General features: G+C 45.0%; 10 protein-coding genes and 1 non-coding gene across 24 annotated transcripts; 4 read left to right on the top strand and 7 right to left on the bottom strand.

The window, feature by feature from the left end:
- Positions 1-6217: 6217 nt before the first annotated feature.
- Positions 6218-6290, bottom strand: TRNAF-GAA (transfer RNA phenylalanine (anticodon GAA)). The gene has a single exon. It is a non-coding gene; the product is annotated as a tRNA-Phe (tRNA).
- Positions 6291-9054: 2764 nt separating this feature from the next.
- Positions 9055-17185, top strand: LOC108119486 (putative metabolite transport protein HI_1104). The gene is made up of 3 exons (XM_017232709.3): positions 9055-9261; positions 15470-16821; positions 16886-17185. The coding sequence occupies exons 2-3, from the start codon at positions 15486-15488 to the stop codon at positions 17155-17157; spliced, it is 1608 nt and encodes a 535-aa protein (XP_017088198.2). The 5' UTR covers positions 9055-9261; positions 15470-15485; the 3' UTR covers positions 17158-17185.
- A 584-nt stretch (positions 17186-17769) lies between these two features.
- On the top strand, positions 17770-34329 carry sov (small ovary). 4 transcript variants are annotated; one of them, XM_070281759.1, is made up of 6 exons: positions 17770-17904; positions 22116-22338; positions 22394-22463; positions 22522-29515; positions 30113-31336; positions 31398-34329. In XM_070281759.1, the coding sequence occupies exons 2-6, from the start codon at positions 22157-22159 to the stop codon at positions 33764-33766; spliced, it is 10839 nt and encodes a 3612-aa protein (XP_070137860.1). In that variant the 5' UTR covers positions 17770-17904; positions 22116-22156; the 3' UTR covers positions 33767-34329. The 4 variants fall into 4 exon arrangements, with proteins under 4 accessions (XP_070137860.1, XP_070137864.1, XP_070137866.1 ...); XM_070281763.1 differs by lacking the exon at positions 17770-17904 and adding an exon at positions 17943-18051; XM_070281765.1 differs by lacking the exon at positions 17770-17904 and adding an exon at positions 21277-21811.
- On the bottom strand, positions 34159-34900 carry LOC108119487 (uncharacterized). The gene has a single exon (XM_017232710.3). It carries the CDS (start codon positions 34839-34841, stop codon positions 34350-34352), a length of 492 nt encoding a protein of 163 aa, XP_017088199.1. The 5' UTR covers positions 34842-34900; the 3' UTR covers positions 34159-34349.
- Positions 34901-39093: 4193 nt separating this feature from the next.
- LOC108119492 (uncharacterized) lies at positions 39094-41062 on the bottom strand. 2 transcript variants are annotated; one of them, XM_017232714.3, is made up of 3 exons: positions 40905-41062; positions 40361-40795; positions 39094-40296 (listed from the first exon to the last, which is right to left on the bottom strand). In XM_017232714.3, the coding sequence occupies exons 2-3, from the start codon at positions 40749-40751 to the stop codon at positions 39320-39322; spliced, it is 1368 nt and encodes a 455-aa protein (XP_017088203.2). In that variant the 5' UTR covers positions 40752-40795; positions 40905-41062; the 3' UTR covers positions 39094-39319. The 2 variants fall into 2 exon arrangements, with proteins under 2 accessions (XP_017088203.2, XP_017088202.2); XM_017232713.3 differs by having other exon boundaries at positions 40361-41054.
- A 220-nt stretch (positions 41063-41282) lies between these two features.
- Coq7 (ubiquinone biosynthesis protein COQ7, mitochondrial) lies at positions 41283-43052 on the top strand. 2 transcript variants are annotated; one of them, XM_017232704.3, is made up of 3 exons: positions 41283-41397; positions 42230-42729; positions 42781-43052. In XM_017232704.3, the coding sequence occupies exons 2-3, from the start codon at positions 42235-42237 to the stop codon at positions 42937-42939; spliced, it is 654 nt and encodes a 217-aa protein (XP_017088193.1). In that variant the 5' UTR covers positions 41283-41397; positions 42230-42234; the 3' UTR covers positions 42940-43052. The 2 variants fall into 2 exon arrangements, with proteins under 2 accessions (XP_017088193.1, XP_017088192.1); XM_017232703.3 differs by having other exon boundaries at positions 41285-41415.
- On the bottom strand, positions 41457-50488 carry shf (WNT inhibitory factor 1). 4 transcript variants are annotated; one of them, XM_017232699.3, is made up of 8 exons: positions 50151-50488; positions 44918-45332; positions 43833-44090; positions 43616-43759; positions 43074-43274; positions 41994-42089; positions 41739-41936; positions 41457-41683 (listed from the first exon to the last, which is right to left on the bottom strand). In XM_017232699.3, the coding sequence occupies exons 2-8, from the start codon at positions 45318-45320 to the stop codon at positions 41658-41660; spliced, it is 1326 nt and encodes a 441-aa protein (XP_017088188.2). In that variant the 5' UTR covers positions 45321-45332; positions 50151-50488; the 3' UTR covers positions 41457-41657. The 4 variants fall into 4 exon arrangements, with proteins under 4 accessions (XP_017088188.2, XP_017088189.2, XP_017088187.2 ...); XM_017232700.3 differs by having other exon boundaries at positions 43074-43262; XM_017232698.3 differs by having other exon boundaries at positions 43074-43262; positions 43565-43759; positions 50151-50487.
- A 204-nt stretch (positions 50489-50692) lies between these two features.
- Positions 50693-79323, bottom strand: C3G (C3G guanyl-nucleotide exchange factor). Of its 5 annotated transcripts, XM_043210026.2 has the most exons (14): positions 61799-62483; positions 59598-60188; positions 59349-59539; positions 58692-59284; positions 58454-58626; positions 58178-58366; positions 57407-57973; positions 55246-55357; positions 54541-55190; positions 54159-54327; positions 53530-54099; positions 53341-53466; positions 53154-53285; positions 50693-53091 (listed from the first exon to the last, which is right to left on the bottom strand). In XM_043210026.2, exons 1-14 carry the CDS (start codon positions 62208-62210, stop codon positions 52959-52961), a joined length of 4608 nt encoding a protein of 1535 aa, XP_043065961.2. In that variant the 5' UTR covers positions 62211-62483; the 3' UTR covers positions 50693-52958. The 5 variants fall into 5 exon arrangements, with proteins under 5 accessions (XP_043065961.2, XP_070137792.1, XP_070137788.1 ...); XM_070281691.1 differs by lacking the exon at positions 61799-62483 and adding an exon at positions 78570-79323 and having other exon boundaries at positions 58178-58626; XM_070281687.1 differs by lacking the exon at positions 61799-62483 and adding an exon at positions 75520-75815 and having other exon boundaries at positions 58178-58626.
- A 356-nt stretch (positions 79324-79679) lies between these two features.
- Positions 79680-82125, top strand: LOC108119490 (FAST kinase domain-containing protein 5, mitochondrial). Its single transcript, XM_017232711.3, has 2 exons — positions 79680-81578; positions 81864-82125. Exons 1-2 carry the CDS (start codon positions 79758-79760, stop codon positions 81951-81953), a joined length of 1911 nt encoding a protein of 636 aa, XP_017088200.2. The 5' UTR covers positions 79680-79757; the 3' UTR covers positions 81954-82125.
- On the bottom strand, positions 82009-93173 carry LOC108119491 (mitochondrial ornithine transporter 1). Its single transcript, XM_043209874.2, has 4 exons — positions 92426-93173; positions 84637-85303; positions 82904-83009; positions 82009-82503 (listed from the first exon to the last, which is right to left on the bottom strand). The coding sequence occupies exons 1-4, from the start codon at positions 92873-92875 to the stop codon at positions 82212-82214; spliced, it is 1515 nt and encodes a 504-aa protein (XP_043065809.2). The 5' UTR covers positions 92876-93173; the 3' UTR covers positions 82009-82211.
- A 1650-nt stretch (positions 93174-94823) lies between these two features.
- On the bottom strand, positions 94824-113150 carry LOC108134327 (uncharacterized). Of its 2 annotated transcripts, XM_043210158.2 has the most exons (9): positions 112800-113150; positions 111388-111692; positions 109413-111333; positions 102584-104226; positions 101721-102077; positions 99752-99899; positions 97339-99685; positions 96204-97033; positions 94824-96061 (listed from the first exon to the last, which is right to left on the bottom strand). In XM_043210158.2, exons 2-9 carry the CDS (start codon positions 111542-111544, stop codon positions 94984-94986), a joined length of 8481 nt encoding a protein of 2826 aa, XP_043066093.1. In that variant the 5' UTR covers positions 111545-111692; positions 112800-113150; the 3' UTR covers positions 94824-94983. The 2 variants fall into 2 exon arrangements, with proteins under 2 accessions (XP_043066093.1, XP_070133467.1); XM_070277366.1 differs by lacking the exons at positions 101721-102077; positions 102584-104226; positions 109413-111333; positions 111388-111692; positions 112800-113150 and adding an exon at positions 100015-100113 and having other exon boundaries at positions 99752-99953.
- Positions 113151-117021: the final 3871 nt, after the last annotated feature.

Below are 117021 nucleotides of genomic sequence, written 5' to 3'. Positions count from 1 at the left end.
GAATTGCCAGAGCTATGGCCTTCGGAAGGAGCAAAAGTGGGGAAATCAGGAAAACCCACAATTTTGTAGGGGTACCCCTAGGAAAAAATTCGAAAAATTTCAAAACGATATTAAGGCAATAATTTGGATGAGGGAAGTTGCTTCTGGGTTCGCTGATTACTAAATGGTAGTTTATTTCTTGATCGGATACGAATTGCCAGAGCTATGGCCATCGGAAGGAGCAAAAGTGGGGAAATCAGGAAAACCCACAATTTTGTAGGGGTACCCCTAGGAAAAAATTCGAAAAATTTCAAAACGATATTAAGGCAATAATTTGGATGAGGGAAGTTGCTTCTGGGTTCGCTGATTACTAAATGGTAGTTTATTTCTTGATCGGATACGAATTGCCAAAGCTATGGCCATCGGAAGGAGCAAAAGTGGGGAAATCAGGAACACCCACAATTTTGTAGGGGTACCCCTACGAAAAAATTCGAAACATTTCATATTAAGGCAATAATTTGGATGAGGGAAGTTGCTTCTGGGTTCGCTGATTACTAAATGGTAGTTTATTTCTTGATCGGATACGATTTGCCAGAGCTATGGCCATCGGAAGGAGCAAAAGTGGGGAAATCAGGAAAACCCACAATTTTGTAGGGGTACCCCTAGGAAAAAATTCGAAAAATTTCAAAACGATATTAAGGCAATAATTTGGATGAGGGAAGTTGCTTCTGGGTTCGCTGATTACTAAATGGTAGTTTATTTCTTGATCGGATACGAATTGCCAGAGCTATGGCCATCGGAAGGAGCAAAAGTGGGGAAATCAGGAAAACCCACAATTTTGTAGGGGTACCCCTAGGAAAAAATTCGAAAAATTTCAAAACGATATTAAGGCAATAATTTGGATGAGGGAAGTTGCTTCTGGGTTCGCTGATTACTAAATGGTAGTTTATTTCTTGATCGGATACGAATTGCCAGAGCTATGGCCATCGGAAGGAGCAAAAGTGGGGAAATCAGGAAAACCCACAATTTTGTAGGGGTACCCCTAGGAAAAAATTCGAAAAATTTCAAAACGATATTAAGGCAATAATTTGGATGAGGGAAGTTGCTTCTGGGTTCGCTGATTACTAAATGGTAGTTTATTTCTTGATCGGATACGAATTGCCAGAGCTATGGCCTTCGGAAGGAGCAAAAGTGGGGAAATCAGGAAAACCCACAATTTTGTAGGGGTACCCCTAGGAAAAAATTCGAAAAATTTCAAAACGATATTAAGGCAATAATTTGGATGAGGGAAGTTGCTTCTGGGTTCGCTGATTACTAAATGGTAGTTTATTTCTTGATCGGATACGAATTGCCAAAGCTATGGCCATCGGAAGGAGCAAAAGTGGGGAAATCAGGAACACCCACAATTTTGTAGGGGTACCCCTACGAAAAAATTCGAAACATTTCAAAACGATATTAAGGCAATAATTTGGATGAGGGAAGTTGCTTCTGGGTTCGCTGATTACTAAATGGTAGTTTATTTCTTGATCGGATACGAATTGCCAGAGCTATGGCCTTCGGAAGGAGCAAAAGTGGGGAAATCAGGAAAACCCACAATTTTGTAGGGGTACCCCTAGGAAAAAATTCGAAAAATTTCAAAACGATATTAAGGCAATAATTTGGATGAGGGAAGTTGCTTCTGGGTTCGCTGATTACTAAATGGTAGTTTATTTCTTGATCGGATACGATTTGCCAGAGCTATGGCCATCGGAAGGAGCAAAAGTGGGGAAATCAGGAAAACCCACAATTTTGTAGGGGTACCCCTAGGAAAAAATTCGAAAAATTTCAAAACGATATTAAGGCAATAATTTGGATGAGGGAAGTTGCTTCTGGGTTCGCTGATTACTAAATGGTAGTTTATTTCTTGATCGGATACGAATTGCCAAAGCTATGGCCATCGGAAGGAGCAAAAGTGGGGAAATCAGGAACACCCACAATTTTGTAGGGGTACCCCTACGAAAAAATTCGAAACATTTCAAAACGATATTAAGGCAATAATTTGGATGAGGGAAGTTGCTTCTGGGTTCGCTGATTACTAAATGGTAGTTTATTTCTTGATCGGATACGAATTGCCAGAGCTATGGCCTTCGGAAGGAGCAAAAGTGGGGAAATCAGGAAAACCCACAATTTTGTAGGGGTACCCCTAGGAAAAAATTCGAAAAATTTCAAAACGATATTAAGGCAATAATTTGGATGAGGGAAGTTGCTTCTGGGTTCGCTGATTACTAAATGGTAGTTTATTTCTTGATCGAATACGATTTGCCAGAGCTATGGCCATCGGAAGGAGCAAAAGTGGGGAAATCAGGAAAACCCACAATTTTGTAGGGGTACCCCTAGGAAAAAATTCGAAAAATTTCAAAACGATATTAAGGCAATAATTTGGATGAGGGAAGTTGCTTCTGGGTTCGCTGATTACTAAATGGTAGTTTATTTCTTGATCGGATACGAATTGCCAGAGCTATGGCCATCGGAAGGAGCAAAAGTGGGGAAATCAGGAAAACCCACAATTTTGTAGGGGTACCCCTAGGAAAAAATTCGAAAAATTTCAAAACGATATTAAGGCAATAATTTGGATGAGGGAAGTTGCTTCTGGGTTCGCTGATTACTAAATGGTAGTTTATTTCTTGATCGGATACGAATTGCCAGAGCTATGGCCATCGGAAGGAGCAAAAGTGGGGAAATCAGGAAAACCCACAATTTTGTAGGGGTACCCCTAGGAAAAAATTCGAAAAATTTCAAAACGATATTAAGGCAATAATTTGGATGAGGGAAGTTGCTTCTGGGTTCGCTGATTACTAAATGGTAGTTTATTTCTTGATCGGATACGAATTGCCAGAGCTATGGCCTTCGGAAGGAGCAAAAGTGGGGAAATCAGGAAAACCCACCATTTTGTAGGGGTACCCCTAGGAAAAAATTCGAAAAATTTAAAAACGATATTAAGGCAATAATTTGGATAAGGGAAGTTGCTTCTGGGTTCGCTGATTACTAAATGGTAGTTTATTTCTTGATCGGATACGATTTGCCAGAGCTATGGCCATCGGAAGGAGCAAAAGTGGGGAAATCAGGAAAACCCACAATTTTGTAGGGGTACCCCTAGGAAAAAATTCGAAAAATTTCAAAACGATATTAAGGCAATAATTTGGATGAGGGAAGTTGCTTCTGGGTTCGCTGATTACTAAATGGTAGTTTATTTCTTGATCGGATACGATTTGCCAGAGCTATGGCCATCGGAAGGAGCAAAAGTGGGGAAATCAGGAAAACCCACAATTTTGTAGGGGTACCCCTAGGAAAAAATTCGAAAAATTTCAAAACGATATTAAGGCAATAATTTGGATGAGGGAAGTTGCTTCTGGGTTCGCTGATTACTAAATGGTAGTTTATTTCTTGATCGGATACGATTTGCCAGAGGTATGGCCATCGGAAGGAGCAAAAGTGGGGAAATCAGGAAAACCCACAATTTTGTAGGGGTACCCCTAGGAAAAAATTCGAAAAATTTCAAAACGATATTAAGGCAATAATTTAGATGAGGGAAGTTGCTTCTGGGTTCGCTGATTACTAAATGGTAGTTTATTTCTTGATCGGATACGAATTGCCAGAGCTATGGTCATCCGAAGGAGCAAAAGTGGGGAAAATAGGAAAACCCACAATTTTGTAGGGGTACCCCTAGGAAAAAATTCGAAAAATTTCAAAACGATATTAAGGCAATAATTTAGATGAGGGAAGTTGCTTCTGGGTTCGCTGATTACTAAATGGTAGTTTATTTCTTGATCGGATACGAATTGCCAGAGCTATGGCCATCGGAAGGAGCAAAAGTGGGGAAATCAGGAAAAGCCACAATTTTGTAGGGGTACCCCTAGGAAAAAATTCGAAAAATTTCAAAACGATATTAAGGCAATAATTTAGATGAGGGAAGTTGCTTCTGGGTTCGCTGATTACTAAATGGTAGTTTATTTCTTGATCGGATACGAATTGCCAGAGCTATGGTCATCCGAAGGAGCAAAAGTGGGGAAAATAGGAAAACCCACAATTTTGTAGGGGTACCCCTAGGAAAAAATTCGAAAAATTTCAAAACGATATTAAGGCAATAATTTGGATGAGGGAAGTTGCTTCTGGGTTCGCTGATTACTAAATGGTAGTTTATTTCTTGATCGGATACAAATTACCAGAGCTATGGCCATCGGAAGGAGCAAAAGTGGGGAAATCAGGAAAACCCACAATTTTGTAGGGGTACCCCTAGGAAAAAATTCGAAAAATTTCAAAACGATATTAAGGCAATAATTGGGTGAGGGAAGTTGCTTCTGGGTTCGCTGATTACTAAATGGTAGTTTATTTCTTGATCGGATACGAATTGCCAAAGCTATGGCCATCGGAAGGAGCAAAAGTGGGGAAATCAGGAAAACCCACAATTTTGTAGGGGTACCCCTAGGAAAAAATTCAAAAAATTTCAAAACGATATTAAGGCAATAATTTGGATGAGGGAAGTTGCTTCTGGGTTCGCTGATTACTAAATGGTAGTTTATTTCTTGATCGGATACGAATTGCCAGAGCTATGGCCATCGGAAGGAGCAAAAGTGGGGAAATCAGGAAAACCCACAATTTTGTAGGGGTACCCCTAGGAAAAAATTCGAAAAATTTCAAAACGATTTTAAGGCAATAATTTGGATGAGGGAATTTGCTTCTGGGTTCGCTGATTACTAAATGGTAGTTTATTTCTTGATCGGATACAAATTGGAAGAGCTGTGGCCACCGGAAGGAGAAAAAGTGTCGAAATTGCGAAAACCCACAATTTTGTAGGGGTACCCCTAGGAAAAAATTCGAAAAAATTAAACACGGTGTGCACAGTTCCGGATGACCTAGTAAGAGTAGAAATTATTGTTGCTTAAGCTAGTGTTGCTAACTCTTTATATATATTGTAGACGCATGACAACAGGATGTTGCCGGAACGTGTCCTGGAAGGCAGAGCGGATATCACCAACTATAAGGAGGATAGCCACCTAATGGTAATGCAGCCACGGGATTTCAAGATGACTTTCTATCGACGCAGCAATACACATGGTCCAGATGCCATCCGTCAGATGAGCCTTGAAAATGCAGTACACAAGGATTAGTTCTTAGGATTCTTAGTTGTAAGCACTTACATACACATATAATTATTAATGAAGAACTAAATAAATGTAGTAAACTTCAATAAAAATGGATTTAAAATTAACAAAAACACATTCTTTAATCAGTAAAGGGAAAAAGAAGAAGACAATGCATATTAAAAAAATAAATAAAACGTAAAAGTAATAAATCAAGGGCGAAGACGCCTTGAGCATCCTGTCCAGCCTGTGCTCAGATGAATACATCCTTCTTGCCGTCCTTGCTTTAAAAGTCGTGGAGATTCAAAGGATGCCTCCGACTTGGGTGCTGTTTCAACCAATGAGGAGCCATCTTCAGAGGCTGAACGTGCTTGAAGTCATTCCAGGATTATATACAGTAATACATATATTTGTTTACGTTTTTACTAAAGTGACCAGCCATTCTCAGATCCAAAAATACCATACCTTTTGGCCCAAAACACTCTGGTGGTTTCTGCGCGCCTGTGGCTCCAAATTTAATCTGCACGGAAAAAAATGGGGTATTGCTTTTAAATTTATTTTCAAATTGAGCTTTGAATTTTGACTGAGAATGATGCTACTCAGATTTCAGAGAGATTGGGAAGATTGGAAAGGAATAACATTTCTTCATAAAGAGATAAGAAAACTAAATATATTAGACGACATGTACACATTTTTCAGTTGAAAATTTCAAAAAAGGAGTAATTTTATTGGGATGGTTTCATAGAGAATTATTCCACTCAAAGTTTTAAGATCAAAAAGCATAAAAAGTATGGATCAGATGGACATTTAAGATTTATTTTCTGCTTTACGCTCCAGAATCTTCAAAAATGATCATTAGTTGCCCTTAAAATTATACGAAAGTGTTATTTAGAAAAAGAAAAGCTTTTTGAGAAACGTATAAAGGCGCGCCATTTATTTTTGGCAGTCTGGCAACGCTGACAAAATACAAAGCTTTCCTAATTTTTTAATGATAAGGTTCCTAAAAACAAAAGTGTTTGAATTGAACTAAAAAATTGTATCTAATATTTCTCAAATAAAAAATTTAAAATTTAAAGATTAAAATTTTTTTTTGAAATAAAATAAAAATAAATTTGTATTGCCGAAACCCGGGATTGAACCGGGGACCTTTAGATCTTCAGTCTAACGCTCTCCCAACTGAGCTATTTCGGCCCTTGCGGCTACCTTGGCCAAAAACCCAGGTGATCCTGGCCTTGACTTTCGCGGATATTTAGTTTTAAGCTCGAACTAGGTAATCAAGTCAAATGCCATAGAATAATCAGAGTTCATTAATAATCATATCAGCTACTGAATAAATGGAATCTTTCCGGAGCCGCGAATAAATTAGTCAACTCGGTTATGAACAATAGAACATTCACTTACCGGCTCCCTCCATGGATTCCCATGGATTTAAAATCAAATAAATTTAGTTAAATCATAAATTTGTGGCCTAAATTAAACAGAGTGTGGGTCCTTGTTGGTTCCCTGGGGAACTTCCATTGGTGGAGGCCACCTTTTTCCCCTCGTGCATTGGGGGGCAATGCATTTTAATTAAGCGAACTCAATCAGCCATCAAATTAGCTGACCACTAATCGCATTGTCCCTTTTTTGTTAGTCATTTATTAGCGGTGTACGGGGTTCGTTCTGGCCATAAACCGTATTAACCATAAAAATGCCGATGTTCCACAAACCGGTCGCGAGGAGGAACCATTGTCGAAACTTCAGACAACCAGAGCTTGTGCTCCTCTTGGCTTAATTTTCTTTTTTTTTATAATATATATATTTGAGTATTTTTAGAGTGTGTCCGGGCGGGGGCCATTCGATTTATTCATGATTCGTGATTCATGCCTAATTGCAGGTGTCGTCTGGATTTTCGCTGGATCTCTTGAGGTCAAATGTCGGGGAACTGTTATGTGTGTTCTGGGGAAGTGCACGTGCCGTGCAGTCGCTGCAGTCGTCACTACTACTCAAGGATGATCCGGTTCCAAGTGTTCTGGCAATAATACTCAAACGGAGCCATCAAATCCAAGCACCAAGCCGCGTACGCCGCTGCCTTGAATTCCGCTCGTGGGCGTTCAACCAAGACATTTTGGCCAGAGAACAAAATAGAACCAAATAATAAAACAAAGGCTATTCGAACTTGAGGTTCTCTATCAAACCCACCCACTACACTCCACTACACTACACCTCACTCCACTCCACCCACTGACGTCACAAGACCCCAAACACTGAGCTGTCCAAGACCCCCTCAAATTAGCATCGAATCAGAAATCGGAAAAAAATTACCCAAAAGACTCCACTACCAAAACCGTAACCAAAACAACACCTGCAAGGCCCAAACAAAAACAAGCGAAAACAAAAAATCACCATGGAAACTGGTTCCATTGGGGAAGCTGGGGGCTGTGCGGCTCCAAGATCGCAGATCAGAGACTGCGGACTGGGGTTACTGGCTACGGGAGATCCATGACTCAGTGGCTACTATCTTACTGCACCGATTTACGGCACGCACATGACTCGAGGAATTGGGGAGGAGGCGGTGACCAATTGCAGATCCAAAAAATCCCCCCAAACTGCGAAAACAAAAATAACTGCAACCTCCGACGTCAGAATAGGCTGGGGGAACTGGATCTCGAGATCGCTTTAATGGTTTCTTCGAATTCAAGAATCCATCCTAAAAGCGAAGAGACTTTTAACCCTTTGTGGTTACTAGAAATAATCTAAAAGATACTGTATTCATTTAAAATTAAACAATTAAACAAGAACTTGGATCCTGAAAAAAACGAGTTCTTTAAAATATCTTTGAACTATCAAGAATAATTATTTGTTAGACCATTTAATAGTCTTTTATTTAAAAAGTTTATAACGCTTTTATGTTTAAATTTAACGCAGCTGTTACAAGAAGAAACTAAAATAAAATATAATTTGACAGTTTTGAATTAAAAACTTGAAATTCTGCGATTTCTAAGATATTTTGGAAGCATTAATTTCCAAACTCAGAAATTTCTTTTATGAAAAAACTCCCTAGAACAGTTCTAATTATAAAAGACTAATACAAGCTAGTAATTTAAAATTATGGCTATTAAAGAGCAACTTATTCTTGGCTTAATAAACCAAAACAATGCCTTGGAGAAGCAAGGAAAGAAAAAGAGTCTTTTTTTTAGGAGTTTACGGCCTATTTTAGTGAAGCCGGCAAGACGTTTAACTTGAGAGCCGATTCTTTGAGGGTCATGGGGCAATCCGGGCATCCGGAGGCACCGCCACTCATCACCAGCATGTTCTCAGGTCCGCTGAAGAACATAAGATCCATCAAGTGGGGATCCGAAACGGAGCCGGGGGGAGAACCGCCAGGCCAGACCCGATTATGCGTGGATTTTCCCCCTTGGCCTTTCCAACTGGTTTTGTTATGTTTTTGCCGATTTCTTGTTTGTTTCTTGAAGAGAACGCGGTTGGATCAAGGGCAAGGGCAAGGGGAGGGATGGGATGAAGGCTGGCGACCATGATGATGACTCCACGCCCTCCCTCCCTCGGTAAAGATGGCCAGTAACTGCTCTACTTGTTCGCGGATACCTCTACCACCTGCAAGCAGTTCAAAGCCCAAAGCCGCCAAGAGGCTCGGCCCAAAAAAGAGGTGTCGATTAATAACCCGGCTTAATCAGTTCTTTGTTCGATCGGGGAGAGGTAACTATTTTTGGCAAGGGTTAGTAACGAGAGCAACACCTTGCCTTTGGGCCCAAAACCGAAGAAACAAAGAGAGCTGAGATTGTTCTCTGCTTGTGCCGTCAACTGCTTGATGCTCTCTGCGGGGCAAGCAGCGCGCCAGACCCCAGACCCCAGACCCAGACTCATTGTTCCGACGCCAACTGCGCAGCCGACAGAGACGCGGGCGTTTGGGCGGTTTTTTTAAAAAAGCCCGATCGTCGAAGCCAAGTTTCAGTTCTGTTTGCAAAACGCAGCCAATTGGACGTGTTCGTCCACCAGTGGAAGCCCAGTCGGAGTGAAGATTCCGTTTCCCCGGACGGAAAAAGTGTCGTATCTTCCTAAAAAAAAATACAAAATAAAAAAGAAACTGACGAAAAAGTTTAACCCTCTCAAGACCGAAGAGTCACTTGTATTACTAGGTTTTACATTTTCCTGTTTGTTCAGTGTAAGTGTCGTGATGTGTTGTCTTTTATTTATTTTTTTTCTCTCACTTTTCCCTTGTCGCGGTATCCATATATACAGACACACTATATGTATATCTCACCCCCCCAAATCGCCTAGGAATTGTCTAATTGAAAGAACTTATATCTCGATATTGGCATATTGGAATATTGAAAAATTCAAACTGCGTGCTTGTGTGCAATTAATTGAAATCTATCGAGGAGGGGTTACAATTATTTACCATTCTCGACAATTTTTTAGTGTCAGTGCCAGAGACACAAATTGCTTTAAATTCGATCGATCGATCCAAGATCCAAGAATTGCAAAGCCCGTGTAAGTTGGCCGGATGAATCACGGCTTCTGGGGGTACTTTCCACAGATTCCGGGGATCGACCAAGGAAAAAACCACATATTCATTTATTAACAGCGATAAACTGGGCAAAATATATGCTAATTTTAGAGATCAGTCTATTAAAAATGCAAAATACTTTATAGGGTTGTAGGAAACTTGAATGTTTTGAGGTTTTTTTCCATTTGAAACGCAAGATTGATCTAGTAAGCATTATAGTTGAATTTTTCTTAAAAATCTTCATACAATGCCATACATAATCTGATTTTTTCCAACATCTCTTAAAGATATGTATATATAAAAAAATGATTTCGCCAAGAAGTATAAATAGAAAACCTAATTCTCTTAGAATGCATAAATAGAAAGCTTTTTTCAAGGATAGTTCTTTAAAATATTATTATATAAATTCTAGAAGCTCTATATTATAGAGTCTATAACTTTGATTAATATTTCTTTCCCTACAAAATACAAAAATAAACCCCATGTCGTAATAAATTTTAACTATCATCTCTTAAGTAGCCTTACACGTAAACTGAGATCATTAGATATAGCAAATAAAAGATTTAACTGCCCTCGTTGGAAGTTGGAAGTGCACTTTAATTGATCACATATCCCATATTCAGAGTAGTACTATGCAATACTATATAAGCACGATTAGGCATCTATGCAAAAATAGCTGACTTGTCATTAATAAAAGGCAGTGAGCTTCCAAAAACCATTTTTTAAGACCTCCACTGACACTCAAACCATTAAATTTTGAATGGTTCAGTTCTCAGTTTGTATTTGTTTGTTTTCGAATCAATATTGACGCAACTCTGTTGCTTTCTGTCAACAAATTGTGTGTTTTCTGGCCACGCCCCAAAAAAAAAAAACCTAATGAGCCCTGAAGTTTGGACTTATCTTATCGATGGAGGAAGGAAACCCCCCTACGGCTCTTTGAGAAAAAAACACAGACTCCAAAATTGAAAACAAAAAATGTAAATTAAATGATTCGTTTTTTGTATTCGTTGTCGGCAATTTGTTGGGACGCGGTGTCGCATTATCGCAAATATTGAAAGCACAATTTAGATAGGAATTTATTAAACAAATTCTGGCAATCATTTAATTTGGACAGAGAACACGAAACGAATTTGTTCCCACCAGCCCCTCGACAAAAAAAACCTTGCAGGTGGGCGTCTTTCGCTTGGAATCAGTCACGAATATCCAGATATAGAAAATACATATTCTAGAGAAGTTCAAAATTGCTAATGAAGCGCCGACTGAATATTGCATAAGTCTGTCTCTGGATTTGATTAACGGCGGCATTCCCTTTTCCTACAATAATGCACCTCTAGAACGTGGCATTCTTACCTTATTGGAACTATGGATTACACAACCCGATGAAAGATCTAAAAAGGTGACTAAAAATCACATCATTTCTTGAGGGATCGCATTCAGGGAATGTCATAACAATTAGAAAGGTTGCTCAGGTGTCGCCGACAATTAAGTTTAATTGATAACTCTCGTTTGGCGAATCACTTAATTGCCATAGAATCGGACCACGTCCACTCTAATTATGTGTCGTATAAAGCCATTTACGACCGAGATCTGTAGCACTCGAACTTGGATTAATGGATAATATTTATGATCGTATCTGTATGACTCCTAGGGCTCCGATAATTAAGTGTAATTATCAACAAAGCACTCATTACTGGATTTACTAAAAGTTCAGATCCTAGTCCAGTCCATCAGGTATCTCGGTAGTCGCTTCGATTCTGAATTCGATTCTGAATTAACACTGATTTGCATTTGTCGAACAAACCGAGATCGTCGTAATTACCCGTAATTCGGGTTATACAGCTCAGAGTTTGAACAAAATATATAAAAAAAACAGAGCTCAGAAAAGGCAAATCAAAAGTTGTATTAATTGCACTTGGGGGGGATTCGCCTGGTTTGCCCAATAAACCATATAAAGTATAAACTTTATGCTAATTCCGGAACGATTTTAATACTCAGCCCTTTATTATAAATATAGGTATATATAGTTTATTTTGTTGCCAAGTCCAGACATCCACGTGGCCACGATTCACCGATCACTGTGATCAATGATCTCCGATCGCCGATCGGTATCATGACATTTAAATTTCCATATTCATACCCCGGCTCCCGGCTCTCAAAAGGGAAAATCACGGTATTTGCAACCGGTGCAGATCGCAGCAGGTTGACACCTCTCCAGTTGCCAGGTGGGACGATTTTGTTATTCATTACGATCTCCAGGTGTTCGGACGCTAACTCCCAACTGATTCACTTCCATTGGCCGTTTATCTTCCATTCATGACCACATCCTACAGCATAATTAAGGGGCTTGCTTCAAGTAATGGTTATTTTGAGAGGGTGATTTATGGTCCAGAGGGTTCTTAAAGGATTTAAACTAGACTCAGACATCATAGGTTTCTAAAAGAATTCTCAAAGCTTCGAAGAAATCTTCTACAATAGTCCGGAATTCCGAAACGAATTATTTTATTTTAATCTTTAATACATGGTATATTCATTGAGGTTCTTATCTCCTTTGGAATATTAGTCTGTTACTAATTAGCTAATCGAAATCTAAAAGTGCTACAAATAATCTTCAGAGTGCTGGCATTTTGTTATCAGTTCGAAGAGTCTACTTAGGAATAAGAAGACACTCTCTCGCCCAGAATTTCTGGTTCCATAACTTGTTTCCCAAATTCTGTAGTCTCTAGTCTTGAGTCTAGACTTCAGGCTTATATAATACCTTTTGAGAAATGTATCCAGACTTTAGCCCAGTTGGAGAGTGCTCCCGATTGAATCACTCTGTTCACATCCGCATTTCCCAAGAGACCGGCGGTGCCGGCACTTAACACTTTGCCCCTTAATGGCCATAATGGAAGTGGTAAACGTTAGCCATGTGATATGCTAACTGACCACACTCAACAGCCAAGTTGATGGCTTCATTTGTATATCCCTCGTATAATATATATCTCGAGTATGTGCCATGAATAAATCAAACTGAGGCCCGAGGGGCGTTTGCTAACAAGCTTTAAGAAAAAAATACAAAAATATAATTTACATCAACAGGTGGTGAACCCTAAGAGCTTTAAACTATTTTCAATATAAATATCCAGCGTAATGTCTGCCAATTGAGGGCAAGAAAAACTACAAGATATGCCAGTTGCCAATTGCCAGTTGCCAGATGGCCTGGCTAATAAATTAATAATCATTTCGATTTATTGGCAATTTATTAAAATGAGAATCAAAGATGCAACAGCGCCATCTGTTCGCCCCCGACTTCAAGTCTTTCATGCACTCGAACCAAATAGTTTTAATTTTTAAAAATTAACACTATAAATGGCTGCGATTATGATTTTTAATGGCACGTAATTGTTTCTCTTTGTGTAACTGTTGGCCAAGTTAACCTTGACTGCGGTTACAACAAGGGGCCATGAAGAGGGGCAGGCTGGGGGGGGGGAGGGTAAACCGCATTTTAAGCCAGGCTAATACAATTGTATAATGTACTGGGCATGCTTGAGTGCCGGCCATTTGTCTGTCTGTCATCTCTCTTATTAATAGTACTTTGCATAGACATTTTGAGCGGCTTATTAGACTTGAGGCTAATCGAAATGGGGGCTAGACTGGATCGTTCAGAAGGTACTCCATTCGAGAGCACACGATTTTACCACCCAGACAGGTCGCGCCCACGTCCGAAATAAAGTAGAAACCCCCTCCGACACGGCAACATATATCAGATCGTATTATATATATTGCATATTCGCACATTAGTCATGCCAGTTGTCCAGTTGTCTCGGTCCGAGGCAGCCAAGCCTGACCGCGTCTTGGTCTAATCTTGTCACGAACATTCTGGCCCAGTCGATGCTGTAATCGCCCAGCACACACTCTTGACTTTCTAACAACTTCTAACCTTAGGTTGCAAATGCCTCAGGAAAAACAAATAATGTTGCATTGCGTGCTGCCCTCAAAGAAGCACGTAGCACATCCCAGAGTGGCGGCTTGCCCTTCCCAAAGTACGGGCCAGAGAGGTTCTAGACCTTCCCCTTCCCCATCAGCCCATTAGCCGATTAGACCATTAGCCCATTAGCAGAATGCAATTATAATCGCTCTGGGCAATAATTAAATGCAAATTATTGGTGTAAACATATTTTAACATATTTTTCATTGTTCGAAAGACACAAATCGCGCCGAAATGGTGCCACTTTATAGCTGAAATGCTTGAATGATTCCGTAATACTGTGCTGGCCTTGTCGAAGAAAGCGAAAGAGGCCCGCAGCCCGAGGGGCGGCCAGTCACGTTTGGGGCCGGTTTTGGTGCCCCTGCCCCCTGCCCACTTGTAAGTCTCTGACATTGAACTAGAAATAGAAAGAAACTGGATCTAACGGATGTAATGCAGCAAGGCCAAGGCTCTTCAGTCCTCCCATCCATCTCCATAAAGAAGAGTCTTAGATGGCTAGCTTCCTAGTCGCTACAATGGCCCAATGTCAAGGTTCGAGTGCTAAGCCGACAACAATCGAAGCTAATGCCCGGCTTCCTACATCAAAATCTGCATAACCGCTGATATTTATGCCTCAATAAATGTCAATGGGCAAGGCTATGAACCTTACAATGGCCCAAAACCGATCGGGGCTCTAATAGCTATTATTATTGAAATTGCACCGATCTGAGATCGGAAGACCTGCGACTTGGACTCAATCGAACAATAAGCCCAAACATTTAGTGCTTAAATGGTAAATGTCTAAAATGGATAGACTCTTGGCCAAAACACCTCGCACATCCGCATTCTTGGGATCTTTGTTCGCTTGTCCAATGGCTCCCACTCCGCGGGTCCGAGTCCGACTCCGAGACTCTGCTAATGTTCTTGCCGATTCTGGCCAGGTTCTGACCTTGGATTCGGCAATTGTAAGACTCGGTCTTGAGAGAATAGCAGCCGGAGAACAGCAAAAGCAAATTAAGGTGATTGATTAAAGGAATTTGTGGTACGCATGTTGGCGGGCCGGGGCGATGGCTGTCAAAAGTCAAGTTTAAAAAAGACTTGTGGTGCCGGGTTAGGCCAGACAATGCTTATTAAACAGCTTTGCCTAATGACGGTTTGCAAAAAAATAGAAAAAAATTAATTTAACGCCTGCGAGACTGAAAGACATAACAAGAAATACAAATTGATTCAGCCTGATGAATAGGGTTTCGGAGTATGTTACTTTCCAGCTTCCGTTTTCCTTGAATTGTCTTGGGGCGATATGAACTGTGGATGGAAAGGTTACTGCTCTGTAGCAGTCCAGCTTTCCATTAGCACAGATCGTTTAAGAGCTTATTTTTATGGGTTATAGCCCCTTTCGATCTTAACTTAATTGTATCACCACCTGTAACTCATAAGTGTCTGGCTGGATACTGGTATAGAGGTATAGAGGTACATTAGAGACCGACTCCACTATCACGTACGCGAAATTGCCTTCACTTTCGTTACGCTCCGAGGCAGAATTATGGGCATTGTGACGGGGTTCCTTTCGAAATTCCAGTCACGACAGATCAGATCCGCCAATCGCCCAGTGCCAAGTGCATTATGCATCCAACTGACCCGTAGTCGACACTCAATCTTGTGCCGGAGACTCATTAATTGAGAGCTCGCAGATTATTTGTCATTATGTCGCGGCTCTTGATTATAATTTCCCTCCACAAATTGCGTTTTTGGCCCGATGCGGCTTCTGATTGAATTCGAAATGAGAGAATGTCACTGCTCTCCTCCAGAATTCGTATTGTTTATCTTGGTGTCGGGTTGGAATTGCCAGACACTGCAGTACTCGATTATATAAATATTGGGTCTAATCAGAGAACGAACCTCTTATCGCCGTTACAGTACACCAAACAGCAAGATGATACCCGTTCTGGAGAAGCTGAGTGGATTCTACAGCTCGTATGTCCTCGGCATACTCACCGTCGGCTATATCCTGGGCGAGTTGGGCCACTACCTGATCGGTGTCACGTCCAAGCAGACGGCCATCGAGCTGGACTACGGAGACCATGCCTGCCAGCAGAACACCTCGATGTTCCATCGCCAGGAACTGCCCACCCAGTGCTCGGCGGTGATGAACGAGAGCAGCTGCCAGGCATTGGACTACAACGGCACCAGCTACTGCGAGTGGAACTACAATGGCCTGGGCATCGACTACCAGATCCTGGCCGGACCCACCTTCATCCTGATCTTCACCATCGCCGGCGTCTTCATGGGCTTCGCCGCCGACAAGTACAACCGCGTCAAGATGCTGACCATCTGCACAATCATCTTCGGAATAGCCATTATCCTGCAAGGCACCGTCAAACAGTACTGGCAACTGGTCCTGCTGCGCATGGTGATGGCTGCTGGGGAATCCGGTTGCAATCCTCTGGCCACCGGCATCATGTCCGACATCTTCCCGGAGGATAAGCGCGCTCTGGTGATGGCCATCTTCAACTGGGGCATCTACGGAGGCTACGGAATCGCCTTTCCCGTCGGTCGTTACATCACCAAGCTGAACTTCTGGAACCTGGGCTGGCGGGTGTGTTATCTGGGAGCCGGAGTGCTGACGGTCATCGTGGCCGCTCTGACGGGAACCACTCTCAAGGAACCGGAGCGTAAGGCCATCGGAGAGGGAGACCGCACCACGGCCAGCGGAAAGCCCGTGAGCCTGTGGCAGGTGATCAAGAATCCTGCCATGATCATGCTGATGATCGCCGCCTCCATCCGTCACTGCGGCGGCATGACCTTCGCCTACAACGCCGATCTCTATTACAACACGTACTTCCCCGACGTGGATCTGGGCTGGTGGCTGTTCGGCGTCACCATCGGCATTGGTAGCGTGGGTGTGGTCGTCGGCGGCATTGTGTCCGACAAGATTGTGGCCAAGATGGGCATTCGATCACGCGCCTTCGTCTTGGCTGTCAGCCAACTGATTGCCACTCTGCCGGCGTTCGGATCCGTGTACTTCGACCCACTGTGGGCCATGATCACCCTGGGTCTGAGCTACTTCTTTGCCGAGATGTGGTTCGGTATTGTGTTTGCCATCGTCGTGGAGATCGTCCCGCTCCGTGTCCGCTCCTCCACCATCGGCGTCTTCCTCTTCGTGATGAACAACATTGGTGGCAATCTGCCCATCCTGGTGGATCCAGTTGCCAAGGTGCTCGGCTATCGGGGATCCATCATGATCTTCTACGCCGGCTTCTATGGAATCAGTAAGTGGATGGCAGTAACTCTCCATGAAATTTGTACATAATTCTCTGATGTCTCTTTGTCCAGGTTCCATCCTATTCTTCATCACGTGCTTCCTGCTCGAGGGCAAGAGCGATGGTTCACCGGAACCGGAGACGCCCAAGAGCCATCCGGACGCCGTGCTCAACGCTCGCCATATGCATGGACACGACAACTCCGTGTTCACCGTGGACGAGACCCTGCCCTCCAACGGACGTCCTGCCCAGCTGCCGCAGCACCTGCAGATGTCGGGCAACGGATACGACAAGTCCCAGAAGACTCCGGCGCGACAGAACGGCGCCGAGAGCAGTAGACTCTAATTAGCTTTACCACAAATCTCTTTTTTTTTTTATTTCGTGTAATTATTATTGAATTTTTATTTTGTTTAAAAATATGTACTTAGTTCTAAGCCAGACGGAGGTTGCAAGATAGCGGGAGGACCAAGTGCAGCAGAGACCTCGGTCTCCTGGCTCTGGTCCCCCCCTATTCTGGTAGTACCTTCTCTAACATTCTTCATAGCGATGATTGCGTACTTACAGTACATCAACTCCAATAAAAGCTGTTTTGTTAAATTTAAAAATCTATAATTTAAGACACACGCGACTCAATATACCTACCCATTCCCCTCCTTGGCTCTAATCACCACCGCTATACATACAAAATAGCGACAGATCCAACTGGTGGGAAGAGTCATTCCGTGTGACCGTTTCTCGAAGTGTCAAAAATACCACAACTTTCGAACCGTAAAATCATCGTTAACCAGTTAGCGTTGCTGCTAACTTCAATGTCGGTTGTTCAGGAGTAGCATCAGTTTCTCATTGCCTTCAAAGCTGATGGAAACTAAAAAAAACTCTCCAAAAACTTTTCGAGTTCTCGAATCTGAAACGGAATCCGCAAGAAAAACAAGAAAAGCCCTTCTATTTGGAAAAGCAAGAACAACCACCAGTGAAGACGATAGTCGCGGCGAACTCAATTCGCCGTCCGTGTCGGTGTGGCACGTGCGTGTGCAGCATTGGTATCTGTGTGAGCCGCCAGCTGTGGATGTCGGTGTGCCCCCTTTGTCACCGGTAAGTGAACGCAGCGAAAACTGGGAACGGCCACCATTCTGGCATAACAGCGTCGACTTTAGAAGTGTTCGCATCGCCGCTTGTTTTCAGCTGATTTTCGCTGAATAGTCTGGCTCGGATTTGGAAATTCATCGAAACACGAAACACGTCAGTAGCTGCATATTTTACTAATTTATTTAAATAGTCTTATTTTTAAGTGGATGATGGAACACTGGGGAAACAAATACGGGAAATTCGCTGCTGAGAAATGTTAAAGGCAAGCAAAAAAGTTGATTTTGCTCGTGCCTCTCGTGTGTGTGCTTATAAGTGTGAGCTTTTTGCGGTCGCGTGTGTGTGTAAGTGTTTGATAGTAGTAGTTTCGCACAGAATATATCGGGAAAGTATATAATTGATTTTCTGCACATGATGATTGCTTAAAAAAATCAATGTCGACTGTACACGTTACGAAACAGTTGTTAGATGAAGGAACAACAAAGAAGACGCAATGCGTCCTCGTAAAAGCTCGAATGCTATTCATAAAGGATCTATAACTAATCAAGGATCAAGGAAAAGTATCCTGTCAAATAAAAACAGTTATCGTTCCAAAAGATTTAATGAAACGGAAGTCGCAAATTTTATTAAAGGAAATATGTTGTTTTGATGTCTTATGAAATTAATCGATAGAAAAGTATCGATAAATATAAATTGGTGCGAGCTATTGATGTTTGCTCAACCAGGTACAGTCGACCGATCTAATGAAACTTATTTCGATCGATGCATTTTCTAAAATGGCCACATACAATTAAACTATTATTATAACAATTGGCAAAGCAAGGATATCTCTCTCCAATGGATCACATTTTACTTAAACCCTGGTCATCCTACGTTTCCTACATATATTCTGCGTGAAATAGTTATTTGGGAAATTAGCCCATTATTTCAAGCTTACACACACTGTGATGCGCAGAAACGGGCTAACAGGACGTATTCACATGTTGATTTAGAAAAGGATATGCTGCGTGCAAAGGAAAGAAGGGTGTTTGCAAAGTTTTAAGACGATAGCTTTTAAACTGAGAGACTAGTTCGCCTAGAAAAAGGACAGAAGACATACGGACAGACGGACATGCTCATATCAACTCAGAAGGGATCCTGATCAAGAATACATACACTTCGTAGGATCAGAGATGTCTCCTTCACTGCGTTGCACACTTTTGACCAAAATTATAATACCATCTGCAAAGATATAGGTAGCAAAGTTTAGAAAGCGGACACACGGACAGACAGACATTACGATGTCAGCTCTAGTTCGCCTAGAAAAAGGACAAAAGGACAAACGGACAGACGGACATGCTTATATCAACCCGCTACATTGCACACTTTTGACCAAAATTATAATACCATCTGCAAAGGGATAAGTGACAAGTTTAGGAAGCGGACACACGGACAGACGGACATCAACTCTGACACAGACTAGTTAGTATAGAAAAAGGACAAAAGACAAACGAACAGACGGATATGCTCATATCAACTCGGAAGGGGATCCTGATCAAGAATATTTACACTTCAAAGGTTCGGAGATGTCTCCTTCACTGCGTTGCACACTTTTGATCAAAATTATAATACCATCTGCAAAGATATAGGTAGCAAAGTTTAGGAAGCGGACACACGGACAGACGGACATTACGATGTCAGCTCTAGTTCACCTAGAAAAAGGACAAACAGACAGATGGACATGCTATATCAACTCAGAAGGGGATCCCGATCAAGAGTATATACACTTGATAAGGTCGGAGATGTCTCCTTCACTGCGTTGCACACTTTTGACCAAAATTATAATACCATCTGCAAAGGTATAGGTAGCATTACGATATCAACTCTGGAGGTTATCCTGACACTTTATTTAAAGGTCGACGATAGCTTTGGTCATCTTCAATAACCACCCATGTAACGTAGAAACTTAAGATACAAATTGCTATTATGGAATTTCGAAAAAGAATAAAATCTAGAATAAGATTGAACAGATTGGCAGTGATTGAACAGATTGGTAGTGATTGAACAGATTGGCAGTGATTGAACAGATTGGCAGAAAGATTAACTAAAAGAGGACTTCAATTCCCCGTGATCCCAAATACACTTGGAACAAACCAATTCCGAAGACTGTGAAAGAAAATTGTTATTGTAATTGGATTCCAACCAAAAATTAAAAGATCGGCAGATTGAAACACGCTGAGATTTTCGCTAAACCAAGCGAATAATGAATATCAGCAGATATCAGCGAAGTTAAGTGTCTAGGGAGTAGTTCAGTTTGTATTTCGCAATGAAGAAAACAACTCAAACCCTTCAATACATTGAATACATTATCAGTTTTGTAGACGCTCACCATCATAGTTGATGTCGACGTGTCACTTTGTCCATGTATTCCTAAGCGAGCTACGTATATCCACGCTCTCAAACAAACCGCATTAGTATAAGTAGCAGAAACTTAAAGTATTTCACAACCAATTACGTTTTACATTTTGATGATATTGTAAACGTTATCTATTTATGAATACTCCGAATTGTTTGTACTATATTTATTTAATTTCAATCCTGTATTGAAAGTTAAAATGGGATCTCGGCCCTGGATGGTCATGTCTTGTGCAAATATTCTTTAAATTTTAAATGTTCTTCATAGAGTCGCAGATGATTTTCGATTGAATATATACGTATTCGAGTTATAAATGTTCTTAATGGGGTCGCAGAGTTTTTTTCCGAATAAACCTTTGTGTATTAGAGGGGTAAGTGGACGAGTTTCCATGGATGGTATTCTTTTAAGTGTTCTTAATGGAGTCGCAGAGTTTTTTTCCGAATAAACCTTTGTATATCCGACTCATTAGAGGGGTAGGTTCCTTAAGTTAACTTAGGTTTGGTGCGATGAGTACTTGAGTAAATGGTAGATTGATTCATATTAAATCCAGTGGCTTTAAATGGCATTTAGAGATCTAAGTAAATTTATAGTAGTCTTTAAAGATAAGAAAAACAAAAAGTTATAAGATATATTTTCGTAACGTCCATCCATCCATATTTTGAAGCGCTTGAGCGTATGTATATATCCAAAGAAAGGGCTTCTTGAAGAAATATCAAAATATGTTCATTTCTTCTTTGTGCATGCATTCCGTGTCAGATATACGAGACAAACAAAGTTAAATAGGCTAAGCGATATATAAATATATGTATATATGTATGTATGTATGTTTATATAAATACGTTTGCACTTATGTGAGTGTGGATGAATGGCTTGAGAGTTGCATTTGGCGTCTGGCTTTAGTTATAAATAATTTGTATAATATTGTCAAAAACGGAAAGCTTAAACCACCGTGTTGCGGCCTCAGGTAGAGACATCGTTGCGATGAAACGGGATTGCGGGACCCGTTCGGGTGTTGGTATTTGCGTCGTTCGGCTTCCCAAGGTCTCTTCCACAAACGATCTCTGCCCTGTTGAAGCAGAAGTTTCCGATTCGGAAGCAACGAAGCAACGGGTGATTTGAAGACGACATAGGCAAAAAAAAGAAAAGAAACAAAAATCAACAGATCTTTTCCCACCCTGCCTGCCCACTCATACCAGTGCAAATCGCACCAACACCACCGCACCGGAACGCGGCGAAATGAATTCGCCGTACGCTGTATTGCGCTCTGCGCTCTCCGCCTCGGATTGCGGAATTGTTTGATGCTCTCTTCGGGGAGGAAGTTTCCAATAAATGGTTTTGCAGACAAACAGAAAAACGTTGCGGTTCGAACGGGCGATGGGTCTTCCCGGAGTAATGTTTTATGGTGGCCTAAGCGCAGTGTACAGAACCTCCATATTGGTTGTGATTGAAGTTAAGTCGGTATTTAGTGTGAGTGTAAATTAAAACGAGTTTAATGAGAAACAAAATACTCGAAACACATCAGTAAGTAAAATACTAATTAAACAATCAGTAATGCTTTTCATTTTCTGAAAACAAACCCAAACTATCGATAAGTCGTCTATCGGAATTCAGCCACATTCGTAGTTCGGCGCCACTTCGCAGTTGTTGTTGCAGAACGACGCAGGCTTCTCCTTTTTTTTTTTTTTTTGCTATATGTCAGTTCTAAGAATATTTTATCTCTGTTGAATGGTTAGTTAAAATCGAGCAGTAGCACTGCAAGGAGTGCTTAAATCCTTAAGCCGCGATTAAATCCTTACTCACGTTTATTCCGTTGTCTGCGAACTAGGAGAAGCAATAAGGGCGGAACGGAAGCGACAGGGCCAGAGGATGGACGACAGCGACGACGATGTGGAAATGGTCGGCGAGTCCACCGAATTGATCAGGTCCAAGCTGCTCCAGATTCGCAAGCAGATGCCCTTCATCCAGAGCGTGCGCGCGAAGTACCAGGACAGCCTCTCCGATCTCCAGAGCGAGCGCCTCAAGTCACTCATCAACCTGCTCCAGCGGGAGTAAGTACCTCCGTCGGTTCTGCCTCTGGAACTACTGACCAATCCTTTATTTCAGTAACGTGTCCCTCATAACCCTGAACAAAATCGAGCGGATTATCAACAAACTAAAGAGCAAGTTTGGGCCGGTAAGTGGTTGCCACTGCAGTCCTTGAAATCGATATCCTAATGGCTTCATTTCCACAGCGACTAACTCAGCAGAACAACAATGTCAACAAAAACAACAGCAGTTCCAGTGGCTCGGTCGAAGTAATCGATATAACCGGCATCCATGAGCCGGAGGGCCCAGGTGGGGCGGGTCTGTCCAAAGCCAGTCCCAATCCAACCCCCAAACCCGCAAAAGTGAGTACTCCCGGTAAGTCCAAAAATGAGGCACAAAGTGGTTCGAGATCCAGTGCTGCGACTGCCGAAAAAACGAAAGAAGCTGCATCACCAGCTGCCACTGCCTCCAAGGAGGCTTCAGTGGGAGCACCTGCTCCTGCAGCGTCTGCGCCAGTTACAGTTCCTAGTGCCAGGACACCCACTACATCGCCATCGCCATCGACAACGACTGTGGAAAGCAACGAGAAGACTCCGCCACCGCCGCCCTTTGTAGTTACTCCAAGGGACGGTCCTCGCAAAACCACAATTCAGGGAAAGATCGGGGTCCTGGCGGCTATGCAAGCAGCCCGCAATGAGGAGAGGAGAATCAGGGCGACTAATGCCAGAAATCAGTCTGTGAAGTCTACGCCGTCGTCGCCCATGTCGGTGGGCTCTGCCTCTTCCGGCACAACAGTCAAAGATTCCAGTGACGGGTCTCCAGAGGCGGTGAAATTTACGCGGCGAGCAAATCCGGCAGCCAAGTCCCCATCCCCGCCGCAATTCACGCGTCGCAATTATTCGGCACCCAATGCGGAAGCTGTCTTTCAACGCCGACCGCCACAGGGAGCCCCTTCGCGGCTGTCCGACCCACCGGCGGAAGGAAGGGACTCTTCCCCGGGATCAGCAACCGATGAGCAGAACACTGCTTGTTCCCTGGAAGAGGCACGCAAGAAGCTGGCCGCTCTACGGGGCGGAGCACCTGGTGGTGCGGCGTCCAATGGCCAGGAACAGCCACTGGTGGTACCCAATCTTTGCGATCCCCGCCTGCGCAAACACTACAGCCCGCCATCGTCATCTAACAGTTTCAACAATAACAACAATAACAGCAACAATAATAATATAATTGTACCATTGATAGCTTCTCCCCTCGTGAGAACACCATCGCCCATACCCCCGCCGCCGAGCGTGAAGCCATCCAATTGGATATCCTTCTCGAACATTCCGGTTAATGTGAGTGCCACAGCACCTGGAAACCAGCCATTCCGATCCTTTGATAGGGATCCCAAGCCCCAGGCACAGCATCAGCGATACAATGGTATCGAATCGAGGGATCCGCGCAGCAGGCCTCCCCCTCCCCCTGCCCATCCCCATCCCCATCCACATCCACAGCAGCCGCCGTATGCATCGATGGCCTCCTATTCCGGCAATCCAAGGCGGCCGCCCAATAACTTTAATGCTTTCGATGAGGCCAACACCTGGCACTCGGCCCAGCAGAACGCCAGTCCCAATATACACATAATTGGCAACGGGAGTGGCTTCAATGTGCCCAGCTGGAATGGTCTTACGAACGGAAACGCCAGTGGTTTCAATGGCTCTGGCAGCTTCAGAGGTGGCCCCAGTTTTCGGGGAGGACGTGGAGGTGGCCATCCCAACAGACAGTATGTTAGGCCAGGTGGACCGGGAGGAGATGTGCCGCGCACCTACAAGGAGCACAGGGAGGCTAAGGCCCGGGCAGACGCAATGGCCAGGGCAAAGGCTGAGGAGGAGGTGCGCTGGCTGGAGGCGGAACGGAAGCGGTTGCTGGAGGCAGCCAATAAGGGCGATGGCAGGGATCGGGAGCAGGAGCGGGAGCTGGCGGCGGCGACGGCAGTGCCGGAACTGCAGCTGGACACCTCCTATCGCAACGTAACGCTGAAGGGTCCTGCCAAGAAGATCGATTTCCGCATACCCAAGAAGACTCCTGCGACGGTCACCAATGAGGGGGCGGAGGGTGCGGCTGGGAACAGAAACAAAGCCTGTGATGCGAAAAAGGACAAGGATACGGATAGAGTTAAGGAAGTTAATGGCAACTCAAAGGATACTGATAAGCCCAAAAACAAGGATATTGCTAAGGATAAGGATAAGGACAAGGATATGGAAATAGAAAAAGAGAAAGATGGGGAGAAGGAAAAGAAACAGGAGACAGAGAAAGCATCAAAGAAGAAAGCGGACAAAAACAAGCCCCAAAAGGTCGAGGAAAAGAAAGAATCGAAAAAGAAACGGAACAGGAACCGGAACCGGAAACGAAATAAAAAGAGTGCGGAGCGCAACGCCGAGAAGAAGGTTCCACCAAGTGGCAACCGAGACTTTGGAGATGCGGAGAGTGCGGCCAGTTTGGGAAGCTCGGAAAACACGGATAATCTGGAGAACGAGCCCCCGGTGCCCGAAAACAATGCTTCACCCACAACGGAGTTGCCGCAGGAAGCTCCATCGCAAAACCCTCCATCGGAAGACGACGACTCCGAGGAAGATGATGCATTTGATAAGATTCCAACATTCCAAAAGAAAAATACTTCCGTTTCCGAAGGAAAGCAGCCGGCAGACGACGATAAGGATCGGACCACGAACTCAGCCAGCCAGGACGAGGACGAGGCGAACAAGAAAGAGGATAAATCGAACAAAAAGGATAACGCCGCAGACCAAGAGAAGGCCTCAGAGCCACCTAGCGCGGAGGACAAGCCCCCGAAACTGTCGAAAATGAAGATAGTCCTCGGTCCGAATGCTCACACCGTAATTATGCCTGACGATCACTCAGGTTCGAAGGACAAAAATAAGGACCCCATGTTTGAAGATGAGCACGACGACGAGGAAGTCCCGGGACCCACAGTCCAGGAGCTGAAGCGAATTATGCAGCGTCGCAATTCTATGGCCCCGACGGCCAGCAAGCCGCTAGTGGACAAGGAGCAGCTCTTCACCGGTCGCAGCCTGGTCTACGAGGATCTCCAGGAGCAGGACCGTAAGAACCAGCAACATCGCAGTCTGGCCAATTTGTTCGAAAGGACCAGCGACAACTGCCGTGTCTCCACCCACAACATAATCACCGGCAAGCGGAGAACTCGGGGTGGCCAGGAGAACTTCAATGAGACCACACTGAGCCGAAGCATCTTCGGTCTGGGCCAGATAACCCGCACCAAGAAAGGGGAGACCGTGAAGAAGGCTGCTTCCAAGGAAGATGTTCGCAAGACAGACGATAGCAAAGGTGCCAAAAGTATTATTAGTTTTCCGGGCAATCGGAAGCGACGACGCCAGATAAGCGTGCGAGAAGCGCCACTGAACCCGGAGGATGATGTCCCAGAGGACAAGTCTGTTAAGGAAGACCAGGATAATAAGAAGGATCAGGACAATAAGGAAGACCAGGATAATAAGAAGGATCAGGCCAATAAGGAAGACCAAGATAATAAGAAGGATCAAGACAATAAGGAAGACCAGGACAAAAAGAAAGACCAGGAAAAGATGAAAGAGCTGCCAGCCGCGGAGGTGGCTCAAAACCCAGAGCTAGAGTCTGAGGCAGAGTCGAGTGCCACCAAGAAGCCCCGCTTGGACCTGGAGGTCGTGAAAATCGTTGCCTTGACCGAGATCCAGAAGAAACCGCAAGTAACTCCGCCGCCAAGTGGGCGCCAGAAACCACGCAAGAAGCCGCGCAAGAAGCGCAACGAGCTGGACAAGCTTAACGAGGACATAGCCCAGATGTACTATGGGGAGGAGGTGCTGCGGGCCACGGGGCGACGGGCGTGCACCAAGCGGCCTCAGGGTCGTGAACGCGCCCGCACCCGCACCCGCTCCCGAACAGTGTCCTCGGCTCGTTCCTCCTCCTCCCAGCCCGGGTCGCCTTCGCGCGACAATCCTGAAAGTGCCACAGAGGCCAGTACACAGGGCACCAGCTCCAGCCGCTTGTCTAGCCCACTCTTCATTAGAAACATGGCGCGCAGAGGAAAGACCTTTGGCGGACCAAGGTCCTTGGTGGGGGGAATCAACCGTGTCAGTGTCAAGTCCCAGACACTGAAAGCCAAGAAATTCAGGGTTAGGATTCGCAAGTGTGCGCTTCTTGAACAAATGCTAAAGCAGCAGAAGAGTGTCACCTCACAATCTCCGACGGAGAAGTCCCAGAAGAAGGTGGGCACTCAAGGGGAGGGCACTACTTCCACGTCGCAGAAGGAAAAACCGGCAAAGAAGAAGAAACGCCACAACAATGGAATCAAGAACGTGAACTCCGAATGGCACGCCCTCTCCGCGGCTGTCAGCAGTTGTGTCGTCTGCGACGTGCCCATCCGGCAGAGTCCCACCCTCCATTACTTGTTGAAGCACCAGGAGCACTTTGCCGCCCGGCTTAGTCCCGAAATGCTGCAGGAGCTGCGCAACGGGCGGGGCACCAATGCGGACTACAAAATCCACAGGGGCTGCTCGAAGGCGATCTTCTACCACTTCGTGTGCCCGTTTTGCATGAAGCCGCTGATGATGAAGCCCGCCAGCCTGGCCGACCATCTGGCCTACCACCTGGGCGAGGCGCGGTACATGTGCTCCCACTGTCGGATGCCCAACAAGAACCGGATCGGCCAGCTGACGGCCCACACCAAGAACTGTGCTCCCGGCGCCCAACCCGTGATCAATCCCAGCGTCAGCCGTATGCCGCTCAACGTCCACGTCTGCCAGCTCTGCCAGTTCGTGCAGATCGAGAAGAAGCACCTGGACAACCACTTGATAGAGCAGCACGGCCTGGCGAAGGATGAGGTAGACGACCTGGAGGTGGAGCAGCTGACGATCTGCAGACTGGACGATGTGCCGCTCGTCTCCTCCCAGGATGAGGCCAATGCCATTTTGCGAAAGAACCGAAACGAAGCCAGTGCATCGAAGATGGAGCTGAAGTCCGCAAAGAAGAAGAAGGCGGAGCGATTGGTTAAGGAAGAACGCGGCGAGCGGGATGAAGGGGAGACCCAGTCCGAGCCAGATGGTGGTCCAGAGGCGGAGCCGGAATCGAGCACGCAGCCAGCCAAAGTGGAAGTGGAGTCGGAGGGACTGGGTCTGCAGCTGCCGTTGCCTCCACCGGAAGAGGAAGCTGTCTTGGTGGTCAACGAGTGTCTCATGGACGTGGACGAGGACTCCGCGGTGGAAGACGAAATGGAACCCGAGCCAAGCCAGCAAAACATGAGCCTGACAGTGGAGCACAAGCCAGTGATGCTCATCGATAACCGAGGTATCCTCGAGGAGGCGGCTCCGTCCAAGCCGGCGAAGCGAAAGCCGTCAGCTCCTCCGCCGGATATTAGTCTTTCCGAGCTAACCGGCGATCTGCTCGATGGCATTGGTAGCGATGAGTCTGACATTGAGGATTCGCAGGACAGAGCCTCGGCGGCCCTGCGAAAAAATAACGATGATGATGACGAGGACGCCCTCACCGACGACTGGGTGGATCTAGAGACGGCCAATAGGATCTCCCGCAGTCGAAAGAGCATATTCTACAACTTCAATCGTTTGTGCACGATCCTGAACAAGGGGGGCAGCAACACTCGCCCAGGTGGACGTGGAGGCACCTCCACCGGCAGCAATGACACGAGCAGTGAAGTCATTGATCTGGATGCTGAGCCCGATCCTAGCGAGCTCTTGCCCTCGCTGAGACCGCTGGAACCACCAGAAACGGTGACGATTGCCGATGAGACTCCCAAAGATGTTCCAGGTTCGAAAAAGGCACCTGCTGACCCTCCAGCTGCCTCAACTCCAGTTTCAAGCCCCGCTCCTACTCGAGGGCCAGTTCCAGCACCTCCGAAAAGGCAGGTGGAGAACGTGGCCTTCCGGGTGTGGTCGGCGAGTGGAAGTGACCCCAACCGACGTGCCTACTACTGCATGCAACCCGGCTGCACTTTCCTCTTCTCCAGCGAGCTGGTGGGCCTCGAAACCCACTTCCGAATGGAGCATCCCACTATTCTCTGGAGCGGCACTTGTGTCAGTTGTCCAGGTCGCCATCAGGCATCGGCATCGCCTCATACCATAGCAGAGGAGTTGCGTCACATGATACACCACATGTCGCAGAAGAGTCCCACAAAGAAGGCACCAGCTTCGGTCGAGGCTGCGCCAGCACCTACACCATCTGCCGATGCTGCACCCGAGCCTGTAACCCTCTCAGCGGCGGAACCTGTTGCCTCGTCGGATCCAGTTCCTTGTGCAGATGCGACTCCTGCAGTCGTATCGCTTCCCAAGCTCCGTGTGCGACGCTTCACTGGCGATCGGTTGGTCGAACCGGCTGCCACAGGAGAGGAGGTGTCTACGGAAGTGAGAACCCCACAACTGGATCCCACGGAGACTGGGAGCAACACAACGCTGCGGGACCTTCTGCTAGCTGATCCCCGACCTCCCAACCAGGTGGAGTTTAATGCCGCGGGTCTGGGAGAGTTCCTGGTGGCCAAACCGATTACCCCACCCCAGGAACTTCCGTCGAACCCCCTCCCTGTGGTCATAAACTACCAAAGTGGCCTGGCTCTCTCCATCAGCAAGGTGTACAGTGGCGCCCAGATGGGTGAGGACGCAGTGACCCTGCCAGCGGAAGCCCCTGTGGATACTGAATCTCCTGCTTCTGTTCTTCCTCAACCTCTGGCGCATACTCAATTCCGATGCATGTCGTCGGGATGTGGCTTTTGTGCCAACACGGTCCTTTCCATGAAACAGCACCTGAAGATCCACGAGCTTAAAGGCACGGGCACGGGGCATCTCATCTGTGGCTACTGTGATCAACGCACCACCGATATTGACGACTATCTGGACCACGGCGTCTTCATCCATAGCTTGGCGCCCCGCTCCGAGCTGGAGGGCCTTCCGGGATCGGAGTCGGTTAGTCAGCAAATCCGGGATGTGTTCAATCAGCGCAGAAACCAACGCAAGTCCACTACGACCATGCCTTCGACGGTGAACTCCACAGAGATGTCCCTCCGTCCCCAACCTCAGGCGGTATCCCGCATAGAGACGTCCCTTCTCTCACATCCTCCAGCAGCCGGACCTTCAACGACCGCCTTCCAAAACGCCGAGAACGTGACCAAAATGGTAGTGGAGATCCTCAAGCCCACGGGACTTAATGGTAAGTGTTCCTAGCAGACTGGATGAGTACCGAGTACCCTATAGGTGAGCTTCTTCTTCTGGACAGACTATTATAACTCTGCTGGTTCATGTTCGATTCTGGAGAGCCACACCTTTGCGATCTTGTCTCTTTAAGGACCTTTTTTTGCATCAAAAACTAGCTACTTCCAGTTTCAGTATTTCAAAATTTTTCAATTTCTCGAAAGGGGTTTCCAATTCTTCAGTATTTTGAAAGTAAAAATGCTATAACTCGGCTTATAGTGCGCAGATCCGGAAATGTTATACCTTCCCGATCTTAGAACTTCGAGTAGAATCATTTTCAATTAAAACCTGGAACTAAAAATTTTGAACCATTTTTTGAAATTTTTCAAAGGGGTACCATCATGATTTTTGACAAAAATTAGGCCAATTTTTATTCAGTTGATATTTGAGATACTTGGATGCAGATCGGAGGGGGGTGGAGCTCTGATTCATAAATGGTATTCGGTTTCCAAATCTGATGCAAAATAGTTCAAATATTCACTAAAGACCTCATCAAAATTCTCATCGAAAAGCGATTCCTAATTTTGAAAATCTGAAATTATTTCAATATTTTCAGCTGACCGGCTATTCGCCTGCCCGACAAAGGGCTGCACTGTCCGGCTGTCGGAGGATCAGTTCGTCAACCACGTCCTCTTCCACATCGGGAGCAGCGCGAGCGAGTCCATCCAGGTGAAGTGCAAGTTCTGCAACGTGCAGACGCCGCCGCAGTCCCTCCGCACCCACCTGCAGCAGGCCCATGCTCCGCACCGGTTCATCTGCAGCCTGTGCCTCGCCACGTCGACCAACAAGCGGATGATGCTCCACCACATCCGGCAGAACCATCAGGCGCACTTTGAGGGGCTCGGCCGCAAGGTGCCCTTCATTTCGCTACCCCTGGCAGAGGAGGCAGAGAGGAGCGGAAGCAAATCCAATGACCCAGCCGCAACGGAGTGCTTTTTGGCCGCCGTGGAGCAGCCCTTCGGTCCAGCTCAGATGCAGGACTTCCACAGGAAACTGACCGCCGAGGTAACCAATCGCCGGCTGGGCACCAAGACTCATTACCGGAGTTCCGAGTCGGCCCTTCTGCCCCGTAAGCCCATCTTCCTGGAGTCCATCCACTGCGCCGAATGCTCGTTCAGCTCCGTGGTGCGAACGACGATCATCAAGCATCTGGGCGATCACCGGGAAGAGGCACTGCGTCTGGCGTATGAAGCTGAATCTGTACCTCAACCTGCAGCCGCGGCCCCTTTCTATAAGGTACAGCTGCAGCAGTCGGAGCAGCCGCAGGTCCCTGCCCAGCCTCTCCAGCCTAACCAGCCTAACCAGCCTGCCCAGCTGGAGAAACGCCCGAGTCAGCCTTTGAAGGAAATAGTCAAACTGAAGCCTCAATTGCCAACGGTTGCCGAGTACATATATGTGCCCAGAAATGTGCGCTTCCGGTGCGGCATCAGGACCTGCGACACTTATGGTCAGCTGATGAGCAGCGAGGATAAGCTGCGCAAGCACATGACCGACGAGCACCAGTACAGCGAAACAGTCATCTGTCCGCACTGCAGTTACAAGGTCAATGGCGCGGTGAGTGCGGAGCGGTACCTGCAGCATCTGCTCTGCCACAAGCGGTACATCTACCAGTGCGGCGAGTGCCCGCGCTTCCATCCCCGGCGCGCCGTCATGGAGCGGCATGTCCAGATACGTCATCTGGAGGCTCAAAACCGCGAAGTGGCGGTGCTGGTGCACCAGCGCACCCTGGACTTGCACTCAAACGGCACTGTTATAACACACATCAGGTGGATAAGGACTCGTAAGTATTTCCCGCCGTTCAATCATCTCGCCGGATCCCTAATCTTATCCCATCTTTGCAGCCAAACAGGCGAATCCAGGCTGGATGGAGTACATGTGTAATTTGTGCCAGGGATTCTTTCCATCTGCCGTCCAGATGATGGCTCATGCACTGACCGAGCACGGCCTGCGGTACCAGTACCACTGTCCCGAGTGCAAGAACGGTGCTCGGGACGCCGGCAGCATTGTCGATCACATTCTCAAGGACCATCCGGATCGGCCAATGCAACTGATTCAGGTCTTCCATCGCGCCCTTGGCAAGAACAAGCAGACGCTCGGGTTCTACTGCACGGTGTGCCGGGAGGCTGCCCCCAATTACCAGAAGATGGCGTCCCACTGCGAGGCGGAGCACCAGACCCGAATGCAGTGGAAGTGCCACCACTGCGACTTCGCCCACTCATGTGAGCGCCATGTGATGTCCCACATGGAGGTGACGCATCCGGGCGAGAAGGGTTTGGCGCAACTACTGTTCGACCGGGTGGTGAACCAGATTCCCGATGAAACCTGCTGGGATACGGCCAATACTCTTGAGGCGTACACTAGGAAGAATTTAGAGGCGGCGCATCCACCTCCACGGGTTCTGCCGACAAAAGAACCGATGCCAGAACAGGCACAAGGGTCGGGACAAGGGCAACAGCAAGACCGACAGCCGGCACAACAGCCAGGACCAGGACCAGGACCAGCTCCAAATCAAGCTCAAAAGGGAGTAGGAAGGCCGGAACGGGAAAGACTTAGAAGGCTGACGGAGTCCAACACCATTATCACCGAGGTAGTGGACCTCTTGGCATCCGATGACGAGGCAGAGGACATCGGTGACTGTCAGGAGGCGGAGAATGTGGCAGAGTTTGCCTGCACCCATTGCGAGGAGACGAACAGCAATCTGCAGGATCTGCGCACCCAGCACTGGGCCAAGGTGCATCCCGACAAGCCGTTCTACTTTCGGGTGCAGACGCAGCTGCTCTGCTCCGAGTGCAAACGATTCAAGGGGAACGCCAAGGTGCTGAGGGACGACCACCTGATTAAGGAGCACTCGCTGCGGAACATTGTCGCTTGCGACGTTAAGCGGCCGGAGGAGTGCGCGTACTGCAACTACCGCTACACCGGCAGGATGGACCTGATGCAGCACATAAACAAGGAGGGCCATCTGCCCAACGACCTGAAGAACGTGACCGATGCCGAGCTGGACGCCCTGCAGCAGCTGAGCTCGTGCGATGCGGCCACCAACGAGTACTACCAGTGCGATTTGTGCAGCGTGGTGATGCCCACAATGAGCGCCATCGCCCAGCACGGGCGCGTCGAGCACAGCAAGCCGGGCGAACGGTTCTGCTTCCGGAAACTGATGGCGCCCATCATCTACCACTGTTTCTACTGCATTTTCACGTCCACGAACGAGTTGGTGACGCTCCGGCACATGCTTGACCACTTCAATCGCTTCTTATTCTGCCACTTTTGCACGGCCAGCCAGGGGAACGGATTCGAGGAGTACATCCAGCACTGCTACGACTTCCATCGCGACGAACTGAAGCGATTCCCACTGATCCACACGTACGCCGATCTCCGCAAGTTCCTCATGCAGGTGCGCTACCAGTTCCAGAACGGTCTGATCATCTCGAAGAGCAGCCTGCGGAACACCCGCTACAACGATGATGGCATGATGCGGGCACTGAACACGGAACTGATGTCCAAGGTGCAGAATCTAATGGTGCCCCGGCCCACCATCAACATAAAGGCAGCTGCTCCCAATCAGCACCAGCAACAACAGCGGCCGCTGGTGAAGATCACAGCCAGACGCAAGACTGTGACGACACCTGGTGAGCTGGTGAGGACCGTCCGGGTTGAGGATGAGGCTCAGCCACAGCCCCAGCCCCAGCCCCAGCCCCAGCCCCAGACCCCGCTCCAGCGGCTCCTCAATTCACGGGCAGGTGAGGCCAGTGGGCACCATGAACAGCAGCCGGCTTCGTTGGCAAAAATCACAAAAAGACGCAAGACTGTGACAACATCGGATGATGTTGTTAGGATCGCCTGGCAAGAGAACGATGTGCAGCGGGAAATGAATCTGGTGGTGAAGCCACTGCCGGCGCCCGTTAATTTTCAAGAACAGCGGCAGGTGGCACTGGTGCCACGACCCCAGGAAATCCAGGAACTGCCACAGGTATCTGTGGTGAAGATAACCAAAAGACGCAAGACTGTGACGGCAGCCGATGAGCTGATGAGGCTCGCCCGGCAGCAGAACGGGGAACAGCAGCAGCAAAGCCTGCCTGTGGAGGCGACACCGACCCAACCCCGACCGGGGACATCCCAACAGCTTCAAGAGCCAAGGGCGAACTCGCCCTGCGTGATACGCATCGTGAAGCGACGCCAAAGCTATGTGGTCCGCACCGGACCCGAGTGAACACTCCAAATGAGCTCGAGACTAAGACTAAGCATACTCCTTCTTTCCACGCTCCACAACACTTAAAACCCTAAATAAGCAAGAGATAAACATGGACTTTAAAACCGAATTACGTAAAACACTCTTCAAAGTAGTTTGTTTCAAACTCGAAATTATGTAACCCAAGCTATAAAGCATTTTTTTTTCGTTAGGACCTAAGGACTTGTATGTTTACTAGATTTGTAAGATAGGACCGGAGACGCCACTGTCAATTGAATTCACCAACCCTCCCTCGTACGATTTTTATCAAATAAATCCAAAGAGACACTCTTCCGAAGAAGCCCAAGTAGTTCTTTCCTCACTTCGTTTTGTGGAAACGGAATCTACGCATTATGTATTATGTTTTCGTATATATTATGTGTGTTCTCATTGTGACGTCGTTCCCCCCACATATTGTTATTGATTTTTATGTTCAAAAGTATTTGTGAAAGTCAATTGTGTTAGTGTTAAGCCCAAACCCTATCCTTAGAGGCCTATTTTTAAGATTATTTCAAAAAAAAGCAAACAAAAAATGTCTTTCCTAATTAGTTTGTGTTTTATGTTCCTAAGAGGATGATTTTTTGGCGCAACTTCCAGTGTGCCAGAACTCAAAGGTCGGTGGTCTCGCGCCACCTCGACTCTTCTGGACGATGGAGCAGCGCACCTGGTTGTGGTACTCGCATGGCGTGGCATAGGTTACCATGTGACCGTTGCGGAGCACGCATACCGGACGATAGTACCGGGGACAGCTATACTCACAGCTGTCCTCGTCCTCGTTGTCGTCCATTTCAAAGTCGGACACGTTGTCAAAGTCATCCTCGCCATCGTCCTCGTCCTCGTCCTCCTCCAGGTCGTCCTCGTCCTCGTAGTCCTCCACATTCCGCATGTCATCCACATAGGAGTACTCCGAGCTACCGGATCCATTGTTGCCGTCGCTATCCCGCCAGCTCCACTCCTCGCTGACCTGGTGCTCTGTCTGGCCATTCTCCGCGGCGACGGAGGGCAGCTCCAGGCTCCCGGCCACCAGGACCGCCACTAAGAGTACAATCCAACGCATGTTAACTGGGCTCCGGAAGAGAATCCACTGATTGGCTGGCCACCAAAGACATAGCTTTTTAGCTTTTCAAAACAGACCCCATTGTGCCACCGATTCCCGTCCGACAGTTGTTCAAATACTTTTCTACTTTTAGGTTTTCTATTTTCTTCTTTTTTGGTTTTTTTTTTAGATTGTTTAATGTATTGTTTTTGTGACTTACGTCGGTTCTGGGGATTTGATATCATAACATAAATATTCAAAAGTGAATCAAGGGCATTAGCCGTACCTACGCGAGGTTCTTCCACCAAGGGGTGTGCCGGCTCGGTTCGTGGCTTGGTTCTTGGCTAAAAGGCCGGAATAATGCAAGTTTTTCTACCATTATACCCTTTGCAGAGGGTACTATAATTATGGAACTCCGTTTGAGAATCGGACAAGAATTGGAGAAGATATAGCCATCGCGGTGGGCCCTACAGGGGAAAACTACATTTCCAAGGGATCCCACAAAAAATTTCCAAGGGATCCCATCACAAAAATGGAGAAAAAATCTGAAAAATATTTTGTCTCAGGATTTTGATGCAGAATGGTGGAGAATCGATCCACAAATCGTTTAAGGTACTCCGCTTGCGAATCGGACAAGAATTGGAGAAGATATAGGCATCGCGGTGGGCCCTATAGGGGAAAACCGCATTTTGAAGGGATCCCATCGATAAATGGGAAAAAAATCTAAAAAATATTTCGTCACGAGATTTTAATGCAGAATGGTAGCAAATCGATCTAGAAATCGATTAAGGTACTCCGCTTGAGAATCGGATGAGAATTGGGAAAGATATAGCCATCACTGTGGACCCCATAGGGGAAAACAACATTTTCAAGGGATCCCATCACAAAAATGGAGAAAAAATCTAAAAAATATTTTTGTCTCAGGATTTTGATGCAGAATGGTGGAGAATCGATTCACAAATCGTTTAAGGTACTCTGTTTGGGAATCGGACAAGAATTGGAGAAGATATAGCCATCGCGGTGGGCCCTATAGGGGAAAACCCCATTTCCAAGGGATCCCATCACAAAAATGGACAAAAAATCTGAAAAATATTTTGTCTCAGGATTTTGATGCAGAATGGTGGAGAATCGATCCACAAATCGTTTAAGGTACTCCGCTTGAGAATCGGACAAGAATTGGAGAAGATATAGGCATCGCGGTGGGCCCTATAGGGGAAAACTGCATTTTCAAGGGATCCCATCACAAAAATGGAGAAAAAATCTAAAAAATATTTTTGTCTCAGGATTTTGATGCAGAATGGTGGAGAATCGATTCACAAATCGTTTAAGGTACTCCGCTTGAGAATCGGATGAGAATTGGGAAAGATATAGCCATCACTGTGGACCCTATAGTGGAAAACCGCATTTTGAAGGGATCCCATCGATAAATGGGAAAAAAATCTAAAAAATATTTCGTCACGAGATTTTAATGCAGAATGGTAGCAAATCGATCTAGAAATCGATTAAGGTACTCCGCTTGAGAATCGGATGAGAATTGGGAAAGATATAGCCATCACTGTGGACCCCATAGGGGAAAACCCCATTTCCAAGGGATCCCATCACAAAAATGGAGAAAAAATCTGAAAAATATTTTGTCTCAGGATTTTGATGCAGAATGGTGGAGAATCGATCCACAAATCGTTTAAGGTACTCCGCTTGAGAATCGGATGAGAATTGGGAAAGATATAGCCATCACTGTGGACCCCATAGGGGAAAACCCCATTTCCAAGGGATCCCATCACAAAAATGGAGAAAAAATCTGAAAAATATTTTGTCTCAGGATTTTGATGCAGAATGGTGGAGAATCGATCCACAAATCGTTTAAGGTACTCCGCTTGAGAATCGGACAAGAATTGGAGAAGATATAGGCATCGCGGTGGGCCCTATAGGGGAAAACCCCATTTCCAAGGGATCCCATCACAAAAATGGAGAAAAAATCTGAAAAATATTTTGTCTCAGGATTTTGATGCAGAATGGTGGAGAATCGATCCACAAATCGTTTAAGGTACTCCGCTTGAGAATCGGACAAGAATTGGAGAAGATATAGGCATCGCGGTGGGCCCTATAGGGGAAAACTGCATTTTCAAGGGATCCCATCACAAAAATGGAGAAAAAATCTAAAAAATATTTTTGTCTCAGCATTTTGATGCAGAATGGTGGAGAATCGATCCACAAATCGTTTAAGGTACTCTGTTTGGGAATCGGACAAGAATTGGAGAAGATATAGCCATCGCGGTGGGCCCTATAGGGGAAAACCCCATTTCCAAGGGATCCCATCACAAAAATGGAGAAAAAATCTGAAAAATATTTTGTCTCAGGATTTTGATGCAGAATGGTGGAGAATCGATCCACAAATCGTTTAAGGTACTCCGCTTGAGAATCGGACAAGAATTGGAGAAGATATAGGCATCGCGGTGGGCCCTATAGGGGAAAACTGCATTTTCAAGGGATCCCATCACAAAAATGGAGAAAAAATCTAAAAAATATTTTTGTCTCAGCATTTTGATGCAGAATGGTGGAGAATCGATCCACAAATCGTTTAAGGTACTCTGTTTGGGAATCGGACAAGAATTGGAGAAGATATAGCCATCGCGGTGGGCCCTATAGGGGAAAACCCCATTTCCAAGGGATCCCATCACAAAAATGGAGAAAAAATCTGAAAAATATTTTGTCTCAGGATTTTGATGCAGAATGGTGGAGAATCGATCCACAAATCGTTTAAGGTACTCCGCTTGAGAATCGGGTGAGAATTGGGGAAGATATAGCCATCACTGTGGACCCTATAGTGGAAAACCGCATTTTGAAGGGATCCCATCGATAAATGGGAAAAAAATCTAAAAAATATTTCGTCACGAGATTTTAATGCAGAATGGTAGCAAATCGATCTAGAAATCGATTAAGGTACTCCGCTTGAGAATCGGATGAGAATTGGGAAAGATATAGCCATCACTGTGGACCCCATAGGGGAAAACCCCATTTCCAAGGGATCCCATCACAAAAATGGAGAAAAAATCTGAAAAATATTTTGTCTCAGGATTTTGATGCAGAATGGTGGAGAATCGATCCACAAATCGTTTAAGGTACTCCGCTTGAGAATCGGACAAGAATTGGAGAAGATATAGGCATCGCGGTGGGCCCTATAGGGGAAAACCCCATTTCCAAGGGATCCCATCACAAAAATGGAGAAAAAATCTGAAAAATATTTTGTCTCAGGATTTTGATGCAGAATGGTGGAGAATCGATCCACAAATCGTTTAAGGTACTCCGCTTGAGAATCGGACAAGAATTGGAGAAGATATAGGCATCGCGGTGGGCCCTATAGGGGAAAACTGCATTTTCAAGGGATCCCATCACAAAAATGGAGAAAAAATCTAAAAAATATTTTTGTCTCAGCATTTTGATGCAGAATGGTGGAGAATCGATCCACAAATCGTTTAAGGTACTCTGTTTGGGAATCGGACAAGAATTGGAGAAGATATAGCCATCGCGGTGGGCCCTATAGGGGAAAACCCCATTTCCAAGGGATCCCATCACAAAAATGGAGAAAAAATCTAAAAAATATTTTGTCTCAGGATTTTGATGCAGAATGGTGGAGAATCGATCCACAAATCGTTTAAGGTACTCCGCTTAAGAATCGGACAAGAATTGGAGAAGATATAGCCATCGCGGTGGGCCCTATAGGGAAAACCCCATTTCCAGGGATCCCATCAGGAAAAATGGACAAAAAATTGAAAAAATATTTAGTCTCAGGATTTTGATGCAGAATGGTGGAGAATCGATCCACAAATCGTTTAAAACACTCCGCTTGAGAATCGGGCAAGAATTGGAGAAGATATAGCCATGGCAGTGGGCCCTATAGGGGAAAACCCCATTTCCAGGGATCCCATCAGGAAAATTGGACAAAAAATTTAAAAAATATTTTGTCTCAGGATTTTGATGCAGAATGGTGGAGAATCGATCCACAAATCGTTTAAGGTACTCCGCTTGAGAATCGGACAAGAATTGGAGAAGATACAGCCATCGCGGTGGGCCCTATAGGGAAAACTGCAAGATTAACCATCACTGTGGACATTTCTAGGATTCTAGGTTTCTAGACATTTCTGGGATTTGTCATGTCCAATTAATCATTATGCTTAAAAAATCAAGACTTTTTTATGTAGGCTCTATAATTTATAGCGATAACGGTGCATAATTAGCAGTAATCGGAATCAAAATAATAGCAAACACAATCAGATAATGTTAAACGAACTTTGGAGTCAAAATATCTATAAAGGCTATATGTATTTCCAGCAAAACATTATTTTAGATCACACAGGGCTTTTTCTCTAAAATATGGAGTCCATACAGCAATATCAACGTGAAGGCAACAGATACAATAGACAATTTTTTGGAAAAGTGCGTGAAACAGGTGGCTTGTTAGCCACGTATGTAGCCTGGTGATAAGATTGTGAGATTACTATTTATATCTCGTCCATGTAGCCGTGCTCGTAGGCGTGTCGCACCGTTTTGAAGATCTCCTCGTTGGCCACGTCACCGGCTATATCAATGGAGAGCTGGTGGAAGGCGGCGCTGTGCATGTCCGTATCAAAGAGCCGAGATAGCTCAGCGCAATCAGCCTCGGTGCCCAGCAACCAGGGCATGAAGTGCATGCAGACGAGGACGCCGTAGAAAGCGTATCGCTTGAAGTGGGCCTGGAATCGCTCGAAACTGTACTCCTCCAGCAGCTGCTGCACCTTCGCCTCGGTGAGCTCGTCCTGGTGGCGCTGCAGCACGAGTTCCAGCATCTCAATCATGCCCTTGTGATACTTCACCAGCAGATCGCTGTAGATCTCCTCCCTCTCGGCCGACGGAGTGTTCATGTACATGAAGAAGCTCAAGTCGATGGCTGTGGTGCTGTAGCGCAGCTCCTGGAAATCAATGGCCTTGATGTCGTCCACCTTGCCATCGGCTCCATAGTGGAAGAGGACATTGTTGCGGTTGTAGTCGCCATGCAGAATGGTGGCGAAATAGCTATCCGGCTGATCGTCGGCATACGATTGGGTGCGAATCTTCTCCAGCAGCTGGTTGGGTTGTGCGAAGTACTTTTCACGCAGACGTTCGATGGCAGCTCCCAGCCCTGGATCTGTGCCCTGCAGCAGTACCTCCTTCTTGCGGTCATAGAACCCAAAGAATCGGTCGAAGGCCACACGGTACAGGACATCAAAGCCGCCCTTTCCATCGGGGGAAACAAACGGCATGGGCACAATCCCCTGCCGCAGCCGGTTGTACACTTGCGGCTGCAGGATGCGGGTGGCGTAGCCCATGGCATGGAACGGCCCAATCAGGCGCACCATGGCCTCCAGCTGGTCCCGGCGCAGTATAAGTCGTGGGCCCAGCTCATAGCCATCGCCCTTGAGATGTTTCAGAGCCAGCACCGATTCGTTACCAGCTGAGAGTTCTATAAAGAGCAACGTAGTTAGAAGAGCTACCTCCCCCGATCGCTACTTCTTGGGAGTACTCACTGTCCACCTGGCCGAACTTGGCGAAGTAACAGCGCGGCACCCAGTTGGTCACCACATCGCTGGAGAGATGACTCTCACGCAGGACATGCTCGTAGGCGGGCAGAATCTCGGCATAGCCGAAGATCTCGTTGGCAAACTGGATGTAAGAGTTGCTGCTCTTGCGGAACGCCTCGTCGCCCTTCATGAACTTTACCAGCACCACCTCCGCTTGCCGGCGATCGGCGACCGTCAGCTCCAGCTTAACGGTGTACAGGGCGGACATGAAGCCATCGAGCCCCGTGGAGCACTCAACACTGTGCGACTCCAGCACGGCATCCTTTCCGAAGTACTGGAAAATGTCATACACCAAGTACCTCTCAATGTAGTCCAATTGTTGCTGCTGCGTTGACATTTTGTCACGGGATTGCAAACTTTTGTGTATGTATCTTCGGAGAGCTGCAATTGATTGGCAGAGTTACTTTCACGCCCAGTTTATTGACCCTACTCGCAGTAACGATCCCCAATTAACTGTTCCGGGGCGTGTGTGGGGAGCAAGGTTTTATACCTTCTGCGGCGGATGCTGCCACTGGGGTTATCTTCCAATTATATAGATCCCATATATACGCTTGTTGCAAACAAACATAATCTTGATGAAATGGAATTAAGATACACGTAAGCCCGCTTAGAAAACTTATAGTTTGTTTTTCAAATTTCTTTCCAGCTGACTATCGGCTATCGAACTATCGTCAGCTGTTTGCCCAAGATTTACGGGTCCAACTTATCCATTGGGTATTTGTAACCCTTAGCAACGAATATAATAATAATAAAATAATCAAATTCTATGTAATTAAATAAATACTCGTGTGTTGAAATATAAATATTAAAAAACATAATCGATAAATATCTGTCGATAGTCGATAGCTAAGCCCAACTAATACTGTTCATCTCTAATAACATAGTTTCGCATCCCTGGTTGCCAGCTGATCTAGCCCTGGTGTGCGGCGTAATAAACATACTTCCCAGCCACTATTATTTATTGATATTATTATTATTTTAAGGTGATTACGTGATAATGAGTAAGTACAGCTCATATGTAAGAGGACGCTTAACCCCTTAGTCTTCTAAGATTTCGTTTTTATTTAAAAATGTTAAATTACACAAAAATTCGTATCACAATTAGTATTATTTTTGTTTCATCCGTTTGTTTGTTTCATTTTTTGTTGTGAAAAGTGTTTTTTTTCTCTTATAGACAGAAGTTCAAGTTGCAATGAATATTACAATAGCACATGCGATGTCATGTCCCCCAGGTGTCTCATTTTCAGTGACGGGCATGGCGTCTCTTGCCTGTGGAGTAAAAAAGGTTAAAGTGGAAAGGATAGACCCGTATCCTGAAACTTACGCGCATTGCAGTGGCGTCCATAGAAGCCCGGATCACATACGCAGCGCCTGTGACTGACACAGGTTCCATTCCGGCACTTGCAAATGGAACGCTGCTGGCGTCCGATCTCGCAGTGATTGCCATTGAATCCACTCGGACAGCGGCACAGATTGTTGCCAATGCACCTTCCGGAGTTCATGCAGGGAATCACGCACTTGGCTATGGGACAAGATTCATTTAAAAGCATTCCCTTTGAGAGGACAGCCATCTACTCACAGTACTCGCAGTGCAGGCCATAGTAGCCCTTGGAGCACTGGCACTTGTCCTTTTGTATGCACTTGCCGCCATTCAGGCACTTCTCCTTGCAAATACCTGGGGGTTCAAGTTTAAATTAGAATACCAATCAATAGGGAAACTATCTTAGACTAAAGGCAGGGATCACCACATAGTTAACAACTTAAATAGTAGCTCTAATGTGTTCCCAACTAAAAATGTGTCCATTTGTCTTACAGCCAGCATGCTGAGAGGAATCCTGGCCAGGCCCGAAACCCATCTGGCCTCCCGGCGCTACCTCAGCTCCGCAGCAGCACCAGGAACAGGTTCCGGAGAGTGTAGAGCTCTCGCCACACGACCGCAATCGCTGCGTCCTCGTCCAACGGCCCTGACCGACGAGATCATACGTGTGGATCATGCCGGCGAACTGGGCGCCGATCGCATCTATGCTGGGCAGATGGCAGTCCTGGGCAACGGACCCATGGGCAAGACCATCGGCCATATGTGGGAGCAGGAGAAGGAGCACCGCCGCCAGTTCGAGCAGCTTATCCAGCAGCACCGCGTCCGACCCACGATCATGACGCCGCTGTGGAACGTGGCCGGATTTGTGTTGGGCGCCGGAACGGCTCTTATGGGCGAGAAGGCGGCTATGGCCTGTACGGTGGCCGTGGAGACAGTGATCGTGGAGCACTACAACGACCAGTTGCGCCAGATCATGGAGTCACCCAACCCAGACAAGGTAGTCCTTGTTATTCTGTCCTTTTTGGTTAAATACATGTCCCTATTTCAGGAACTACTGGAGACCATTACAAAGTTCAGGGATGAGGAGCAAGAACACCACGATACGGGCATCGATCATGGTGCGGAACAGGCGCCGTTCTACCAGGCCATGACCGAGGTCATCAAGTTTGGCTGCAAGACGGCCATAGCCATATCGAAGAAGATCTAGTTAAGGAGCTCCCACCAGGGAGTCATCATCTGTATATATATACTACATCAAATTACCCGTGCCTATCCGTTTCCCCTTAAGCATTAAAGATCGTTGAGTGTTTTTAGAACTAAGGATGTGTCGTATGTACTTACCACCTTCGCACTGGGTGCCCTGGTAGCCGTCCGGACAGGTGCAGACGGACGGAGCCGTGCAGTTGCCACCGTTGAGGCATTGTGGAAAACAGAACGCCGTCTCGCAATACTGACCCGTGTAGCCGACGTTGCACTTGCAGATGTGCTTGTCGTTGCAGTAGCCGTTCTTGCCGCACTTCAAGCTGCATTCTGGATCGGGAGCTTAAGTTTTTTTAGTTTAGTTCACGGGTTCATCACATCATCAACGCAGAAGCACACATCAGCACACACCAGACCAGACACACACACGCACAAAACGAAGCACAGATACAAAAAGCGACATAAAGGACATGTAAGGATTCTTTGGGGATACGAAGTGTAGGTATTGCAGATGTGGAAGAACATGCATGAAGGGAGAGAGACAAGGGAGGCTGGGCGCACAACATGCGGATACTAAATGTACTAGACTAGGATAAAAGCATTGCTTGATTGCTTTGTTTCATATACACTACCTTGCAAAGTTGTTAGTGAAGTAGGGTTGGAAGCGTCTATATCATACACACCTCTGTGGGCGCATTCCTTTTTGAAGTTGAGGCGGATGGGTGTGCCCGAGAGCGACTTGTTGTGGCGCGTCTGGATCTTGAGGCCCACGTTGAAGGACGCGGTGCCGGAGCTGTTGCCGGTGCAGGGCAGGAAGATGCTAAAATCTATCTGGGATAATGAGGCTCAGACAGACGGAGCGGCGCCACCAATGTGCCACTGAGTCGTTTAACTACTTACTCTTCTGCTCCTGCGGTATCCTTCCGCTCTTCCGTATCGATAGTGTCGGTGCCTTCAGGATGCTGTCGTCCATCGTCTGGAGGCGATCGAAGTCGTAGAAGTACTTCCGTCGGCCCGACTTCCACGTAAAGTTCACGTAGTTCACCTCCGATGGAATCACCAGGAAGTTGTACAGCGTCGTGTCCCGCAAATCGTTCGTCACCCGTCCATTGTCGATGGCGTACAGGCGTTCGGAGTAGCCTTGCGGGAAGTACATCGCTGGAATTGGAGGTTTTTCATAAAAAAAAGATAACAATTCAAATAATTACATCATTATTATCATTATCATCTTCGTATAATACGATTTAAAGCATTTTTTGGGTATGCTTTTCTAAAAAGCATGCTTTTTTGTGTATGCGTTGCTAAAAAGCATGCTTTTTTTGATTTGATCAACAAATAGATAAGTAGATACATTAATAGATCTTTATATTTTTATATACTTGTCAAGATTTATGATATTTTTTCCAATAAGCATGCTTTTTTGATCTCCCTTACTTAAAAGCGTGCTTTTTTCATAAAGATTACCTACTATCTTGGTATAAGTTTTTATTTTGATTTAGTTGTATTTTGTCTATGAAAAAGCATGCTTTTTTGTTATTTTTATCTGAAAAGCATGCTTTTTTCATCATTAACAAGGTTATGATGTTCTTAAAGCATGGATCGATATAATTTAAAATGTTTTCTGGATCTTAGCCATGATCCAAACTCCCAAAAGCATGCTTTTGTGTCATTTTACATACTAGGTCATTCTAAAAGCATGCTTTTTATGCTTCATTAAAACATTTTTCATTCAAAAAGCATAAAATTTAGAATCTCAAGCATGTTTTGAAGTATGAAAGCATGCTTTTTTGAGGTTTTTTTGTTATTTTGAATTGAAAAGCATGCTTTTTTCGTCATGAACAAGGTTATGACATTCTAAAAGCATGGACCGATCTAAGCCATGATCTATACTCTCAAAAGCATGCTTTTATGTGATTTTACATAATAGATCGTTGTAAAAGCATGCTTTTTGATTAATTCCATGATGAAACAATTACCATACTTACCAGTTAGCATCTTGAGTTGCTGCTCGTTAATCCACAAGGAGACGCCGTTCTCCTCGGGGCGGCTGTGACGGTGGTTGCCCCCGTTCCGATCCCCACCGCCACCTCCCCCGCCCCCTCCACCGCCGCCCTGTTGCTTCTTTCGCTGATTCCTCTGGCGATGGGGCACTCCGCCGCTGTCGTTGTCCGTGAAGTTGTTGTCCAATCCGTCGCTGGTATTGCCATGCTGCTCCTCCGAACTGGATGAATCTCCGCCGGATCGTCTGTTGTTATTGTTGTTGTTGTTGTTGTGATTGCGATTGTGTTGCGACTGACGACACTCCAGTTGGCCGATGCAGAGGAGCGTGTGCACGATCAGCACCAGATAGAACCACTTTACCAGGCAACCGAAGCTCTGCTGTGTCATATTTCCCCGGTGCTGTGGCGAAAGGCAAACAAATGGGTTCCATAAGCCGAAAGGTCTGGATAGAAAATCAAATAAATAGAATCCCCCACGAGGAGGAGATCGAAATCCAATATCCGACTACTGACTCCCGATCGAGATCGTTTGTTTATCTTCCAGCAATATTTGCAGATACTCGCCGATCTATTTGCGTTTCGATTTCGCTGCGAAATCGATGGCATTATCTATATTTGCCAGCGGATATTAGGGGGGTTTACCCTGGGCTTTGGCTTTCGGAGAATCGTCTTTCAGTCTTTTATAAACAAGCTATATATGGGGAAGTGGGATAGGAAATATAGACAACCTCTTTATAGGGAACTTGTATATCCATTGAATATCTGGATTAAGCTGCCTGCAATTTTGCTAAAAGCCATTTATCACTTGAACGTCTTTTTCCTGCTTCCCCTGCCTCATATTGTATACTATATAACTATATATATTTTATATAGTATAGTGTATATAAAGCATTAACGAAAAGCAATGATGCCCGGCCACAAATTGAAGTGTCCCCATTCCGAGGCAACCCCTCCGATTCCAGTCAGATTGAAGCGGTAAAGAGTGATCAGGAAAAAACAATATATATATATACAATATATATATATATATGAGAAACATAAAAAAATATAAGGAAGGGCCAGGGGCCGAGAGCAGGTACAAAGTCGTTAGCACTTTGCCTGGTGTGAAGTTACCCAAGTCAACGAGGGCAGCGGACCGGGCCCATCCGAGATCTTAGCCAGCCAGCCAGCCAACCTTGTTACACGGCAGACTGGACAGCCAGAAGCCAGACGTTTAACACGACGAACAAGTGAACGGACAGTGGACAGCGGACAAACGGACACGCGGACAACGGACAGCAGACAGAGGAAAGGGCGATCCAGCGGACAGGGGCTCGATCAGGGGACTAGCAGTGATGACAGTTGGGAGGCTTTTCCTCTGGCTTTTTTGAGGAGTTTCTTTAATCATACCATCTAATGGATATTATAATTCTCCAAAGACTCTTCAAGATTTCAAAAGAGAGCTAGAAAGAGAGGGGTAGAGCTCTGAGAAGCTGGGAAGCTGCATCTTCAAGTGGACTAATTGAGGAGACACCCACGTATATCCGATGCATAATTGAGCCAGCCCCCACCAGGTCATTGGAGGCGGAAGTGCTGGTGGACTCTGAAACACAACGCAATACTCCCCGAGGCTTGAGCATAGCGCACGAGATCGGAATCAAAATCGGGATCATGATCCCAAACCCCAATTTCTCTACGAGCCCGGCACATTCGATTTGTTTTGAAATTATTTTTACTCGATGCCCGATTTCGATGCTAATTAATGGTGATAAGCCGGGCACATGATACACCCGAATCGTCAGAGATAGTGGCAATGAAGTCGTCAGAGTCCCACCAGGGTCAGTCCCCACCGCAGCTACGATGCGGAATTTCCAATCAAAAGTTGGGCTTTCGATGAGGGATGCCAGGTGTAATGAAAAGTGTCGCAAAATACAGGTACTAACATCCAGGAGGAGACAGGTACTACCGTGAGAAGCCCATATCGGGTCGGAGGAATGAAGATGAAGCCATAGGGGATCGTTAATGGGGATCCTTGTGCCTCTCCTGTATGTGGTATCTGTATAATTGCCTCCAAGTTGGGACGGCGGAGGGAGAAGGGACAGATTAACATTTTAGTGTGAAGCCAGGAGACGGAGCTGGTGCCCGGGTGGGGGGACCTGGTCTTGGCTGGGCCTGGGTCTGGGGCGGGGGGGGGGGAGCTGCAGTAGCTGCAGTAGCTGCAGCAGCAATCAAAGAAGTTGGAACAACGGCAACAAACAGGCAACAACAATTTGTTAGCTCTTTACGATTATTGCCTTTCTCACACCTTATTACCAAGAAAATAAAGAAGCCTCCGCCGAGGGCCGAGGGCCGGGAGACGTGGTGGACGAGGAACAAAATCGGAGAGATATATACTTGTAAAAAAAGAAATAATAAAAAACATACACACAACACCAGCGAGAACAAGAAGCCGAGTGTGTCTCTGGGACCTGGACACTGGGAGACACAAAAGATGCACCCGAAAAAAATCCTTCTACTTTTGGGGACATAATACCATAATAATAATAATAATTAATAATAGAAGTAAGTATATTTTAGAGCAAGTCCAGAAGAAGTAAATTAAATAAATATTAAGAGGTTGGTAATTACCTAATATTATTAGGTAAGATAGATAAGGTAAAATATTATTTATTGTTTTATATTGAAAATTTAATAAAATCTATTGGAAAATTAGGTATTATAAAAAATCTATACGTTTTTAGGTTAATGATTCCTTACTTTTGTGTGGAATTTTGTGAAAGAAATACCAAAAAATGGAAGGTTAATTTTGTACAATATTTCTTTAAGATGCACATGTTTATATTCAGGTTATAAATTAAACAAAAAATAATACATTTTTAAGTTCCTAACATCAGGTGGAAAATCCGGGTTTGGATCAGGGATTATTATCATAATCCATTGAAAATATATGATACCTTTCATAACTAAATTCATTAAAAAGGGTGGAAAAGCATGATTTTTTATCTATGAAATTTCCTCCACAATTATAGGATTTAAATAAAATAAATAGGAAATAAAATTGTAATCAAAATCTACTTAAAAAGCAGTATGTTTTGAATTTAAAGCTCCTAAAATAAACGAAGAAAAGCCTCAATTACGCCAATAAGTAAAACCATAAAAAGATTTGAATAAATTTTGTACAGTGTAAGAGGGGGGAGTGACAGCATCAAGTGCTGGAAATCGCACACTCACACACCCATCAACAAACAACACACATGACAAAGGGGGGGTATACACAAACAAATTGTTGTCTCAAGGAGAAGAAGTCATCGACTAAAAGGATTTCAAGTGGACACACGCACACATGGCTAGTTGGAAACACCTTTGTACACACACACACATATACATACACACCTTGGACACCTTTACACACAGGTACTCACTCAATCAAGAGGTAGGAGCTACCGATTTAAATGATGTCCAACAGCAACAACTACTTCACTCCACGGCACTTGCAGCCTCTGTTTGCTTAATGAAACAACACACACACACCAGCACACCTTGACCAACACACACACACACACACACACACCTTGTCGTAAAAAAGAGGCTGTGTGAAACACCAACAAAAACACCTTCGGCAAATAAATGAATGACCAGGTGAGACCAGGTCGACTTGGGAGTGCGCTACTCTCGATGGGAGAGACAGGTTGTAGGGTACCATGTAGGGTATTCCTCTAGTCGGTGTAGCCTTAGAGACAGTGGCAAGCATTAATCCTTGCTGCTACTCCTACTAATGATAACGATCACCAATCGAGTGGCAGGGACAGGGGTTGGGGCAGGGGCAGGAGTAGGGTATGTGGCAGGGGCAAGAGCCGGGAGCCAGGAGTGGGGGCTGTGGCGGGACAGACAACAGGCGGATAACAACGCCTGTCTCCAAGTGGGCTCAAGTGGGCCTCCAAAAAGGAAGAGAACGAGGAGGAAGATGGAGACGGAGGCGGAGGAGGAGGAGGAGCGCGAGACACGCAGGCTGGCCAAGACGGACGGACGTGCAGAAGAAGAAGAAGAAGAGAAGGAGGAGGAGGAAGAAGCAGAAGCTACTGGAGAGTCTCAGAGAATTCCGATTCTGATGATGCGATCGTGTGTCTATATAACCTGCATATGTTTGTGTGTCTTCTCAAGAGGAAAGCAAAGTCAAGTCGACTCGAGTGGAGCTGGAGATGGAGATGGAGTTGGAACTGGAGATGGAGGTGGAGATGGAGGTGGAGTCGTGCTGTAGGTGGAGGCTGTAGTGGAGACTGTGGAGTGGAGTAAAGTGAAGGAGTTTTGCACAGAAAAGCACAGCCACCATTCCATTTGTTGCATGCTAACCATGTTGTATACCCTACTACATGCTACTCCACTCCATTTCGGTGTTAACCAGTTGCCGCCAGAGGTCCAGGCTCCCAGTCCCCATTTAGTTGCCCCACCAGGAGCCTCTCCAACTCCGATCTGGCAATCAAACGTTCAAGACAATGACTTTCACGCCTTTCGAGCGCGCCAAAACCCCAAAGAGCAGGTACTGGAGGGGTTAGGTGGTTCACCGAATGCTCTAACTTGCAGAATATTACTCATTTTTAATATTTTAAATTATTTTTTAGGAAAAAACTGAATAATAATGCATTATTCATGGGGATTGTGGCAGGAAATCATCTCAAAATGAGTGTAGATTGCAAGCTAATGCATATTTCCAGATGATTCATGAATGAAAATATATAATTATATAATTTTTAAGACCAATGTCTGAAGAATTTGAGATTCTTGGAAGAAACTAATAAATATTTTAGGGAAAAAGTAAAAAAATAATCAAATAAATAAGAATTCCTAGGAAGAATTCTTTAGAACATGGACCTATTTTGACTTGAACCTTCTTCATAAATAATCTTATTTAAATTTTAAAATAAAAAACATAAATTCTTAAGAAAGAAAAAGCCACTTGGTGGTTTTTGAACTTGAATTTGTTCAAGTCTGTCTGGAATAGGAGATTCAAATATATATAATATTATACTTTTTTGTTGCTTTCCTTATCTCTCCTTAATTTAGAACCGATGTTTATATTTTTAAAACTGCGGATAAGCCAAAATCAGACAAAAACATATACATATACTATATAAATCACTTGATTTTAAAGTGTGTCAACATTTTTGTATATTTCCCAAAACATATCACTTTTTTAACTGGTTTTTTCACTCTTTTTTTTAAATATTCCTTTTTTACATACTCGTTAGACTTCAAATTGGCACTTGACTGGAGTCGACAATCAAAAAAAAAATTCAAAATAAATACAAAAAAGCTAAAGGAAACCAAACAAAAACCGCGACGGCGAAAAGCTTCCAATTGCAAGGAAAGAGCGCACTTTTATTGAAAATTACCAACCGATCGCGGGCTACTTTTTTCTTTAATATTTATAAATAATTGCAAAAAACACTCGTATTTCGCTTTTCCCGGCGTAGGCTTTTATTTGGGCATGTTTTCGTGTTTAATATTGGTATGTTAGTCCGCTTCTTATTTTCGAACGACTACGTCTGTCGCTGGTGGGGATGTCGAAAATGTAGATTTATATCGAAACACCGATTTCGATACTTACCAACAACACGAGTAATCGAATTTAGTTTTGGTATTTTATCGCCTATCGATCGTGGGGAATATCTTCTCGGGGTGGTCACACTGGATCAAACTCACCACAGGGTACAAGGCGCGCAGTTTGAAATCACGAGACTTCGTTTCAACACCCTTCCCGCGAATTAAAAAGACATTTTGCAATTTAAAGGAAAAATACATTGATTGTGTAGCTATTTTTCATTCTTCTTACGAATACACGCATAACATTTAGTTACAAATACATTTACAATTGAAAATTTGCTCTAATTTTTGTTGTTTTTCAGGAGGGGAGGGAAATGAAACGAAAATACAATTACACGTGATGACATACAAACTAATCAGTTAAGTTTAAACATACATACATGTACAAAAGACTTTTTTTAATTTAATAAACGGGATAGACACAATAATAATAATTAATAATAGGTAATCAAAAAAAAAACGAGTAAGTTGTTATCCTTAGGTTTGTTAGCTTAGTAAACATATTTTTTGTTTTTGTTTTTTTTTTTGTAATAATATCTTCTGTTTCTTGGCTTTCATATATATATATATATATATATTATTTATATATATTTTAGTTTAGTTTTACATTACATACACGTCGTAGGTAGTAAAATGTAGATTTTAATTTTAAAAATGATGTTGAAATACAATATACATACATCAAAAATCGATAATAGGCACATACAAAGCAATGACTAAATCAGAGATATCGGATATATCGGAGTATGTCTATACGCTTTTTCTACTTTATACTTGATTCCGAACCGTTTACTGTTTTTTTTATAATTATCGTATTATAAATATATATATTTTTAACCGTTATACTGATGGATCGGTTTCAGTGTATGTGTTTCTGTGTGTGTGTGTGTGTTCAAGTTCAAGTTCCCGTTATAACAATTTCTATATAAGCAGTACATACAATATGTAGCTCGATTAGATAAATGAAATACAACTACATATATATCCTAAAAGACAGTCTTGTTTCCTATGTGCGTGTTCTGTAGCTGTGTGTGTGTATCTGTGTTTGGTGTATATGTAACCTCTATTTCTCCAAGTGTATTTATACTGTAGCAGAGTACATTCGAAAGTCGGTCATCGCAATCTGATCGAAATAAAGTAGAATCTCAGAGTGTACTCTGGGTGGATCGACAGAGGACAGATGACAACGAATGCATCAAGGTTAGACACACATACGCCTATAACATCTATACGGCTGTGGGACTACAGGATCTACACTATCGTTATCGGAATAATCGAAACCTTCAGAAGGTCGCGATCACCGGCCAACAATCGATGCGTCCCACACATATAACCTCAAGGCTTATCTAGTTTACACTTTATACGGAGCTTTAGTTTTATTTATTTTTTTGCAAGGTATCCTTTTATCCTTCCCCCATCGCATATCGATTTGTATATGTATATCGATTTGCCTATCCGTAAATATATATGTATATATATTTTGTAGTTAATGTTAGTCGTACATTTAAAAGCAAATTGAATTTAGGTAATCTCCCATGTTTTTTTTTTTAGGTTTTTGTTTTTAACTTTAAAAGTCGTTTCGTTAATTGAGTTGCGAAATGAAGGTTCTTTCTTTTTTGATTGATTTGATTGATTGATCGACACCGCCGTCCGACACCTCCCCCGTTCTTCAGAATCAATAATATATATCCTTTCTAACACATAGAAGAGGGGTTCTAGAATGCTCGTTTAGTTTTTGGTTTCTCTAGAGGATTGCATAAAATTCGCGGCGTGCTTGGTTTGGATTGGGTTTGGTGCCTCTGCCCAGGGGTTTCGTCGCTTCGTAGTCTGCGATTCAGATCGCTTTTCATAATTAAATAGTTAACACATTTTTTGTTTTCAAGTTTGGTTTGTTGGCCTCTATTTAAAACGTACAGTGTGTGTTCTCTCTGGTCGTCCCAAAAATTCGTTGTGTTCGTGTCTGTATAAGAGATTTCAGGATTTTAGAAAACAAAGGACCGATCTCTCGGGGATTCTCGCGGCTTATTGTAGATAGGGACTCTCGATCAGTTGGTGGGGAGTTGGCTGAGGTCGTCACAGAGCTTACTTAATAGTTCGACTACTAGAGAACTGCTCTCGGCTTTTTCGTTTCGTTTTTCTTTAAATATTTTCCTCTTAGTTTTGTACGCGGCTACTGAATCGGTGTATATCTTTTAGTTATGATGTATATAAGTATATATATCTCTGACCCGGTATCGGTTTGGTAACTATAGCTATATATTATTCATAATGTGTGTATATAAATATATTTATAAATATATATATATAGACAGAGAGTAGCTCAGACCCAATAGAATAGTTTGTATCTTTTTGACGATGGTGCCACCTCCGTTTCTCTCCGTGTAGTTCCCATCACGTACGCAGATATAGGTATATATGTATAGGGTTGGTGTTCTGCTGCTGAAGACTAATAGTTGACCGGGCGGCGGCCGCGTGGCTTGATCTTCTCGGACACCTGCCACATCTCCTCCTCGCCCATGAAGTCCTTGAAGTTGTCGAAGAAGCGTATGATGCGCTCGTTGCGTCGAAATGGATAGGCACTACGAGATCAGAGATCAGAGATATTAGGTATTCCAAAGGATAAAAGACACGAGTGTCTAACCATTTCTTAAAACGTTTCATGTTTACAATAATATTGTACTGCTGCCAGCGCTTGGAAAAGTTGATGACGCCCTTGGACAGGTAGTCCTGGTTGCCCACATGCACAAACGTCAGATCCTGCAGGACCAGGCCACTGAAAAACACAAAGTTATCCACAGATTCAGGGCACTCTCAAGCTAGCGACTCACATATAGGGTATACAGGGAGGGTTAGTCTCCGCCAGGGCCTGGCGGTAGGCCCGGAAGCTGGAGCTGGAGTCGATGAGGGTGCAGAAGGAGCGCACCTCCTCCGTAATGCCTTTCTGCCACTCCAATCTGTGGACGGAAGTGCTCGCGTTACAGGTTCTATTGAAAGGATACTCGATCCCCAGGCCTTACCTTCTTATGGGTCCCGAGTCCAGGGCCGAGAGCAGGGCCAGATACGAATTGTAGTTGTTCATCTTGCGCAGATGCTTCATGATCTTGATGAACTTGTTCACGTGCTTCTCGCGCTCCTTGGCGTCCTGCAGGCGCAGGATCTTGGAGCGCGCCCAGAAGGACATCTTGTTGAAGTGCTCGGTGAACTTGTTCAGGTTCGGCGACTTCTCCTCGCACTGATCTTTGGCAAATAGTAATACTTCGGGTATCTCGATCTTCTGGAACAGCTCGGCGTCCAGCAGGGTCATCTGCTCGGCTATTTCCAGCGACTTCAGGTCCAGGAGACTGGGCTGGCCGGCCCCGTTACCGGACACGCCTCCAGTCCCGCCCGCCCCGCCGACGCCGCCCACACCCCCGCCACCGTAGTCCAGCTCGCCCATGAACCCGTACACCTTGGGCTCCTTGTAGAGGGTGACCTTCTCCACGAACTTGTTGCGCAGCAGCTTGGCCAGGTACAGCTGCCCGGAGCAGACCAGCTGATAGACAAACTCCACCAGCAGGCTGAGCAGCTGGCTGGTGAGGTCCGTCGACCTGGAAGAGGACCGGGGATTAGCCAAGGGGCAGGAGAGGATGGTCGTTGATGTACTCACGTTAGGTCGTTGACGACGCGCACCAGCAGCGAGAAGGTCTCCTTGGCGGCCTTCTGCTTGTTGTCCTGGACTTGGCAGAAGAAGTATGTGTAGCGATGGGTCAGCTTCTCGATCACGTCGATCGGCTGGATGAAGGTGCGGAAGGTGGTGATGAAGGCCTCGCTGAACGCTGCGTTGCGCACGATCGAGGGGCAGTGATGGAATACAGAGACGGAGACAACAGAGGTATTTTTTAGATGAGAGCGAAAGTGACTAGGATTGGGTTTGGTTTTGGGTTTGGATTTGTTAGTCGGGGATTTGGATTGGGAGTGGGTGGGGGGTATTAAATGCTTGCCAGGTTGGACAGGGGCTTCCTTCTTCTTGGCCTTCTGCTGATGCCTACCATTGTCGGCGACCTTCTGGACGCGGCTGGCGTGGACGATGAGGGCGTCGATGTAGCCGCCCTTCACCTCCGGCCCGTCCTCCTCCTTCCTCTTGAGTATCAGGTAGCGTGTGATGTCGACCTCCTCCAGCATGTTGATGAGCATCTCCTCGGGCTCCTCCTCGTCATCCTCCTCCTCTTCTTCTTCCACTGGGCCCTGGGCCTTCTGGGCCTCCGGATCGGGGACTGCCGCGCGCTGTGGCAGGTCCTCGTCCAGCAGCTGGAGCGAGTTGATCGGCTGGCCAGCGTTGTCCACTTCGCCGCCACACGCTGTCGCGGCAGCGTCCTCGCTGGGCAGCTGGTGGGAGTAGAAGGTGGAGCCGCCGGCGCTGCTGACGTTCTCGTTGCTGTCCAGCACCGGACTGGGATGAGCGCCGGGCGCCTCCTCGGGGGCCAGTTCCTCGCAGACGGTGGCCATGCGGCTATCCGGCCTCCCGCCGCCCGAGCCGGTGGAGCCGTTCTCGGCCAGCAGGGGCTTGGGACTGGGCGGCGGGGTGGTGGTTACCACGAAGGGCTGCAGCGAGGTGGTCTTGCGCTGCTTGTAGTTCTTCGGCGGCAGGGCGGGCGGTGTCTCCAGTTCCGGCGACAGTTCCTTGCTCATCGGCATGATGCTGCAATTTTTAAGATTAAGATTAAGATGCTAAATCTTTTAGGATTGGGGCTCACTTCATGGTCTGGCTGTGGGTGATGTTCCGACTGATGTTGTAGGCGTGGACTGTGTGGCGGTGCTGCTCGATGGAGCGCGTGGATGCCGAGCAGATCTCCATGTAGGCCAGAACTGGATTGGGGATGGACGAAACACAGTGTTAGTTTGTTTTTAGATAATTTTTAAAATTAAGGAAACAAAGTAGCATTTAATTGAAAACCAAACTAAGCCGGAACGAACGAACGAACGATCCTTGGCGCTTGTGAGCTTCTCCCGGACTGACTTGACCACCGGGCCGTGGCTTCCGCTTTGGCTCTGGCTCTGGGCCTGGTCTACGGGTCTCTCTCTCTTTCTCACACTCTCTCTGACTCTCTCTGTCTCACTTGGGCTACATCAAGGGATCGCATCACAACAAACAGTTAAGGAAAACTTGGAAAAACAGCTTGGAACGGTGCGGGTGCGGGTGCGGAGCGGGATGAGGAGGCGCAACAGCACAACAGGTGGGAGCACAGGTGGACATGTACCAGATGGAGGTGGGTTAGGTGGAACTTGGTAATGGAAGCAACAATTTAACAAGAACTAGAAACAAAACCGTATACAGATCTAGGTCTATAACTGCAACTGCAACTGCAACGGCAACTGCGAGTGCGAGTGCAGCAGGGTCCCTGCTTTGGGGCACCAACGCGAAACCAATGATGGAAAGCTCAGCGGCAGCGCAGCGGCAGCGAAGCAAAAAAACAAAACTCCAAATGCTCTTGAGGTCCCACATCCCAACCAGACTTTCTTTGTAAACCAACATACGAGAACTAGGAACTGCAGACTAGAAACTCAATATACCTCAAAGCTTGGCCTCGGTGGCTTATTCATTAAAACTAATACAGGTTCTTTAGCATTTCTGACTAAGTTCTTTCTAAGTTTGCAAGGGTTCCATTATTTTGTTAACATTTCCTAAAACTATAGCCCTTCTGTAGAGTTCCCTGCGAGTTTCAGACAAATCGGACCACCTTTCTTCGAGATATCGACTTTTAAATGCCAGTACTGACTGGAAATGGCCCTGAACTGGGCTATAACTGGGGAACCGCTCTACCTATAGCTCTGAAATTCATACCACTTCTTCTAGTCATTATTCTGTGGTGAATAGAGGGTCTAACTACTCTGCAGAGTTGGAAATGCTAGTACTAACTAGAGAATAGTCCTAAAAAGCATGCTTTCAGGTTCGGTGATCGTTGTAACTGAGGAACCGCTCTACCGATCGCTCTTAAACGGGTTCCACTTGTTCTAAACATAGTTCTCTGGCATATAGAGGAAGGATTTAATTCTAGTTCCCAACTACTTCCCATCTTTGAAGCTAATAGGCATATGATACTGAGACCAAGACTGACTAGGTCTGAGAACTACCTCCTTAAAACCCTTTCCATCTAAAATATCCCTCCCACTGTTAAACTTTCTTAGAAAAGTATCCAAAAAAGAGCATTTAAAGTTTCTGTTTTTGTAGCTTTTGGTTTTCTGGCTTTGGGTTTGGAAAGGTTTAGCGCGATGGTGTTTGGAAGTAGTCTACGTGGATGGTTGGTGCTGGTCCGCTGGAAGACTTACCCGAGAAGGCCACACTTTGAAACACTAGATGTTGGTTGGAACGATAATTTAGATGGGTTAGACTCTTGCGTACAACAATGTGGCAGACTTGCTTCTTGTTTGATAAATTGCTAAAGGGTTTGCGATAATGCGAGTATGTGCTATAAATAAAATCTATAAAGTCTTTTTAAGAAACACAAACACAGAAACCCTCTCCCCGCCCCTCTCCCCTCTCTAGGGGCTCAAGAGGAGCCTGACTGGCGGATGCGGTGGTTTTGACTGATTCGTGTCAATGGAATGGTGTCTGTTTTTCTACCAAAATGATCAAAATCGAAGTTAAAATTCACAAAAGAATCTAAAAGTCCCCTGATGTTTGTGTGAAATGCGGTTCTTAATTATAATACACTATAGCTTTTCTAAAAAATAAAAAACATTACCGCTCTGGCGGTGAAAAAAAAACCAAAGAAATCACAACAATCATGGATCCAAGACACAACATTAAGGATGCACAGGAAATAAAAATGTAAACATTTTCACATGGAAAAAAAAAAGAAGAAGGAAAAAAGGAGACGATGTAAGTAAATGTGCACTGAGAGAAATCCGACTTACTGTGCTTCTTCTTCATGGGCAGCGGGGGCGGCTCCTCGAGGTTGCGCTTGTCGAACGCGTAGCAGCTGCTGCCGATGAGGCTGTGGTGCTTCGAGTGCCACTGCTGCAGCTGGGCCTGGTGGTTGAGGTGCTGCATGTGCCGCAGCTCCGCCAGCTCCGACTGGCTGCTCCGGTGGCTCGCCCAGCCCCCCTCGTCCGCCTCGTCCCCGGCCGACTCGTGTCGCGTTAGCCGCGGCCCGGTCTTGGGCGGCAGGGCCGGCGCCGCTTCTGGCGGGGATCCCCGCAATATGCCCAGCGAGGAGGACAGCGTCTGCTCCACTTCGCTGCTGCTGTAGCCGGTGCTGGTGCTGGTGCTCGTGGAGCTGGTGGTGGTGGTGCAGCGCTGCTGGAAGTCCCCCAGCAGTGCTGGAAGTGCGGCGGAGCTGCTGGTCGCCCCCGACTCGCTGATGCTGAAGGCGATCTCCGAGTTGCTGCTCGAGGACTTGGTGGAGGACTGCACGCTGTAGTCCGAGGAGCGCTTGGACACGCTCTGGGTGGAGGTGCGGAACGACTTCATGGACACGAAACCTGTACAGGGAGGAGAACGAATCCGATTAGAGTGGATTGAGGTGGCTGGAGGAGGGAACACACTGAGGGAACAAAACTAAGGAAGCGAAGGCTACACAACACTCAAAGAAAAACCAAGCAAGCGGATATTACAGAAAGCAGGAGCTAGTAGAAGCTAGTAGTGGTAGTAGCGGAAGTGGTAGTACAATAGGTCATAGCCAGTACCCGATTCGTTCGAATGGCGGTTGATGGTGAGTGCCGCGGCCGCCTTGCGCAGCTCCGTGTTACTTTCCCCGCCACCAGCCGTCACCGTAGCGCCACCAGATGCAGCCTCTGTCGTCCCGAGTCCATGTCCGGGTGCTTGTCCTCCAGCAGCGGCCACCACCGCGACCGGTAGGCTGGCCAGTTCGCCTTCTAAACGTGGTTTGGGAGTGGGAAGGTCGGAGGCCACCACTTGAGTCGAGGCAACAGCGGGCCGATGGCTGTGGCTGGAATACTCACTGTAGCTCAGTATCTTGTCGCCGCCATGTCCGTCCACGTCCACGTCCAGGTCGAGGGCCGGCGGCATCTTTGGCATTTGGCGCAGCTGGTCCTCCTCCTCGCGCGAGTGGTTCAGCGCCGAGTCGAAGGAGCACTGGCTGTTCTCGTCCGGCGACCGCGACCGGACCGAGAGGCTGCAAGGAAGAGGGAGGTAGGGGACTTTAGTCTCTGGATGGGGTCATTCTCGATTCGAGCTTACTGATCCACGCCGTAGTTCAGCAGCGAGATGTTGGAGCTGCAGTCCAGGTCCGAGTTGAGGCTGATGTTGTGCGACTGGGCGTAGGGCAGCGGGCTGGCCTGATTGGAGGTGGACGTCGTGGACGAGGAGGAGCCCACCCCCACTCCCGGGCCAGGGCCGCCGACCGCCGCTCCGCCCTGCTGGCTGCGACGCTTCGGCGGCAGGGGCGGCGGGTTGCTGGCCCGGTTCGGCAGCGGCGGCTTGGGCGGGGGGCTGGTGTCGCGCAGGATGCTCTCGGTGCTGTGGGAGCCGCGCATCGGGTTCACGTTGTGCTGCTCCAGGATGTCGCGCTCCTTGGGCGTCAGCGCGATGTCCGGCAGGGAGGTACGTTGCGCCGCCGCAGCCGACTCCGCGGCCGAGACCCGCATGCTGGCCACCGATCCGATGCCGATGCCCGTGCCGGGTCCGCCACTGCCCACTGCTATGCCCGGGGAGGCGGTCACGGCGCCCGTGATCTCGGCCGCCGCTCCAATGCCGCCCAGGCCCGAGCCACTGTACCGGAAGGTGCACTGGTCCTGCTCCTTCAGCTTGCCCTGCGCCAAGGTCACTAGATTCTGGAAGGGATTCCGAGCGATGGTTAGGGGTTCTATGAGGGAGAAGCTTGTGCCAAGTACTCACCCGCACGGCGTCCTCGAGAAGATCGATCACCTCGCGGACGTTCTCGTTGCTGAGGGAGGCGCACTCGCCGCTCTCCTCGGAGAGCATCACCTCGTCGCAGAGCTTGATGAGCTTGCCCAGGCTCTGGTAGACCTGCTGGGTGGCCGAGCTCATGGTGGCACTGTTCTCGTTCAGGGTGTAGGTTTGGATCACTGGAAAGGGGGGGATGGTCAGTACAGGGTCCTCTACAGGCAAGGCAGGGATACTCACCCGAGTACATGCTGGCAATGGTCTCCAGGATAACCGTGCCGTTGCCGGGCAGCACCTCCAGCTTCTTCTTGAGGATGACATCGCGGAAGTGCTTAAGGGCGTTGGAGATGTCCTTGACGTGCGTCTCGAGGGTCTGGGTGGAGCGCTGCACCTCCTCGTTGCTGGGCGGGGGCTTGCAGCCGTGCTTCGAGCGGGGACTGTGGGGCGAGTGGGAGCGGCCCAGGGTGTTGTTGGTGGTCCGCATCAGGGAGATCTTCTCGATCAGGTCGTCCTTGAAGGAGCGCGCCCTCCTCGCCAGCTTCGTGCCCTTGAGGCTGTTCTTGTGCCCCGACGACCCGGCACTGGGCGGTGCTGGTGGTACTCCTCCGGCCCCTCTACTGCCTCCTCCTCCGCCGCCTCCGCCGGCTGGGGTTCCGGGTGTGTTGTGGTGCGTGGGTGGCGGGGGTGTGCTGGAGGTCGTGGACGCGGCGGCCGAGTAGCTGTTGCCGCTGTTGAGGCTGTTGTTGCTGCTGCTGCTGCAGCCGCCGCCGCTGCCGCCGATGCCTCCGCTGGAGCAGGTGCCGGGCGTGGATGGAGAACTGATGCTGCCGTCTGTAAGGAGAGAGAGGGGATCCGCATGATTACTCAGTTCCTAATAATAGCCCTCGAAATGGCCGATTTTGGAAGTCAAATTCCCGATTCGCAAGTCAAGTTGCCAAAAATCGCCAAAAATCAACATTCTTGGAGCGAATAAGGCCAGAAGCAGGTGTTGACCAGAAGCGGGTGTTGGCCACAATGAGTTCCGCCTCTGATTCTCTCGCTTTTCGAATTCAAATACCAAGTAGGCGCCAGTAGGAACCATAAACACAAAGCCATAAAAGCGTTGCATCACAAAATGTGGCAATCATGAAGCTAAGTTGCATTCTTGGGAAAACAAAGCAGAGCCATTATCGAGCCACTATGTTACAGAAAGAGGGAATGCTTGGCATTTCCCAAGCCAATCTCTTAGTTTAAATATTTAAATACAATTTAATATTAAATATTATGAGGGGGATTTAGAAAGAAAGAGGGAGGGAAGGCCTATTTCAGGGCCTATGCTTCAATACTCTTTGAATTCTAAATAGTAATATTTGAAATAAGGTTATAATGTATTATAAGATTAATATTAAGATATTATTAATATTTTAATATTAAGAATCTGATAACCTTCTATGAGAAGGAAGGTATCCATCCATTTTAGGTAGCTATACACCATGGAATGTATCTTCAGCAACTTCTATGAGAAGCGAGGAGAGAGGTACTCCAAGAAGGTACCTAAACTAGTTATTTAAACTTATTTTATTTATTTTATTATTTATTTATTTTTTAATATTATTTTTTTTTGGGTTTCTTAAGTGCCTATGAGAATCGAGGAGGAGGGCGCTATTTTTATTTATTATTTATTATTTATTAATTTAATATTTAATAATTATTTTTATTTTTTTTTATTACTTTTTAAAGGGTGCTGAGGTGCCACCTATGAGAATCGAGGAGGAGGGCGCTATTATTTAAATAAATTATTTTTGTTTATAATTTAGTTAAATATTCATTATAGCTATAGCCATATAGCTATTCATGTTTTTGTTGTTAAATATTACTACTACCCTTCTGAAAAACATCCTACAAGGAGAGAGTGCTTTTCTAACCATTTCTTTTTAGTTATTTCTCAATTAATTATTATTTAAGCACTAATATCTTAATTTTAAAACTAAAAACATCTCCGATAGCACTGTATCTCTGAACCTAAAGGGGTATAGCCCTCAAAACAATTTCCAAACCACAAAACAATTGCAAGTGGAACTCGTTGGAGCGAAAAAACTATTTGTTTTCTGCAATTTTTAATTTTTTTATAGTTTTCTTCTTCTTGATAATACCAAGTACTTGTAAAGTCGTAGAGTATATATAGTACTGATAGATATAGATATAATATAAAGCTTCAAACTCTTATAGTTGATTTAAGATTTATATTAAAAACACCAAACTTTTATAGAAAAACAAAGACAAGTACGGGGTATCAGATAGTCTGTACTATTAGACTTGTTAGCTTTGAGGTGGAACCTGGAGTGCCTAGTGGATGGTGGATAGTGGATAGCAAAACGAGCCAAAGGGGGCTGTCCACTGGGCTGGCTAGGCTGGGCCTGGTGGGGCCTCCGAAGTGCCTTGGGCGGGCAGCTTTCACTTACGGCACACCGCATTCTTGAGCGGCACAGGTGGGCTGGGGAGCGGCGTCTCCATGGCGGTGATGTCAGTGGCATCCACGTCCATCTCTTGGGGTATCAGTGGCGCTGATAGCGACGCCAATCGTGGCAGCTTTTTGTATTTTCGACGTCTGTGGAACTTGATGCTGTGCAACGTGTTGCCGGTGGTGCTTGGAGTGTGGCTGCTGGTGTTGTTGTTGCCGTCTCGGGGCGACCATGATTGGCGCTGTTTTTTCTTCACCTGCCGATGGTGGTGATGATGCTCCTCCTCATGATGGTCGTGCTTGGAACTCGGCGGCGGCAGCGGCGGTGGGGGGGGCTTGAGGGTATAGGAGTAGAAGCCCCAGCGCTCGGCCAGCGCACAGTCGCTCAGGAAAGATTCGTCAAACTGCGGCATTGCATAACACAGCCACCTTGCCGAAGAAACCGAAACAACAACAAAATAACGAAAACAAAACACGCATAACACTCATCAGCCGATGTTTCTTCAAACTTGAATACCAAATGCCACCGATAACATAACGCAATAGCATTCACCGATAAAGCCACCGATATGTCATTAATATTCGGGGTTTCTGTTGGTTTTCTTTGGCGAGTTGTAATTACAACACATGCGAGGGGGGCTTTGTGGGGTGGCTAGGTTATTTTGATGATTTGCACCATTTCGATGACTATCGATAACATTTGAGGGGGTTATTAGATCCAAAGAACATTAGATCTATTGACTAAATAGATATCATCAATAATTCTCAGTTTAAACTGAGTATTTTGGAGGTGTTAGGCCCCTTTTCTATTACTTTTTGATTATTTTCACACTTTCGATGACTATCGATAACATTTGAGGGGGTTATTAGATCCAAAGAACATTAGATCTATTGACTAAATAGATATCATCAATAATTTTAGAGGTTTTAGGTCACTTTTCGATTACTTTTTGATTATTTTCACAATTTCGATGACTATCGATAACATTTGAGGAGGTTTTTGATGCAAATACTTCACATTCTCTAATTACAGAGATATATCCTCAACAATTTTCAACAAAAACACATTAGTTGGTTGTTTTGGTCCACTTTTCGATTACTTTCCGATGATTTTCACCATTTTAAATGACTATCGATAGCATTTAAGGTGCTTTCTTTATCCAAATCTTGTAATTCACTGATTAGAGATATGTATCATCAATTTCTATTATTTAAAACCCAATATTTGTAGGTTTCTTTGAATTTCGATTACTTTCCGATGATTTGCAACTTTTGATGACAACCGATAACATCAAAGGAGGTCTTTAATTGCCTTTTCCTGTTTGGTTTCAAAAGCCATCAGCCCGTAGTGTGATAATTTTTATGGGAAAACTGTCGCAGGTTAGAGACACCCTCCCTTCCTATCGTTTGAGTGCAGCTTCCGGCCCTTCCTTCCCCTCCCCGCTATGGGGGGGCACTTTGTGGCGTCGAGTGCACTGATTTAATCAATTTGCCGATAACCGATAGCCGATAACCGCACTTTGTTGCACTTTCTTTCGCTTTCAAGAGCAATTGCCGCTGATTTTCCTTTTTATTTTTCCATCGATGGCTGGCTGGTGTCGTCGGTCGCCCCCGCTTCTGCTTCTGCTTCTGCGGATGGGAGGTGGGTGGTGCGATGATGCTGTGTCTCTGCCTGCTGGCTGGGATGTTGATTAAATAAATCACAAATAAAGATGATTATATTTAGACGGGATGCTCGGGCGAGAGGAGAGCCTATATACTAGAGCTCATGGCGCTGTCGCTGGCGGTGGTGTCGCGTTGTCGACTGGAAAGCGCACTGAACTATGAAAATCCGCAAAACGGCAAACGGCAGAGCTCTGCTCTGCTGGCCGAGAGAAGGCTGTCGCGACCCGCTAACATCCAAACATCCAAACCGTCCAAACCGACCAAACCGACCAACTACGTCCAACCAACAACGGCCAACGGCAATGGCAACACATTAGCAAGCGCCAAAGCCAAACCAGCAACATCACCAAACCCACCAACAACAACAACAACAGCAACAACAACAACGTCACAAGCAACAGGAGCTACAACAACAACAACAACAACACTATGGTCGAGCAATATCACCAGCAACTACAACAACACAAGCCGCAATTGAGCATCCAATGGCACTTGCTCACCTGGCTCTCCCTCTCCCTCGCCCTCTACCTCTTCAAATACCTCTCTCTTTGCCTTTCTTTGCTGCTACTCTTGTTAGACACTCGAAGAAAAAGTTGAACTCTCTCTTTATAATGAAAAATAATGACTAAATATTTTTAAACAAAAAGTTCTATATAATTCCATATAATTTATAATATTTCATAAGAAATTTCTAATCAAATAAATATTTTTTCAAGAAATTTACACTCAGAATTAGAAGGAATTTTGATAAGAAATTTATACTTAACTATATACTAAGATTTAATATAAATTTCAATATAAAGTTCTTATCAAATTTCTTTAAAAAAAACATACATTTAAATGAATATATATTTTATTAAATTTAATTACTCTACCACCCCCAAAATATCTCTGAGTGCATCGAAAAAAGAGGCAATCGCCAACTGTATAATTTAGTGATAGCCAAACGGTATGTGGCTCCCCAGGCTCTCTCTTTCGGGGGCCTGGGATGCTGCTCTCTCGCACTCTCCCACTCTCCCAGGCGGCGAGTCTCCCTCAATTATCAATCAGCTGGCACACCTGAGTGAGAGGCAGAGAGAGGGAGAGAGAGCAAAAAAATGAAATAAATAATAATAAGGGGGTTAACGAGGTTCGAACGGGGCGGAGGGGTGGGGGGGCACTTGGCCAGGGGAGGCGACTCTGGGCGGATTTCTTCAATTTGCAAGTGGCGCTCGTGACTTGCCTTGAAAATGTGTCGAGCTGCTGCGCAAATGGGCGAAAATCGAAGGCGTCGCCAAAAGTAAAAAAAACTAAAGCCCATTGCTCAGATACATAGGTGGTATATATACTAGCTATATATCTAGTACTTGTATGATCTCGAAGGGAAAACAACAACAAAGGAAGCCCCATACCACGGGTGCCGGGTTAAGGTCATTCCCGACATGCCACTTGGTCACCGGCCGGCATCTCAAGGTCATTGGCCTTGTCATGAATTGGTTTCTAATTGGATTCGTCTTTGATGGATATTTTGGGAGGGAAGGAGGACTAAATGGGTCCTAAAATATATAATATTATAATAATAATATATAATATATAAGTATATAATAAGCATAAGCCCAGCATAAGTATAAGCCCAAAGGGAAGTCCAGTTCAGAAAGGTAACATCTATCTATGATAATAATATTATTGAAAGACTATAATAATAAAAGTTGGTAGAGACCTGAGTTTCGAAGCTTATATCTTCCCTATACCATCTTGGCCATTAGGACCTTTTCTAAGGTTTCGAACCTTATTATAGGGTTCTTTACCTCTTAATCCATCTATAATATGATTATTATTCAATAATTAGAATAAAAGATGATAGAGACCTTAGTTCTGAGGCTCAACCTTAGCCCTATACCATCTTGAACCTATTTTGATAATATTATCAACAGACTATTGGACAAGGAATGAATTAAGACCCAAGTGTTAACCCTTATCTAGGTCCTATACCATTATAACCCGATTATATTCCAGTTATTATTTCAATGATTAGAACTTCTGAACCTTATCTGAGCCCTATACCATCCTGATCATATTATGATATAATTAATACAAGATTATACCATCCCTTAAGAACTAGCAACTCAGATAGACGAAGGCTACCATTATAGGTAGCTGCCTTTATAGTATATCATTAGTATATATATTATACCATTAAGTTAGTCTAGTCTATAAGTCTACAAGTATATCATTAACTTAGTCTATTTTTGTAGACTATTTCTATCCTATTATATTAATAATAATAATTATTTCAAGATTAAAACCCTATCAACACCTTACATCCGATCGGACTCCAAATTCCCCAGTTTATGGTCCAAAACCCTATCGAACCCCCCCCTTGAGACCATTTTCCATAGACTTTCCACAGCTCTTTCCATCATTTTCCAAGCAGAGACCCGAAAGTAGAGTGCACTTCTAGACAACTGCATTCTTTCTCTTTTGGGGTCGCCTTTGGGCATTCCAATTACCTCCCACCTCCCCCACTGGCCCCCCCACCCTCCTCGCCCAGAAAGGAGCTTTGGAAGTCACGTTCCCCCAATTAATTTGGCACACTGGCGAAATTGGGAAATTGGAAATACCCGAACTGGCACCAGACCACCAGACCACCAGACCCAAACCCGATATCGAAGCCAGAGCCACTTTGCATGATTGGGAAATTGGATCAGGCAACGGAGCTGCCACTAGAACCCCACCGAAGCCACCAAGCCACCAAGCCCCAAGACTAGGCCAGGCCATCGGAGACCTGGACGGGCCCAGACTAACCGATTCCGGAGCCACTGAGCGGGTTGGACGAGTCGTGGGGAGTCGATCAGGCGCTGATTTCAGTTCTGGTTCTGGTTCCAAAAAAAGAAGGTTTCGACAAGTACAGGGGAGCTTGGCTAAGGTGAACAGGGGCTAAGTATCTTGTATGATAAGTGCTGGACTATCTTTAGACCTTTGAAGGTCCACATCCCTGGCTCCATCTTAGAGGAAGATCCCCTTCTCATCCAAACCCCAATCGTATTTTATGGTCCTCTTTAGGAGGGTTCTACTGTAGCTAAACTGGGCTAGGCGGATTTAAAGCGACTGTCAAATATTTGAGAGTTAGGTGGGGTGGGGAGGGGAGGGGAGTGGATGGGACCGGTTGGGAGGCGATGACACAAAATTGGTAATTGGCGCACCCGATCGAGTCGCGATCCGCTGGCGATAATGAAGATCGCTCATGGAGCTGCCAGTCTCTGGAGGGGAGGGGGGGTCGGGTATGCAAACGAAGCCAAGTCCTCGGGAATCGCCACTTGACCAACATCGGGGGACCAGTTTGGAGAAAGAGCTGCGGTCCGGGGGGAGTGTAAGCCTATTAGCGAGAGTATGGCCCCAAAAATGACTGAATGAATGAGCACAAAACAAACAAGAAAATAAAAACAGAAGAATAAATTAATAAAAAATAGGAAAATAAATAAAATAAGAGGAGGGGGGGGGGGAGTTATGCAGTTTTGGTGGCTTGTGGAATGGAATGGAATGCCATGCTTTCTAACTGCTGCGATCGCGATTCGGGAACCAAACCCACAAATTGGCACACACGCACATGGGCGCCGAAACAGAGACCCCCTTAGGGGTCCCCCCCCTTCGCTCTAAATTATGAAAGCCGCTAAAACGAGTAACTAAATGACATAATCTACAAGCTACAGGTATGCATAACGATGAGGAAATAAAATAAATTGGTTAAAATATAATTTGTAATTTAATAAATAAAATTATTAAATATATAATTTCACTATTTTTTTAATGAAATATTCATCAATTTGGTTTAAAAAACTTTTTAAAATTAGTTAGAGGATTAAAGCCACTTTAAGACACTGCCTTTAAGTAAAATAAACAAAAATTAATTCAAATATTCATAAGAATTATTAATTAAAAATAATTTAAAACGAATAGAAGCTAAAAAAAAAATACATTTAAATCTTAAAAACAGTAGAATACCCAACCTGCTCCTAGTCATCTACCCTCTGCTGTCGATAACACTTAACATTTCCCCATCGAATGTTAAACTTTTGGGGTCCAACAGCCAACTCCCAACAGTTCAGCCGCGAAAATGTTAATTCGAAACATCACCAAATATAGCCATCTCATTGGGCTTTTGTTTATTTATTTTTTTATTGTTTGGATTACTCAATTAAATGCACAACATTGTAATTTCTCTCAGTGTAGAGATAAGGGCCCCTGAGGGCTTCGATTTCAATAAAAAATAAATAAACTGAAGTGATCACGACAGGTTTTCGTGAAAGTTTAAAAAAAAAAGTAAGAAATGCATCCAAAAATGCACCCACATGTGAGCTCTACACAGAGAGAAAATAAGGGCTTTGTTTTGATTTTATGTTTAATTTTTAAAACAAAGAAGTTACTCATTGGGGTTTTCTGTAAGTCGCTGTAAGAAGTGAGTCAACTTTTGGGGAAATTCAAGGAGATATGTGATATATTTTGGTCATATATCAAATATTTATAATAATATATATATATTATATACATGAGTATAGGTATATATACTCATAAATATATATCATATGAATATCATATTTAAAATGACAAATTGTTTTTTTTTCTTTTGTAAAAATTTTCAATGAATATTTATCGTATTTATTTTATTTTTATTTACTATTATTAGTATTATTGACTTCAAATATTTTTCTTATTATTACTTTATAACCCCTATTTTCTCTCAGTGTATAAGGGCGCGGGCTTTGTGAGAATGTAGTTTTAGGAACTCCTTCCGCTTAGGACTTTTTGTTTTTTTTTTTTGTTTTCTTCCTTTCTGGCTTTTCGGCTCTTCTTCTTTTCTGACCTTGCCCACCGGTGGGCGGACAATGACGTCACGCGCAGGTGCTGTCATCATCGGGCAAGTATTTTGTATGTCGACCGCCCTTGGCCCCCCGCACTCCCCCACCCCTTCCACCATGGGGCAATACAATGCCAATGAATTGTTGAATTATACATCATCGTGTTTATAATTTGTGTCGATTACTCACTCGAGTCTCCAGAACGTATTCTCGCTCCCCAGCCTGCCACTCTCTTCGGCAGCCACTCTTCTTCTTGGCTCTTTCTCTTAATTTTCCTTCCTCACTCACTCACTTGGCTAATTTCCCCAAAAGCCAATATCTCTCTCTCACTTGCTCTCTCCTTTTGTATTATTTAACTTTTCACCTCGCGAGAAAAAAAAACAAAAACAAAAAGAAAACGGTATTTGGGACAAACATTAAAGATGATGTAGTTCCGATACTTGGGGCTGTCGGCGGCGCGTTCTGAAACTTCCGGAAAATAAAAGGCCCGACCGTTCCCGGCAACGGTTAGATAACTTTTGAGCGAGCCCCGTCGTCATAATTAATAATGCGCTGAAAAAAACAAAAAAAAAAACAAAAAAAAACAAAAAAAAACAAGAAAAAACACAAAAAACAAAAAAGTATGAAATGGCACAGAGAAAAAAAAATTAACAGAAAAAAAACTCTCAACGCAGCGTTAATGAAAATGAGAATAAAATTTATTTTGCTTTTATTTTTGAAAATACACTCGAAGAATTTCAATATATATCCATGAACTACAAATCAAGGGCGTATGATATCGGAAGATTCAATATCTATAAGATTTGATCTGAATTTCATCTAGTTTGTGGCCCGAAATACATGTTTTATGGTTCTATCAAGGATAGGTTGAAGAATTCTGCGATATAGTTACATATATGATGGTATAAGATATGATATTGGCTAGGAATTCAAAGAATTCGGGGATATAGTTATGTATATGATGGTATGAGATATGATATTAGTTAGGATAGTATAGGATAGTCTCAAGAATTATGTATTATAATTGTGTATATGATATGATATTATGATATATAGTATAGATATGATATTATAGGAAATGAACTGATATAAAAAGATACGACAAGATATGATATAAGATACTATAGGAGATTATTTGAAAATAATTTAAATCTCGTATCAGATATTATTCTATAGATATGATAGTCAGATATAGTAGAGATACGATATAATGCTATAGATGTGATGGCATTTTGAGATATTTCAAGATTTCTTTTAAGTTATAAGATAGATATAACTAATCTATATATGTACATATATCTGGAATATCTGTAATAATATCTGTTTATATATCTATCTATATATCTATATATAATATATCTATATCATAAATATTATTCAATTAAGATATCAGCTCGAATCTACTGACATCATCGTATCATCCATCCCAGTTCCCCTACAAATCATATCCATATTTAATTCAAAGTGACTAATATTTTCTCTCAGTGCAAAAGGGGTATTCGGGGCGTATTTGAATGCCTACTCCAAAAGCAGAAAAAAACTCAAAAAGGCTGAGAAGCCCACGGAGAGTGGGGAGCGATGACGGTATGGCGGTATGGCGGTACGATGGTGACAACGCCGATGACGACGACGATGACGATGACGACGTTGTTGTTGTGGCTTGGAGTGAGTGATTGTATGAGTGTGTGTAGGCCACAGTGCCTATGAGTGTGTGTGTGACACAATTGTGGGTGTGGGATAGAGCTCAAGGGAGAGGGAGACAAGGGCATCTCCAAACTAGATACTAGATACTTTACTGAACTATATAGATATCTAGATACTTACTATCTAAAGTTTCAAGAACCAAGGATCATAAGCAGACTTTGGAGATTTTTTAAGCCTTTCTTCCCAGTTCCATTTTAATCTTGAATATTTTTAATAGAAACTATAGCTATATAACTATTTTTCTTCAAAAATATTAACTATCTTGTTACTTTCTAGAGATATTTCTGAAGTTTCGAGAACCATAACATCGAGAACCTCTGAAATAGTTCCCCAAAGGTTTCTATAGTTTTCACAAGCTATTTAATATTTAAGCTTTAATCTCTCTGTATATTTTTAATCTAAAATCATATCTTGTATCTCAAATCCCCAAATCCCAACCTCAACTATCGAGAACCAAAGATACTTCCCTTCCATTCCCACTCTCAACGGCTTTCGGTGATAATTGCATGAAAAGTATCTTTGTTTCTTGGATCGAAAGTTGTGGCAAGTAGATCCACAAAATGTATCTGATTATTGGTAGGAAAGTGAATCGCCCAACTGAGGTGATTCGAGGTGAATACCCGCCAATTAATTTCGATTTCCCATCAACTCCCAGTGGGGCGATGCTGGCCCTCACTTCTTTCACTTTCGGGCCACAATGGATGAATGGAAGTCTCTCCAGTTCGCAGGTGGCCGAAAAAGCCATAAAAATAGTATGGAGAGGGGAGGGAAAGGGGCGTGCTATCATCGTACTAAAGATACATGCATGAATTAAAGACAATACCGATAGCATTTCAATGTAACTGGCCAGTAGACACGCTTCAGATACGACTCTGGCCAGAAAGCAAGACAGAAAGCCACAAAGCCAGACCCAGAGAAGCATAAAGAAAGAATGAAAGTTAACGAGTGAATCTTTGTAGAAAGACTAGACTTAGGTCGGGGGGAGGTGGGGTGGAAGAAGCTATACACACACCTCGATTGGGCGAACAATTATGACATAGACCGGGCGACAGTCTGACTTGAAAACGAAAGTGCAGAATGGCAAGTGGGGAGCACAAAGCCAACAAAGCCGTTTAGAGAAGCCCACAATCAAGAGGTGCCCCTTCCAGAGGGGGCTGGGGGGAGGGGGGCAGCCTAGGGAAAGCGCCATGTCATACGTGACCATAAGCCCACCTACCCTACCCACACGATACCTGCGATTTCACTCGAGAGCCACTCGAATAGTCTCTCAACTTCCCACTTTGCGGTGACCCGAAGGGCCAGCCCTTCCCAAAATGCAGTTCACTTTTTATGGGTGACCTTCGACCCCACACCTTGCACCTTACAGACCCGTATAGAGCTTGGGATTCGCCTTATAAGGGGGGTGTGGCTTCAAAGAAATCAAAACTTATTTTCATTCAAAAGAAATCATGGTCGGAAGAGGCAATAAATAACGGTTTATCGATAGGTTCGATAAGTTATCGATAAAATAGGCACAGATCCAAGTATGGAGCTTAAGATTGGCCATCTGCAAGAAGTTTTGGGCTATTAAACACTAAAGTCCTGAATATTTAAATTAAATTTAAACCAGAAAGGGCCACAAGTTAGAGTTTATCGATAGTTTCGATAGGAAATATAAAAAAACTAAGAGGTATAAGGCTTGTGAGGGTATTATTTGCCTGGAATGGGTAGTGTTGCCTTCATTAAACCTAAAACTGATTTGAATTCCAAAGAAATAAAAGCCAGAAAGGGCAACTTATTAGAGTTTTTTGATAGTTTCGATAATTTATCGATAAATCAGGCAGTCTATAGGTTCAGATTTGGGCTTGAAGGGGAGTGTTGCCTTTAAAAGCTAAACGCGTTTGAATTCCAAAGAAGTTGAGGCCTGAAAGGGCTACAAGTTGGAGTATATCGATAAGTTATCGATAAATTAGGCTTAAAACTAGTAGTTACTAGGATAAATTGCACTTTATGATATATATAGACATCAGTTAGATCTAGAATAGGAACTATAAAGCAGTATTTTAATTAAAATAGTTAATTTTCTTTCATATTTATTTCATAAAAAAAGCATCATAGATCTTAGAACTAAACCAAGTAACTATTTTTAGCAAATAACTAAGAAATAATTCAAGTAATTAGACTGCTTCTAACTGAAGTAACAAACCCTAAGATAGCCACAACCCTAAAGATACTTTCCAATAAAGATACAAGCCAATATTCGCATTTCCTTTGAGGTGAGGGGTCGGCACTATCTCTCAGATATCTTCCATTCAGTATCTTTCAGATACTATCTGGTAATCGGTAATCGGTCGTTTCAATTAAATAATTTTCAGCTCATGCGAGGGGGGAGAGGGGGGTCTGCGATGTAAAGAAATAAAGCCATCTGTTTCTGGCCAATTAAGAGCACTTTTTGTGCCCCAGCCGGTGCCCTTTGGCCCTTGACTTTTAGCGCCTCCCACACATTCCACCTCCCAGCAACCCCCTCATCATGAGCATGAGTTTAAGGTCAGGGTCAGGGCGTGGAGGTCGAGGGGGGGTGGCTGCAGGCCGACTCGAAACGAGGCAATTCCTGGTAGCCTTTGACCTGCCACTCCCTGCATGCTGCATGTCACGGATATCAACCGCAAAGCGGACGCAAATCATTCCCAGAAATCGGAGCTCTTCTTCGAAAGCTTTGTGGCGACATCCGGCCCTGTCCTGGCCACTTGTATGGAGCAGGAAGCACTTGGCAGGGCAGATGGAAGAGTTCCCCGTTAAAGTGGACCCTCGGAAGAGCTTCATTTTCATAAAAATGGACTCTGAAATTAATACAAACTGGCATTGATGAGGTGAGGGAATGCTGGCATTCCACTGGCAGTTATCTGGAAGCAACAGGTGACAGGGCCCGGCGTTAGAAAGTGCAGTGAAAGCCACACAGACACACACACACACACAGACATACGAACTAAATTGTTCAATCAGCAAACAATTAAACAAAGCCCTTTTCATGTCGTGCCAGATTCCCATTTCCCATTTCCATTTCCAGAATAAGCCCACAATTTCCATTTATTCGCGACTTGTCTCTGGGGGCTGCCGGTCCGGACCCTGGAGGAGGCAGTTCCAGCAACGTGGACATGTGTTGACTCCGCAGCTTAGTGATTAGATTAGATACGGGGGCCACGCACTAGACCAGACGTAGATATCAGATCGGGTCGTGGGCCCACCAACAACTGGTATCTGAGGGATAGCCAGGGAGGGAGATATATTCGCGATATTTGGGCTTTATGGTTCAGCATCCTGTTGCAAATCAATCAAACTATGGCAAGTGGCAAGTCATGTCCCTAGAAGGGGGTGGAGGGAGTTTCAGAGGGATTGGAGTAGTACTTCAAGGGTTATAGTCGTTTAATGGGGGTTGTCTTTAGAGGAGAAGAGCCTCTACAATGATACTCGGTATGAAGCATGTTCTACACATTGGGGATATAATCCCAAAGTTTCAGGACGATTGGAGAGATACTTTTCGAGTTATAGTCATTAGTAGGTGCTCTCTCATCACTATCTTCACTATAACTCTGAACTTTCGAAGGGATTTCCCCAAAAGAAAAGGGTTTTCAGACCAACTTCCAAGACTTCGTGAGAAATACCTAATAATAGAAGGATCTCTTTCGATTTTCCTACAAAATAGGATAGCCTTTGTCATGATATCTATTATGATACAAGTACTACCCCTCTACAAGACAGTCTCCAAGTTTCAACAGAATCGGACCATTACCTCTCGAGTTACAATCCACTGAAGTAGCCCTCCCCCCAGAACTGATCTTTAATCTGAGACCCACACCCCAAACTCCATCCAGAAGTTGCATAATTTCCCTCCATTTTCCAAAGTGGCGCAACCGAAGAGGCAATGTATCTCATCTGGGATCGATTCGGAGGCACAATCTACCCCCCTTCTCCCTCCCCCCTCCTCAGGGGACTCCGATTCGGGTTCTCAGATCAATTTGCTCGATTAGGTTCCTAATTTGCGGCAATTGCCAGCCCGTTGCCTCGTTCCCAGTCCCCATCTCCATTATTCCATTATCTCGACCGAACCGAACCGAACCGAACGATCGCATTCCACATTCCATTCCCCCCATAGCTCACATTCTTCTGTAGCTCTGTCTCTCTCGTCTCATCTGCTGCTGTCTCTTTCACGCGGCTCAAGGCCACTCGGAACTGGAACTGGGAGCTGGGGGACCAGCCGCCTTAGGGTTCTATTTTTTGAAATATTTGCATAAAGATCGGTTGGAATGACTGACTTTGATCTTGAAAGTTCTTATCGGAGGGTCTTGGGCGGGTTCTGATAAGAAAGGCGGTGAGTTGTACAATTCTGATGGGTTTTCAGGGGTTTGTATCGCGGGTTCCGGTTCTTAATAGTCTCGTTGATATTCTCGTTACATTCTTTAACTAATCTTAGATAGTAGTAATCTTTCTTTAACTACTATCTTTCTGTTCTAGCCTTTAGTTGGGGGAGAATATTAGATATTATATATCTTGTAATATCTGTTGTAATATATCTTGTAGTATATTATACTTAATATTCTCCCCTAATTATTTGAATATTTTTTTATACTCTTCTTAAGAATCTCTAGGCTTTTTAGAAGTTTAATACCCTTCTCTAGATTATATCATTCTTTATAGATATATCTATCTATATATTTCCCCTCCCTATGGTTAGTAGTTCTTCTAAGAAGACACCTCAAGTAACTCTCCTAATGGAGAATGTCTGTATGGGGGTCTTGTTCTTGAGATTATAATAATGCTCTTCTCTAGGATTATAGTATAATATCTCTGGATGATAGTATTCTTTATTATTATAAGCCATATTCTTATAATAGATTCTAATACATCCATTAATAATATATTCCCTAGAACCCTCTTCCTAGAACAGGTACTTCTCCCAAATAGTAACCCTAAGACTCCCCTTATGATGGTTCCGGTTCTTAAGATTGTAATATCACTTCCCTAGATTACAATCCTTGATTTCTAGCTTATGATATTCCTCCCTAGATTTTAAAGTACTAGATATATATAGTATTATAGTAGTATAGTATATTTTTAAGACACATATCCTCTCCCTATAGCTGGTAAAACCACTCCCAAGTAGTACTTATGACTATTCCGGTTCTTAAGAATGTAATATTACTTCCCTAGATGATATTATTATTATATATCCTCTTTATCATCTCCCTATATCTATGTATTATATTTTTAAGACACATACCCTCTCCCCCTATATCTGATAGAAGTAACCCCTCCCAAGTACTATAGCAACCCAATGACTCTCCGATCTAAACATAGAAATACAATTACTGGAGAGTCTCAAGAGCCACAAACAATAAAGCCAGCAAGTCAGTGACTAGTACTAGTAACTAATACTAGTAGCTAGTATTTAAAAAATAGTTATTGGAAAATGAATAAACAAGTGAGCTGCCTGGCGAGTGAATCACCAGGCGAGGTGGCCTCCGACAGGTGGAATACCTACTCGTATTGGGAGATCCGTGAAGGCAGGACTGGGCTCCTGGGGACGAGGGACTCGAGTCCAGGGCCATGGTGGCCGCATCGTCGGCACTGGCGGCCCGGTTGAAGGGTCGCGGCTTGCGGTTCTTGAAACGCAGGCGCAGCTCGGTATTCAGAACTCGCATGTTTTTCTATTTTTTATTTTTTTTTTTATAAAAAAGAGCGGAAATCGAGGCACTCCACCCACTAAAAAGTCAAGCGATGGGGCGCGGGAATTGGAGCAAACGCCTCAGCGACTCCACACACATCGATCGATTGGATCCCCGATCTCCGATCTCGGATCACCGATCACCGATCTCCGATCATCACTGCTTTTCACAACAAAAACACTCTTTAAAAATAACGCAAAAAAAAATACGAATTGGGGATTGCCCTCCGGAGTGATATCACGCGCTGGGGTTCTATGGTGGGTTCTATAGGTGGGTTGTTTAGAGAGGGAGGGGAGGGGCCCGCGCTTTTATTTTTTTTTTTTTTCGAATCCGCCACCGACCTCCGAACGACCCACCGTTGTGAAAATTTCGCGTCCAACTGAGCCACCGAGCCACCCAGCCAGCCACCGAGCCACTCGGCCCGGCGATCCACTGCTGTTGGGAGCGGCAGGTGGGGTGGGGTGGGGAGCGGCCAGCGGTAAGCGATGAGCGGCAGAGCGGCGGAGCTTCCGAACCCCACAGCTGGGAGCGTAGAAACTTTTACAATCTAATCGGGGCTGGCGAGTGGCCGGAGCTGCTGCTTTGGCTTTTTTGAAACCTTTTTTTAGCCAGAAACCCCCTTTGTGGGGAATGTTGAACGGATCTTAGGGGTTTGAGGTGGCAGGTATCTTTTTTTTATTTAGATACTTTTTTCAACTCAAAACTAGGTTAAAGGTTGGCTATTTTTGGAGTTTTCCTAAAGGTCTTCTTGGTGAGTTTTCATTTTTGAAGAAAATCATGCTTTTTTCTAGAAAGGGGGTCTAGAAAGGGCTTGTGAAAGGGTTCTATAGGGAGAGAGATAGGTATATAATACCTATATAGGATAGTATATAAATAATATAATAAATATAATAGGATAGTATATAGATGATAGATAGATATACTATCTTATACTCTGTAGTATTATTTTTTTTTTTGGTTGAACCTTTTTTTTCGAACCTCTTCTCTAAAAATACCTAGAATCTATCTGAATCATGACTATAATTCATTTAAATCTAGAAACTCTCTTAATTTTTAAATAAATAAAGAATTGCAAGGTAAAAGGGCTCAACATGTATTTAATATGATATATGCATATATGTATTTAATACTCAATATGAGAGCAATGTCTGTCAATTTTGATTAATTCAAAAATTCCTAAAAAATAAAATAGCTCATCCCAAGACTTCGAAAGACCTTTCATATTAATTTTAGGAAATTAAAGAATTATAATCCATACAAGTGCTGAGCTTGTAGACAAAATAAAATAATTATTCCCTATTTTTCTTTTTTTAAAAACATCGAATTTATTTAAAAACCTCCCCCCCTAGAAACAAGACCTTTTAGAAACAATATCCCATTAGATTTAAATTTTAAATTCAAAGAATTAAATAGAAATTATAGAAAGATGATGACTTATAGGCATAGGGGTTATAGTCATCACTGAGAGCTTTGCGGGCCGACTCCTGTTACTATTTGTTGTTGTTGTTCTTATTGTTGTTGTTGTGGGCACTGTCAGTGAACTATTGTTATCAGGAGGGGTCTGTTATCAGGCTGTGGAAACAATCAGTCGGCCAGTCAGCTGGCTGGCGGGTCTAGAATTTCTTTATTTTCGTTGTTTTTGTTGTTGTTTTAGCCAACTTGTTAAAACAAAAGGTAAACAGAGTCCAAGACCGAGTCCGATTCCGGGTCTGGAAGAATGATGGACGTTGTCCAGAGCCAGTCAGGTGTTTTGGAAGAAAGAGACAACCTGGCGACTCATGAAGGTAAACAAAAAAAACAAAACAGAACCGAAAACAAGGTAATCTCTTGTTGGAAATAATAATAAAAATAAATAATTAATAATTAACTAAATAAATAAAGAAATTAAATAAAAGCCAAGAGATGACCTTTTCCAGCCAACCTGCAAAGTATGCTAGCATTTTCGCCACAGAAAGTCCCCCATCGGGAGGTCTAGTTTCCAGAAACAGGATAACGAGTATCCTTTTAGAGGGAATTTTGGAAAATCTGGAATTTATTTAATTGACCTGCAACTGCCTGGTGGGTGGTGGGAGGTGGTGGGATACGTAATCCCTCCCCCTCGTTTCTCTTCAAAATAAGCAGCTTATTTGCTTTGAAAACTATTTAAAATAAATATTTTCACTCAATTTAAGATAATTCATGGTTTAAAGTTAGTATCTGTGATTAGGATAACTATCCAAAGGATGCATTCCTATTGGATTGAGAAATATTAAGGATTATTGAGTTTCTACAGAGGAGCGGGGGCGTCTTCCAGCAGAACGGAAGAGGGCAGAAAGAGGAAGAAAATGAAATTAAGAAAGGAAGCGGGGTGGGGGAGGAGGAGGAGGAGGAACTGCATCAGTAGCTGCAGCAGCAGAAGCTGCAGCAGCACCGCAGCGGCGAGTTACTAAAAATAGACTTGTTGACAGCTTCCAAAACGAGCAACAAAAACAACAAAAACAAAAAAAAAAAACAGAAGAAAGAAGAAGAAGAGATGCAACACTGCTGTTGCTGCCCCCCGACTATGGGATGCTACGGAAAATCTTACCCGGAGACCCGGAGGAAAATCAAGGAGTACCACAGATGCACACATACACACTCCCAAACACCCGCACACTCACACACACACACTGAGACCAAGGGAGAGCGAGAGCATAAAGCGAGAGAGAGAGAGAGAGAGAGAGAAAGAGAGCGAGCTAAGAAAAAGGGAAGCGAAATCCCACGCCCCCACCCCCACAAAATCCGAAAGAAAAAGAAGGCAAAAGGAAGGAAAAAAAAAATATAGCTTTTGTTTCCTTTTTTTGGGAGTTTCTTAAATTAAAAATAAATAAATAATAAAAAGACTTACCGATTTTTTGCAGTATATTCATGGCTGTTGATATTTTAGATTCCTATTGTGATTCCGAATCCGAATCCGATTTCCAGGAGCCAGTTGCTCCACTCCTCCGGGTTGGACCCCACCTCCTTCGCCTCCTCCTCCACCTCCTTCGCCGCTGACTGCTGCTGGCGGTGGCGGTGGTGGTGGTGGTGGTGCTGGTGCTGCTTCTTCTCCGCCCGTTTCCTTTGCCTTTTGCTTCTTCTGCAGCCGCCGCACACATACACTCCAGCTACACACACACTCTCACGCACAACACTCACACACACGCCACACACTCTTACATCGGGGGGCGCGCACACACACACACACACGCAGACACACACACACTCTGCAGGAGGAGCTTCTACCGTGGTGTCGCCTGTTTACGATCGCCGCTTTTTTTCCGCTCGATTCGCTAATTTATCACTGCACTTTGCCGCCAATCTGGCCGGGAGTTGTTGTTGCTGCTGTTGGCGTTGCATTGAATTCAGGCGATTCCGTTTCGTACGAGCCAAAAAAAATACAAAAAAAATAACAATTCACGCACTGAAGCTGCTGCTGGATGCCCAGTGATGCCCAGTGACGGTTTTCAAAACATCGGCAACGTCGATGTTTGCCAGGGCTACATCACTGCTCCTCCGTAATCTGGTATTATGCTTGTAATTCGGTATTAAACGGATTTTTCCGATTGGTCACTCACTTTTCACGAACCGGGTCGGATGTATGAACCGGTTTGGTCGAATGGCTCAGCAGAACTGCTTAGCTAGCGATGGCAAATGTGCAGTTGCTAGAGAGGAGCCCGTGGCCGATATCAGCTTTTATTTTATCGATACTGTGCTTTTTAAGCTTTTCAACACTGACTTTTTAGAGCTTTGCAGCCCTGGTATTTGCCCGCAAAAATCAATCTGGTATTTAATTTAGTATTGAACAGCTGTTTATCTGGCAGCCGCATTTTGTAGGGCTTTGAGAGGAGCCCGTGCCCGATATCAGCTTTTATTTTATCGATACTGTGCTTTTTGAGCTTTTCAGCACTGACTTTTTAGAGCTTTGCAGCCCTGGTATTTGCCCGCGAAAATCAATCTGGTATTTAATTTAGTATTGAACAGCTGTTTTTCCGGCAACCGCATTTTGTAGGGCTTTCATAACTACTTGTTTTTGTTTGTTTTGAATGAAATAGCCATGTGGAGTAGGTCACAGGGCCTCTGGAGGAGATTGGGCCACCAGGCAACCCGGTTACTGGGCCGCCAGCTGGGTACTACGGCAGTGGTGCCGGCCCGCATCTTTGCCGATCGAGAGAATCAGTTTGCCCACAACATTCTGACGGAATCGCTGAAGCCCTACCAGATTCTGAGGCCACTGCAAGAGGACAGACAGCGTCCGCCAACCGATGGCTTCCTTCAAAGTCCCAGCAGCGATGCCAGTCCCGACGAACTCTTCGAAAACTTCCTGGGCCTGGTCCAGTACTGTGCCGGGCAGGATCTGCAGATAAGTGATGCCCGCTTCGATGGATTCGTTCGCTGCTACTGCGAGCAGCTGCATCGCCTGACCGACGACCAACTGCTGGGATCCCTGCGCGCCCTGTGCGAGCTGCCGGTTCCGGAATCGACCAAAACCCGCAACTACATGGAGCTGTGGAACACCCTGGACATCGAGTGCTGTCGCCGCATCGAACGGTGGAACAGCGCTCGGCTGCTGCTGGTGAGCGATGCCTGGTATCGGCTCGGGCTGGTCCGGATCGGCGAGTACGTGTGGCTGGCCCTCAAGAAGCTGGGACGCCGCCTGCGAAAGCTGCCCCCCGAGCAACTGGTGCAGGCCATGTTCCTCTGCAACCTGCTGCGCCGTCCCGTCTTCGAGATGTTCGACTTTGAGCTGAATCTGGCGCGCTGCGTGGACCAGATGACGCTGGCCGAGCTGGGCGTGATGGCGATGGGCTTCTTCAAGACCCAGACGCCCATCCGGAATCCGGAGCTCCTCTCCCAGATATACGAGCGCCTCGGCCAAGAACTGGACACCGTCGAGGACATACCCCTGGTGGCCCTGCTGAAGGTTTTGCGGTACAGCAGCAAGCTGCCCCAGGTGGAGCCGCTGAAGAAGCTCCTCGCCGCCCTGGAGCCGCGCGTGGAGCACGTCTCGCTGCTGGCCTGCCTGCACATCGCCCTCCTGGGCTGCGAGCTGCAGACCTGCAACGATGCGCTGGTGGAGCGCATCCTGCTGCGCTTCGAGCGCGAGTGCGAGTCGGCCCGGCTCAAGGATCTGGAGCGTATCTGCCTGGTGATGGCGCTGTTCAACCTGAAAACGGAGTCGGGCGTGGAGCGCCGGCTGGCGGAACGATTCCCGGACCTTCTGCGGCAGCGTCTGGACGAGATTGTGCGGTATCCCCGTTGCTTCACCAACTGCCTCCAGTTCCTCAGCATGCGCGGCGTCTACGATGCGGAGCTGCTGGGCGTGGCTCTGGAGCGGCGCTTCCTGCACCACGCCTACAAGAACGGCCTGCCCGGCAGGGAGTACTTCCACCTGGACGGCTTTGCCAGACTCCTGGGCCCTGGGGAGTACCAGGGCGCCCTGCTCACCGACCGCCAGTTGCAGCAAATGGGCCGCCTGTACACGCAGTACATCCCGAAGAGCGACGGACGCTTCAAGCTGAACGTCACGGACCGCATTCTGTTGGAGATCAAGGAGGCGACCTCACAGATCCATCGGCCCCTCACCTTCAAGCACGTCCTGCCGCACTATGACCGCTGTGATTTGGTTCTCTGCTACGACCGTCGTCAAGGCAGAGCCCTGCCCGTGGCGGTGAGTCCAGCCACGGAGGACTACAGTGGCGTTATCCTCACCAGGCAGCACCTGCTGGGCGAGGGCAGGGCTGCAGATGACCAGTTGGCCACGGTGGTGATTGTAATAGCCGGCTGGAACAACGTTATTCGCGACAAGGATCGCTTCACAGGACAAATGGACATGAAGGTGAAGCAGTTGAGGCAACTGGGCCATGATCCTGTGGTGGTGAGTTGGAATTTGATGGAAGAAGGACCTTATCTTGTATCCTTTTCCAAGCTTTTCTTCTTGAATTTCTTTTCAAAAAAACGAAGAAGAACGAGACAGAGTCTTATTTTCTGAAGAAACAAGACGATGATTTTGTTCTCTAATTTGTGTTTAGTTCTTTAAGACCTCAAAGACAATCATTTTTTAGTTAAAGAAAGCTACGAAAAGGATAAGGATATATATCCTGCACTGCTTCCCTCAAAAATCTATAGACTATCTATAAAGAAACACATTTTTCCCCTCCAGATCTATTGGCATGAGTGGCGGGAACTGGAAACGGCAGCAGACCGTCAGGACTTCCTCAAGCGTCGCCTCAGCCAGGTGGCCAGGATATGAGGATGCCATCCGGACAGCAGAACAGCAGGACATTGGAATGAAGAACAAACACAACTCGGGTTTAAGTCAGTCATAATAATTATCTGAACAATTTACACAGGCACAACACTACGAGCTAGGAATTTTCTAGTGGAAAAAAATGGATTATTAATTATAATAATTTTTTTGTTAATTTTTGTTGTGGTTTTTGTTTTTGTAATGACCGCCAGCGGCCACGCACGTCTTAAGCACTCCTGGTGGATGTGGCAGATGCTCGTGTCAAAGCGTGGAGAGCATGGCACGTTTGGTGTACTCGTAGGTCACAAAGAGGGTGGCCGTGGCCGGAATCGTGCGCAGGACGGACGGCAGGAGGCCGCGGTAGAGGGCCATGACACCCTCGCGCCGGACAATGTCCGAGCCCACGGCGAACATGCTCTCATTCAGGTTCTTCACCTGGATCCGGCTCTTGATGACGTCGGCGGGGAACGTGGAGGTCCACAAGCAGACGCCGCCGATGGCGCCGGCGATCATTGTTCGCACTGGTCCGATTTCGTCCTTGGTTTGGTCATTGCTGGAAGGATAATGATAAGTATTTAGTTAGTATATTTGAGAGTTATGGTTTATAGTACTTTTAGGAATAAGAATTCTGTTATACGATGGTTCCTAACCTGTTGAATAATTTTTAAGAGCTCTATAACTGCCTAATAAACAGGTTTTTTGTTTTTAAAGATTTTAAAATACTAAGATTTAAGAGAGAAACCAAATATATATAGAATACAAGTCTAAAGGTCCTAACTTTGTTTCAGAAATTAAAAACCTGCCTATAGATCTATAGTATAGAACAAAAGTGCTATAGTATACTACAGTATAGTATAGTTCTTAAGAGTTCTTCCACTGCTTCTTTATATTATTCTTAATATCTTTATATTTTATTATTATTAATAAATTAATGAATTAATTAATAGACTCACCTTCGCAGCAACTCGCGAGTGCCCTCGTAGCTTCCAAAGAAGAAAAAGTAACCGGGCATCTCTCGTATAAACGTTGAGCTCAAGCCCCTGTAGAAGCCTCGGATTCCTGTTCCAGAGATAAAGTCAATCAAGATGTTAGCTTTTTTAGCTTTGATTTTTTTTTTGAAAAGTTAATCACGTGAGGCACGTGGAGATTGCACCCCCGGGAAGACCTATTTATAAGACGGATGTCCATTGATCCGACCGCTGTTTGTCAGTAAATTTCCACTTGATAGTGATATGATGAGGATGGGCATTATTATCCACAGCTTCCCCAGATTCTGCCCCGCTCCCTCCCCGCCACACGGCACTATGCGTGGCATGTTGCCTCTCCCGGTGGAGGGGGGGACTTCGTAATATAATGTGTACTATACCCCTTATCAGTAAGTTTTTTTAGTTAGCGATTCCCAATTTGAAGACCGCAATCTGCGTAGTAAATACGAAATTATTTATGTTTTCTGGAGGGAACCTTCCCAGTTCTCAGTGATTAGATTCGATTCCAGTTTTATTTTTATTACAAATCAAGGAAAATTCTTTCAGCTTAAGCTACTTTATAGCCTTTGGCTAATGTTAATTTTTTAAAGCTTCCTGTTTTTATTAAACAAAAAAATAATCAAGTAATAAAAACTAGCAGACGCACTTAATGAGTCTCAGAATAGGTCCATAAAAATTCTATTTAATTTAATTCCTAGTTCTAGCTTAGAAACCTCTATTGAGAACTCTTGTCTTTGCTTAAAAAATTGTAAAGTATTATCTTTTAGGAGCTTGGAATTTATATATTATATTTCATTCATTTTTTGTGAATTTTGACACCCACTTTTATGCTGAGGCCTTGATATTTTCAAGTGACTCATTTTTGCAAAAAAAAAATGGTTTGGCGATATAATACAATCAAGAGCTGAATGAAATATAATATATAAAGAAATATATATGTTTGCGAGTAAATATTTAAAATAAAAACTAAGGGCTTTGGTAGGAAAAAGGCTTCAAATAAGTTTGAAATGAAAAGATTTCTTACTTTTAGACTTTAGTTTCTTTTTTAATAAATAGTTTTCTTCAAAAAGGTCAAAGAAGATATTAAAAATTATTCAAAATATTATTTTAAAGTGTTTAATTATATAAATTGTTTAGCTTTTATAATTATTTAAGGTATTTATTGTAAATTAGCTTCCAAAAGTTGAAATATTGAATAAAACAAGGAAATTTAGGTTAGAAATACACCTAAATTTTTGAAGGAAAAAGGACATGTTTTGATACGTTCTTCCATGGCCTAACCTTCTAAATTAAAAAAAGACAAGTCTTATTCTTAAAAAAAAAAGTCCCGCTCTCAAAAATCTTATTAGATTTAAACCTATTTTCAATTTAAATAAAAAACCGCCTAAAAATCAAATTCAAATTCCAGCGCCACATAACCCCCAAGAGTACGAGGCGATCATGGAGATCTGGCAGCGCCCCCCGATTACGGAAATCTTTGGCATGCGACGAGGAGAGGGCGTGTGGTGTTTGGGGGTCAGTATTAGCTTCTGATGTGTGGGTCTCCGATCCGTATCTGTGAGCTGTATATCGCGATAATGTTGTGTTTTCGCCTTTGATGATGAATTATGGAGAAGAGGCCGCCAAAAATCCAAAAGCGCGATAATCTAATCTTCGCTAGAGACGACTATTAGAGGCTATGGGAGGGTGGGAACTCTTACCTTCGGTGCGCCAGATGTAGCGTGTCAGGCTCCAGGGGGTGCGCATATCCTCCGGATGAGCCGGCTCCACAAAGTGCTTCATCTCCCGGAGGGCCTGCAGCTTGCACTTGATCAGCTCCGTGGGGCACAGGGTGAGGGTGGAGAAGCAGGCGGCCAGGGAGCCGGCGCAGGCGTTCTGTACGACCGTCAGCTCGGATGCCTTCTCCTTGCCGACCACAAACGTGACGAACTTCTGACATCCGCCGTATGCCGCAAACAGTACGGAATTCTCGGCCACATTGGCGAAGACGGCGGGCACCGAGCCGGCATACAATCCCCGAAAGAAACCATCCTTGCGATAGGTTTTCACGAAACAGTCCCACATCCCCCTGTACACCTCCGGGAATGTTTGCAGCTTCACCTTGACGGTGTCGAGGGGCTGGGACACGTACACCTGGGCGGCGCCACCGATCGATCCCGCCAGGAAGTCGACCAGCCCCTCAACGAAGTTGATGTTGTTTCCGGTTCCGCCGTGCATGTCGAAGCGTAGTACGAACCGCAAGAAACCGCCGACCACGTACAGCAGCCCGTCGCGCACCGCCAACAGCGTCGACCATAGACTGAGTCGACGGCGCTTCGCTCCCGGCGTGCCGTTCTCTCCGTCGCCCTCCTCCTCCTCCAGCCCCTCCTGCGGGCGGCCGGAACAGGGTGGTCAGAGTTTTTTTTTTTCAGAAATATCGCAGTTAAGCGATCGGCGTGTTCTCATTTCCGTTATCGACGGAATTGAGAAAACGACGATTTAATTTTTAATAAATTATGAACAGATTTTTCAATAAAATTAAAACTATAAGTTAAATAAATATAATAAACTATATAAAAAATATATATGAAAAGCATAACCCAATTTTACTAACAAATATAAAACAAAATATAACAATTTATTGGATAATTAAAATTTATAATTAAAGATGAAATCTTAGAATATAATATTATATGAAAAGACTTTTAATAAGAAGTTTTATATACAAAACGTAGGTTTAATATAAATATTTAGTAATAATATTTAATGTTATAGTTTATTTTTGTAAATACTTAAAAAATATCTCAATAAAAACAAAATACTATGAGAAATATTTAAAAATACAAATCCCGTTTACCGCATCATCAATCAAAACTGAATTGAAACGGTCCTTCATTACTAAAATATAAAAATAATAGTGTTTTGAGCCAACAAATGTTTGGAATTTTAAAATGTGAATATTCTTGTTTTGATTTATAAACAAAACTACTTAAATAAACATACACCAAACATAAAGCCTGCTACTTTTTCTTAAATACATAAATACGTTCATATATGGTACATCAAGTTATTATAATTAAATTAATATTTTAAATTGGAATTAATTTAAAATTCGCGCGATAATAATATTATAAGTGTTGTGAAACGTCTTTTTTTGAAAATTCAAGCCCTGAATAGTCAGACCATCGAAAGTACTTTGCGTTTTTCTCTCACCAAAACACTATGGCGGTCTATGGGATTCAATTCTATATTTCGAAAAAATATTTTGTCTCAGGATTTTGATGCAGAATGGTGGCAAATCGATCTAGAAATCGTTTAAGGTACTTCGCTTGAGAATCGGATGAGAATTGGGGAAGATATAGCCATCACTGTGGGCCCCATAGGGGAAACCCGCATTTTGAAGGGATCCCATCGAAAAATGGGGAAAAAATCTAAAAAATATTTCGTCTCGAGATTTTAATGCAGAATGGTAGCAAATCGATCTAGAAATCGTTTAAGGTACTCCGCTTGAGATTCGGATGAGAATTGGGGAAGATATAGCCATCACTGTGGACCACATAGGGGAAAACCGCATTTTGAAGGGATCCCATCGAAAAATGGGAAAAAAATCTAAAAAATATTTCGTCTCGAGATTTTAATGCAGAATGGTAGCAAATCGATCTAGAAATCGTTTAAGGTACTCCGCTTGAGATTCGGATGAGAATTGGGGAAGATATAGCCATCACTGTGGACCACATAGGGGAAAACCGCATTTTGAAGGGATCCCATCGAAAAATGGGGAAAAAATCTAAAAAATATTTCGTCTCGAGATTTTGATGCAGAATGGTAGCAAATCGATCTAGAAATCGTTTAAGGTACTCCGCTTGAGAATCGGATGAGAATTGGGGAAGATATAGCCATCACTGTGGACCCCATAGGGGAAAACTGCATTTTGAAGGGATCCCATCGAAAAATGGGGAAAAAATCTAAAAAATATTTCGTCTCGAGATTTTAATGCAGAATGGTAGCAAATCGATCTAGAAATCGTTTAAGGTACTCCGCTTGAAATTCGGATGAGAATTGGGGAAGATATAGCCATCACTGTGGACCACATAGGGGAAAACCGCATTTTGAAGGGATCCCATCGAAAAATGGGAAAAAAATCTAAAAAATATTTCGTCTCGAGATTTTAATGCAGAATGGTAGCAAATCGATCTAGAAATCGTTTAAGGTACTCCGCTTGAGAATCGGATGAGAATTGGGGAAGATATAGCCATCACTGTGGACCCCATAGGGGAAAACCGCATTTTGAAGGGATCCCATCGAAAAATGGGAAAAAAATCTAAAAAATATTTCGTCTCGAGATTTTAATGCAGAATGGTAGCAAATCGATCTAGAAATCGTTTAAGGTACTCCGCTTGAGAATCGGATGAGAATTGGGGAAGATATAGCCATCACTGTGGACCCCATAGGGGAAAACCGCATTTTGAAGGGATCCCATCGAAAAATGGGAAAAAAATCTAAAAAATATTTCGTCTCGAGATTTTAATGCAGAATGGTAGCAAATCGATCTAGAAATCGTTTAAGGTACTCCGCTTGAGAATCGGATGAGAATTGGGGAAGATATAGCCATCACTGTGGACCCCATAGGGGAAAACCGCATTTTGAAGGGATCCCATCGAAAAATGGGAAAAAAATCTAAAAAATATTTCGTCTCGAGATTTTAATGCAGAATGGTAGCAAATCGATCTAGAAATCGTTTAAGGTACTCCGCTTGAGAATCGGATGAGAATTGGGGAAGATATAGCCATCACTGTGGACCCCATAGGGGAAAACCGCATTTTGAAGGGATCCCATCGAAAAATGGGAAAAAAATCTAAAAAATATTTCGTCTCGAGATTTTAATGCAGAATGGTAGCAAATCGATCTAGAAATCGTTTAAGGTACTCCGCTTGAGATTCGGATGAGAATTGGGGAAGATATAGCCATCACTGTGGACCACATAGGGGAAAACCGCATTTTGAAGGGATCCCATCGAAAAATGGGAAAAATATCTAAAAAATATTTCGTCTCGAGATTTTAATGCAGAATGGTAGCAAATCGATCTAGAAATCGTTTAAGGTACTCAGCTTTAGAATCGGATGAGAATTGGGGAAGATATAGCCATCACTGTGGACCCCATAGGGGAAAACCGCATTTTGAAGGGATCCCATCGAAAAATGGGAAAAAAATCTAAAATATATTTCGTCTCGAGATTTTAATGCAGAATGGTAGCAAATCGATCTAGAAATCGTTTAAGGTACTCCGCTTGAGAATCGGATGAGAATTGGGGAAGATATAGCCATCACTGTGGACCCCATAGGGGAAAACCGCATTTTGAAGGGATCCCATCGAAAAATGGGAAAAAAATCTAAAAAATATTTCGTCTCGAGATTTTAATGCAGAATGGTAGCAAATCGATCTAGAAATCGTTTAAGGTACTCCGCTTGAGAATCGGATGAGAATTGGGGAAGATATAGCCATCACTGTGGACCCCATAGGGGAAAACCGCATTTTGAAGGGATCCCATCGAAAAATGGGAAAAAAATCTAAAAAATATTTCGTCTCGAGATTTTAATGCAGAATGGTAGCAAATCGATCTAGAAATCGTTTAAGGTACTCCGCTTGAGAATCGGATGAGAATTGGGGAAGATATAGCCATCACTGTGGACCCCATAGGGGAAAACCGCATTTTGAAGGGATCCCATCGAAAAATGGGAAAAAAATCTAAAAAATATTTCGTCTCGAGATTTTAATGCAGAATGGTAGCAAATCGATCTAGAAATCGTTTAAGGTACTCCGCTTGAGATTCGGATGAGAATTGGGGAAGATATAGCCATCACTGTGGACCACATAGGGGAAAACCGCATTTTGAAGGGATCCCATCGAAAAATGGGAAAAATATCTAAAAAATATTTCGTCTCGAGATTTTAATGCAGAATGGTAGCAAATCGATCTAGAAATCGTTTAAGGTACTCAGCTTTAGAATCGGATGAGAATTGGGGAAGATATAGCCATCACTGTGGACCCCATAGGGGAAAACCGCATTTTGAAGGGATCCCATCGAAAAATGGGAAAAAAATCTAAAATATATTTCGTCTCGAGATTTTAATGCAGAATGGTAGCAAATCGATCTAGAAATCGTTTAAGGTACTCCGCTTGAGAATCGGATGAGAATTGGGGAAGATATAGCCATCACTGTGGACCCCATAGGGGAAAACCGCATTTTGAAGGGATCCCATCGAAAAATGGGAAAAAAATCTAAAACATGTTTCGTCTCGAGATTTTAATGCAGAATGGTAGCAAATCGATCTAGAAATCGTTTAAGGTACTCCGCTTGAGATTCGGATGAGAATTGGGGAAGATATAGCCATCACTGTGGACCCCATAGGAGAAAACCGCATTTTGAAGGGATCCCATCGAAAAATGGGAAAAAAATCTAAAAAATATTTCGTCTCGAGATTTTAATGCAGAATGGTAGCAAATCGATCTAGAAATCGTTTAAGGTACTCCGCTTTAGAATCGGATGAGAATTGGGGAAGATATAGCCATCACTGTGGACCCCATAGGGGAAAACCGCATTTTGAAGGGATCCCATCGAAAAATGGGAAAAAAATCTAAAAAATATTTCGTCTCGAGATTTTAATGCAGAATGGTAGCAAATCGATCTAGAAATCGTTTAAGGTACTCCGCTTGAGAATCGGATGAGAATTGGGGAAGATATAGCCATCACTGTGGACCCCATAGGGGAAACCGCATTTTGAAGGGATCCCATCGAAAAATGGGAAAAAAATCTAAAAAATATTTCGTCTCGAGATTTTAATGCAGAATGGTAGCAAATCGATCTAGAAATCGTTTAAGGTACTCCGCTTGAGAATCGGATGAGAATTGGGGAAGATATAGCCATCACTGTGGACCCCATAGGGGAAAACCGCATTTTGAAGGGATCCCATCGAAAAATGGGAAAAAAATCTAAAAAATATTTCGTCTCGAGATTTTAATGCAGAATGGTAGCAAATCGATCTAGAAATCGTTTAAGGTACTCCGCTTGAGATTCGGATGAGAATTGGGGAAGATATAGCCATCACTGTGGACCCCATAGGGGAAAACCGCATTTTGAAGGGATCCCATCGAAAAATAGGAAAAAAAACTAAAAAATATTTCGTCTCGAGATTTTAATGCAGAATGGTAGCAAATCGATCTAGAAATCGTTTAAGGTACTCCGCTTGAGAATCGGATGAGAATTGGGGAAGATATAGCCATCACTGTGGACCCCATAGGGAAAAACCGCATTTTGAAGGGATCCCATCGAAAAATGGGAAAAAAATCTAAAAAATATTTCGTCTCGAGATTTTAATGCAGAATGGTAGCAAATCGATCTAGAAATCGTTTAAGGTACTCCGCTTGAGAATCGGATGAGAATTGGGGAAGATATAGCCATCACTGTGGACCCCATAGGGGAAAACCGCATTTTGAAGGGATCCCATCGAAAAATGGGAAAAAAATCTAAAAAATATTTCGTCTCGAGATTTTAATGCAGAATGGTAGCAAATCGATCTAGAAATCGTTTAAGGTACTGCGCTTGAGAATCGGATGAGAATTGGGGAAGATATAGCCATCACTGTGGACCCCATAGGGGAAAACCGCATTTTGAAGGGATCCCATCGAAAAATGGGAAAAATATCTAAAAAATATTTCGTCTCGAGATTTTAATGCAGAATGGTAGCAAATCGATCTAGAAATCGTTTAAGGTACTCAGCTTTAGAATCGGATGAGAATTGGGGAAGATATAGCCATCACTGTGGACCCCATAGGGGAAAACCGCATTTTGAAGGGATCCCATCGAAAAATGGGAAAAAAATCTAAATACATTTCGTCTCGAGATTTTAATGCAGAATGGTAGCAAATCGATCTAGAAATCGTTTAAGGTACTCCGCTTGAGAATCGGATGAGAATTGGGGAAGATATAGCCATCACTGTGGACCCCATAGGGGAAAACCGCATTTTGAAGGGATCCCATCGAAAAATGGGAAAAAAATCTAAATACATTTCGTCTCGAGATTTTAATGCAGAATGGTAGCAAATCGATCTAGAAATCGTTTAAGGTACTCCGCTTGAGAATCGGATGAGAATTGGGGAAGATATAGCCATCACTGTGGACCCCATAGGGGAAAACCGCATTTTGAAGGTATCCCATCGAAAAATGGGAAAAAAATCTAAAAAATATTTCGTCTCGAGATTTTAATGCAGAATGGTAGCAAATCGATCTAGAAATCGTTTAAGGTACTCCGCTTGAGAATCGGATGAGAATTGGGGAAGATATAGCCATCACTGTGGACCCCATAGGGGAAAACCGCATTTTGAAGGGATCCCATCGAAAAATGGGAAAAAAATCTAAAAAATATTTCGTCTCGAGATTTTAATGCAGAATGGTAGCAAATCGATCTAGAAATCGTTTAAGGTACTCCGCTTGAGAATCGGATGAGAATTGGGGAAGATATAGCCATCACTGTGGACCCCATAGGGGAAAACCGCATTTTGAAGGGATCCCATCGAAAAATGGGAAAAAAATCTAAAAAATATTTCGTCTCGAGATTTTAATGCAGAATGGTAGCAAATCGATCTAGAAATCGTTTAAGGTACTCCGCTTGAGAATCGGATGAGAATTGGGGAAGATATAGCCATCACTGTGGACCCCATAGGGGAAAACCGCATTTTGAAGGGATCCCATCGAAAAATGGGAAAAAAATCTAAAAAATATTTCGTCTCGAGATTTTAATGCAGAATGGTAGCAAATCGATCTAGAAATCGTTTAAGGTACTCTGCTTGAGATTCGGATGAGAATTGGGGAAGATATAGCCATCACTGTGGACCCCATAGGGGAAAACCGCATTTTGAAGGGATCCCATCGAAAAATGGGAAAAAAATCTAAAAAATATTTCGTCTCGAGATTTTAATGCAGAATGGTAGCAAATCGATCTAGAAATCGTTTAAGGTACTCCGCTTGAGAATCGGATGAGAATTGGGGAAGATATAGCCATCACTGTGGACCCCATAGGGGAAAACCGCATTTTGAAGGGATCCCATCGAAAAATGGGAAAAAAATCTAAAAAATATTTCGTCTCGAGATTTTAATGCAGAATGGTAGCAAATCGATCTAGAAATCGTTTAAGGTACTCCGCTTGAGAATCGGATGAGAATTGGGGAAGATATAGCCATCACTGTGGACCCCATAGGGGAAAACCGCATTTTGAAGGGATCCCATCGAAAAATGGGAAAAAAATCTAAAAAATATTTCGTCTCGAGATTTTAATGCAGAATGGTAGCAAATCGATCTAGAAATCGTTTAAGGTACTCCGCTTGAGAATCGGATGAGAATTGGGGAAGATATAGCCATCACTGTGGACCCTATAGGGGAAAACCCCATCTTAAATGTGTGGGTAATTCTTTGCTTTTTATATTAGAATATAGGTACATAGCGAAATATCCCACCTGTAATGCCTTCTCGTAGGCTTCGAGGATCTCGTCCGGTGTCATTATGAGCACGCTGCTCCCCACGCGACCGCTGCCGATGCGCGGCGGCGGCGGTGGCATCATCAGATCGTCGCCATTGCCGTTTCCGTTTCCGCTGCCATTGCCATTGCCGTTACCGTTAGACTTGCCTCCCGCTCTATTGTCCTTACCGTTACCGTTACGGCCGTTACCGTTACCGCCATTTCTTCCTTCATAGTCATAGTTATCGGGATCAGAGCTTTCGGGAGCCGAACTTTCGGGAGAACCCTCTGGATTTTGATATTCCTTAGATCTTGATTGGCGGCTATTTCGCTTCGATTCGCTATTTCGCTTTATTTCGCTATTTCGCTTTACTGGTTGGGGTGGTTGGGGCAGCACTAACTGTATACTTTCTATGGCGACCACCGCCTCAGCCGGCGTCGGTGACATTCTGCCCCGCTCCGGCTGCTCCTGATGCTGCTGCTGCTGAACCAGAACTGGAGGTCACTGGCTCATCATCCGTATTATCATCTCCGCTTATGTTTTTTGTTTTTTTTTCGTTTTTTTTGCTTATCCTTACCCTTCCCTGTCCTTTTCCCTCTCCCTGTTTCTGTCCTTGTTGCTGGCCTCGTCCTTTCTCCTCTCCTTTGCAATTTTATGCATTTTTTGGTGGGGAGGGAGTGGGGGGGCAAAAATAAAAAGCTCCAAGAAATTCCAATTTTGAGTGTGTGTGCGTTGATACTGTGATTGAAAAGCCAAAGGGTTTTTCTTTCAATTTTTTGCTTGTCTTGGTTTCCCTAAATAAAAGTTGTTGCGCTGTGTTATCCTTTTAAATAATTTTCTCGATTTACGATTTTTTCTTTTATTAATAATCGATAATTTGATTACGCCATATGCATATATATAGGTGTATACATATCATGTGGATCATCTTTCACGTTTTTCTCTTTAATATATATATTTTTTTATTTTTTGTGTGTTTTTTAATAATTATTATCATGGTTTTTTGGTATGTGGTGTATAATCTTGTTCATTATGCGATCCTTTTTATTTTCATCTCTCGCGATTCTTTCTTATATAAATATTTGGTTTTTTAATAATTTACATGAAATCATAACTTAGTTATACGCTAGCTTTAAATATATAGCATTTAGTACAGTTTATGTTTAGTCATATATACATACATATGTATATATTTATATATATATTTAGCCCGTAATATTTATAATGTAATAGTACATAAAAAAAAAACAAAAAAAAAGTAAGATTGACAAAAAAAATTCGTTTTCTCAACTCATTCCGTTATTTTTTAAGTGTTATGATGCTTGAGCTAAGTTCCTGATCGGTCGTGTACGTCTATATCTGATTTACATTATATATATTTTTCATATATATATATATATATGTCGTGTAACATGTCCTTTATGTTTTTAAATATTTTCTGTTTTGCCATCAAATCGCTGAGTTTGCATTTTCAGAGGAGGTTGGAGGGGGGAGCGCCAAATCCTGGAATGTCCTTCCTCTTCTAACACTTTGTACTCGTTATATTTTTCTCTTGGTGTAAAAATATTATTATCGTTATTATTTATATTCATTTTTTTATATTTTCTATACAAACTCAGCGGCAAAGTTGCTTTTAAAAAAATTCTTGCTTCTGGCTTATTTGTTTATTAATTTTTTATCGTTTCTATCGCATTTCATAAATTTTTATCTTGGTTTTCTTCATTTTCACATTATTATTATTATAATTATGCTTCCTATACAACTATACATATTTTTTTATATTATTGTGTACAAATTCCAATCGGTTTACCAGCCGTCGAATGTGAAACAAATAAAAACTTTGTATTGGCACGCATTTTGAAATTCAAAGATTATAGTTTTCAACAGCTCGAATTTTTCTCAGTGTTTAGGTTTCAAAATTGGAAAAAGTTTGAAAAGTTTTCAGATCTCGTTTAGTTGAAAGCTTTGTTAAAGTAATGAAGAAAATATTAACTATTTTGAACATCGCCAGAACTAGTTTTATTATTTTTAATTATGAAAATTGTAAATTCTATTATTTCCTATTAATTTGACTTCATAAATTGGCAGTTTTATGATGGTTTGTTTTTGTTTGGATGCTTTACTTTCAAGGCTTTGAATTTAGATTGTTTTTTAGGCTTTTTTGGTTCAAAAATATATTTTAACTATCTTTTAAATACATATGTTTAAAAGCTTTTAAAATGATTAAAATGTTTTAAAGGATTTTCGAAGAGTATTAAAATAGTTCTAAAATGGTGTTGAATAATAAGAATGTCTTAAAGTTTTGAAAAGTTTTGAAAATATTGAAAAAGGAAAGTTTGAAAGTTTTTAAAGTGAAAAGTTTAAAATTTCCTGAAGCTTCAAATGGAAAAAGGATGGAAAATTTTAAGAAATATAATATTTGTTATTTTAAAAAGAAACCTATAAGCAAAATATTAAAATTTGTGGGAATTTAAGGAAATAAGCTTATTCCCGAATTGCACTTTTTTCCCGGGCACTGGTAATTTTCTCCCCGAAAGCCACGCCCATTTGTAGATTTAATAGTAGGCGGGGAATGGATGATAGTTCGACGGATTGGAGGCGTGGTGATTGGCGGAGGGCAGCACTGGAGGAGGCCGAACCCCCGGATGATAATTACTGGATGCCACCTGGTGGTATGCCCCGAAGCTCCTTGCCATGTGACGATTTTGGGCGGCCGCGGCCGCTGATTCCCCGAGGAGGCGGGACTGATCCGCGGTGCCGAGGAGTCGATTATTCTGCTCCATCAGGAGATGGGCGGTGGGATCGACGAGGAGGCGATGCTGATCGGCGGCGGCATTGGAGGCGGCTAGGATGCGGTGCTGCTCGACCGTGGAGAGCAGCCGGTGATGTTCGAGGCTTTCCCGACTCTGATGCTGCATCTGGGAGGAGAGGAAGGAGCGGTTTCCGCCGCCCACGGCCGCCATGTTGGCAGTGTTGGGCGTGAGATCCAGGGACGCCATCCGCAGCATGTCGTGGTGCGAGGGATGGTTGTACGGAAGCTGAGGCGGCGAGGAGACCACGTAGTTGGCCGTCCGGCTGAGGTCCACACTGGTGGTCTGGTCGTGCTCCTGCTCGCCGAGCTGCTCGCTCAGCATGTTGTGCATGGCGGCCGCCGACTGCTGGTGCTGCTGCATGGCGTGGTGCTGCCCGTGGCCGTGTTCCTGCTGGTGCACCACCACCGATGCTGGGCCACCCGCGCCCCCAGAGCCGCCCGCCGCCGCCGCTGCTGCCACCGCCTGCTGCTGCGCCTGCGCCGACTGCTGGCTCTGCTGCTCGCGATCCGACAGGATGTCGTAGATGTGGTGATGATACCGACTGCTCGGCAGCTGGAAGTTGTGATGGTAGTTACTGCTGGCCGCGTTCGAGCGGGAGCTCATGTCCAGGCCCTGCAGGTCGGAGAGGTCGTTGGCGGCCGCTGCTGCTGCTGCCGCCGCTGCCGCAGCACTCGATCCGTTGCCGCTCGACTGGCGGTACTCGGCCGGGGAGTCCAGCTCCTGGCTGTTGTACTTCAGATTGCTGGCCATGCTCTCGTACTTGGAGTACATGAGATCGATCTGCGACTGTGGGAACTTCATGCGCATGTCCTGGCCAGCACTGTTTTAAGGATAATGTTCGTTAGTGGGAGATATTTGGAAAAATATGTGTAATACCCGGTACTACTACTCAAATCTTGTATATAATTTTTAAAATAAAATAAAAAATTAAAAGACCGAAGTGAAATGCTCTTGATAATCACCTGTTCTGGGGCATGATGCTGTTCTCCTCGTCACTGGACATTTGATTGTGCCGCGAGATGTTCTGCCGTTGGCGCTCCTGCTGCTCCTGCTCCTGTTGCACGGCCCGCTTGTGGCGCATCATGTCGCCGTTGAAGTTGTACCGCGGAATGCTCGGCGACGACGCCGGCGAGATGAGCTCGTGCTCTGGGTAGGTGCTGCCCACGCTGGAGGCGTTCCTGCGCTGCGGCTGCAACGCCGGCAACGGCGACGAAGCAGACATGCTGTTGGCTCCTCCACCGGAGACGCCACCACCGCCGCCGCCTCCACCGCCGCCACTGGAGCTACCCGCCGGCGTGCTGTTAGAGCCCGGACCCGCCCCATTGCCGCCAAACATGCCGCCATAGTCCCGGCCCGGCGATATGGGCGGTGGGGACGGCGGGGTCCTGTGATGCGAGGAGGAGAAGCCGTCGGAGTCCGGATGCTGGGGCCGGGGTGTGCTGCCCGCATCCACGTCCACGTCGTTTTGGTTCTGGTTACTCTGGGGATTGGTCGGCGTCGATGCGCTCGGCGAGATGTTGCAGGCGCCCTGGAACATGGGCAGCGGCGGGATCTGCATCGGGAAACTGCCCAGATTCTTCATCATCTTCAGCTCGTTCTCCAGATTATCCATGGCGCCGCCGATTCCGGGACCATTGGCTCCGCCAGATGAGCCACCCGAGGAGCCACCGCCGCCGCCACTTCCGCCGCCACCTGCTCCGCCACCAGCACTGCCGGCTCCAAATCGCTGGGACTCGGGATCCACGTGGGCGCTCATCGGGCTGTCGCTGTTGATGTGGTTGTCGGTGGGTACCTGTTGGATATACATATATATGGAGTGGAGTTTTAAGAGCTGGAATGATCTAGCTTGGCTTTGGGTTAAGACATGGTATTCATTCATAAAGTATTTTAGGATTAGACCCAGAGGTCTCTCATAAAGGAAACTTCAGGTAAGAAATCATATATATGAAAAAACAAAACAAAATCAGATAATGTCTCTATATATTTTTTTGTTAAAAAATAATGAAAATTCTTTGTCTTGAACCTTCTTGAACCTCAACGTTAATCCATCTCGCTGGAGTCAACGAGCTGCAGCTCCAGCATCGCTAGGAAACTCACCTTGAGGTCGTTGCTCTCGCTGTCAATCATATTGCCCACCGAGTTCAAGGCCGCCTCCACGAGCATGCTGGCGGACGAGGATCCCCCGCCGACGCCGACGCCCACGCCGACACCGCCCACGCCCCGGGCGCTGGCATTGTTGTAGAATGAGCTCATGAAGGATTGGGAGTGGGCCAGGGAGTTCATCTGGAGCTCGTGCGGCTCCTCGCCCCCACCGCCGACACTGACAGCGCCACCTGTGGCAGGACCAGTGGGCGTCTGGCCGCCGCTGCCGCTGCCACCGTTATCGCCGCCACTGACACTGCCGCCGGCACTGACTCCGCCGCCCCCTCCACCGCCGTTGCCACCTGCGCTGCCGCCGTACTGGGACATGGCTGCTGCTGCGGCTGCAGCGGCGGCGGCGGCAGCAGCGGCTGCGGCGGCGTTGTTATTGGACTCGACCACATCCAAGAAGGAACTGTTCTCGTCCTCCTCCCGGCTGTGGGCGCTGTGCTGGTGCTGTTGCTGCTGGTGTTGCTGCTGCTGCTGCTGTTGCTGCTGGTGCTGCTGGTGGGCATGGGCGTGGGCGTGCGCATGGGCGTGGCTGGCACTGGCGCTGCTCATCAGTCGGGCGAGGAAGTCGCGGTTCTGACCAAGTAGCTTGCTGTGCTCGTCGACGGGCGGCACAGCGAAGCCAAGGTCTCCGGCTCCGGGCACAGATCCGCTCGATAGCTGGCCGCAGGACACCACGCCGCCCACCGAGGAGGGTCCGTTGCCGCCGCTGCCTCCCGCCTCACCTCCGCCCACATCTTGGCTGGCCTCCTGGACTTCCTGGATCCACTTTTTGCTGCCCTTGCTGACCACCAGATTCTGGCCGAGCGCCACATTCATGGCCGCCGCATGGCGGTAGTCCTGCTGGGCTCCTGACCCCTGCCCGCCGCTGGCGTGCTGATGGGGATGCGCGTGGGAGTGCGGATGCGAGTGGGCGTGGCCATGATGGGAGTGGGCATGATGGGGATGGGAGTGGGCATGGCTGTGGCCATGGGAATGGACATGCGAGTGATGGGAGTGGACATGGGAGGGATGGTGGTGGGACTGCTGGTGGGAAACGCTGCCGGATGGATGGCCGCCGCCCCCACCCCCTCCGCCACCGCCAGTGTCGTCGTCGTCCTCGTCCTCTTCGTCCTCTTCCTCGAGCCCGACGCCCATGTGATGGCCCATCATGTGCCCGAGCTTGGCGGGATCCTCGCCGGCCCCGGCCATGGCGGAGACCGCCGCCGCAGCAGCCACCACTTGCTGCACCTGCTGCTGGGCGGACAGGCGCTGGGCGGTGGTGGTGAGGAAGGACTCCACCAGGCTCAGCTGGGCGTTCTGCTTGCGACGCACCTGCTCCTGCAGGCGGACCTGCTCCGCCTCCTCGTCGTCGGGATCGTGCAGCTGCTGCTCGGCCAGTTGTTGCTGCTGTTGCTGCTGCTGCTGTTGCTGGTGCGGCAGGCTGTGCGGATGTAGGTGATGTGGGTGGTACTGCTGCTGCTGTTGCTGCTGGGACTCGTGCAGCAGCTGCTGGTGCTGTTGCTGCTGCTGTTGTTGCTGCTGGTGGTGTTGCATTTGCTGCTGGTGCGGCTGAAGTTGCTGCTGGTGCAGGTGCTGTTGCTGTTGCTGCTGCTGCTGGTGTTGTAGCTGTTGCTGGTGCTGTTGCAGCTGGTGTTGCTGCTGTTGTTGCTGCTGGTGTTGCTGCTGCTGGTGCTGTTGCTGCAGCTGCTGTTGCTGGGCTGCTGCCGCTGCTGCTGCCGCCGCCGCCGCAGCACTGGTGTCCTTCTTGCGCTTCCGCTTCCGCCCGGAACCGGCAACCGCTGCCGCAGAGGCGGCTGCTGCTGCTGCCGCCGCCGCTGCAGCGGCCGATGAAGGCACCACTTTGTCGCCAAAGATGCTGGATATCTTGGAGCTGAGCAGGGAGAGGTTCGGCTCGTTGCGGCACAGGTCCTTGATGGACTTGCCGCTCTTCTTGATCGCCTCGAACAGGTTGTCGTCGCTGAACTCGGCGTCGCTCTGCAGCGATCCGCTCAGCATCGAGCTCTGGTCCTCGAGGCTCTTGCGCCGGCGACGCGGTGCTTGCTCTGTGAACGAGGAGAGGGGAGAGGAGACGACGGCGTGGGCATTAGGGCGTGGCTGCGCCGTCGCCGTCGCTGCTGCTTGCTGCTTACCCAGAAAGTCGACCTTCATGCCCCCGGAATAGGCATCGAACGTGTAGGCCACGCTCCTCTCGATCTTCGGCATCTGCTCCTGGGTGTAGTTGTGGACCTTCTTGTAGTGAAATTGCAGGCACTGTTTGGTGGTGAAGGCCGCATTGCATTCCGGTTCAGCGCATCTACAATAAAATAAATTAATGATATAGTAGCTCACAGATATATATTGTAAGGATGATTATACGCACTTGAATGGTCTGACGCCCGAGTGGGTCAGCATGTGGATCTTGAGATTGCTGCGGTTCTGGAAGAGTTTCTGGCAACGCGGACAGCTCACCACCGTCGAATTGCGACTGTGCACCTCCTTTGAGTGGCGTTGAAGTGCCGCTCGCGATCCTAGAAGTTTTGAACATAATTTACACTGAAAATCTCGTAAAACTTCAGCCATATCTAAAATGAAATTGTATGAAGAAAATGAAATTTCGGATTGTGGTGATTTTGAAAGAACAACTTAGTGATAATCCATATAAACCAGAAACCAGGAACCAGAACCCAACAACGAACGAACAAACAACGAATACAGAAACGAAAGCCAAAACACATAAGGCGCAGGTCACTAAATTCAAAGGGATACTCTTTCTTTTCTGGACCAAGGTTGGGAACTTTGGATTGGGATTACGCGAAAACTATACATCTTTCTCTAAAATCAAAATACAACAAATGAAATGTTAATTAAACACAAAACCAAGGCAAATCATTCACTAAAAGCAGTAGTTACACAATGCAAATGGTTGTTTTTTACTCAAAAATGCGATGGGATTGAAAGTCTTATTAGCTCTTAATAGGATCTGATTATATTTGAAAGTTTTGATTGTCAAAAGTCCCTATGAAAAGAATGTATCATTTTTGAAATATTAAGTTGTGTTTTTCTATCATTTCCGTTTCAAAAAATAGATTTTTTCAAAAGGTAAAAGTCTCTTTTAAGAACAAACTCTCACAAGTGGTTATATAGAAATCATCATTTAACATTTTTTTCTCAACCTGGGCTTCTGAAGTATTGTTTAATCTATTATGTCGTTATTTCTTTATTTATTTTACTGAAAAAACCTTCTCTTCTCTCCCAAACGAATAAGAGTTCCAATCCATTACTTTTAGTCACTTTTTCAATCAGTTAGTGTCAATGGCATACAATATTCAATGGTTTCAACTATTGCACTCAAAACTTAGCACAAAAATCATAAAAAACGAACAAAACAAACTGAATTATTAATTCATCAACACATATTTATATACTGGTCGACCAATTTAGGCGATGTTTAACCAAAAATGTAGGCAACAAAAAAAGATGAGCGATCGCAGATGCTTTTTGTGTCTCATAGGTATTTTTAAGGTGATTATCAGGTGTGGTGAATGGTGAGTGGTGATTAGTATGGTGGCTTATTCAGATAACAGAGTTAGTTTTACAGCTAAGCGACTTGTTACGATTTTAGTAGATACGATATACTTTTATTTTTGGAGCAGGTATATGATATATAATGGAGTGTATGTACGGTTTCCACTTGAAAGAAATGATTCACATAAGGGGAAAAACAAAATAAGATACAAGCAAGTGTAGAAATCAAAATAGAAACAGTTTGTGGCGACCGTGACAAAAATACGATATCAGTATGTTGCATAAAAGGATACATCTTGTAAAATGGTAAACAAAATAATGTATGTTGCTTATAAAATAATAAACTAAAATAAATATTTAGTGGCGACCGTGACGAGAATATGATATTGTTTTATAAAAGCTTTGATGCGATGCTTACGCTATATGTTACGTTACTTAACGTAACGGTACATTACAAGTGTGTTGGCATGTGTGTTAGTTTGTGAGAGGCTACGCTATACAGAGTGATTACGACATACGACTAGGTACGAGCTTACGACAAAGTCATTTTTGGCCTACGATGCGGCTACGTTACATCAAATTACGCATACGCATGGGTGTACGGATCAGATCAGACACACAGGCAGCGGTTACATCTTTACAGTTTACAGTTTACAGTTAACAGCTTACAGTTAATAGTTTACAGTTACTGATTACGGTCTAAGTTAGACGTTATGCTCTTTTTTTTTGGGCTTGGCTCTGGAGAGGCTCAGTGGTGGTGCAACTACCGCCAGCCAGATTGCAACCATCAACTGGCAACTTGCAACTTGCAACTTGCAACTTACCGCTGTGCATCCGCTTGATGTGCGCCTTCAGCTTTTGCGGCTGACAGAACTTCCGGCCGCAGAAATCGCAAACAGGACGCGAACGATTCGGATTCGAGGCACATCCGTAGGTCCGATGCATCTCCAGGTAGTTGAGCCTCAGGAAGAACTTGCTACAAAACTGGCACTGGTAGGCGCCTTTCCCGTCGTGCTTCTCCGCCGCATGCTTCATGATGTTGTCCTTGCCCAGGACCGCCTCGCCGCAAACCTTGCAGTGGTACTTCCGGATGGTCAGACTCATCGACGGATCGTGGAAGACAGAGCAGTGGGTGCGGTAGTACAGCGGGTGCTCGAACTTCAAGTTACAGCCACCGCAGTCTATTTCGGGGGAAAAGATAGAGAAATTATATATGTAGGCTTAGAGGTTTCTATGAATATTTCAGTAATAGCTCTATTGTGCTTCAATTGCGTGTATCCACGGTAGGGACATAATGGCGGCATTTAAAATAATCACTCTCTGTGAAAAGTGAACAAATGGCCTAACCATATGTGCTTTCCAATATCCTGGTAATTGTCCTGGCAAATCGTTCCACCAAAAATCATGGAAGTTCTCGAATAATTGGTTAATTTGTTTGTAATTTGTGGTATCATTGATTCGAAGGACAAAGAATTTCTATCTTAGAAACTATTTGGTCTGGTAGGGAAGTACTGGAATCTACAATAGACTCGAAGACTCCGATAAAAAAGGCCTTAGAAGCTCCAAGTATCAGGTATGAATACTATTATTGACTAATATAATATAACTGAATTATACTATTGATCTTGAGGGGTTTCTCCATTTTTATCTATTAGAGCATCTCAACTCTTAAAAGAAAGCTACTTACTAGTCTTCTCCGTGTGCTTTTTACGCCACATGGTGTTGCAGTCGTCGCTCCAGTAGAGCAGCTCCATGCCGTTCCGCAGATCCCGGCAGCTTACGAAGTAGGCCTGACGGTCGATGGAGACCAGGTTGACGTTGCGGTCCTCGTAGCTGGGAGCCGGACGGACGAACCGCAGCCAGTTCGAGGCGTTGGGATTGTCGCAGCAGAGCAGATAGGACTTGTCCGCCCCCGCCTCGCACATCTCGAAGATCCACTTCATGTCGCTGCCCTCGCGCACCTCCCCTGTCTGGACGGGCTGGCCGATCAGGGGACCCAGCTTCGTGAAGGCCCTGACCTCCGTCCGGGCAAAGACTCCGGTCACGTTCGGCTCCACGTTGTGCAGCTCGAATTCCGCCGGCACCGAGGCCTCGGCGAACGTGATCAGGGGCTTGGTCTCCAGCTCGGAGAGCTGGGAGGACTCGTCCATGTCCATGTCCTCCATATCCTCCATGTCGTCGTCCTCGTGCCGCTGCCTGCCACTCGCCCGCTTCGCCTGTCGCTGGGCATCCGCCTTGAGCTTGGCAAGAGCCTCCAGATTTCGGCGCTCTATCCACTCGCCCAGGTCGACGGCATCCGTGACGTTGCCGCAGGCATTCCTCAGGGGGCACATCTTGTGGTCGTGGGTAATGGAGCACTCGCGGCAGGACTGGCAGGATCGGAAGGCAATGTCGTGTTCGTCCTCCTCCTCGACGAAGTTCTGTTCCATTTTCATTTCCCGAGCGAGGGCCTCCTCGTCCAGCTCCTCGTCATCGTCGTCGTCGTCGTCGTTGTTCCCCGGATGTCCTGGCCCGCCGAGACCGACGCCGGTTTCGTCCTCGTGCTCGTCGTAGGAATTTGGCGGCATCATCGCGGCAGCCGCAGCCGCTGCTGCCGCCGCCGCTGCTGCTGCCTTGGCGGATTGGGATTTTTTGCCGCCAGACGAGGACTTGGAGCTGCGGCTGTGGAAGTTGCCATTACTGGTGGCCATGCCATCGATGGTATCAACAGCCATGTTGCCGTTTCCGTTTCCGGCTAGAGCTCCCGCCATTCCGGCCAAGTGCGGATGCTCCTCGTCGTCGTCGTCGTCGCTGCCATTGGCCGCTGCCGCCGCCGCAGCTGCTGCCGCGGCTGCCGCTTTCTTGAGGCACAGCGCGTTCGGCAGCGACTCCTTGCTGTTCGCCTCCAATTCGCTCTTGATCTTCTCGGCGATCCGGCAGTCCAGGACTTCCGGCAGTGCTGTGGATGCTGCTGCCGCTGCCGCCGCCGCTGCTGCTGCTCCCGCCTTCAGGGCCGCTGCCGCCGCCTTCGCTTCCTGCTTCTTCGACTTGGCATAGCTGTAGCCCGAGGCGCCACCGCCTCCCCCTGCCCCGGCGCCCGACCCCTTGCCTTTGGGGGCGAAGCCGTTGAGGGCGTCGGAGGTGAACTGGACGCGTTTCTTGTACCGCTTGCGTTGGGGCGGGGTGGGCGTGGCCAGGGGCAGGGAGTCGCCGTTGCCGCTGGTATTTCCGTTGCCATTGAGGGAGGCGTCGGGGGGCGGGGCGAAGTCCTTGGCGCTGAGGTTCGGCTCCAGCTTGAAGTTGCCGTCGAAGCCCTTGGTGGGCGTGTGCGCGGGTGAGGGTGGGGGCAGGCTGTAAAAAATAAATTAAAATTAAGATATTTAATTAATAGAGAAAATTAATTTATAGAATTTTTTGCAAAAAAAGGGCTCTTGTTTTCTCTCAACTTTTGCTGTAGAATTTTGTTTAAATTCCTTAATTTTAATAAACTATATTAATATTAATTAAGCAGTAGTTTTTAGTCTGATTTGTTGAAATTTTAATTAAATAATATTTTTTAATTAAAAAAAGTCAGAAAAGAACGAATAATTCTACGCGAATGGAAAAAAGTGGGTCGATGGAATTTATTTATTTCTGGTCCATGGTCCGCTTCCTCCGGAGTCACCTCTCCCTCCCTCCCGGTCCAGCCCCTTGACCGCCACATTCTTGCCCCTCAGCCCCCGGTCTCCGCCCTCCTGCACTCCCTCCTCTTCACACCCTGTTGTCGCCTTTGCGTTTAATTAATTTCGCTTATGCTTTGCTTGCTGTTTCGCGTGCCGCTCGAGGGGTCAAAGGTGGGCGGAAGAGAAGAGGGAGACAGGGGAGGGAGGCGGAGGGCGTGTGGCAATGGCCAGTGGCAAGTCTGGACCTTTGCCAAGAAATAATAAAAATAATAGTTGCACGACTTTTGTGATTCTCTTTAAAAAAAAAAATTAAAAATAAATATTTCGGAAAGACCATCAAGTTATTAAATACAATTAAAGCATGAAATATTTAATTTTTTAATAAAATGAATAAAAAATAAATAAAATAATATCTTCAAAGCCCAAAAAACCAACAATTTCAAAGCAAAAGTGGGTTAATGTTTCTTTAAAAAAGTTTGTTCTTGGTTTTGTGGCATTCCAGGTGCCACCTTAAGTCCCGGGTCACTTGCAGTTGCACATCGTCTTCCCCCTGACCCCCAACTACCTGCCACTCCCCTCTCCGCCCTAGAACAACCCACCACCACCCCACGTCCACCGCCCTTGGCTTTTGCCTTTGCCTCTCCTCCAACTTTACTGAGAAATTCGTCAGGCGATAGTTTTCGAATTTTAGATTTCTCTCTCTTTCCCTCGGCGTGTTGCCTTCTCTTTCTTTGCCCCATAGTCTCTATCTCGTTCGGGCACTCTGCCCTGTTATCGTTCATTAAATCCTCCACCTTAGGAACCTTAACAACAATATCGAAAACAGCTGCAACAGCAAACGATACGATACGTTACGATACGGATACGGATACGTACGGAATACCAGTCTGCCCCGAGAAGCATCCACTTACCCTGCTCCACTTTGTCTTCGTAGCCTTGTAATACACCCATACCCCCTTTTTCAGAGCACTCCCCCACTGCTCCCCCTCCTTTTTTTTGACCGCACACAGCCAGCTGGATGAGCATATTCCTTCCATATTCCGAGAGCCAAGCTACCCGGGTTTTGGATTCCCCAGCGGAGAGAGTGGGTGGCTTTGTTTGGTGGCTGGGTGGAGTGCTGTGTCTCTGCCATTAATGTGATGCTTGAGGGCACACCGGGAGGGTATGACAGAGGGGCGGCTTGGGTGGCTGATTGGGGCGGATGTGGGTGGCTTTGGGAGGCTTCAGCTTCGAAGGTTCGAGGCTGGAAGTTTTGGGATTCTGTGTCGTGTGCGTTGCTCGTTGGCGCATTAAGGACACTCGCACACACACACACACACAGCCACTAACACACAGACAGTGACACAGACACTCACCCACACATACATACAGCACGCGCACTCACACAAAGACAGTCGCACACCGATTTTGTGCTTTTTGGCGAAAATTTCGCAGAAATTGGCGACATGGCACGAAATTCGAAATGCGAATTGTCCAAAAAAAGCAAAGGAAATCGTTGCCAGCTACGGGGGATGTGTTTTTAAGGATTTCCATTCTTTACTTTTTTGTGTTTTCGTCCTTTTCTGTCGCTCTTTGGACTGGTGTTGGGATACTATCTTTTGTTTATGGAAGAAATACCGATACAGGGATCTTATAGGCTTGCTCTCTACTTCGGGAGAACTCGAGGGAGGGAAAAGTATGGAAGAATGTTCAGGAATAGTTAATAATTAACCACAAATATACTAGTCTTTAATTTTTGAAATAAAAATTTCCTGATTAGTCTCTAAAAATAAAGCTAAAATGAAAGGAAACTAGATATAATTATATTTAATATAACATAAGTACAGGGTATGAATAATAGTATTTAAGACACAAGAATATGACAATTTCAAGGATGTTTAGAAAGATTTTAACATCTCTTAAGGGACTTCAGAGTACAAGTACCGGGTACACATACGGGGTTTCAGATACAAAAGGACACTTCAAGATATTATAGGAAAGATACCTCCCTTTCTGTAACGTATTATACAAGTACCGGGTATAAATAGGTTTTAATCAAGAATTCTTTTAAATTATTGGGGTAAATGCAAGGGGTTTAGTATTCAAAAGGATATATAAAGTACTTTAACCTTAATTTGGGATATATTTCTTCAATGGTAAGAAAAAATAGATCTCTTAGAAGAGAATCCATAATACTTTCAAAAAACTATACCTATATAGGCCAGCCTATATTATTCAATTTCTAATCTAATCTATTTCTATTCTGATGTACTTTGCGGTATTATACTTCAATACAGACTCTAGTTTAATAAATTTAATATTTTAAGACTTCGAAAATACATAAATCTCCTCCTTTTTCTAAAAATTAGAAAAAATATCACTGAAATCAGGGAAAAAAAATTATAAAATCTTATATTAGGATTCTATGAAACTCAAATCTAAAGATTATATTCCTTTCTATCTCATTTAAGATCCTATTTCAAGAAAACTTCATCATCTTAAGAAAGGCTCTTCATAGTCCTGCAGATCTCTTAAGAAAAGGCAAACATCTTCTTGATTCTTAAACAAATACCATTTCAATCGTAGAGCTTTTGTTATTTTCTTGTTGCATGTTTTGTTTTTGTCTCGTTGCCTATTTTGTTTGTGCAACAAGCTTCTCTAATGATCAAGGTGCTTGCCACACTGCAGGTCTTTGTATAGGTAGGGATGCACATCCCCATATGGTGGCCAATGGCCTCCTTGTTAGGCAGGCGAGAAGAGCCCGATGAAGAGGCCAGAGGCACGAGGCATGTGGCAAGAGGCACCAACTGTGATTCAGGCATTTCGTATTTGCCACCAGTGGGGGCCTCCAGAGGGGCAGGGGCAGGGGCAGCTGGGTGGTGGTGTGGCATATTCAAAGCGCCAAATGGCGCGCTCGACTGCAATGCAACAGCAGCAATAATAACAACAACAACAAGATGGCAAGGCGTTGCAAGGCAAGGGTGCCACCAAATGGGGAGAGAGGGGAGCGAAATTCGCGACGCATTCATGTTGCATGGCAGCGAAGGAGCCTCCCAGTTGCATGTGAGTGTGTGTGGGGCTACATCTCCCTATCTCATTCTGCCAATGCCTTACCAGTTTCCGCTTTTCCCTTTGATACACTGTTGAATATATTTTTGTATTATTTGGAAAGTTTTTCAATAAAAATATTTTTTATAATTATTTTGATAATCTTTTCCCATTCCTTTCCTTTTCCACACTTTCTCAACCTTTTTTTTTTGTATCCTATAATTTTCTTTCAGTGTATACATTGTTTTCAAGTGTAGATGTTTTTTTTTTGGTGTAGGAGATTGGCAACATGGCATGGAAATGCAAATGCAAGCCAGCGGTGGCAACATCCTCGACGATGTTCCTGCTCACAGTGAGTGTGTTGGTGTGTGGTTGTGTCTGTGTCTGTGTGTGTGTGTGTGTGTGTTGCTTTTTCCGCTTCCGCTGACATGGCGGCAACGAGCACAGCGGGCTACGGACTACGGACTACGGGCCATGGACTACGGGCTTCGACAACGGAATACGGAATATGCCTCCGACTGCGGCAGAAGGCTCCCACAGAGGCAACAAGGATTCAGAAGAAGGCCAGGAGGCAAGAAGAGCAAAGAGGAGCCAAGAGGAGGCAATAAGGCAAAGGCAAAAGCAAAATCAGAAGCCGAAGCAGAAGCAACATGAAAGCGCCGTTGCATGCAACCGCATGAGTACCGCATTTGTGCCTTTGTACCACACGGTGTCGACACAAAAAGGGGCCCGAGCCACGCAGGGGGGCTGGAGCGGGCGCTGTTAAATTGGGTGGCGCAGGGGGCGCAGTGGGCGCATGGGGGATGTGATGCATTCGGGCATGAATCGCTTTTACATGCCTCGCTTTTGTGCCGCCACCGCCGCCGCGTTCGTTTGTTTTCCCCGCCTCCCTGGCTGCCGCCCAAGGCGAGCTTCTTCATGCAACCCCCCGCCAGCTGCACTACCCCCCGCAAGCTCCAATAGCCCCCTGAAACCCTCCATCCACCCCTTTTTCGCGGCACTTGAGCCACCCCAAATGCCGATTCTCCGAGTGTGTAAGTGTGTGTGTGTGTGAGGCGCCCAAAAAGCTTTCCTGAGTGTGTGTTTAATTGTGTGTGTGTGTGTGTATAGTGCGTGTGTGAGTGCATTTCTGCGAACAACTATCAACAATCATGGCCAGCGAAGCGTTGCCATATCTCTTGCAGCAACCAGGACGCTTTTGTTTCTTTCCTCTGCTTGTCCTTGTTGTATGTCCGTGTGTGTGTGTGTGTGTGTGTGTGTTGGTTAATCAACGGTACATGAGATAAAACAAAGAGTATGGCCGAAAAAAAGAGGAATTTGTGAAGAAGAGATGCCAAAAAATAATCAAAATGATATTGCCAGATCTGTAAAATATATTTTTGAATAAAACTTAAGATTTGGTTTATAATTTAATGAGCTTTTTATTTTAAAGTAAGGCATACAGTTAATAATAAAATGAAGTTTAATAAAAACATAAAGAATTGTTAAATTAATAGGTATTTTATTAATAAATATAATATAAAAATAAACAAACTGATATCAAAAATGAAATGAAATATAAAATATCATAAAGGATCATAAAGGATTGTATTATAAATAATATCATATAGGAGAGTATTGGATCATATAATATAGATCATATAATCGTATAATATAGGGGATCCTGTAGAGAAAGATCTTGAAAGGGGATTGTATAGGATAGTACCACACATGGGATGGATGCACAAGACATTCCTCGATCATATATAGAATGATCTCGATCTTTAATAAGAAACCCATCTTATGTGGAGAGTTGTAGAAAGGACATCCTTTCTGTTAAAATATATATCATTTTCTCAGGGCACTTACTTATTCAGACGATCCGTATCGTTGTCGGCCAAGTTGAGGAGATAGGCCACGAACTCGACGTCGTTCTTGAACTGCAGCCGGGTGCGCATGTGCTCCCACTTCTCGGCGTTCTTGGTGCCAATGTAGATGTTCTTGCTGTAGTTCTGGTGGCGGTACTTCCGCCTTTCACTCGCCGCACTGCTGCTGCCCCCGCTGCCGCCCTGGTGCTGCTGCTGCTGCGAGTGCTGCTGCTGCTGCTGGTGATGTGGCTGCTGGTGTTGCTGCTGCTGCTGCGACGAGGTCAGGTGCGAGCCACTGCCCCCGCCCATGCCGCCCAGGGATGAGCCGCCCCGCGAACTACCGCCCCCCAGATCGTTGCCGCTGCTGGCCCCGCCCCCGCCGCCCACACCGTGGTTGCTGTTCTGCGTCGAGAAGCTGGTGTTGCTGTTGCCGCCCAGGAGACTGCTGGGCGGGGGTGGGGGGATCGCCGCTGCTGCTGCCGCCGCCGCTGCCGTCGCATTCTGCTGCTGCTCCAGCTGGGCGTTCAGCTTGGCTGCAGCGGCCGCTGCTGCTGCTGCTGCTGCCGCCGCTGCTGCCGCTGCCACGGCGCTCATGTGGAGGCCGCTGCTCTCGGCCGCCGCCGAGCTGTTCAAGTGGGCCGAGGAGAGGGTGGCCCGGCTGCTGGCCGCCTCGTCCTCTTCCTCCTCATCGTCCTCGTCGTCGTCGGCGTCGTCCTCGTCCTCGTAGTCGATGGGATCCTGTTGCTGCTGCTGCTGCTGCGACTGTTGCTGCTGCTGCGGATCGTGTATCATGTGCCGCAGATCTGTGGGCGTAAGATCGTGTCCATTACCCTGATCCTGATGGTGATCCTCATCTTCCTCATCCTCTTCATCATCATCGTAATCGTCTTCATCATCGTCTTCATGCTGCTGCTGCTGCTGCTGTTGCTGCTGCTGCGGATCTTCGCTTAATCTTAGCTTGTGGCTACTGTTATTGTTGTTGTTGTTGTTGTTATTGTTGTAGTGTTGCTGCTGCTGTTGTTGTTGTTGTTGTTGTTGTTGCTTGTTACCGTTATGCAATGCATTTACCGCTGCAGCCACAACAGCTGCTGCCGCTGCAGCTCGTTGTTGTTGTTCGGTGGACAATTGTTGTTGTTGTTGTTGCTGCTGTTGCTGTTGTTGTTGCGCTTCTTCCTCTTCCTCGTCGTCTTCTTCTTCTTCATCGAGCGAGCTTTGGGAACTGCTGCTGCTGCGACTGCTACTGCGTCCGCAATTGTTGTTCTTGTTATTGTTGTTATTGTTGCTACTGCTGTTGTTGGTGTTGTTGTTGTTGTTGGTTGTGGCATTGCCATTGCCATTGGCATTCCCAGTTGCCGCCGATAATGCCGAATTGTTGCTGTTGTTGCTGCTGCTTAGTGCGGCCGCTGCAGCTGCTGCCGCCGCTGCTGCTGCTGCCGCTGCCGCGGCTCGGCTCAAGAAGGGTGGGCGTGGCACTAGAGGCGTATCGGAATTATCGGAGCTATCGTTAAAATCGAATGCACTGAAATCGGCGGCATTTGTTGCACTTGCTGCCGCCGCTGCTGCTTGCGCTGCTGCTGCTGCCTGTGCTGCTGCTGCTGCTGCGGCTGTGCTTGTTTTGGACATGCTGCTGGCGTCGCTGCCAACGCTGGCGCTGCTTGGACTTCGGCTGCGACGACGGCTGCGGCGGCTGCTTTTCGAGCTGCTGCTGTTGCGGCTGTTATTGTTGTTGTTATTATTGTTGTTGTTGTTGTTGCTGCCGCCGTCGATGCTACCGCTTCTGCTGCCGCCGCTGCTGCTGTTGCTGCTGTTGCTACTGTTGCTGCTGCGACTTTGGCTTCGATTGCAACGTTTTGTGCGATTGTTGTTGTTGTTGTTTGTGTTTCTTGTGCTGTCTTTCTTTATTGTTGTTGTTGTTGTTGTTGCTGCGCTTTGCCGAACGCTATGCAGTTTTTGCTATTTGTTGTTGTTGCTGGCACTGCTGCTGCTGCGACGCTGCTGCGAGTTGCTGCTGCTGTTGTTGCGATCTGCTGCCTCGTTGTCCCCCCTGCTCTGCTTCTTCTGCTTGTGCTTCTGCTGCTGCTGCTGCTGCTGCCTCTGCTGCTGCTGTTGTTGTTGTTTCTGCTTCTTCTTCATTATTTCACCCGCACAGGTCGCTTGGGCGACACACTACACTAGCTGTTGTTGTTGTTGTTGCTGTTTCTGTTGATGACGTTGTTGCTGTTGCATTTCTTTTTCTTTATTTTTGTTTTATTTTCTGTTTTTTCTCGTTTTTTTTTTCTATCTACGAAGAAGAGAGAATGAGGGAGAGAGAAAAAAAAAAAAAACTGAATATCTACGCCTCGGTCGACGCCGACAGCGACGGCGACGGCGACTGAGACTGCGACTGCGAGTGCAACTGCGACTGCGGCGTAGCGCGAAAAGCAGACGCAACCGAGAGCCACTCGCTGGGCTCCTCTTTTTTTGGCACCGGGTGGCAACACTGCCACAAGGATTCTTTTTTCTTTTGCGGGGGGAGACTATCTATTTTTTTTTTTATCTTTTTAACTTTTCTGTATTTTTTCGTAGAGTTTCTATTTATTTTTTATGGCGATGTCTGTTCCAGACAGCTGGCTTGTTTTTAATTTTTTTGAAATATTTCAATATTTTGGGGGTCGAACACCTTCACTAAAATTAGTTTTCTTTTATTTTATTCATTTTACCACTAATTCCTTTAGCTGCTCTGGTTAGAATATTTTTATTTTTATTTTTGAAGTATTTTTTAAATCTGGCATACGTGAGAAAAGGACATTCGCACACACACACGCACAAAAAAAGGGAAAATGGGGGGTTCGAACTCCAAGAAAATTCTTTGAATTCTTGGTGTTAGTTCTTTGATTTCTTTTTTTCTTTTTAGAAGCACTTTCGATAAAATAATAGAAAACTCAGCACAATAAAAAAAATGAGAGGACGCAATTTCTATTTTATTTTTTATACATTTGTTGTTTTATTTAGTGGTTTGTTGTTGTTGTTGTTGTGGAGTGACAGCTTTGCAATTTCGATAACTTTGTTTCTTGCAACTATTTTTCTATTTTTCTATTTTTTTTTTTGTGATTAAGAGAGAGAGAAAGGACAAGGGTGTGCGTGTGTGTGTTGGTGTGAGAATCCACCCAATGTCTTTCGGAGAAACAGAGAGAAATCGCGACAGAGAGAGAGAGAGAGAGAGTTGGAGCCAAAAAGGGGTGTCCAGAGGGTGGGTGGTTGGGGGCTGTAGTATAGTTGGGGGCGGGGTGGGATTTTTTTGGTGACGGGTCTCAGACGCCTCGCCTTCTTCTGCTTCTTGGATTTTTGAGTTTTCCTGCTGATTTTCTTTTTATCCTTTTTTCTACTATTATTTTATTCCATGGCTTACACTTTTTTGCACTTTAAAATAACCGTTAAAAAAATAATGTAAATAAATAGTTTAGTTGAAGGGCCACACTTTACACTTTCGGGTTTTTTTTTCAGAATTTCTTTTTTTTTCGGTCGGCTGGTTAATTATTTAGCTTCTGTGCTGCGGATTTGTGGAGCCTCTTGTGCTTTTTCGTCCGCCGTTCGCCGTGATTAGCGATTTCTCTGCGAGCGCTCATATGCCGTTACTCGCTGGTCGCGACGGAATGAAGGACTTTTTATTTATGTGTATGTCCTCGCCGCAGTTGCCGTCGCCGCCGCAGTCGCCGCGTACTGAGACGTCAACGGCAGCGGCAGCGGCAGCGGCAACGACGACGACGACACATCCTCCGCCAGGCTCCTCTTCACTGCTCTCTAACCCAATATCCTGCGAGTATGCGAAAAAGTTCCAGCGAGCCTCCCTCCCTCATCCCTCCCTCCCTCACGCACACACACAAGCACACACAGACAGGATTACGGAGAGAAGTCCAACTGGGAAGCTCTCGTTCTTTCCATCTCGCCATCTCACCTTCTCTCGCTTCCTTTCCCTCTCTCTCTCTTTCTGGTGCTTTCGCTCTCCCTCTCTCTCTCGCGCTCGCTCTCTCTCTCATTCTCCCAGTGGCCATAGTCGCGGCATCGTCGTGTCCTGTCGCTGTTTTTGACGCCGCGATTCCTTACTTGCCTTGGTATAAGTGCCTGTGCCTGTGCCTGAGCCTGTGTGTGTGTATGCGGGTGTCCTGTGTGTTGGTGGAACCTGCCTCCTCTATGTCTGGCTGTGTGTGTGTGTGTGTGTGTGCGCGAATTGAGATGACGACGACAGCAACAGCGACAAGAACAGCAACAACAACTGTGCTGCTGGTAGTTGATACTAGTCGCGAAATACACTTACCAAAAAAGTGGCTAAAAGTGATTAAAATGAAAATCAGCAAAAATTTAATTAAAAACGATTCTAAAACATATCTGAAAATTATAATTTGTTTCTTTAAATATATTATTTTAGTGGCTATTATATTCAGTTCTTCGATAACATTTCTGAATGAAATTTCCGCAGGGAATTCCATGAAAATAGCCTTAGTAATTTCTTAGTAATAGTACTAACTTATTAAAACAGCCCCCAATTTGTTGCAGTGTATGCCTTTTGCTGCTGCCATTGCCACACATCGTCATCTGCGCCAAGTTCCGTTCTCAGCCTCGCACCCGTTCTCTCTTTGCTACTTATTCCGCCACGCCCCCCGCTTTCCTCCGCCTTGTCACACACCAATTCCCTCACAAGCACACACACACACACACACACTTGGAGAGAAACACACATGTATACGCGAACTCTAACATAGGCACGTATCCTATGCGGCCCCCCCTTCGACACCCCCTTGAGTCCTGTCGCCGTTATAGTTGCCCGTAAGTGCCACGACGGCCGTCACAGTCCATACACTGTAAAAATATTTGAATATATATTTTTTTGAATATTTTCAACTGTATTTTGTGGAAGAATTAAGAAATACGTATTTTATAGCATACATTTCGGGGCATGCAGAAAGAAAACGTCTCTATTTCCGGTTTTTGCGTAAAAGTCTTTAAAGATAACCTCTCAGTGTATCAGAAGTAACGGACAGAAGCATGGCGAATTGGCACCACCCCCCAAAATCCATGCGAAAGCCCATATAACCTCCCCTTCTGCCTGCCGTCCGTAGCCCGCCACTCGTATCCTCCTGCCACTCGGCCCTCTCCCACTCCCGCAGTGGTCATAAATCGAATTTTTGTTTATGTGGTGGTAAGGCTGCTGCGAAGTCGCCCTGCCACCCCCTCCCCCCTCCCACGGCCGTTAACCACCCACAGTCGCCCACCCCGCTGAGTCTGCAGCGAACCACCCCCTGTCCTGTCATTCCAACAGTCGCGAACGTCGTCGCCGTCGCCGTCGCCGTTGACGCTGTCGTCGCTGTCGACGTCGCAGCCAGCGTCCGATGGTTTACGGTTTGTTGTGTTTTGCGATACCCAGAACCTCCCCCCCCCCCCCATTTTTTCGGTAGGGGGGGGTTCGATGCCATCGAGCAGTATGGAAAGTGGGCGGCTGGGTGGGTTCCTTTTGCGTTGCGGGTGGTGGTTCTGTCGGCGTTGCTGTCGCTGCCACTGCCTCGGCCCGCGTCGCTGTGGGTGGGGGAGCGCCTGCGTCACTCTCCCGCGCTCTCGCTCTTCGGTGTTTGTTACTCTCTGCCGCTCTCTCTGCGCCTGCTCGACGCTCTTCTCGTCGCTCTTTCAACCCATCCTTTCGCCGTCGAGTCCTGCTATCTGCGCCCGAACGTATGCAGCGATTTTTTCCGTGTTGTTATTCTTCTCCATCCTTCGGGGGGGTTGAAATTTCTTGTCCGTCTCCCTGCCGTCCTCCCCCTCTCGTGGGCCACCCATGTGCTCTCTTCGAGAACTGTGCCGTCCAAGACCTCCGTGGTGGCAGGGCTGCAGATAAAAATAAATCGACCAGGGATGCAATCAAAATAAACTTTTAAAAAATGAAGAAACCTCTAGGATACTTTCGGACGTTTCATAATAGATGCCAGGGGTACGAAAAAAAAAAAATAAAATAATAATAATAAATCAATAATAAAATTGAAAAATAAAAATAAGTTAAGCTTCAAATTAAAGATCGAACCCTCCAGAATGTCCGTTGCTGAATTTGGATTTATATGCCAAGGTTACAAAAATAAAAAATAAGCACTTAAAATAAAAAAAAAACTCAGGTATTTTTGTTATTAAAGCCCAGAAATAAAAAAGAATGAAATTAAAATGAAAATAAAAAAAAGGTTTAAAAAAAAGTCTTTAGACAGAACTCAGGTATTTCTGTTAAGGTGAAGAAACAAAAGCAAAGAAGGACCCATAGTAGTTTAGCTTTAAACAACAGTCTTAAATTAAAAAGGAAGAAAATAAAAATAAGGAAATCAGACCCCGCTCCGTGTAGTTATTATGAAACAACGTTTCATAAAATTGAAAAATAAAAATAAGTTAAGCTTCAAATTTAAGATCGAACCCTCCAGAATGTCCGTTGGTGAATTTGGATTTATATGCCATAGTTTTTTATATAATATAAAAAAATAAAAAAATAACCTCAGGTATTTTTGTAATTAAAGCCCAGAATAATGAGAATGAAATTGAAATGAAAAAATAAAAAAGGTTTAAAAAAAAGTCTTTAGACTGAACTCAGGTATTTCTGTTAAGGTGATGACCCAAAATTAAAAAACGAAAAACCCATAGTAGTTTAGCTTTATACAACTGTCTTAAATTAAAAAGGAAGAAAATAAAAATAAGGAAATCAGACCTCGCTCCGTGTAGTTATTATGAAAAAACGTTTCATAATAGATGCCAGGGTTACAAAAAAAAAATACAATATTAAAATTGAAAAATAAAAATAAGTTAAGCTTCAAATTAAAGATTGAAGATCGAACCCTCCAGAATGTCCGTTTGTGAATTTGGATTTATATGCCAAGGTTACAAAAATAAAAAATAAACACTTAAAATAAAAAAAAAAACCTCAGGCATTTTTTTTATTTAGGCCCAGAAATAAACAAGAATGAAATTAAAATGAAAAAAATAAAAAAGGTTTAAAAAAGTCTTTAGACTGAACTCAGTTATTTCTGTTAAGGTAAAGAAACAAACGCAAATAAAGACCCATAGTAGTTTAGCTTTAAACAACAGTCTTAAATTAAAAAGGAAGAAAATAAAAATAAGGAAATCAGACCCCGCTCCGTGTAGTTATTATGAAGGGTTACCAAAAAAAAAATACAATATTAAAATTGAAAAATAAAAATAAGTTAAGCTTCAAATTTAAGATCGAACCCTCCAGAATGTCCGTTGGTGAATTTGGATTTATATGCCAAGGTTTTTTATATAATATAAAAAAATAAGCAACTGAAATAAAAAAATAACCTCAGGTATTTTTGTAATTAAAGCCCAGAATAATGAGAATGAAATTGAAATGAAAAAATAAAAAAGGTTTAAAAAAAAGTCTTTAGACTGAACTCAGGTATTTCTGTTAAGGTGATGACCCAAAATTAAAGAACGAAAAACCCATAGTAGTTTAGCTTTATACAACTGTCTTAAATTAAAAAGGAAGAAAATAAAAATAAGGAAATCAGACCCCGCTCCGTGTAGTTATTATTAAAAAACGTTTCATAAAATTGAAAAATAAAAATAAGTTAAGCTTCAAATTTAAGATC

Source organism: Drosophila bipectinata, chromosome XL (assembly GCF_030179905.1).
Source record: "Drosophila bipectinata strain 14024-0381.07 chromosome XL, DbipHiC1v2, whole genome shotgun sequence".
Taxonomy (NCBI): domain Eukaryota; kingdom Metazoa; phylum Arthropoda; class Insecta; order Diptera; family Drosophilidae; genus Drosophila; species Drosophila bipectinata.
This window is presented reverse-complemented; position numbering and strand designations above follow the sequence as displayed.

Bases quoted from the DNA above. Each gene is read 5' to 3' on its own strand.
- LOC108119492 (XM_017232714.3), bottom strand. From the start codon at position 40,751: ATGTCAACGCAGCAGCAACAATTGGACTACATTGAGAGGTACTTGGTG. The intron at 40,297-40,360 runs GTGAGTACTCCC...TGCTCTTTATAG, and splicing joins CAAGTTCGGCCAGGTGGACA to AACTCTCAGCTGGTAACGAA.
- sov (XM_070281759.1), top strand. From the start codon at position 22,157: ATGGACGACAGCGACGACGATGTGGAAATGGTCGGCGAGTCCACCGAA. The intron at 22,339-22,393 runs GTAAGTACCTCC...CCTTTATTTCAG, and splicing joins ATCAACCTGCTCCAGCGGGA to TAACGTGTCCCTCATAACCC. The intron at 22,464-22,521 runs GTAAGTGGTTGC...TCATTTCCACAG, and splicing joins TAAAGAGCAAGTTTGGGCCG to CGACTAACTCAGCAGAACAA.
- shf (XM_017232696.3), bottom strand. From the start codon at position 45,320: ATGACACAGCAGAGCTTCGGTTGCCTGGTAAAGTGGTTCTATCTGGTG. The intron at 41,937-41,993 runs GTGAGTAGATGG...CTTGTCCCATAG, and splicing joins TGGCCTGCACTGCGAGTACT to CCAAGTGCGTGATTCCCTGC. The intron at 41,684-41,738 runs GTAAGTTTCAGG...TTTACTCCACAG, and splicing joins TGGACGCCACTGCAATGCGC to GCAAGAGACGCCATGCCCGT.
- C3G (XM_070281682.1), bottom strand. From the start codon at position 62,210: ATGCCGCAGTTTGACGAATCTTTCCTGAGCGACTGTGCGCTGGCCGAG. The intron at 60,189-61,798 runs GTAAGTGAAAGC...CTCTCCTTACAG, and splicing joins GCTCAAGAATGCGGTGTGCC to ACGGCAGCATCAGTTCTCCA. The intron at 59,540-59,597 runs GTGAGTATCCCT...CCCCCTTTCCAG, and splicing joins CATTGCCAGCATGTACTCGG to TGATCCAAACCTACACCCTG.
- LOC108119487 (XM_017232710.3), bottom strand. From the start codon at position 34,841: ATGCGTTGGATTGTACTCTTAGTGGCGGTCCTGGTGGCCGGGAGCCTG.
- LOC108119490 (XM_017232711.3), top strand. From the start codon at position 79,758: ATGTGGAGTAGGTCACAGGGCCTCTGGAGGAGATTGGGCCACCAGGCA. The intron at 81,579-81,863 runs GTGAGTTGGAAT...TTTCCCCTCCAG, and splicing joins TGGGCCATGATCCTGTGGTG to ATCTATTGGCATGAGTGGCG.
- Coq7 (XM_017232703.3), top strand. The intron at 42,730-42,780 runs GTAGTCCTTGTT...TCCCTATTTCAG, and splicing joins AGTCACCCAACCCAGACAAG to GAACTACTGGAGACCATTAC.
- LOC108119486 (XM_017232709.3), top strand. From the start codon at position 15,486: ATGATACCCGTTCTGGAGAAGCTGAGTGGATTCTACAGCTCGTATGTC. The intron at 16,822-16,885 runs GTAAGTGGATGG...CTCTTTGTCCAG, and splicing joins CGCCGGCTTCTATGGAATCA to GTTCCATCCTATTCTTCATC.
- LOC108119491 (XM_043209874.2), bottom strand. From the start codon at position 92,875: ATGTCACCGACGCCGGCTGAGGCGGTGGTCGCCATAGAAAGTATACAG. The intron at 85,304-92,425 runs GTGGGATATTTC...GGCCGCCCGCAG, and splicing joins CCTACGAGAAGGCATTACAG to GAGGGGCTGGAGGAGGAGGA. The intron at 82,504-82,903 runs GTGAGTCTATTA...TTATCCTTCCAG, and splicing joins ACTCGCGAGTTGCTGCGAAG to CAATGACCAAACCAAGGACG.
- LOC108134327 (XM_043210158.2), bottom strand. From the start codon at position 111,544: ATGAAGAAGAAGCAGAAACAACAACAACAGCAGCAGCAGAGGCAGCAG. The intron at 104,227-109,412 runs GTAAGTGCCCTG...TATTTTTTACAG, and splicing joins GATACGGATCGTCTGAATAA to CCTGCCCCCACCCTCACCCG. The intron at 99,900-101,720 runs GTAAGTTGCAAG...CAAAACTTCTAG, and splicing joins CATCAAGCGGATGCACAGCG to GATCGCGAGCGGCACTTCAA.